The sequence below is a fragment of the Nuphar pumila genome, chromosome 3, assembly GCF_984573655.1.
Source record: "Nuphar pumila chromosome 3, dmNupPumi1.hap1.1, whole genome shotgun sequence".
Classification (NCBI taxonomy): domain Eukaryota; kingdom Viridiplantae; phylum Streptophyta; class Magnoliopsida; order Nymphaeales; family Nymphaeaceae; genus Nuphar; species Nuphar pumila.
Window position 1 is genome coordinate 130710688 of NC_143251.1, and position 121896 is coordinate 130832583.

At 38.4% G+C, this 121896-nt stretch overlaps 5 protein-coding genes across 12 annotated transcripts; 2 read left to right on the plus strand and 3 right to left on the minus strand.

Annotated features, from left to right (window-relative positions):
- The first annotated feature begins 505 nt into the window (after positions 1-505).
- On the plus strand, positions 506-12320 carry LOC149843828 (protein MALE DISCOVERER 2-like). Of its 3 annotated transcripts, none has more exons than XR_016430917.1 (15): positions 506-793; positions 2580-2716; positions 2803-3066; positions 3256-3388; positions 3762-3833; positions 5509-5652; positions 5741-5884; positions 7824-7864; positions 7972-8439; positions 9531-9721; positions 9807-9939; positions 10231-10388; positions 10474-10659; positions 10988-11315; positions 12051-12320. XR_016430917.1 is itself a non-coding variant. In XM_090000079.1 (15 exons), exons 3-14 carry the CDS (start codon positions 2961-2963, stop codon positions 11246-11248), a joined length of 2037 nt encoding a protein of 678 aa, XP_089856205.1. In that variant the 5' UTR covers positions 506-793; positions 2580-2716; positions 2803-2960; the 3' UTR covers positions 11249-11285; positions 12051-12189. The 3 variants fall into 3 exon arrangements, 1 of the variants encoding a protein (XP_089856205.1); XR_016430918.1 differs by having other exon boundaries at positions 7975-8439; XM_090000079.1 differs by having other exon boundaries at positions 10988-11285; positions 12051-12189.
- An 8166-nt stretch (positions 12321-20486) lies between these two features.
- LOC149843829 (protein DOG1-like 3) lies at positions 20487-21062 on the minus strand. The gene has a single exon (XM_090000976.1). It carries the CDS (start codon positions 21060-21062, stop codon positions 20487-20489), a length of 576 nt encoding a protein of 191 aa, XP_089857102.1.
- Positions 21063-35258: 14196 nt separating this feature from the next.
- LOC149843830 (protein DOG1-like 3) lies at positions 35259-37221 on the minus strand. The gene is made up of 2 exons (XM_090000977.1): positions 36723-37221; positions 35259-35548 (listed from the first exon to the last, which is right to left on the minus strand). Exons 1-2 carry the CDS (start codon positions 37219-37221, stop codon positions 35259-35261), a joined length of 789 nt encoding a protein of 262 aa, XP_089857103.1.
- A 29073-nt stretch (positions 37222-66294) lies between these two features.
- On the plus strand, positions 66295-71922 carry LOC149843831 (calmodulin-binding receptor kinase CaMRLK-like). 5 transcript variants are annotated; one of them, XM_090001954.1, is made up of 6 exons: positions 66295-66449; positions 66669-66771; positions 67726-67746; positions 68855-69027; positions 69205-70509; positions 71075-71922. In XM_090001954.1, the coding sequence occupies exons 5-6, from the start codon at positions 69219-69221 to the stop codon at positions 71728-71730; spliced, it is 1947 nt and encodes a 648-aa protein (XP_089858080.1). In that variant the 5' UTR covers positions 66295-66449; positions 66669-66771; positions 67726-67746; positions 68855-69027; positions 69205-69218; the 3' UTR covers positions 71731-71922. The 5 variants fall into 5 exon arrangements, with proteins under 5 accessions (XP_089858080.1, XP_089858082.1, XP_089858078.1 ...); XM_090001956.1 differs by having other exon boundaries at positions 68855-70509; positions 71058-71922; XM_090001952.1 differs by having other exon boundaries at positions 68855-70509.
- Positions 71923-90048: 18126 nt separating this feature from the next.
- Positions 90049-117994, minus strand: LOC149843832 (uncharacterized). 2 transcript variants are annotated; one of them, XM_090000084.1, is made up of 10 exons: positions 117777-117994; positions 116840-116918; positions 115625-115723; positions 112884-112997; positions 110987-111147; positions 110769-110850; positions 92867-92952; positions 91786-91998; positions 91432-91656; positions 90049-90980 (listed from the first exon to the last, which is right to left on the minus strand). In XM_090000084.1, the coding sequence occupies exons 1-10, from the start codon at positions 117881-117883 to the stop codon at positions 90275-90277; spliced, it is 1872 nt and encodes a 623-aa protein (XP_089856210.1). In that variant the 5' UTR covers positions 117884-117994; the 3' UTR covers positions 90049-90274. The 2 variants fall into 2 exon arrangements, with proteins under 2 accessions (XP_089856210.1, XP_089856211.1); XM_090000085.1 differs by having other exon boundaries at positions 91786-91989; positions 117777-117993.
- Between the last annotated feature and the right edge of the window lie 3902 nt (positions 117995-121896).

Genomic DNA, 121896 nt, shown 5'->3' on the forward strand with positions numbered 1-121896 from the left:
GTTTTGGTATATTTTTCCAAGTTTTTCTTAAATAAGTTCTTTTCAATAAAAGTTGAGATATATGTGTTATTCAAAATTTCAATTACTTATTTTAATTGTAATAAACGTAATTATATATTTTATGTGTGGAGGAGAGAGAGGTTTTTGCTTCCTTTTCGTTTGGGAATAACGGAATCCCACAAACAATGGAAGTAGAAGGAAAGCAAGACCAGTTCGTTAGGTTGGTACAGTTTGGGGATTCAAACCTAAAAAAAGAAACAAATAAATAAATAAATAAAAATAAAAAATTCCCGGTTTACGCGTCCCAAGAGAGCGCAAACCGCAAACTCCGACTGCCACAAAACAACTCGCCGATTCGGCGTTACCGAACTCCAGCAAAGCACGACGTCGGCTGCCGATGAATTGAAAAAATCGGCGTCGTGTTTGAAAAATCGTTAAAAAAGAAAATAGGAAAAAAAAGGGTGGCGAAGAAAAAAGGACGGGTTTGGAGAGAGAGAGAGAGAGAGAGACGGGGGGGGAGGGGGGGGGAGAGAAAGAAGAGGGAGCGTGTGTCGACTGCGACAGTTTGGACGAAATGGCGGACAGACATTGAGGGAGAGAGAGAGAGGGAGTGAGAGCGGACGTCACAGGGGCAGAAGAGAGAGAGAAGAGAATTCCGATTCTCTTCGATTCCCCCAATCCCCGTTTCCCTTTCTCCTTGATCGCTTGCGAGCCCCCGTCCCCGCACGAAGCGTTCGTTTTTTGTTTTTCCTGTTTCTTTTTCTCTTATCTGGTTCGCTGTTTCTCTTATTCGGTAAGGTTTCAATCCCTGTTCCTTCTCTGAAACAATCATCATCATCATCATCATCATCATCATCATCATCGTCGTCGTCTTCGTCTATATGATGATAAATATCGCGCTATACGCTTTGAATTTCGGACAAATTTGCTTAATTTCCATTATTCGGTGTTAATTTGCCGTTAATCTTTACGATTATCATCGACGATCCGTATACGCTTTGAATTTCGGAAACACTTGCTTAATTTCCCATGATCCGGTGTTAATTTGTCATTAATCTTTAAGATTATCATCGACGATCCGTATACACTTTGAATTTCGGACAAATTTGCTTAATTTTCCATGATTCGGTGCTGATTTTCCATTAATCTTCGCGATTATGATCGATGATCCGTTATTGCTTTGATCTATAGAGCTGATCGGTTAATTCTGTAATACGTGTAATTCTTCTCTCTCTCTCTCTCTCTGTTTTTGTGTTTCTAATTTTAATCTCTCTCTCTGTTTTTGTGTTTCTAATTCTAATCTCTCTCTCTCCCTTGTTTTATAGTTTTAAATCAAATCTTATTAATCATCACCGTGATCATCAATTTTTTTATCTTCTGATCCGTTACTAATTTATTTATAAAGATTCGTTATAATAAATTAATGATTATGAAGAGTTTTTTTTATGACGAAGTTCCCTGCCAAAGCAGGTAATCTCCGGGTGGGGTCATCGACACCCAAGCCATGATTATGAAGAATTTAGTTAATTGATTAACTAATGAATTAGTTAATTAATTTGTTAATCTGTTAAAGTGATGTGATTATATTAAAGAGTGTATATTTCTTATCAGTTCTTAAATGATTTAAACGTTTTTCTTTTCTTCTGCGCTATTTCCTTTATTTCTGATACATGTTTCCTGGGATGTGTTCTTTTCCTTTTCCATTTCCTTGTAGGTTTCTCGTTATAAATTTTAAAATATATTTAAAAAATTGTTTAATTTGTCATTTGTTTTTCTCATGCTAATTGTCATCTTGTTGTAGAGAATTTTCGTTCTTAATGAATATTTGTGCTGATTTAGGATAGGATGATATAAAATTGTGTTAAAATTCTGATGTTGTCATATGATGTTAGGTTTTTTTTTTTAAATTGCAAGATACCATTGTAAAATTTGGTCTACACCTTTTGGTATTTGATGATTTATAATATTCTTAAATATTTATTTATTTGAACCACTTGTTTCACTTTCCAGGAAACCTATGAATTTGTGATACTTTCTCATTTGCTCGAAGTTATCCCATTTATTCTTCTTAAATCTAGCTTTTCCTTTTCTCTTTTCCACTCACTTTTTAAGAGGATTACTTGCGAAAGAAGTTTTTTTTCTTAAGATCAAGTAAGCTTGGCTTCATTCTCCTCTCTTTTAATTCTATGGTGAAGGTGTACAGATACTAACTTTTGAGTCTCATTTTACTTTTATATAACAAAATGAATCGAAGAAGTATGACTTCTCTGTTTCTATTCTTAAATTTCCCTGTTTTGTTGAATCAGAGTTCATCTTATCAAACTATTCCTTGCAACTAATTGTAATGCATGTATTGCATCATCCTGTTCAAGCTTGCTTTTGGTTGTTAGCAGTTTTCTAGATCATTAGTCCATCTGCTCGTGCAGCTAACCATTTGATGAATATGTTGTGTTTTAGCTCTTAGTTGATGGTGATGATTGATGAGTTCTTGATTACTGAATGCACTCAAACTCTTTTCTCTGTATTTTTCACCTTCCAGTTTCTCATTAATTTTTTCTTTTTCTTTTTTTCATTTCTAGAACATTAGATTTTGCCCTGGTTTAAAGGCAGCTAGAGTTGACAGAGGGCTCAAGTTCTGCAGCTAGAATTATACTGTTTAATTTATTGTTTTGGTGGACCTTGGGATTTGCTGGGGTTCCTTCTTTGTTGTAGAAAGGTAAAAGGAGGCTTGATTCTTATAGTGAGTGAATTCATCACCGGTTTTATATAAAATGTAAGGTAATTGGCATATATTGAATGCAGGAGAATACTTATTGGTTGCTTTTATCGCATTCAACACAAAGAGATGATATGTTGTTCTCAACTGGCTCGTTAAGAAATCAGAAGGGTTTCATGTATGAAAACCTGGCAAACTGGAATCTCCTTTTTGTTTAGCAGTTACTGCATTGCCCCGTTGAGAAATGGGCAGTCGATGGAACCTCTTTGGGTTTCCACTGTGCTGGATCTTTCTTGCGGTTTTGACTTTTCACCTCAAGATCGAAGTGTGCTGCTCGCTTAATATAGAAGGTAGATAAATTGCATTGTCTCTTGTCCCTGTTTTATTTTTCTAGTAAAATTCCAAGAGAAGTTTCCATCTATGTTTATCTTTTGTTTACTATGCCAGTTTAATGTGATGACAGTGTCCCCTGTTCATCTCAGTTGGTTCCTGTTTGATGTTATTTATTTGATGATTAGTGATAATAGTTCAAAATTCAGGCTTAGCTTTGTTGGAGTTCCGTGCAAGAGTGGATTCAGACCCTTGTGGTGCCCTTTCTAATTGGGACCCCAATGATGATAGCCCCTGTATGTGGTCTGGAGTGCTTTGCCATGATGATGAAGTGCATATTCTGTAAGTGGTTCAAGCCTGTACCTCCTTTATTTCCTTGCAGATTTTTTAGAATGAGTCATGGATCTTTCTTTCTTTCTTTCTTGAACCATCAAACATTTATGATATATGGGGAAATAACACTTCCATAAAATCACTAATAACGATCATGTCTTAAAGTGTAAGACCCAATTCCATTCATGGTCTAAAGCTAAAAAGGATAAGATTGATACTGTTCATCCAACCCAAGTGCTTATCTCACTTCTCATTTATTTGAGGAATATTGGTTGGTTGGGCTTTGCATAGATGCTACAAACTCTTAATTGTCAACAGTTGCCATGTTGATTCGTTTTGACCTCTTTGGTCTGCATTCTCAACTTTGACTCAATTGTTGCAGGGATCTCAGTGAGTTTGCTCTAGGAGGGACTCTGGCACCAGAGATTGGGGAACTTCGCAACATGAGAGCACTGTAAGCATATCTTTTGCATTTTCTTGTCTCATAGAAGGATTATATTTAATGTTGTTACTTCATGATGCCTTCTTCCCTTAGATGTCTTTTCTGCGGTCTTACTATGTTCCACAGTTATCAAAGTATGATATCTTTTTGACATGCGTTCACATCATCTTTTCAGTTGTGACTTGGTTATGTTTATGATACTCCTAATTTACCTTATTGTATTCATTCTCAACTATTCCTGGACAGGACTTTGTGCCCTTTACATTGTCACAAATATACGAGAATACAAATAAAGCACCGGCACTAGTGGAAGATTTGGATGTGCCTGGCCTTTTCATGATCCGTTATGCATTCGTGTGTTTCTCTATCTTAGACAGAGATCAGTATCCCCAAAAGTCCTTTTGTTTCATACTAAATTCAGTTTCCTGTTTTCATGATTGTTTACTTTTCTTTCATTTAGATGAGTTGAGAATTCGTCACAGATTTTTGCCAATGTTTGGAGAATATCATCACAATGTGATAAAAATGGTTAAATAGCTCAATACCATTTATTTTCCAAATATCAGGAGTATGAAAATATCAATGATATTATCATAAATTTTTATTTTCTCCTGTTTATTAATTTTCTATTTTTTGAACAATTCTCTATTTATTTAGCTTCATATTAAAGAAATTATGTATTTTCTTTACATTAATTTTTTTTGCTAGGGCTGATTTTTTTCCCTATCTTGTGCTATTATTTCACTTCTTATTTTCAAATTGTGAAGTACAACAATTTTTCTGAGATTAACAGAAAAACCTATAATGTCCAAAGATTTTGATGCCTGGGACAGGAATATGTGACTGTTAAAGATAATATCTAAGCATAAGTTGTATTCATGTAGAAACAATAAATCCATTTCAAATCAATGGCTGTATTCAGGAAATAACTAAATCTGGCGCTATATTTTATGTGACACTGATGTACCAACTAATATTATTTATATTGAAATTTGTTTTCATATGGAAAGATTTAAGTGCCCCTGAATGTCGCGGGTCTTCTTTTAATTGTCTGTTGAAGCACAGAGTCAGTGGGTAGATATAACTTCTAATCATCAGCACATGAGATAGGGGAAACATCTTCTTGATGAATCTGCCAAACATCTAGGTTGAAATACCAAAAAACAGTTTGACGCTACAATATGCCTATTGTTTATTGAAATTAAGTAGGACTATGATATTTATGAGAACAATTATGTTTAATTAACCCCACTCATTTCCCAGGGATGTGATCTTCACAATCCACGTCTGGGATAACAAACATAAGGATGATGTGATTTTTGAAGAATGTATACAATGACAGAATTCAGAAAATCAAGCTGTTTTTCAAAAAGCCATATTTCCATCAAACTGGTTCAAGGTAGGAAAGATATGTAGAGGGACCGTGAATATTGCATCTTGGGTCTTCAATCTGTGCTTCAACAATAATAAAATTATGGTTACACCTAATGTAGTCTTTAACTTAGTTATGTACTCCTGGTAATTTTTGTGGAACATTTGAGCTGAAAATGTTTTGTATGATTAATCTTTTAGGCCTCAAAAGCTTTCTGTATTAGTGAAGAGAATATGGGTTATATACCTATTCTCAGATGCCACATCTTCATTTTTTCTTGCTTGTGCTTTATTACATCTTCTCTTGTTTTGGCAGCATCCTCTATAAGAACAACTTCTCTGGTGTCATCCCTAAGGAAATTGGAGAACTAACAAAGCTGGAGGTTTTGGACCTTAGGCACAATAATCTAAGTGGTCAGATTCCTACTGAAATTGGAAATGTGTTGTCTCTAAAGCACCTGTAAGTCTGTGTTCTTAACATCTAATTTTCTTTTTCCATTTCCATAATCACATATCCTAAATTAGTTTCTATATTCCTTGAATTGTAGCCTTCTTTGCAACAATAGTTTTGAAGGGGGTTTACCTCCTGAGCTGGTAAATCTTTGCATGTCCTCGGAGTCACAAGTTGATCAAACTCTTCCATCTGATTTTAGACTTCAACTTGGCTGCATGAACAGCAAAGTTGGAATGAGGTAAAGTGGTGTTTACGTTACTAATCTGGCAGTTTCTTTGGAGCGCCTTGTTTACTTTTGTTTAAGTTCAAGTTGAAGGAAATTAATGTCTTTCATTGTTAATTCTTTTCATTTTTAGTCACTTTTTAAGTAGTCATCATTTCAACATTATTGAATATATCAGATGTGGCCACCTCAGAATATGCACAATAATGTTGGTTGAGATAATCTCTCTCTCTCTCTCTCTCTCTCTCTCTCTCTCTCTCTCTCTCTCTCTCTCTCTCTCTCTCTCTCTCTCTCTCTCGGCAGCAGACACATTCTACCGAGTTGTTATCATTAATTTGATCTAATTTTCCAAGTTTAGAAAAAGAGAAATTCAAATGTTAACGAGTTGTAATTAGAAAATTTCTATCCTTCTTTAACTTGTAAACTAAATGCCTTAAGGAACTTATATCTACAATGATAGAGATCAAATAGCTTCAAGATTGCCTTTTACTTTAGTGGATAACCAATAAATGGATAAAAATCATAAACAATTTCCTTTTATGTAAACTCCAATCTCCTGGACCCCTCACACATCATTTTTCAATATCTATCTCTATGGACTTACGAAATCAATATGAGGCTTTTTACATCTCCTATGGCCTTTTCATCTAGAACCTAATTCCTCATAAATCAAAGCCGTATTCATATGAATTCGTAACGTCTATACTTTCATGTGGAAGAAGGGGAAGACTGCAATACGAGACTACAAACTCTATTTTGAGGTCTGGTTTGTGTCATCTTAGTGAGACAGCAGGAAACTTACATTGAGATTGAATCCCTTTGCTTCCCTTTGAGGGGCTTACATATGAGCCATAACGTGGTATCCAGTTTCTATATATAATTAAAAATAGTATTCATGGACAAATTTTGGACCAATAAAGTATCTGATCTCATAGTTAGTATGTTGACCTTGACACAGTTGTTGTCTGATTGATTTGGTTTGCATTCAGGAGCCCATTAGAAAAAAGAAACATATGCCTATATCATTTTCTAATAATCTGAATCCTTGATTTATGAAATGGATGGTTTAAGTAATTCAACTTGTATATCCTTAACTGCCTATGCAGTGGCCTAAAACTTTTCATGCACAATCTGAAGATCAAGCCGTTACTCGAGTTGATATATCCATAACTGCTCATCCAGCAGCCTAAAACTTTTCATGCACAATCTGAAGATCAATCCGTTACTCGAGTTGGGTAGGGCCATAGAGGTGGGACAACCCAGCTGCCTGCAGTTGGTAACCCGAGATTGTTGCATCCTGGGTCCCTAGCATCCTTGAACCAGGCTCTTCACTATAAAAGAAAATAATCATAACATAGCGAGTAAAATTGCTGAAAGTACACATAATTTCCTCTTCTTTGATGACCATCCATGTTGCCATAATTCTCCTAGCAATAGGTTATTACACTTTGCTAATATTTTGTGAAGGCTTTATAAGCTATTTTTTTAGAATTGAAAACAAAAAGCTTTCTCATTTTTGCCAGAAAAAATGTGTTATAAATATATATTGAAAACCAGAAAATGGTGGAGTTTCTTGACTGAAATGAGAGGGAGAGGCACAATGTTTCAATAGGTCAGTTTTGAAAAACAGCATCCTGTTGTTTTCTCCAATATCTTTTTTGAGCACCAAAACAATAGTTTCAGAACAAATTTCTGTGGAATTATTGGCCTTATCTGCGACATTGAATGTTTTGCTGCATAATAGGGATAAGTTTGAGTTTTCAAATGATCTTGTTTGCACACATGGAAGACCGATCTGAGACTGAAAAATAATAATAACTGTAAGTTGTTAAAAGGAAAACTTCTAAACTTCAAAGGTTACCTCTCTAATTGAGAACAAATCTCGTATCTCTAGTATATGGTTGGACATGATGCAATTTTCAGTGAAACATCTCATTTTAGCAAGTTTTTCCAGGCTTGCAAATGGCAATGAGGAGAGTCCTCAAGGATTTCCAGGTAAGTGCATAACTGATGCTTATCATCTCCCCATTTTTTAGAATATAGTATTGTTTGTCTTGCATAAACCAGCTTCAAATTAACTGAAGTCTTGCTTTATTTTATAGCAGATAGTGAACCACGTAAAGATCAGTATGTGCAACATCTACCTACTGCCCGCCGCAAACTTCTAGATGCAGCTGTGAACCTGCCTGCTGCTCCTATTAGCGGAGGTCAATTCTCATCAGGTGTTCCTGATTTAAGCAGTGGTTATTTTTCAGCAACTCCTGCTAAAGGGGACAGTGCCTCATCTGCACCTTCATCATCACTGTCCCCTCCCCCCCCTTCCACTGCTCCTTCTACTGTTCCAGATCAAAAGCCTAGTTCTGGCCCTCCTTCTGGAACATCAGACAGTAAATCACATAACGATCATCAGACGGCAAGCAGGTGGGTTTATGTTATCGCACTTCCTGGTGTTGCTGTCATTCTAGTTGTCTGTCTTGCACTGCTTTTCATGTGCCGAAGTCGAGGTGTTGCTACAATTGGGCCTTGGAAGTCCGGACTAAGTGGTCAACTGCAGAAGGCATTTGTGACAGGTGAGTTTTTTGTTTTTTTTGTTCTTTTCATTTATTACATGGGAAAACTGCACCTGGGATCAGGGACCTGGCCATGTTGGTCTTGACCTGCTGTATCTATGGTCATTGTCCTGGTGGCATAAAACTCCAATGGCACCCCCTTCGACCCCCAGGGAGCCTCCTGCTCTGCCTTGCAGTTGGGGGCACCCACACAGGGACTCAAACTCGGGATAGGGGGAGACCTCCCTATCTACAAGTTCGAGACCATGTGGGCGACCCCTGGGGGTCTGACAGGTGAGTTACATAAGCACAACTTATCTACTTATTCATGTCCCCACTTGACCAAGTCACATATCAGAGTGTATCCTAATCCCTTGTTTCAAACTTTCTTCCACCATTGCAAAAGTCATGTTGTATCATATGATATGATGCACAATAATGAAATGTGGGAAGTCTGATATGATCTACCATCAGGCTTGCTCTTTAGTCTTTTTTTTTGTCTTTAATATTTTTTGAGGTTGGGGTGGGGTGGATTATAGCAGCAAATAGATATGTTTTTTTATTTTCTTATAATTGTTCCCGGTTTTGATGGAATATTTAAAGATAAATCAAGCCCTAATTGCATAGGTAGACATAAAATGCTTAACCTTTCCTTGTTAAGGTATTGTCAAAAAAGGAATTTAATTGCTTATAAAATTTTAATTTTGCATCTTTCTGATTCTGATTTCCTTGTCTTTTCTTCTTTTTGCATTATCAATTGCATTTTATATTTTTTATATGATTATATTTTTCTTATTTCATAGGTACTTTTATGTAAATCACTTCTATTGCTTCACTGTTAAACTTTAGAGTGTTCATTTCAGTATGTTGCTGTTTATGGTTAATGGTCTCAGTTGCTTTTTATTCAATTTGTGCTTTATTATTTTTTTCTGTGTTCAAGTATGCTAGTCTTATCAATTGAAAATGTTGAATTTGTGAACTACATGGACTGTGCTTTGTGTCTCAATTTTTAGTTCACTACTTAACAATTGTCTACAGATGCTCTTTTGTTAATGTTCACTTTTAAATTGAATGTTGCTATCGTCGTTTCTAATGTGAATATATGGTATCAGGAGCACCCAAGCTCAATCGTGCGGAGCTGGAGACTGCTTGTGAAGACTTCAGTAATATCATTGGTACTTTGCCCGATTGCATGATATTCAAAGGAACACTGTCAAGTGGAGTTGAAATAGCAGTAACATCCACCACAGTTACATCAACCAAAGATTGGTCTAAATGTTCTGAACTGTACTTCAGGAAAAAGGTTTGGATCGCTCAAACTAAGAATAAAGCAAAGCTAAAGTTCTTTAACGATTTGGTTACTTATTTTGGGTTTGCATCATATGTAGATAGATATGTTATCGCGCTTAAACCACAAGAACTTCATCAATCTTCTTGGCTACTGCATTGAGGATGAACCTTTTACTAGAATGATGGTTTTTGAGTATGCTCCAAATGGGACCCTCTTTGAACATTTGCATGGTGAGTATCACTTTAACTGGGAACCCATATATTTGTACATTCACTGCAAAGGTATCCAGATGTTAACCTTCAAATGAGTGTTTAAGGAGGCGGACTATGACTCGGGATAATTTACTCTTGGCTCAAGTGAGTTTAAAGTTGCATGATCTCGAGGGATCACCAAGTAGCATTGCACTGGGTCAATGAGTGTATTGATCATACCATATACGAATTGGGTTCATAACTTCATACTTTGTACTCTACATTAGAAGGGCGAGATTCAATTTATTTATTTGTTTATCTGACTTTCAGTCAAAGAAGTTGAACACTTGGATTGGAGTGCAAGAATGAGGATTATCATGGGTCTGGCTTATTGCCTACAGTACATGCACCATGAACTAAGCCCACCAGTAGCTCATCCTAATCTGCATTCAACTTCTATCTATTTGATGGATGATTTTGCTGCTAAGGTATCTTATATCTCTTTTTCTCTGTTGTTCATTTTCATTTTATTGGAAGTGAAATTTAATCATGTACTTTTGTGGTGTTCTTTAGTTGGCAGATTTTAGCTATGGGAAGGGGTCAGCAGAGAAAAAGCCCTCTGGTGATAATGATGTGGAACAAATGGATTGGCCTTATGCAGATCTGGAGGGAAATATCTATAACTTTGGAATTCTTCTATTGGAAATTATTTCTGGGAAACTTCCTTATTCTGAAGAACAAGGGTTTCTGGTTAACTGGGTAATGATTGAAAGCATATGTTTGTTTTACTGCATCCGAATTCTCTAGACTTGCATGACATTTGATGAGATGTGATCAAATATTCTTGAAAACGTTTACTGTCTGATCACTTTCAAAAGTTTGGATATCTCAGTGTTTTGCTATCCATATTATTGAAGCTCATGTCACACTGATCAATTCTAATGTGGTTCATAGGCATTTGATAAGAACTCTATTTTCTACCATGTTTTTCATTTTCTTGCTTCTGCTCTTTTGTCTTTGGCATCTTTTTTCTTTTTGGTTAAAAGTGTTTCCTCATTTCCCCCATTGTTGGATGCATGTGTTTCAGGCCGTTGATTATTTGAACTATAAACGTAGCATCAGCTACATGATTGACCCCACGTTGAAGTCTTTCAAGAACGATGAGCTAGATATCATTTGTGAGGTAATTCAGCAATGCATTCACCCAGACACAAAGCAGAGACCAACAATGAAGGAAATAACCGCAAAATTGAGAGAAGTAATAGGAATTTCACCAGAATCTGCAAATCCAAGGCTCTCTCCCCTTTGGTGGGCTGAACTCGAGATACTTTCCGTTGAAGCCAGTTAGCTAAACCTTGCTTGATCGTGCGTGCGGATCAGCTCTTGTAAGCCTTTACGTAGCCGTTGTATAATCTGTATGTTTTCTTACATCATCTCTCTACTGTGTTTTTTTTTTCATTACCCAAACGGTGGCGGTGATCTATCCCTCTTTATCTCAACTGCTTTGGTCTTGGGTCTTCCTATTTTCTTCCCGATTTTTTGATTTTTTTTAACCAAACAAATCTCAATAAAAGGTGGCCTAAAGTATCACAATGGGGTTGCATACCCAACTTATACTGAAGGTGTCTTTAAGAGATTGAGATACTAGAGGGAAAAGTGTGATCTCAATCAAGGTTGTTAAATGCGATGAGGAGAAGCGAGGCGTTGAGCCTGCGCTTCGCCACTGAGGCGTACGCCTCTGAGGCGTACACCTCTCACAACATGAGACTCTCAAGTATCCGTGGTATTATCTAAAATATCGTAAAAATATGTGACATCATACTCAACGCCTCGCACTAGTTATACATTTCATCATTATTACGGTGAACATGGCTGCTTCTAACCCAGAAATCCCAGATTTGGGTTAGAAACTTTTTATATTTACTTTAAGCGCATCACAGCAACGCCTCAGTACCTTGAGCGTGCGCCTCGCCTCTGAGGCGTACGCCTCTCACAACACTGATCTCAATCTCTGTAATATTTTTTTTTCCTTTTTTTTTTCATCTTCCTTTTAAACATCCTATTGTATATTCTTCTGTATACTACTGAAGTTTTGCATCTCTTTAAATATAAATACATATATTTATATCTCTGTTTTTGTGCTGTTCCAGTCATGGACCATGTTACTTGAGCCTGTCTTCATTTATGTGGAGCATAAAAGGAAAAGAGAAACCGGACGGATTTGTTGACGTGAAATACGTAGGGTCACCAGCCCATCTTTGTGTGGAGTTCTTTGTTCAATATGTTTACATGTCAAGTATCTTTGTATCAAATGTTTGTCTATATAAAGTTGAGATTTGTGCGTCCGAATTCGGTCGCCTTATGTGTCAAATTCCATACAATAATATGCCTGTGTAATGGATCAATCGTACATACCTCTCTCTCTCTCTCTCTCAACCCATTTGGACCCAATTCCCATTCCGTCTTAATTTCTTCAATATAGAATTTTGAACAAGGAAAACCTCTTGTTTTTTTCTTTATTGATATGAAAATCTAATTTGTTCCGAAGAATGGGTGAAAAATGTATTACTTGAAACGGCCACCGAGTAATAGATATCTTGGTATGTTGGGTTTGGATCGTAGTTGAATTAACTAAGTACGTAGACTTGGGTTTGGATTAGATGTAGAATTATCTTGGATATACATGGACCTGCAGCCATTACACATTGAGAGGTCTCGTGTTGTCCGTGGACTTGAGTTGGTGTCCGCAATGTAAAACTCTACAGCGCCCCTCTGTTCACTGGGGATCATTTCCCATTTGGCTTAAATCCTTCCCCAAAGAACGAATACTCCGAGTACGAAACTCTCGACCTAGGGCTGGTAAACGAGCTGAACAAGCTGAGCTTGAAGTTTTCAAGCTTGGCTAATTCTTGTGGTGAGCCAAGCGGTGTCCGAGCTTATAATGAGCCCGAGTTAATCGAGTCAACTTGAAGCTGGCTTGTTTATAGAAAAACTAAGCTGGAAGAAATAGGATTACAAAAAAATACATGTAAATATATATAAAATATAAATTTTTAATACCTAAAAGCTTATATGAGTCAAGCTGAGCTGAGTACCTATTGTTCATATTCAGCTTGCCGAGCTTATTTTATGAGATTGAATGAGTTTTTATGAACCGAGTCACAAGCGACTCAGCTTGTTTTGTATCCCTATCTTGACTTGCTTTCAGCTCAAAAGCCTTAAGCCAACCCACTCAGTCAGGTGCTTGGAGCCCTTATGGGCAAATGATCGAATAACTTAGAGTTATTGAAATCTTTTTAGATGGGTGGGAAGATCGCTTTCTAGAAACTCGCTTTGGAAGTGTGATACTTCTCACTTCTGAAACTTGATGAGAATCTCGATTATCTCACACTTCTTTTGTGATTTTCACATGTTTCAGCCATTCTTCTTACATTTTCTCCCACTCTATTTTTCTTATATTTTATGTGTTTCCTATCACCCTTTTCACTCACTTCTATGTGCTTTCACTAAATTATCGGTCATCATTTTTAGTTTTTGTTAAAAATTTAATTTTTACACTAAAAAATTAAAATTATGAAATTTAGGAATAGTCACTTTTAATTTAGTTTTTATTTGCATTGTATTTTAATTTTCATTTAATTTTTATATTGTTTTTTGTTCTTCGCTTTCTGCTTCATATATATTTTCAAAGCTTTCGCTTTTTGTATCTTTTTAGCTTTTGCTTTCTAGTCTGGCAACCTTCGTATAACTTGTCATAATTTTCATTGCAAAAATTTTTTTTTTAGCCTTTTGAGGCATATTCATCTAAAGAGAGACTACAAATAGAATAAAGCAAAAATTTTCAATTTGGCATAGAAAATTAGCAAACTCTATCCACTAATGGGAGAATTACCCACATTTTGGGACAAGCCAATCAGTTTAGTTTGTTCATTTATCTTTTTCAAAAAATAGCATCACGAGGGCTCTCTGCTGATCTGGTATGGGTGACCTGTGAATTTCACCAAGTTAACAGAATGTCATGAGTTCAAAACCCACAAGGGGGTGTCCTTTGTCAAAAGGTCGAAGCTGGGTGTACTCTCCGGTGGGTTGGGTGGACATCAAGGGTTTTACCAACAGGAGGCCAGCCAATGTGCGGATAGAGCAATGGGTTTGGATCAATTAAACCCACCCGCCTCAATGTAACCATGGGTTTGGATTGTGTCTGAAATCTGAACCTGTTTCAAGAGCGGGTGGGCTCTTCGATATAAAAAATATAGACATGAACCTGTTTGTAGCCGACTCATTTTTATGCTCGATCAAAACGTTCTATGCAACCTATATGTGAATCGACCTGAACCTGAACTTTCTTTATATCAACACATGTTTCATATCTGACCCGATTTCATATCCAATATCCAACCCAAACAGTTCTATAAAATACGTACTTGAACCAACCCAAACTTGAAACCATTAGCTTTTCATACCCGATTGAACCCGAACAGGAACCCGTTTTGGACCTGATCCATTACTGAATCGACCCTAATATCGAAACTACCGTATACTCATTATAACAAATTTAAGGATACGTAACATTGATAGAAAGATGATTAGCATTACTACAATCAGCATCTGCTAAGATAATTAACTTTCCTAACCCCCAAAATGTAAAATTTGGCCTCTCTCTCTCTTACCCAAACCGAAATCAGATTGGTTCAGGTTCGAGCCTAATTTTTAAAGCTGATTCAAAAAGGATATATTCAAGACCCGACCCATGTGCACTTAACCCATTAAATATCCCATACAGTTCTATAATTTTAGTAAGACCAAACCCCGACCTGAACCTGAATCAAATTGGGATATTTGAAAAATGATTCTGACAAGACCCAGCCCACTTATACGTACCCATTATGGTCAACCAAAGACGGACCGTCAAGCGTTCCGCATGGATCATATTGTTCAATCCCCATAACATATCTCGTTTGGAACCGTGTGGTATGTAAATGGGGCCCATGCACACCTCCATCAAGGGAGATATGCAGTGGTGATGGACAATAAAGACCACCAATAACAGTTGAGGAGAAACAGTACCGGCAGAGTTTGAGTGGACAGGAGAATCACTCCTAAACCACGCACAAATCGGCATTCTAATGCAACTACAAACTAGAAAACTAAAAAAACAATAATACTAAATTGAAGAAAAATCAACGATAATCAATCATAATTCATTCATCTCTCTCTTTCTCTTCTCCCCAATGAATATATATATATATATATAGCAAACAATAAAGAAACTCTAGAAACCCTGATTCTAATATGGATCCAAGATGGATTTAATCTTAAACTATCAAACGTGACTGAAGAACTAATATGGATCTGAGATAGATCCGATATGAAATAAAATCCTAAACAAAAATCCAATATAAATAATTACAAAAATATCAAATAAAAAAATGGATAGTAGTGTCTCGCTTTCGCTCCTGCATCATTCTCCTCAAGTTGGAGAAGACTTGTCTTCAAGGATTGATCCCGCTTGCATTTTCTAGTTCCACTCAACACTTAAGATTATAGATCCACAATATGCAAAATGACCTTTACAATACTCTATAAGTTGGACAGGTGTTATTGAATTCGATTCAAAATACATGAGAAAACCTTGAACATGCTTTCTGAACCATCTGTAGTCATTTTTCTCTGCCATCTCGTTGATATGGATACAATGGATCTAGAGTTGGTGGACCCAATAAAAATAAGCTCCAATCCACAAATGCTATTATAATGATAAATTGGATCTCTCACTCTAAAACATCCATTATCCTTTCTCTTCAACCAAATCCAAGGATTGAGGTAGGTATGGGGTTCAGATATAAGAGGCTTTTGGGTTTGGATGCTAGGAATGGCATGAGCTGGATCATTTTGAACTACATTCAATTGGGTTTGAGCATGAAGGAATTGGGCATGGGTATGAAAAAGTTATGTTAGGATTAAAGTTGGCAAACTTTGGTTCAGGTTCTAATTGGGTTTATTCATGAATGGGTCAATTGATTTTATAATAGGTTTTGGAAGGTCAAATACAACTGATTTGGATTCATTATGATATTCTAGATCAAAATATTCTTTAATTGGATCTGGGTCTTTAGAAAAGTCATGGATAAGTTCTAACGGAGGCTTATCTGAATTAGATTCTAAATTGGTTTTACCCACTTGGGTTTGGGTATAAGTTTTAAGAACAATTAGACTTTCTTAGATATACTGCTTTATGGCTTTTGGAACATGATTTGAAGGAACAAACCTAGTGTACATCAAACACTACATCTTCTCGCATGTTTAAACTTGTCGAATACCTTGTTTTCTCGATCTTTCTGCAATTCATCTCACCACACTTGGGCTAGTCCTTGAAGTCGCGTCGCTGCCAACAAAACCCAGTGATGTTTCGAAGCATAATGGTACTCGAAGAAGAACCACACTGCATATAATCAATCAAAGAATATTTTTGCATCCAATGAGCCATGAAACTCTGAACTCTCTGTGTTGATCTCCTTGTGTTAGATCTTAGTTGATTGAGATCCTGGGGTCTGTGAATTATTCTTGGCTTGACAAAGTTCAACAAGAGAGCTAAGGTTAGGCTGGATAGGCTTAGGTGGGTCATGTGAAGTACAAATGGGCTGGGTTTGGTAATTAATAGTAAGGTTGAATTTGAGTATGGTTCAAGTATGAATCATTGTTTGGGTTAGGTTTCAAGTGATTTAGATAATAGGTTTGGTCAGGATCTGATTGGATCATGACCGAATCAGGTAGATTATGAGTCATCAGATCTGGAATAAGATAGGACAAAGACTGGATCAGGTTTGACCTAATCCAAGTTCATAAGTGGTTGGGTCTGGTTTGACCTGGCTCAAAAACCAAGTTGGAGCTTCATTTAAGCTCGATTAGGCCAAGTTTGTGTCGTTTCAACAGTAATTGGACCAAAATATTGGGTTTGAGCTTAATTCGGATGAAAAACCAAACCAAATAAAACTCAAGAAGTTGAAAATAGACCTGAACTGGGCCCAGACCCGTTCGAACTGAGTTTGGGACCCTAGAACAGGCTCGGGGTGAACCGGTTTGTATCAAAACCGGTTTTCCCACCTGGTTCATAGTGTGAGAACCTCCCACCTAACTCGGGTGGGAGCACCCCATCTTGGGTATTGCAAATGAAGACCCAAACCCATTTGGATTCGACTCACATTTTATACTTGACCCAAATGGTTTTCCGTATTGTAAAATCAAACCGACCCGATTATGTATCTGAACCTGTTTTACTCTTGAACAGACCCGAACTTAAACCGATTATGTACTTAAACCAATTTTATATGTGAACCAACCCCAAAAAAACCTTAACTTATAATGTATCATTGATGTCTTTTTATTTTAATTTCAAATGATTAGTTGATATGAAAATATTCTTTCTATATTTAGATTTTAGCATCATTAATAGTTGATAAACTTCTCATTTGTTAGCCTATAATTTTTTTAATGAATAGTTGATTCAGATCTATAATACCTATCATATCAAGACCGGCTGAAACCCGAACCTGTTAAAACTATATGGATCTACTTTTTTTCAGTCATACCCAGACCTGAAACTGACTTCAATCAAAATGGGTCTATTAAAGACTTGACCCGATACATACCTGAACCCATTGACCCATATGGGTCCATAATTTCTAGCCTCACCTGAACCTGAACCGAGCCCGAACCTGAACTTGAAGTAGATTGGGTGTGGTTGGGTTGGGTTTGGGTCTTACCTGATTCAGAATTTGGTCTGATAAGACCCGAACTGAACCCTACCCAGTTACACCCCTAACAGCTACAGTGGGAGCTTCTGCATTTCATAAAAACTTGGTCAAACTACATTGTGCATTTTTGTAAAAACCTGGTCAAACTACATTGATGATGGATGTTTGGGAGAGTGACGTTGAGGAAGTAGTTTATATATTGGAGAAAGGAGGGTGAGACCATGTCCCACCCCCTTCCCCCTTTGCATTTGCACTAAAAACTGGATTTGGAAGTACCACTTCTTAGAAGTGGGAGCTGCTGTCAATTATCGGCTGCCCCATTTCCAAAGTCATAAATTCCCCTCCAACTATCAGCTCCTATTCTGGATATAGAAATGACCTTGGAGTATCGGTTGGCATCGGGCTGGATCAAGCCCATTTGGAGCTTGGCCCATTGGGTTTTGAGCAAGCCGGCCCGAAATGGCTCGGCCCATTAACTAACAGACCACTGGTTCTTAATAGACTCAAGTCTAAAAATCAACCCATGACCCTGTCCATTGGCCCAATTGGCCAATGTTTGCCAGGCCATCCCACTCGGCCTAGACTCAATTTATAAGTTATTTTCAAATTAAGTATTAAACTAACTTTCCTAAGATCAACAGCTATACACTAAATGAAACACCATAAAATTAATGCAACTAATTAAGTAAATGATAATAGTTACCAACTTACATGCACCCAACTAATTATCTTTTTATTTTTCATAAAATTAATATAATTAGTTAAGTAAAAGTAATAATTATCAACTTAATTATCATGTGACCAACTAATTGATTATCTTTAGTTTTTACATTATGAAACTAATTAAGTAGGTAGCTCATGGCCCATTGGGTCGGTGTGGTAGCTAGTAGGCCGAACTGAGAGCTAATGGGCCAAGGCTTAAAACCCTGGCCAAACCCAGCCCATGGTGGGCCGGGTCGGCTTTGTCCGCCGGGATGCCTGATCTGTTGCCCACCCCTATCTTGGAGGTGCCACTTTTACTCTCTCAACAATCACCACTCTTTTCCACTCTAAAACATCATCCACCTCGTGCTCTGAAAACTTTGCAAAAATTGAAGACTAAATTCTTCAAAAACTTGTGCAATGTTTTTTTTTTGCCTCAGTTATGCATTCAAATACATAATCTAATAGTCCCTCAGCAATGAGTACTCAAAAGTTGCATCATCTATGTTGAAAGTAAAAGAAAAACAGTAAGACAAAATTTAACGTGGTTGGGCTATGGAAGCCTATGTCCACGAGACAACCACACACCCTTATTTTCTCATATATTCATCTCAGATGGTTACACCATATATACATGTTGACATGCCAAAGAGATAACAACAAACTGCTATCGAAATCAAGAGGACTTGCCAGAATCAAGGAGATCAGATAGAACTGAAAAGTAAAGTTGGTAAGGATACCAAACAATATGGATCATCAAGATCTTTAACAGAAAAGGAGATAAACACCAAAATAGAAATATGCAGATGCCGATATCAACAGATACTATACTCAACACTCCCCCTCAAGTGGGGTGTGAATATTAAAGCAACCCCACTTGTGGAGAGTATTTCTCAATTGAGCACTAGTTATTCCTTTCGGAGCATCTGCCAACGGATCGGTGCTTCTTGTGAAAGGCAAAATAATATCTCCTTTTTTAACCTTTTTTCTGATGTAATGGCAATCAATCTCAATGTGTTTGGTCCTCTCGTGAAAACAAGATTTGAGGCAATGTGAATGATAGATTTATTATCACAATTCATCTTCATAGGTCATGCCTAATTCGTCAAGAATGGACTTTTTCCAGATCATTTTGCAGGCTGTAGTGGCCATGGCCCTATACTCTGCTTCAGTGTTGGACCTAGACACATTGTTTTGCTTTTTCATGAAACTAAATTACCTCCAACAAAAACACAATAACCAGTGGTCGATTTTCTGTCTTCGCTGCCAGCCCAATCTGCATCAAAATATCCCTCAACACTAATGTGTTCATTTTTCGTATAAATCAATCTTTGTTTTGAATTTTTCTTTATATATCATAGAATGCGTTCAGCAACCCTTACATGACACGGTTTTGGAGATTGCATATGCTGACTTATAGAACTGACTGCATAAGAGATATCTGCTCTGATACCATGTTGAAAGTAAAAGAAAAACAATAAGACAAAATTTAACGTGATTTGGCTATGAAAGCCTGTGTCCACGAGACAACCCACACACCCTTATTTTCTCATATATTCATCTCATATGGTTACACCATATATACATGTTGACATGCCAAAGAGATAACAACAAACTCTTATCGAAATCAAGAGGACTTGTCAGAAAAGTAAAATTGGTAAGGATACCAAACGATATGGATCATCAAGATCTTTAACAGAAAAGGAGATAAACACCGAAATAGAAATATATGGGTGCCGATATCAACAGATACTATACTCAACAATCTACAACATGCTTCTCGTAGAAAAAGGAAAGGGAAGCATCATCATGGACCACAAGAATCCTCATGTAATTAACATCTTCAATTTTTACACAAAAAGATCACAAAGATCTTTCTAACATTCATACTTCACTTACCAGAAACCTCTGAAGCACTTGGCACAAACTGCTACTTTTAGATTAATTACATTTAAAATCAACACGTGATAATACTAAAAAACCATGCACTTCCTATATATTCATATAACAATTTGTACACGATGATAACAGTCAAACCATGCAGAGAACACCCAACCACACATGAAACCAAGTAAAACTATTACATATTAGATAAAACAAAACCACAAAAGGAGGAAAAAAATGTTTTTGCTATTCTCTTGTTTGTGTATTTAGGCTTTGTCCATGCTGCTGATCTCTCCTCAACCCCCACTCGTGAACACAAAAGTGCAATTGCTTAGCAGAAATTAGGAAATCAACAGCTTGAGGGGGAGTGAGAATGTCCTCCACCAACTCCCTAAAAGTGTTGAACCTCAGTTTATCAGCCTTCTCCAATATCTCACCCAAAGCACTTGCATGCTTGTCAACCAAGGCATCAACATCTCTCATGGAGCTGTCCAACCTCTCAGTAGCCACTAGGGCCAAAGGCTGGTCAGCCACCTCCTCTTGCAAACCAGCCATCTTCTTAGTAAGCTTGTCTTCCTCTGCTATTGTCTTTTCTTGGAGCTCATTCACCTCGTTTAGCTGCTCACAAGTCAGCTCCCCTAGGCTCCCAGTTCTCAACCCTTGGATGCACTCATCAATCCGGGACTCAACTTCGTGGCCGCAAATCGCATAAACGAGCCGGAAAAACTTAGTCGGCCGGCAGCCGGCTATCCAAAGGTGAGCATTCTCAAATGAGCTGTTCCATTTTGGAGCAAAAAGAGATGGGGCATGCACCTTGGCCATCTGGGCCCTTAAGACTGTGTAGTCGTGGTAGTGGGTTAGGTTCTTGGTGATCAGATCTCTTAGGGTTTGGTCATCAGGTCTTAGGTTAGAGTTGTTAGGGTTTACTGTAGAGAGTTCTTGGAGGTCTCTTTGTTGTTGTGAGATCCAACTTCGGTAGCAAGCATGGAGGACTTGCTGGTCTGTTGACATGATGATTAATATAAAAGAAGCAGGGAAGAAGAAGAAAAAGATGATGATGATGAATGAAATAAAAGAGCAGGTGAACCATATTTATAGAGTGAAAGGTGGTTCACTGGCACTGTACAAGCAGAGGTGAGAGTGCGATTTTTTATTTTTTTTTGGAATTTTCTTTTAAATAACGCACACTTGTCAATATTCATGATGACTAGGTGTTAGGCTGACCACTGGGCTCTATGGCATGTAGTGCATATAAGTTTAAACAATAACGACTCCTCCCCAAGAAAAAGAAGAGAGAAAAGCATGGATTGTGATTCAAGCTGAGTTAGATACTTCAGGAATCTTTTTTTTTTATGGATAAGCATGAAGAATTGGATTTTCATATAGTCGGGTTTGGTTCGAACCCACGTGGTACCACGTGGTTTTTGGGTATGGTATTGGGTCCGGACCTGGATCTAATCGGGTTCAGTATAAGAAAAAACCATACCCAGACCTGATAAAAACAATATGAACCAGACCCGGACCATATCGGGCAAAACCATGTTTTTTATCATTTTTATATTGAAAATTGATGGGTCTTAATCGGAACTGATCAGGTCGAGTAAGGTTCTGGTATAAAAATTTTCCCGGACTTTTGAGTCCAGACCCGGGTCTTAATCGGGTCTTATTATTTATCACCATATCCAGACCCAATAAGGTTTGGTTCGGGTCCAATCCAGGTAAACCCGACCCGTTGACACCCTACTTGTTGGGTCAAGTTCTCAAGAAAATGAACTATATTTGTTTAATTCAGTTTAGCTCACAGTGATTCTGAAGTGATTATTTAGTTCATTTGCACAGTATAGAAGTGGTATGACTCCTAAGTGTATCAATCACTCTTGGATGGTTCCTGTAACTTCCAATATGGGTGAATGCACTCTAGCCCAAGTCCTTGATAGGCTTGTGGGTGTACTCCTACAGGAAATGGGCCATTATTTTTTTTCAAATATACTTGGTAACCCCAGTTTTGAATCAAAGCACTGTTAGATCCAGACCTAGGTTATAGTTAAGGTCAATTTTCACTTAGAGTCTTAATTCAAAACTAAATTAAAACCAGCCTATATGGAGTCCTTATCATGATTTTGGAGGTGCCATTAATGATCTGTCTGAGCATCAGACTAGGGTTTCCTTTTTCATTGAAAAAGTACACACCTGAAGCACTTGACATGCCACCAGCTCACCTTGTGCCTGCTTGACATTGTGTGGGTTTGAGCCCCTCGGTGCATGTGAAAGCAATACGTAAGCAAAAGTCTTGTCTTTTAGGTCACTTCATTTATTCATGGGACAACTTCTGTACTCTATTTTTACTAAAAAGCCCACAACCTTGGAAATACCATACAGTATACATGGGCACGGCCGGACCAAGGCTAAGCCCAGTTCCATACACAAATTGAACCGAGCTATGTCTGATGGGCACATTATGTTTTAATGCATTGGGCCAAGAGAAGCACAGTTCCTACCTCCTACTCTCTCTCTCTCTCTCTCTCTCTCTCTCTCTCTCTCTCATGACGAGGAATCTACCCGGATTGATCTAGTAGAAAACAAGTTGTTTAATTCAAAAAAATAAAGAATTTTCATATGTTTTATCGGCTAGATTCAGCTTAATGAGGGTTGAATTGGCCAATTTTACGGGGAACTATTAGGGATGCAAATGGGTTGGATCTGGATGGAGATTTGGCAAATTTTGGCTGTTCCATATCCAACTCCCCTATGTATTTAACTGTTCTGGATCTGAACTGTTTGCATCCTTAGGAGGCTAGGAGTAAGGGTGTCAATCGGCCGGGTTTACCCAGACCAAACCCTATAGGGCCCTGGTATGGTGATAAATAAGAAAACACGATTAAGACCCGAGTCCAGATCAGGAAGTCCGATTAATACATGGATTTGGGTATATAGTTTGTGAAATTTTATACCAGAGCCGGGCTCGGCCCGAGTCCAATTAAGACCTGTAATTTTTAAATGTAAATATGATAAAAAATATTATTTTATTGGGTATGGTTCAGGTCTGGTTTGTGCAATTTTTATCGGGTTCGGGTATGTTTTCTCTTATAGTGAACAAGTTTAGACTCAGGTCCAGACCGATACCATACCCGAAAATAGGATCCAAGTCTGGTTTCACCTTGATTAGAACCAAACCCGACCCGTTGACACCCCTAAATAGGAGATATATCTACCCCTACATCTAATAAAAAAGGTACGGATTCTATTCTATTTTGATAACATTGGTCAACCCCACAATCACTCTTTTTAAAGTCACATGCACACTTTGGTGGTTCGACCTCAAGACGTCCATTCGGACTTTCAACCAGCCTCTCTTGGTTAGCCAGGAGGGCCTGCACCACGAGGAATCAGTCTAGTTGGTGGGGAGTCCAGCTAAAACGATACCCAATTATATTTGGATGTAGATATGGTTTTGATCCTTAATATAGAATCGAACAAATATTAGGATTTGATAGATGTACAAATCCGACTGCACGTAAAAATCCGGATATGGTATTGGCTTTTCACCATCCGAATCTCATGAAACTGAATCCGAATCCCATTTAGCCAACATCTGATTTGTTGGATCTCGGTATTGGCTACATCCGATCCGAATCCTAACCGTTTACCCTGCTCATGACTCATGACATTGACATAGTGGTTGTGCTTGTGGTAGTAAACTAGCCTAGCTCACTCCAGACGGACCAGACCTTGAACAAGATATTGTTCATGTTTGTGGGTGCAGATGAAGGATGAGTTGGTATCTTGGCAAATCTAAAGGGGTGTAGTGGGATGGAGCCAAATCCCATGGGCATCATGATCCTTGTTGTAGGGATGGAACAGGTGAACCTTTGCAAAAGGACAAGAGGGATGACGGCTCGACCTTCAAAGGGTGGTGGGTGCACCCACGTGGGTCAAGTGTGTTGTGGGCTCAGGGGTGATGCAATGTCACGTGACCAAAGCCTATGGCCCAAGTGGAGCTCTGTTGCCTTAATTTGGACCTGTTCTGCAGCACTTACCTCGGCCAATAAGACATACATAGTTGCAGACATATCGCTCATCGTGTAAAATCTCCTCAAAATCCCTATATTTTTAAAAAATACCATCTTTTTTCAAGATTATCGCAATATTATCTTGATCTTAACACCTTATTTTTTAGCTTCAAAAGTTGTTTTGCTCCTCTAATTGGGACATGATGTGTATGGTCCAACCAGTTGCTAAGACCCAATCTAGTGATCATGGTGGAATCGGGTAACCCGGATTTGGATGCCTTGCTTGAGGAGTTGCTGTAATGTTCAGTGAGCCCGATCGAGTTACCACGCACCCATACGTACGTATACAAGACCACTTGAGCTTACCCCAGGATATGGTCCGCTGGGTGTGAGGTTGTATTGTTACATGCATGCACAAAAAGATCGATCGGATGGAGTGCTTAGTTAGGGAAATGCTACAAAGTGAAATCATAAGGCCTCAGACAAGCCTGTTTTATTTTCCCATGTAAGGAAAAAGGATGGAACATGAAGGTTTTGTATTTGATTATTGTGTCAAAGAACAAACATCCTATATCAGTTATAGATGAGCTCTTAGATCAGTTGTATAGATAAATCTACTTATCAAAGCTGGTTTAAGATATCACCAAAAATAGCTTTTAGAACCCATGATCAGGTGATATTGAAAATCACCACCAATGGTATTTTTTCAATATATATACACCCTCATTATGGTGGTATAGAGCGCCACCATGGGGAGTCCTTTTAAGCTCCTTTCAAGGGCATTTTTGTACCACCTTTTGGGTTGCCTCAATGGCATTTTGGTGGTACAGACATTCCTCCATACAAGATGTGGTGGATGGTGATTTTCAATATCAGCTGATCTCATCCCATTCATTGGGTTGCATAGCATTTACACCATCAAATTTGTCGTAGAAGCGTATCAAAAAATTGTAGGTAAACTTCATGGTATCCCTAAGTCAATAGTATGTGACATAGACCCTACTTTCACGAGTGGATTTTAAAAAGAGACCAAAGATGTAGGTAAAGTTTTTATTGTACATCGTTCAATGTAGTGGATCCATCTTAGATCCAAAATGGCTCTAGGGTTTATTGTTTTTCATATAGATACTTATATGGATTTATGAGTTAGAGTGGATGAATTGAATTATTGTTATTTTCTTGAATATTTTATACATTGTTTGTAGCCTAATTTGTATAGGAGTAGTTGATAACGTAGTATTTCTTAGTGATTCATGCTTCGGTTTGCATCAAAGTAGTATCATAATGGACCTTATGACGATGTCAGAAGGCAATTAAAGAGAAAATATTCAAAAATTTGTGGCTGAAGCTAAAGATTTGGTGATGGCTTTGTGGGCAAAGGTGATATCCCTAGACATCAACTGAAATATTGCATTGATCAGAAAAGCGATCCTTGAAATCAAAGATATGCAACATGCAACCGATCAACGGATTGGTATGTTAGAACGATTGTTCGCAAAGTTCATGCAGTACGCAGGCCATCAAAATAGCAAGAACAACCAAGAACCAATGATCCACCAATGAAGCACAAGTCAAAAAAGCTACAACGGATTCCTACTTGATGGTAACATGTTAATCGTTAGGGAGTGATTGTTGTCAGCGTATGGCTGGATGGTGAGGTTGTATCCATTTGATGTACACCTCAAATAGGTCCAAGCGGGAGGTGGCAGCCTCCTCACTCTCTTTCCTTTTGTGGACGCAATCGGCGGTGGAGGAATCAACCCACCCCACCCAGTCCGGTGAACAACAGTCGGACAAGGGGGTGAGAGGCAACTCCTACCACTGCCTACATCGTCGATGAGTTCACTGCCAACGTTACCTCCACCACCGACTGATATAGGGGGAAGAGGGAAGGCCCTTGATGTCCCTCCCCTTTCCTTGTCTCTTCTTTTCCCAGCAGGGCAGGGGACGACTATCGGCACCGGCCCATCTGACGACTGACTGCCAGGCGGTGCGGATCGGTGGGGGCCAAGCCCACCGGTGGCAAGCCCTCCTCTGGTTTCTCTCCCTTCCCCGATTTCCCCATCCTCCTTCCATTTTGCCAACAGGAGAGCATCATATCAATGGTCGGGATCCGGCGATAGAGTTGTCATTGACCACCCCTAACCGGTGACAGCTTCGACTGCTTGCTGTCAGTCCTTATAGTGACTTGGGCAAGGTGGTGGGAGAGGGTGGGTTGCAAAACCCTAGCCACCATCTTCCCAAGCATTCTCTTTTCATTGTGGGTGGAGAACCCATCACCCAAACTGGTTCTGTTTCAAACTGATTCGATTCCTACAAGCTCCAAAGAAAGTTGATTCAAGATAAAATAAAACCCAGTTCTCTTTGCAAAACCCGGTTTTTCTATCTTCCCCACTCAAACCACCTTATTTTGAACCCAAATCTAGCCCAAAATCTACCTAAACCTACCCATTTATGTTAACCCCACTTGGGTCAATCCAAATCATGTTAATCTTAAACCCAACCATGTTCCTAATATATCCTATCCATTTGTCTCGAGACCTATCGAAGCCTACTTAGATTCATTTAAGGCATACTTGGGTCTAATTGATTCTAAACGAATCCAAGTTCCTCTTAAGTTTGATCATCATACTTTGCTTCATGTCCCATATGAAGATATGTTTGTTTCTCTCCTGCACCAACCAATCCTTGATCGAATAATCATTTATAACTTGCTTGGGTATCATCAGTGTTCGTAGATCTGCATCCCTCAAAAGTTGCAATAGTATGTTGTTTCCTACATGTTGAGCGAAATTGGAGAAAGTAAAGGGATATTCAAAATTTAGGGCAAGTCTTCTCCAACCCAGGGAGAATGATGAAGGAGGGAAGCTGTGTGTAGTCTGAAACCAAGAGATCAATTTGAGTCTAGTTTTAGTTTAGGGTTTTTTATTTCAGTTTTATTTAAAATTTGAATCTTTCAATGTAATGGATCTATCTCATATCAAAATAGACATAGGCTTTATTGGGTTTTCCTATAAAATACTTGTCAGGGGGGTTTCTGAGTTAGAGTGGATGGATTGAATTATCATTATTTTTCTTGAATTTATGCATTGTTTTTTCATTGATTCTGCTTTCATAGTTTAATTTGTGTAAGAGTAGTTGATATCGTAGTATTTCTTCGTGAATCAGGATTCAGTGTGCATCAGTTTGGTATGAAATTCCATAGGCCATAACGTTGATAAGACTTTAGGGTCTAACCAAGATAGCTAGTTATAACCCTTTCTTTGTTACCAAGCCCTGACTCTACTAGGTCTACTATGAGTCAAGATTAGGTCACACCCAACTCATTGTTGTAACAAGTGACCATGTTACTTGAGTAGTGATGGTTGAACACATTAAGCAGCTTGCATGAACCAATTTCTGTAGGGGAAAGTGTGCATTTAAGTACGGCGATAATTAAGCACATCCATTAAAGTAAAACCGCGACCGTTCTAGCAAGTTTGTTGAGGTTACACTTAGGGTCTGTTATGACTAGGGTTGGGATATGAGATGAGTCACTCCTGGCTCGGCTAATGTTCAGCTTGTAAAGAGATCGAAACAATACAGTAAGCTCTACAAGTTGAACATGAGCAATAGGCGTTTGTCTTGGTGCACGGTTCAGTTTGGTTTGGTGCAATTCGTTAAGTAGTAGTAATGGATATGTTCTGAAGAAATTAACATCTCTTTTAAGGGCATGTTCACGTGGAGAAAAATAGCAGTCAGACTTGCATTTTGTGGAAGTGTGCCTTGCAAGGTAGGGACGCAGAGCTTCAGACTCCGATGGTGAAAAGCTGATACAAGATCTGCTTTTTTTCATGTAAATGGATTCGAATATCTATCAAACTTGAACATTTATCAGATTTGGTAGCAAAAAATCAAACCATATCCACATCCAATTATAATTAGATATAGTTTTGGTGTACCAAATTCAACTAAATAGGAACAAATTCAGTCAGATATGAGATAAAATCCTATTCATCGATATCCCTAGAGGCACATAGACATGTCTGAATAACTCAAGTTAAAAGTTACTTGCGTAGAGCCCCAAACGGGTTTGGCATAGTGGGTCGGGGCCTAGATTGCTAGGCAGGCAGTCTAAGTTCAAATCCCATAGGTGTCATACCTTGCTCAAGCCCGAAGCGTAATGACTCCCTGAGATCAAGGGATAAGCCCACAGAGTTTTACGCTGCCAAGGCAGTGATCGTAAGTACAGTAGGCAAAGTCAGTGTGGCTAGGTCTCCTAAAGGCCGTTTCTCCATGTAAATATAAAAAAAAAAGTTATAAAAATGACTTAATTATCCTATTACTGAATAAGTTAAACATATAAAAAAAAGGTTAACAAAGACATCTTAACTAGGGGTGGCAATTTCTGACCCGACCCGCCAACCCGCCTCTTAGGCGGGTTCGGGTTCGGGTTGGGCTTAAGCCAACCCGTTTAATAAACGGGTCGACCCGTGTAACCCGTTTATTAAACAGGTCGGGTTCGGGTTGGGGGTATGCCAACCCGCCAACCCGGCTGACCCGTTTAATAAACGGGTTAGGCGGGTGGGTCAACCCGCCAACCCGTCTGCCCGACCCGTCAACCCGTCAACCCGACCCGTCAACCCGTCAACCCGATCCGCCAACCTGCCTACCTGCCAACCCGATCCGTCAACCCGCCAACCCGACCCGCGAACCTGAAAACCCGTTTACCCGACCCAACCCATTTATTAAATGGGTTGGCGGGTCGTGTCGGGTTACCCGTTTATTAAACGGGTTGGGTTCGTGTTTGCCACAGCCGACCCGTTTAATAAACGGGTCGGGTTCGGGTTGAGGTATGCTGACACGCCAACCCGCCAACCCGACCCGATTGCCACCCCTAATCTTAACCATGAAATTACCTCTAGGCCACCATTTGACAATTTCTCAAGATCTTTCTTTTAAAAAGAAAAAGGCAATTTCTCTAAGATCTCAATCTGTCTGAGCAATTTCTTGAAGAGAAAGAGTACAATCAAGGTGCTTAAGTAACGTTAAAAAGTAAAACTAACTTAGTAGTTATCTCAGCAGTTTCTTGAAAAGGTATCAGACTCCTATGTGTATATTACCCTGTAAGAGTTTTACTAATCTTAATCTGTCTTCCATCCGTAATCAAATAATCGAAGTATGATTGGCATTTTTTCTCTCATTTTCCAAGGAGCAAGAACTTGAATCCCTTCAGTCCATAGTCCATACCACTTGAAAAGAGGGAGAGATGAAGAGAGAGTGATGCATCCCTACTCGAGTAGCAGGGATTTTTTAAGATTAGTTCTTAGGATTTTTTAAATTTTTTATTTTAGTTCTAATAGTTTTTAAGTGTTTATTGCTTTAGGTGTTAGGTTAGTTTTAATTGAATGTTTATTTTAACTAAATGTAAAGAGAGGGGACATCACACCTTATTATACACCACTTTTTTGGTACTACACTGAAACCTGATGAGCTGAATAGACGAACCTACTTTTCTATTTTTGTCTGAGATAATAGGATATCATCCTTTGGTACTAGACTCTAAGACCTTAACCTGTGAGCCTGCCTAGCCTACTTCTTACCCATAATATATTGCGATATCATTTGCTACAGTGGTGGATAACGAACCCTGGAACTCATAGAGGTAGGTTTTTTTGACCAAACCAAATCTAAGGAATGTGTTCAACATGATCAAAATAGTAGGAATCAACTTTTATATTGTAATTTTTGATGAAAAAATACAACTTTGTCGGGTCATTATAATCCGTTGATTTTTTAACATCTTAAATGCATTGAAATAATGTGATCGAAACACCGATTTCTATTATCCAACTCAAGCATGCAGATCACAACTAAAAGGTCAGGTGCTCAAAAGAATAGCAAATATTAACCTACTAATTAATATCCTATCACTAAATAAACCCAAAAAAACCCCACAAAACCAACTACTTTTAGAATGATCTATCCACGTCTAAGATCAACCTGTCACTGCATGGCAACTCAAAGACCATTAAAGCCATGATGAGAGTTTCCATTTTGAGAAATCAGAGACACAAAGGGAAGAGAAGCTTGTCAAAAAAAAACCCTGCTTTCATTGAGCCACGAATATATATAATACAGTATAAAAAAAAGGCAATTAATGTAACAACTATACATATTTATCACATATCACAATAGGCTAATGTAACAACTGATACATATTTATCACATATCACAAGTCCTCCAACCACTATCATTATCTTAACAAACTTGCCATATCGTCAATGATAACCACTACAATCCACGCAATGCCACACAAATATAATATGTTCCTTAACACTCCCCCTCAAACATGTGTGTGGAGATTGCACACATCTAGTTTGCCTAGAAGGTGATGAAAAACTTCCTTCCCCAATGCCTTGGTAAACAAGTCTACTACTTGATCTTGACTACGAAGATAACAAGTTCGAATAATTCCTTGCATCAACTTTTTATGTACAACTTAACAATCAATGTCGATATGTTTGGTACGCTCATGAAACACCGGATTTGCAGCAATATGCAAGGCCGCTTGGTTATCACAAAATAAGGTGATCGGATGTGTGTGAGAGACACGTAAATCGATCAACAATGTTTTAAGTCATACGACTCCAACTCGGTTGATGAACGAGAAGCAATTGCTTGTTTCTTTGTTTTCCAAGATATAGGAGTGAGACCCAAAAAATATGTAATAGCTAGTTACGGAGCATCACGTTTGAGATAATGCTGCCCAATCTGAATCACATAAAATGGTAAGCTAGAGTAAATTATTACTTTGCAACAATATACCTTGGCCAGGATGTAACTTCAAATATCAAACCACTCTAAGGGCAGCTTGAAAATGTGGGCACCTTGGTTGTTGCATAAACTGCAAATTGAATGTTTGGTCGTGTGATGCTTAAGTAAATCAATCATCGAACTAGACAACAATAGCTGATTGGGTCATGTATGAGATCACCTTGTCCCAGATCCAATCCATGTTTCTGCTCCATGGAAAGAAGAACAGGTTTTGCCCCAAGAAGACCCATCTCATTTATGATATCCAAAGTATACTTTTATTGAGAAAGATATATTCTTTTGTCTGAGTGAGCAACCTCAATACCCAAAAAATACTTAAGGACACCTAAATATTTCATGTGAAAATGTTGTGAAAGATATAGCTTCAACTTATCAATTTCTCTCAAATTATTGTCAGCAATAACTAGACCATCCACATAAACTAAAACGCTCATAAAGATATGATCATGAACAAAAGTAAAGAGGGAATGGTTTGCATGAGATTGTTTAAAACCAAATTTTTCAAGGGCACTAGAGAGTTTGTGGAACCAATTTTGTGGTGACTGCTTCAAGCCATAAAGGGATTTTTCTCTTGTTTGACATATCCTGGAGGAATCTCCATGTAAACATCCTCATCTAAATCTCCATGCAGAAACGTGTTTTGAACATTCATTTGGCAAAGCACCCAATTTCAAGCAGTTGTCACTGTAAGCAAGGTGCGTACTGTGACCATTTTAGCAACTGAGGCAAAGGTCTCATTATAGTCAAGATCTTCTTGTTGTGAGTATCTTTTGGCTACCAACCACACCTTATCCTTTCAACCCATCACATTTATATTTCACTTTATATACCCATTTAGAACCGATAGATTTCACGTTGTCTGATAAGGTGGTGATGGACCAAGTATTATTCTCTCACAAGGCATGTATTTCTAAGTTCATAGCATTCCATCAAACTTTATATTGAACCACTTCTTCAAAGATGTTAGGTTCATGAGTAGAAGCAACAGAGGCTAAAAAGAAAGAATGTTTACTCGAAAAGTTTTTGAAGGAAACAAACATTAATAATGGAAAACGAGTTCTTATCTTGGATCCTTGTTTTGAACTTGGTGAAGAAATTAACGAGAAGTAAAAATCCTTTAACCATGTGTTGGGCTTTCTGGGTCGAGATGATCTTCTAAGACCACTTTCGAAGGACGATATGGGAAATATGGATGCAGGTTCAACATGCTTATGACTTTCATTTATGGATTTCGGTTAAATCTCAATGGAAGAATCAGGAGCTTCATGAGTAGACATTTCAGGTAATGTACCTTGCAAAAGATGTGACACAGTAACGGTTCCTTAGTCGTCGACATGAACTATAGGTATAGTCAAAACAGTTCCATCGTCATTTTCTTTAATGAAATTATAAGGAAACACATTTTCATGAAAAATCGCATCTCTACTGGTGAAGATTTGATGACTCTCTAAATCATACACTTTATATGCTTTTTGTACTTTCGAATATCCAAGGAAAATACAATGTTGGGCTCTAGAATCAAATTTACTTTTATTTTGACTTGTATTAGTTGCATAACATAGTGAACCAAAAGCACAAAGATGCTTATAAACATGCCTTTTATGAAAAAGCTTTTCGAAAGGCATTTTTTACTCAAGTTTAAGTATTGGTGTTCCATTAATTAAATAAGAAACAGTTAGAATACATTCACCCCAAAAATGTATAGGTAAATTTGATTGGAACCAGAAAGCCTGAGCCACACTTGAAGAAGATGTCGATGTTTGCGTTCAACTACCTCATTCTGTTGGGGAGTATGAACACAACTATGTTGATGCACCACACCATTATCTTTAAGAAAACATTGTATTTCATGCAAAAAAAATTCAGACCCATTATTAGAACGCAAAATCTTTATTTGTTTGAGAAATTGGGTCTTAACAAGATTTAAAAAATCTTTTATAAGAGAAAGGGTCTCATATTTGTGTCTCATAAGAAAAACCCAGGTTTCTCTTGTAAAATCATCCACTATGCTTAAAAAATAGTGTGCATCTGTCAAAGTGGACTGCATGTAGAGTCCCCATATATCAGAGTGAATCATATCAAAAGCACTTTCTGTATTAATCTCACTCAAAGGAAATTTTAATCTATTTTGCTTGGCTTTATAACAAGTGTCACAATAATGAGATTCATCAAAATCAAAAACTAAATCCAAATGCAATTTTAATAATTTCATTCTTGAAGATAAGGGATGTATGAATCTTCTATGCCATAGCTCGTGATTGGTTGTGGTGGTAAAACAGGCTTGGATATTGTTGTTTGGTTATAGAAAATACAATCCGTTTCTTTATTCACCTTGTCCAATCATAATCTTCGACTCCAGGTCCTGAATGACACATGAATTAAGATAGAATATTATTTAACAATTCAAAGATTTTGCCAATTGGCTAACTGAAAGTAAATTCATCTTGAATGAAGGAATACAAAGAACATGATCCATGCTAAACTGAGGAAGAGAGACTGGCCCTTGATGTGACACAAGAACATTTTTATCATTAGGTAATGAGACAAGTATATTGCATGAAACAAGACTATAAAAATTGAGAGATTTAGTTTCCATATGTTGGCTAGCACCAGAATTAATTACCTAAAGATGATTAGAAGAATCCTTGAGTGAAGAAGTCATACTTGCAAAATTGACTGACACAAGCTGGTTTTTTACAAGTGACAAAATTTTATGGTACTCGTCTATAGTGAATGTGGGAGCCATATTACTTGACTCATCACTCTTACTAGTTACGCTATGTATATCTGTTAACGCGATCTGATGTTGGTTATAAGAGGATGTTGCAACAGAGATGGGTTTAAAATTTGAATCATATAGTCGATGGCATGGAGGATCGCCTATTAACTTGAAGCATTTCTCTTTGATGTGTTCGACTCCATTGCAATGACTATAGACAGGTCAACTTTGTCGACTATTTCTGAATTTCTGAGATCGTGTTGCTTGTTCACGTCCGTTACACCCAACAACATTTGAGAAATCTTGGTCGGTTGTATTTCCATATGGTATGGCTAAGGCTGCACTAGACTTATCAGTCATCAGCGCCATGAATCTAGCTTCACGTTGTTTCTCTTCTTGAAGAACCAACATGTGCACTTTAGTCACATTAGGCAGAGGTTCGAGCAAAAGTATTTGTCCTCTTATTGCATTATAAGAGTCATTTAAACCCATCAAAAATTGAATAACTCTTTCTTTTTGTATTTGATCAGAAAATGCCTTCATTAAACCATATTTGTACGTCAATATCTGAGAATATGAACTAAGTTCATCCCACAATGACTTTATTTTGGTAAAATAGGTTGCAATTGACATTGTTTCTTGTTGAAGACGGAAAATAGAACTTTAGATCTGATAAATTCTCGGTGCTAGACTTTGAGTGTACCGATCTTGTAAATCTCTCCATACCTCGTAGGCAGTGGTAGAGTAAATTACACTATCAATAATATCTTTGCTTACCAAATTCAGAATCCAAGACAGTATCATATTATTGCAACAAACCCAAAGAGGATGATCAAATGTTCCTTCTTCAGGTTCGACAAAAGAGCCATCAATAAAACCAATTTTATTTTTTGCACTAAGAACCATCATCATGGCTCTACTCCAAGTACCATAGTTATCGTCGGTCAACTGCTCAGGACATTACCTGGACTGTCAAAGTGATGAATAAAGAAGGGGCTCGAGGTATCCTGACCTGATTTAGCCTTGGAAGAATTATCCTTTGAGACTCCTCCTCTTTATTGAGCCATTGGCATGATGAGATGAGATCAACGTATTCTCAGCCTTTATGATGTTCAGCTCTGATACCATAAGAAATCAGAGACACAAAGGGAAGAGAAGCTTGCCAAAAAAAACCTTTATTTTCATTGAGCCATATATATATATATATATATATACATTACAATATGAAAAAAATAAAAAAGGAAAATGTAACAATTGTACATATTTATCACATATCACAACAGGCAAATGTAACAACTGTACATATTTATCACATATCACAACAAGTCATCCAACTACTATCATTATCTTAACGAACTTGCCATATCGTCAATGATAACCACTATAATTCACGCAATCCCATCAAATATAATATTTTAACACATTTTACCCCATCTGATGTTGCAATTGCGGCTTCTGTTCACGGTTTTATTATTATTCTTCCTCTTCTTGTGGTGGATTGTTACTATTAGTGTCATTCCCCTCCTCTTGGTTGTAGTTGGTGCTGCTCTGGCGCATAAGATCTCTCTCTACTCCCCACTCGTGCACTCGCAGATGCAGTGCTGCTGCTGCTGTCAAGAAGCACACATCTTGAATGGGATTCAGAATCTCTACAATCCCCTTCAGTGTTCTCAGACGAAGCTCATCCGCCATCTCCAGCACCCACTCAAGACCCTCCTCGTGCGTATCAATTGCAGCACTCACGCTCTCACCTGCACTCTCGCCTAATGGAGAATATTATAAGTTTGTATTGATCTTTACTTCTTTACTAACATTATAATGGTTAATAAGAATAATGAATTTATTTCTTTTTTTATAAGATATATGAATACATTGACTACAACTACAAAACAATAATCACTCAAGTTGTTTATGCTTTATATAAATAAGTACATACTAGACATAACTGTTAAGAAAAAATAAATGTTATCTCAACTTTTTAGCGGAAAAAAATTCTTATTTAAAGGAAAAGTGCAAGAAACAAGGATAAACGTATTTCTCAAATTAGAAAAACGAGCGTCCTACATAGACAAAGTAGGTTTCCCATGTGGTGTAAAAACAGTTTCTAACTAGATGAGAAACAAGTTTTGCATGTATTTTTATAGGTTTTGGAAACATTAAAGATCTGTTGGTTTATTTTCATGAAAGACAGGCCTTTCATGAGAAAAAGGAATGGATTTCTAAAAAATCCTGCCAGTTCAGCCCTTACTTTCACGGGGAGTGGTATGATAACAGATTCACACGTGAAAATCTAAAGGTGGTGGTAAAAACTGGAACCCACTTGTATCAGTGGCAGCATGGCACATTTTCAACATGATGATTTGATGGTTGTTTCATTGGTGATGAAAAAGAAAAAAAAAATTACCAGTTCAAAAGTTTCTCACAAAACAAACGAACCCTAAGGTCACGTTTGAAAGAGAAAAACTCTCGTAAAAAAAAGAAAGTTTTGCCTATAAAAGTTTTTGATTGAGAAGTTTTTCAAAAGAAAGTTTAAGTTTTTAGTTAGTTGTTTGTGTAGCATGATAAAACAGAGTAGAAAAATGTGAAAAAAAATGAGAGAGAAGAGGGGGAGCATAGCGGTGATGGTGGTGGGTGGGTAATGGTAAGATGGGTAGTGGAGAGTAAAAAAAAAATTCTTTTAGCAAACATTATTTCATTACTACCAAACATTCTTTCATAGTGAAAAAGTCTCTTTAGTTTGGATGAGTCAGAAAATTCATAAGAATTTTTTCATTTTGCATTACTTTTCCTATATCTTTCTCTTCCAAACGTACCTTAAGTTTTCGGTTTCTATATCTTTCTCTTCCAAAACGTACCTTAAGTTTTCGGTTTCAGAAATGAGATAGGCGTTTCAAGCAACTATGGTGTACCTTTTTCCTTTTTTGACAGAAACGTTACCTGCACCTGTTGCCTCAGCCAACTCAACGAACGGATTGTCCCCAATCTTCTCTTGCAACTTGGCCAACTTCTCCGTGATCCTCACCTCCTCTCTGATCGTCTCCATCTGCAGCTCGTCCACCCGAACCAACTGTGCAGGTGACAGGAAGGTCAGGCTGCTCCAGGTCGCACCCTCCAGGAAGTCGTTCAGCTCGTGCTCGAGATGCAACCCGGCCTTAGTGTACACCAAGTGGAACGCCGTGGACGGCCTCCACCCGGCGATCCACATGAGGGAGTTCTCAAGAGTGCTGGTCCAGGGTGGGGAGAACACCCTCAGCACGTCCCCCATCGATGCCTCTGCTTTGGTTTTGTAGTAGGTTTCATAGCGTTGGACAATTCGTTGGATCAATGGCCTAAGCTGGGCTTGGTTTTCGGAGTCTATTGGGGCAGCCTTGAGCTCCTGGAGTTGGTGATCTTGCTGTTGGATCCACTGGTCAAAAAAGGCCTTGCAGCCAGACATGGTCTTGATTGTAGATGGTTGAGCTGGGCTGCAAGTGTATCTTGGGTTCAAGTGTTTGGGTTAGTAAGACGGGGAATTGATGGCAAAGGAACACTTAGAAAATTTGATGGTAGTGTGAGGGGATACAGGGATTATATAGGCATAAGAAAGTAGAAAGAAGCTTGGTGTGGTGGTGGAGGGCACTAAGATGTGGGCTTATACGTTTTGTGCATGTTTGACAGCAATAAGCCTGGTGGATCTTTTTTTGTGATGTTAATGGGACAGCCGTCTCACAGGGATACTTCATTTATGCTCGTGTCGTGTGTTGTGTCGTGTCGCTTAATACAACTATTTCTAACGAAAGACTGCACAAAGTTGACGCGTGTCCTTGTGTGTGTGAGTCCAAGTGACAGGTGGGGTGGCCTAAATCAGGTACGGCAAGCAACAGAAAATTAATAGAGGGCTGAATTTCACATTTTTTGCTAGGATCCACCTGAAACACGGGGAACCCATCTGCAAGGGTTGGTGTTGCACGGGGTCACGTAAAGCACAACAGCCTCTCAACAACGTGGATGACTGATGGCAAACAGGGGTGTAGGAAAACAAAAACTGATTTGATAGTCGGGGGTTGGGGGCAGCGCCCTCGGAAAAAAACTTTTTTTGAGATAAAATAAAAAATGGCTACAATTATTAATAAAAATCTATTTCATATGGACAAATCAAACTATTTGATGCAGTCAGGGGCTAAAAAAATGATTAAAAATCTATTTCATATGGAATCAGGGCTGGGCTAGGACTGGGCTTTTACAAAAAAAAAAATTAACTGTTTCTGGAGGCAGGACTGGGCTACAGCAGAGTTCCTGCCCCCCCCCCCCCCGCTCCGCCTATGCCACCGGGTATAAAACTAGGGGTTGAGCTCAGGTGATATTGAAAATCACCACCATGATATTTCTAATTTCCCTCATTATGGTGGTACAGAGCACCACCATGGAGAGTCCCTTTTATAAGCTCCTAAAGGCATTTTTATACCACCTTAGGGGCTCCCTCAAGGGCATTTTGGTACCACCAGATAATTTTGGTGGTATGGACATGCCTATGAATCAGATATGTGATGGATATTTTCAATAGCACCTATCCCAAACGTGAAAGTAGGGAGGAGTGGATCTCATCCCGAGAAGAATTGTTAGGAAAATCACAAGCAAGAAACAACCGAAAGAAACAAACAATAAATAAAAACGATCAAACTACCTCTCCTCAAATCCGAAAGAGAGTAAAAAACCACAGCCGCCCAGAGAAAACTTTATTGCTCGTCTTCGACTGTTACAAGAGAGAAAAAAAATAAAGTATTTATACAAGGCAAGGGTGACAATCCTAAACCTAAAAAAATCGAGACCCGAACCGGGGGGAGCCCCCGGACCCCCTTTCTGCAAGAGCAAAAACTCTGAATCAAGCTCCACAAATCATCAGAATTAGTGCAGGAACTTACGGTGACTACTTCAAACTTCAGAGATCTCTAAGTCCCGAATTAAGACATGCAGTGCATGCACTAATAAGTTAAATCACTCCCTCCTTCCCCTTTTGTACATCCTGGGAAAGTGGAGTCATGGTTAAACGATCACCCCGAGTACTTTACAAAATTTTTGGGCCACAAAAACACTGAAAAGCACTAATGTGTGTAATCATTTTCTATGTTTTGTGTGGCCCGAGTTTCTGTAAAGTACTAGGGCCCAACAGCAAATGAAGGGTGATCACATGCATCCGACACATTTCATTTCCCTATCCTTCTCTCACTCTCTTTCCCTATTCATGCCTCCCTCTATCCTTTTCCTAACATGATCTCTCTCTCTCTCTCTCTCTCTCTCTCTCTCTCTCTCTTCATCTCTCTCCCTCATCCCTCCTTAGCTTCTCTCGATTTTCACCATCTCCACCCTCTCTCAAGTCTCCCTCACTGCTACCACTCTCTGGCATGGTTCTTCCATGAGAAACGAACAACTTACCCCGTGCGTCCTGCAGGATGTTGTACCCATCAAACACTAGATGTAGTGAATGCGTGTCCACCACCATCTATGGAACGATGAAACACGGTTTCAACCCCCTTTGTTATGATGAGAACTAGATGTGGAAAACACCACTTAAAAAATTGGGTTGAGGGGTTCTAACCCCAACCCTCTCTCTCCTTTTCTTCTTTTTTCTCATTCTTAGTTTCATTTCTCTCCCTCTCTATCGCTCTCTTTCTCTTTTTCTTTGTGTTTTATTTTTTTATTTTTTTATTAAGGTTTTGAATAAGAAATTTATTTTGATTAAGGCTTTGAATTAAATCTTTTTAGTTAAGGTTTTCTATATTTAGTTTAATTAAGGTTTTTTGTTTATTTAATTAGAGTTTTTTTCTTTTGATTTTCATTGATTAGGGCTTTAAATCAAATATCTTTAATTAGAGTTTTTCCATATTCATTTTGTTATGGTCTTTATTTTGATTTGATTAGGGATTTTTCTGTGATTTATTTTATTAGGACTTTGAATCAAATATATGTAATTAGAGATTTTGATATTTAATTTGATTAGGACTTTTCTTTGATTTGATTAAGGTTTTTATTAATTAGAACTTTGATTCAAATATCTTTAATTGAGACTTTTAATATTTATTTGATTATTTGATTTGTTTAGTTTTTTTCTTTGATAAGGGCTTTGAATCAAATTTCTTTAATTAGGGTTTCTTATACTTAATTTGCTTATGGCTTTTCTTGTATTTAATTAAAGTTTTTTTCTTTGATTTTCTTTGATTAGGATTTGAATAAAGATTTTTGTGTTTAATTTTATGGTTTTTTATTATCTATTTTTCTTGTATTTTAGGGTTTTCGATTTATTTATAGTCAATTTATTATTTATTTTCTTATATTTTAGGATTTTATTATTTATTTATGGTTTTTGCATTTTTTTAGAAGAAACACAATTTTTTCATTTGTAATCAAGCATAACACGTAAACATAGCATTCACTACCTACGTTGATGTAATGACAAATGTCATCTGAAGCCTGCACCGATAAAAACAACCTAGTTCTACTACGACTGCATAGCATCATGATGATTAAGGAATAGACATATCCACCTTGTTATCTCATTGGTGCAACGGCCAGTCTAAGTGGCCGTGAATGTGAGATGCCAGTAGAATTGGTGTAACCCTCCTCCGATGGGAGTTGATGCTGGCGGGAGAACTCTGAGAGCCCTGACTGCAGGAGGCAATGACTGGTGTGGTGTTCATGTTACTCCCAAACCCGAACAGACGACCCTTTTTTGGGTTCACCGGTTGCAGTCACCCATGCTGCAGGATCAAAAGGTGAATGCTAAGTGGAGTCATCACCATATCGTTCTACCATCTGTTGCTTGTATGACTCCTACAAAGTAATGATTATAGTATAAATTAATAATTAAGAATTACAATATTTATGATAATGTAATTCATGGTAACTTGTATACTACAATGTTTATTAATACAATAAATACATATCATTGTTGTTCTTGCCTTCTCTGATATGAACTCTCTCGTGGTCTTACGTTTATGTGTTTCAACAAATACATCCTTATAAGGCACAATACCTCCTTTTTCGGCTTCCTGCAAGGTTAAATGATAAAAAAATTAATTAAAAAGTATGCAGAAATACTTATAAATTTGACTATATATATATATATATATATATATATATATATATATATATATATATATATATATATATATATATATATTGATGAGTTACCATTTTCTTTTGGTGGCTCTCAAAAGTTCTAGAACCACTTGTGTGTAGATGGGCATCGGGTATCTTCGCTCGACTTTGTGCAACATTTGCTAAGCGGTTTCGAAATTCATGGCTCGCCCACTTGTCGCACATTGCATCTCAATAATCTGTCTTGATAGTAGAAGGGTCATGACCCTTCCACTACAGTGGATCATCTACCCCATCAGCTGTTTTTATTGCTGCAGTCTTCATATTGTACAACATATCGATAAATCAATTGGCAGTCACCTTCTGTCACACTATCCTCGCGTCCTGCTCAACCTTCGCAGTCGCGAAGTGATTCAAAGCCTACAAATAATTTCAGAAAGTTAGTGCATATGACTATAACAAAAAAATAAATATAAAACACATTAGCTATGATAAACGATTATATACCATGAATGAGGATCATAATCTTTTCAACACCTCCTTCGGGTACTCTTTTTATTGAGCGACCGGTCCTAGTAGATACTGAAGTAGTGACTTCCTAATTTCTCGTATTACTTCTTATGGCTCGAACCTCACACTGCACATGAATTGGTATACATTAACAATCGACTATCAATATATACTATTTATAAGATAAGTATTGAACAAGTAACAGTGTAATACTTACGATCGACTATCGATATACACTATTTGAATGAGTCATCGTGTGTCAGACTGAGAAGACTCTGTATCCGGTATTGTCTCGTGATGTGTATGAGTAGCGGGTGTAAGTGGGTCATGTGTAGGCAAAACATCCTCTACAGAACAATGAGTTAGAAATGCACATAATACATATATAAACTAATCAACTGTATATTTATTTAAATGATATACATATTGAAGCATTATGTGAAGATGAAGGCTGAGATGGGCTATCACTGAGCTGTGATCCTATAAAGACGATTAACAAGTAACAATTTTTATATCAACATATAAGCAAAAATATAATGAATTCATATATTTAAATATAACACAAAGATATTTACCTAATGATGTCCCACGGCCTCCACTTGGTCCTCGACCACTATGACATCCACAAACCATATTCTAACAAATAAAAATGTTATTTGGATAAGTTATATAACTCTTGATCTTAGCATGGACATGACATATGCATGAAATGTAAAGATTTAAAGGTCCTACATGAATCAGCTTTATAACTATGCATGAACTGTGCATGTATGTGCTAAGTATGCATGAAATGTAACATGATATGCAATTCCATGAACATGGATACATAATCAAATCGAAAATAACTTCATGCAAGCATTAATACAATCGCGTCAAATATTACAATACATTCAAATCATTCATATCACAACACTATCAAACATGTGCTTGCAACAAACACACTCCAATATCTCGCTAACTACAACCATGACTAGCATGGTCTCCAAAATACAAACATAAGAGCATATAAAAAAGTGATGTGGTATGTATTACAAGATGTATTTCACTAGCTCGAGTATGCTTCTTCATCACTTGTTTGACTTTCACATTCTTCTTCTTCCTCCTTCTCCTTCTCTTCGTCTTATTCTTCATTGGGCGCCCATCTACTTGGTATATCATTTGGATCACATTCTTCCATACGTGTGTCATCGAACAATGGAGATGTGACATGCAAACCATGTGTGACATCGTGACCGTAAGAGAAGTCATACATATCATCTAATTGATAGTAATTACCCTCTTCAGCAATCTTATCTTCCTGTAACTGATCATACTTGGGGTATAGTTTAGACTTCACCTTGCAAACCACCTACCATTCATTTTTATCTGAGTTCCTTGTATTTGGATATAAAGTATAGTAAACTTGTTGAGCTTGCGAGGCTAATATGAATAGTTCATATGTTCCAAACCTTGATTATGATTCACCTCCACAATGCCTGAGGTTTTGTCGACTCTTGTTGCCGTGGGATCAAACCAATGACACTTGAATAAAGTTACTGTGTTATTTATGCCTAAGTAAGTCAACTCCATTATTTTTTCAATAACACCGTAGTAGTCAAGTTTATTTTTACTGTAATTGCTACCCTTGACACATGTCACTATTTATCGTTGACTTATTTAAATCGTAGTCTTTTGTATAGAATTGATAATCATTTACGATGTACCTGTTGTAACATTACATAACTTTGGTCAAACCATTTTGTAAATCACATATTCCTTGATCATTAACATCACCATGGCAAACCCACAAGCATAAACAATGACTGTAATCATGACCAATTAAGTAACATATTGTTGTTTTCATGGAAAAAATGCATGTCATGGTCCTTACCAACTCTTTGAACCATGCCCCAAACTTATTTTCACGTTCTTTCTGTACTTCTGAATCAGTGAGATATGGAAGTTCTCTTCGCAATTCCAGATCAAATCATCTGCACTTAACAAATATTTATATTATCGAACCATGTACGCACGTAGAGAACTTAGTGTTACATATTAAGTATACTTACTCGATGTAGGGGTCGATCGTTGAGCAATTAAAAAAGATATAAATTTGTGATGCGTCTTGCTCTTGATCTTCCAAGAGTCTTGACAGGCAACTGCCAAAGGCATGCCCAAGTGGTTTAAATATCCATATCTTGTCAGCCACAATAACTTGTTCTCCATCATCATTACGAGGTAGGCAAGTGTAACGTGTTGGAATGAGAGGTTCAAAGTACATAGATAAAAATTTTGAAATCTCTTCTAAAGTGTGCACCTCACAAATTGAACACTCCACTCTTGCTTTATTCTGAACCTTTTTTTTGAGGTCAAACATGCATCTGTCAACAATATGCATCTCGTAATACAATAAATTCCTAATAACATTAGAGAGAAAAGTATAAATAAAAATATATCTTTCAAATGGGTGCATCCACCGATATTACACAGAACCACTAACCCTAAGTTCATATGGAAAATGTATGATAACATGTTCTATAACATCGAAAAATGTTGGCAAAAATATCTTCTCTAGCTGACAAATAGTAGTGACGACAGAATCCTCGAGATTCTTTATCTTATTTACTACAACTTCTGATGCACACAATGTTCTAAAAAATCTACTCAACTCGGATAATACCCCCCATATAGGTTTGTCTAATATATCATGGAATGCTAAAAGAATCAACCATTGCATAATGACATGACAATCTTGGCTCTTCAACTCATATAATTGTCCATCGTCTATCTTCACAGCCCGAGCAATGTTAGAAACATATCCATCTAAAAATCTCAACTGTCTCAACCATTGACATACCAGTTTTACTTGATCATCTCCAAGCATGTATCTTACCTTTGGTTTCAGTACTTTGCCATTGTACTCTTGAAGTTTCAATTCTGGTCTTTTACATATTAGTTTTAAATCTATACGGGCCTTCGAATTATCCTTCATTTTTTTTGACACTCATTACTGTATTGAACACATTATCAAACATATTTTTCTCTACATGCATCACATCCAAATTATGTCATATCAATAAGGTCGGCCAATATGGTAGTTTCAAAAATATAGATTTCTTTGTCCAATTGTGATCCTTCTCAAATCCAAGGAAGAGCGACGAATTACGAGTATTTGTTAGTCCATATGGAAAGTATCGCAATCGTCTTAAAATTTCTATGTCAGACAACCGTGTAGGTGGAACTTCTATTTCAGTTATGCCTGCTCGAAACACATTCCCTTGTCGTCAGAACAGATGGTCGTTGGGTAGAAATTGACGGTGATAATCAAACCAGCATGTCTTCCTTCCATGTGTCAATCTAAAAGATTTTGTATCCTCCATGAAGTACGAATATGTCAACCTCCCATGTGTGTTTCAACCAGATAACATACTATATGAATGAAAGTCACTAATTATTCATAGAACAACAACCTTCATATTGAAGTTTTATTTTTTGTGGGCATCGTACGTGAGAACACCATCATCACACAATATTTTCAGTTCATCAATCAATGGCTTTAAATATACATCAAGATTTTGTCCCGGAGAGGTCGGACCAGGGATCAATAGAGACAAGAAAAGATTTTGACGCTTCATACACAAGCTTGGAGGAAGGTTGTGTGGGATAACAAATACTGATCAATATGAGTATGGGATTGATATACCCCCAAATAGATTAAATCCATCTGTACATAAACCGAGCCTAACATTTCTCACTTCCATTACGAAGGTCAGATGAGTACGATCAAAGTGCTTCCAAGCTTCCGCGTCAACAGGATGTGTGATTATGTCTTCATCATATCGAACTTTATTTGCATGCCATCTCATGTGTTTACACTACAACAAAGCAGTAGATTAGCGACGACCACATTCCGTCGCTAATCCGTCGCTAATATGGTTAGCGACGGATTAGCGACAACGAGGCGACAGTATGCTTACGTCGTGAATATTTCGAAGCTAACTGGCGACAGAATTATTCTGTCGCCAGGTCCGTCGCTAATTGCGACGGAATAACGAGCGCTATATTCCGTCGCCAATCCGCCGGTACTAAACGGCGACCACGGCTTGGCGACGGATTTACTTCCGTCGCTATGCCATCACTAGATTAATATGAATAGCGACGGATGGTTCCATCACTAATCCGTCGCAAACACAAAAAAAAAATTTAAAAAAAAAATTATTTGAAAATTAATTACCGAGAACTGTACAATTTCTATTTCCTGTACAATTTATATTTCCTGTAAATAAAAAACAAACCACATAAAAAAATTCATATAACAAGAATCTACAACAATTAATCGTTCCACCTTAAAATTAAGAAGTTTAATTATTTACAATTCAACAATTACAATTAGGAAAAATAAAAAAAATAGAACTTTTTCAACACAGTCCTCTAATCATCGCCAAGATTTTGTGCGTCTTCTTGTTCATTTTCTTTATCTGTCCCTTCAGCTCCACTACCCTGATTATCGCTAGCAGCCTACACAAGAAAAGAACAGTCAGTATTGATAAACAAAATATAATGAAATAAATTACACACTATATGTGATTCTATCATGTGCTCATGTGTGATCTAAGGCAATAAAAAAACTCTATATGTGATTATATCATGCTCATATGTGTGCTAAGGCAGTCAAAAAATTGAATATGTGATTATAGCATGTTCATATGTGTTCTAAGGCATCTAAAAAAACTCTATATGTGATTCTACCATGCTCAGATGTGCTTTAAGGCAGGCAAAAAACTATATATGTGATTCGATCATGCTCGTATGTGTGCTAAGGCAGTAAAAAAATTGAATATGTGAATATAGCATGCTCATATGTGCTCTAAGGCAGGCAAAGCCAAAAATTTTATATGTGATTCTATCATAAATGATATATAACATGTTCATATGTGTTCTAAGGCAGTAAAAAAACTCTATATGTTATTATAGCATGCTCATATGTGTGTTAAGGCAGTCAAAAAACTGAATATGTGATTATAATATGCTCATATGTGTTCTTAGGCAGTCAAAAAACTGAATATGTGATTATAGCATTCTCATATGTGTTCTAATGCAGTCAAAAAAACTTTATATGTGATTCTATCATGCTCATATGTGCTCTAAGGCAGACAAAAAGTTATATATATATATATATATATATATATATATATATATATATATATATATATATATATATATATATATATATGATTCTATCATGCTCATATGTGTGCTAAGGCAGTCAAAAAATTGAATATGTGATTATAGCATGTTCATATATGTTCTAAGGCATCTAAAAAAACTCTATATGTGATTCTACCATGCTCAGATGTGCTTTAAGGCAGGCAAAAAACTATATATGTGATTCGATCATGCTCGTATGTGTGCTAAGGCAGTCAAAAAATTGAATATGTGAATATAGCATGCTCATATGTGCTCTAAGGCAGGCAAAACAACTTTATATGTGATTATAGCATGCTCATATATGCTCTAAGGCAGACAAAAAAACTTTATATGTGATTATAGCATGCTCATATGTGCTCTAATGCAATAAAAAAACTCTATATGTTATTATAGCATGCTCATATGTGCTCTAAGGCAGTCAAAAAACTGAATATGTGATTATACCTGAGAGGGACCTGGAATCGAAGATCCCCTATCCTGAACAGCGGCCTTGATCTCATTTCGGAGAAAGGGGGCGACGGTGTATTGAAAGTAGTTATTCAGTGATTCATTAATGATCTGGCGTACATCATCACCAGAAAGAATAGTCGGCTGCTTTGAGCTTATGTCGGCGCAAGAAGTCGGTGAGCCGTAACTGGAAGAACCAATAACTGGTGAAGTGTTCATATTACTCCCAAACCCGAACACGCGACCTTTTTTGGGTTTACCTGCTGCAATCACCCATGCTGTAGGATCAAATGATGGATGCTGAGTAGCGTCATCGTCATATCGCTCTACCATCTGTTGCTCATATGCCTCCTACAAAATAATGTTTAAAGTATTCATTAATAATTAATGATAACATTATGATAACTTGCATATATATTGCAATGATTATTAATAGAATTAATACATACCGTTGTCGTTCTCGCCTTCTCTGATATGAAGACTCCCGTGGTCTTCCGTTTATGTGTTTCTACAAACACGTCCTTATATGGTACACTGCCTCCTTTTTCTGCTTCCTGCGAAGTTAAATGACAAAAGATTTAGTACACAAGTTTGCAACAATACTTATAAAATTAATATTATATATTGATGAGTTACCATTTTCTTTAAGTGGCTCCCAAATGTCTTAGATCCACCTGTGTGTAGATGGGCTTCGGGCATCTTCGATCGATTTTGTGAAGTCTTCGCAGAGCGATTTCTAAATGCATCTCCCGCCCACTTATCGCACATTTCATCCCAGTAATCTCTCCTGATAGTAATAGGACCATGGCCCTTCCACAGTAATGGATCATCTACTACGCCAGATGTTTTTTTTGCTGCAGTATTCATAGTGTGCAGCATGTCTGCAAATCGATTGGCAGCCACCTTCTGTCACACCTTCCTTGCATCATTTTCTTCCATCGTAGTTGCGAAGCGATTCGAAGCCTACAAATATTTTCAGAAAGTTAGTAGACATTGCTTAAATAAATTAAATATGAAACACATTAACTATGAGGAACAACTGTATACCATGAATGAGGACCACAATCTGTCTAACACCTCCTTTGGGTACTCTTTCCATTGAGCAACTGGTCCTGGTAGATGTTGAAGAAGTGAATTCCTAATCTCCCGTACTACTTCTTGTGGCTCAAACCTCGTGTTGCACATGAATTGTTACACAGTAAACATCAATATAAAATATTTAAAAGATATGCAATAATTGAAAACAAAATACTTACAGTCGATTATCGATATACACTATTCGAATGAGTCTTCTTGTGCCAGTCTGAGAAGACATTGTTTCCTGTGTTGGCTGTTGACTTGTGTGATCAACTGGTGTAGGTGGGTCGTGTACAGGCGCAACATCATCTGTAAAAAAATACATTAGAAATTCTCAAAATGTGCATTTGAACAAATCAAGCATCTAATTAGTTATATGATATACCTATCACAGGAGCCCGTGAAGATGAAGGCTGAGCCTGGCTACTACTGGATGAGCGACCACTATAACCTCCACGAACCATATTCTAACAAATAACATATGTCATACAATACATTCAAATAATTCACATCAAGTATTACAATGCATTCAAGTCATTCACATCAAGCATTGCAATGCATTCAAATAATTCAAATCATTGACATCAAGTATTGCACTAATTCAAATCATTCGTTAATTACATAAATTATAATACATTCAGATAATTGAAATCATTCACATCAAGTATTACAATGCATTCGAATCATTCGTATCAAGTATTACAATACATTCAAATAAAATTTTTAATCATTCACACCAAGTATTGCAATACAACTCACATCAAGTATTACAATGCATTTAAATAGAGGTTTGTAGTATAAGATTTTGCTCACTAGCTTGAGAATTCTTCCTCATCACTAGTTTGACTTTCTTCTTCTTCTTCTTCTTCTTCATTGTTTGCCCATCCACTTGGTACATCATTTGGATCACATTCCTCTATGAATGTTTCATCGGCCAATGGAGATATGACATGCATATCATGCGCAACATCGTGACCATAAGCGAAGTCATAGACATCATCTGATTGATAGTAATCACTGTCTTCAGCTAACTCATCTTCCTGTAACTGATCATACTCGGGGTATAGTTTGGATTTCACCTTGCAAACTGCCCACCATTCATTTCTATCTGACTTTTTTATACTCGGATATGAAGTACAATAAACTTGTTGAGCTTGCGAGGCTAATATGAATGGTTCATATGTTCCAAACCTGGATTTATGATTCACCTCCACAATGCCTGAAGCTTTGTCGAGTCTTGTTGCAGTTGGATCAAACCAATGACACTTGAATATCATAACCCTGTTATTCATGCCTAAGTAAGTCAACTCCATTATTTTCTCTATAACATCGTAGTAATCATGTTCATTTTCACCGTAGCTGCTACCCTTGACACACACGCCACTATTTATCGTTGATTTGTTTATACCGTAGTCTTTTGTATGGAATCGATAACCATTTACGATATACCCGTTGTAGCATTGCACAACTTTGGTCGGACCATTTTCTAAATCACATATTCCTTGATCTTTAACATCATCATTGCGAACCTACGCACAAACATAAACAATGATTATGATCACGATCAATTAAGTAACTTAGTGTTGTTTATAAGTACAAAATTTATGTTAGCTTCTTTACCAACTGTTTCAACCACTTCACAAACTTAGTTTCACGTTCTTTTTGTACTTCTGCATTAGTGAGATGTGAAACTTCGTTTTGCAACTCCAGATCAAATCATCTGCAAACCACAAATACTTATATTACCGAGCCATGTATCCACATATAGAACATAAAAGGATTTATAATTGAGTTGCATATACATATACTTACTCGATGTATGGGTCGATCGCTGAGCAATTAAAAAGAATATAGATGTGTGCTGCATCTTGCTCTCGATCTGTCAATAGCCTTAATCGGCAACTACCAAATGCATGCCCAAGTGGTTGAAATATCGACAGCTTGTCAGCTACAGTTACTTGTTCTCCATCATCGTTACGGGGCGGGCATGTGTAACGTGTTGGAATATGAGGTTCGAAGTACATATATGAGAAATTTGAAATCTCTTCTAAAGTGTACGCCTCACAAATAGAGCCTTCTACTCTTGCTTTATTACGAACCTTTTTTTTAGGTTGAACATGCATCTAACAAGAATATACATTTCAAATTTTAAATATCTGTCATTAAAGAGACAAATATAAAAAAACATATACCTTTCAAATGGGTACATCCATCGATATTGCACAGGGCCACCAACCCTTAGTTCATATGGCAGATGTATGATCAAATGTTCTATAACATCGAAAAATGCTGGCGGAAATATCTTTTCTAACAGACAAACTGTGGTGATGACAGAGTCCTCGAGATTCTTTACATCTGATACAACGACCTCCGATGCGCACAATGTTCTGAAAAATCCGCTCAACTCAGACAATACCCCCCATATAGGTTTGTCTAACATATCATGGAATGCTAGGGGTATCAATCGTTGCATAAAGATATGACAATCATGGCTCTTCAACCTATATAACTGTCCATCGTCAATCTTCACAGCTCGAGCAATGTTAGAGACATATCCATCTGGAAATCTCAGTTGTCTCAACCATTGACATACATGTTTTATTTGGTCAGGTCCGAGCACGTACTTCGCCTTTGGTTTCAGTACTTTGCCATTATACTCTTTGAGTTCCAATTTTGGTCTTTTACATATTAATTTTAAATTCATACGGGCCTTCGGATTATCCTTCGTTTTTCCTTTAATATTCATTACTGTATTGAACACATTATCAAACACATTTTTCTCTACATGCATCACATCCAAATTATGTCGTATCAATAGGGTCGGCCAATACGGTAGTTCTCAAAAAATAGATTTTTTCGTCCAATTGTGATCCTTCCCAAATCCACGGAAGGGTGTAGTACTACGGGCATCTGTTAATACATCTGGAAAGTATCGCAATCTTCTTAGAATCTCTATGCCGGACAATCTTGAGGATGGACCTTCTGTTTCAGTTGTGCCTGCTTTAAATGCATTCTTTTGACGTCGGAACAGATGATCGCTGGGTAGAAATCGACGATGGCAATCAAACCAGCAAGGCTTCCTTCCATGCCTCAATCTAAAAGCTTTGGAATCCTCCATGCAGTACGGACAAGCCAACCTCCCATGTGTGCTCCAACCAGATAACATACCATATGCAGGGAAGTCACTGATTGTCCATAGAACAGCGACCTTCATGTTGAAATTTTGTTTTTTGTGGGCATCATACGTGGTAACACCGTCATCCCACAGTACTTTTAATTCATCAATCAATGGCCTTAGATATACATCAAGATTTTGGCCAGGTGAGGTCGGACTAGGGATCAACAGAGACAAGAAAAGATTTAGACGTTTCATACACAAGCTTGGTGGAAGGTTGTATGGAGTTACAAATACTGACCAGCATGAGTATGGAGTTGATCTACCCCCAAATGGATTAAATCCATCTGTACATAGACCGAGTCTAACATTTTGCACTTCCATTGCGAAGTTCTGATGAGTACGATCAAAATGCTTCCAAGCTTCAGCGTCAACAGGATGCGTGATCTTGTTTTCATGGTGTCGAACTTTATTTGCATGCCATCTCATGTGTTTAGCTGTACTTGAAGACATATACAATCGTGCAATCTAGGAGTGATAGGAAAGTAGCGGAGCGACTTGTATGAAACTTCCTTTGATCTCGTGATACCATTGCCTCTTGTCTTTGGCTTGAACCGAGGATGCCCACATGACGGGCATGATATGTCGTTTTCCTGCTCTTTGAAATACAACATGCAGTGATTTGGACAAACATCAATCTTTTTGTAACCCATACCTAGAGCGTTGACCATAACTTTCGTACGATAGAAATTTTGTGGCAATTTCTCATCTTTAGACAACATACTCTTCACAATCATGCACAAACGGTCAAAACATGATTGACTCAAATTATACTCGGACTTCAAATTCATTAGTTGAAGAACTGCAGACAAGATAGTGTGACTCTCACAACCATTCCAAAGTGGCTCATCAGCATCTCTAAGTAAATCATAAAATCTACTAGCTGCATCGTTTGGTGATTCTTCATCTACGGCAGTTCTTACATCACTAGAACTCATAGCAGAACCCAGTTCTGTTCCTACGGCATCAAATATCAAATTCGTATATGGATTATCGTGCACCACATTCACCCGTGCATCAAAATCGTTTCTAAATTCTTCTCCATGAAACGTCCAGTTCTGATAATCACTCACAAAACCCTTCCTGTATAGGTGATGTCTAACGCCATGAGGTTCTACAAATCGATTATTCTTACAAATCTTGCGGGGACACCTAATCCGACCTGTGGGATCTACCGTACTGACACTTGTCGTTGCAAATTCAATAAAACTATCGACACCATCCATATATTCATGCGATAACTCATTGTCCACTATCCTACGGTCGTATGATGTTACGAATAGTATCCTAACCAGTTAAAAGAGAACCATCAGAATGCTATGATGAAGAAAATATCAAATTTATCATGCAATATATGATGTCATACAATCACAAGAATTATGATGTATGCATTGATAACTTAATATTTTCATGTGCAAACTATTCATGACACGATACATTCATTTGAAGCATGCTTTCAGTATACAATTTCACATGGAAGACATAATCAAATTGAAAGTAACTACATGTAAGCATGGATACAATCACATCAAACATTGCAATACATCGAAATAATTCATATCAAACAAATGTCAAACATGTACCTGCAGCAAACACACTTCAATATCCCACTAACTACTACCATGCATAGCATGGACTCCGTACTCCAAAAATAAGAACACTTCCATATTCATACATTAAAATCATGCTCAGCATAATCTCCGAACTCCAACAAAGCAGTCCTAGATATCAACAACTAAGTGAGTGTGTGAACAATAAAGTGTTACATTCAATAAATTAAATAACATGTGATGCGCTTGCATCACTTACTCACCACGGATATTTACCCGATTTGCATTGTTTTTGTCACTTACATACCACGGGTGACGAGGCACAAGCGAGTTCCGTTGAGAAATCTGCAAAAAACACTGTGTTAAAATGAATATTGAAGCTAATTAGGAAAACACAAACACTTATGCAATGCAAAAAACAACTAAACTGTTGATGATATATCTAATGATGAAATGCGATGAAATAAAGTGAAAAAGAAGCATTGAACATCATGGAGAAAATGAATTAAGAAGAAGCAATTCACATGTGGAGGGATTGTGATTTCTACCCTGACATAGCAATTGATACCTTATCGCATAGGATTGGTTAACTACATAAATAAACCCAAATATGATCAGATCCAAACCCACAATCAATTATATCTCAGTTCGATATTGATGGCTTTACTAAAACCATGATTATTCTATTTGTCATTTGCCTAAACATAGATAAATACTAGGATTAAAAGATTCTTTATAAATTAGTAATTCTAAAAAATATTCACAAAATAATCAAACAAATGTTTTGTTTTTCTAATCTAGTTTACGCATGCAACAAGAGTTTCTAAACTTGCTATTATTTTTGAAAAATAAAACTCATGCAATTCGTAGCAAAATGGCACTCCAGGGGGTAATAGGCAAATCAGAGACCCTTCTGCAATTTCTAGAAAGCAAAAAATGATTCTATGAAATAAATATCAAAATACAAGTTAGGAACTCTGTTTATACAATTTTTTAAGTTAATTAAAAAAGACTTAACCACCTTTTTTTGAAATTTCAGAAAGGTGCAGAACCTGTAGGTCTCTGACAGAAAATAACAAGAATTAAGAGGACATGCTGGTATTAACAATAACTCAACCCTTCTCCCACAAACCCTAAACCCTCTTCCCTACTGCCCCTCTCTTTCCTCCTGTCAATCGCCCCACTCCGACGATCGATCTACACTGTCGGTGATCTGGCCTATGATCCATCTATGGGGATGTTGTTCACCCGTGTTGCTTAAGGAGGACGATGGTGCCCTCTTTCTGGGTGTCCACTTTTTTGATTCAAATAGAGTCAATATGGATTGTTTAGGGGGCTCGATTCTGGTAGTACCGGGGACTGTGCACACCCTCGACTCATCGACAGTCACAGTGCATCTGCTGACAGTCTCTCCTCTCTCTTTTCTCTTTTGGGTTTATGGGGTTTTACTAGGTGCTTTTGGATTTTTGGTAAAGTCACAATCAAGGGGTTTGACCGCCTTTGACCGGTCGGAGGCGGCGATGGCTTGACGCCGGTCCCTCCACCTTTGATTATCCTATCTCTGATAACCCCTTTGAGACAATAGATTTGCTGCACCAAAAAATTGGTGATTTTTGCATAAATTTCACTCAAAATTCAAAGACATAAATATGAAAAAAAGAGTATATGCATAAATTTCATTCGAAACCTACATCAACCAAACCCCGAATTTCTCCCAATTTTCGTAATCATATGAACTTCAAAAATAATGACCTGGAGGTTGCAGATGAGGAATCGGAGGAAGAAGAAGAAGAAGATGCAAGTGATTAACTGCGCGTCGCCGGGCGGTGGCGGGAGGCTGACGGGGAGCGGCAGCTGGCGAGCGGTGGACGGCTGGCGAGCGGCGGCTGACGAGCGGTGGACGGGGAGCGGCGGCTGGCGAGCGGCGGCGGCCGGGCAGTGGCGAGAGCCGACGGGCGGCGGGAGGGAGAGGGCGGTGGGCGGGAGCAAGACAGCGAAACAGGAAAAAGAGAAAGAGGGATGGGATTAGGGATTTACGCGACATTTAGCGACGGCTTAGCGACGGAAAAATTCCATCGCTAAGCCGTCGTAAATCAAAATACCAAAATACCAAAAAAGCGACGGAATATATTATGTCGCTACGCCGTCGCTAATTAGTGACGGATTAGCGACGGATTAGCGACGACAGAGTTCCCTCTCTAAATCCGTCGCTAAAATGGTGTTCTTGTAATAAAAATTAGCGACAAAAAATTGCAGTCGCTAATCCGTCGCTAAGTAGCGACAGATTAGCGATAAAAATAATGACCTGGAGGTTGCAGATTCTATCTCTAGCTAATCTGTCGCTAATTAGCGACGGAAAAAATCCGTCGCAAATTTCCGTCGCTAATTAACAATTTTCTTGTAGTGTTAGCTGTCCTCGATGATATATACAATTGTTGCAATCTAGGGATGAGAGGGAAGTAGTGGAGTGACTTGTATGACACTTTTTTTGACCTCGTGCTAGCATTGCCTCTTGTCTTTGGCTTGAACCGAGGATGCCCACATGATGAACATGATCTGCTATTTTCTTGATCTTTGAAATACATGCAGTGATTTAGAAAAGGATCTATCTTTTGATACCCCATACCTAGAGTGTTGATCATAACCTTTGCACTGTAAAAATTTTATGGCAATTTCTCATCTTTGGGCAACATAGTCTTCACAAAAGAGCACAGACGGTCAAAACATGATTGACTCAAATTATACTCTAACTTCAAATTCAGTAGTTGAAGAACTGCAGACAAGATAGTGTGACTCTCCCAACCATTCCACATTGGCTTATCAGCATCTCTATGTAAGTCATAAAATCTACTAGCTACATCGTTTGTTGCTTCTTCCTCTACCCCAATTATTACATTACTAGGACCCATATCATAACCCAGTTTTGGTCCTACGACATCAAATATCAAATCCACATATGGATTATTGTGCACCACATCCACCCATACGTCAAAATTGTTCCAAAATTCTTCACCATGAAGCATCCAATTCTGATAACCACTCACAAAATCTTTCTTGTATAGGTGATGTCTAACGCCATGAGGTTCTACAAATTGATTGTTCTTACACATCGAGCATAATACATAAACGGAGCATTCACTACCTACATCGATGTAGGCACAAAAGTCGAATGACAGATGTCATCTGAAGCTTGCACTGATAAAAAAAACCTAGTTCTACGACGACTGCATAGCGGCGAAGCAGGTTATATGTCCCCCCCCCCCCCCCCCCCCCCAAACAGGGTAGTTAGCTACATCTCATGTTCGGGGGTCCCAAAGAGCACCACGTATGTAAGCATGTGTGTCTCGTATCCCCATGCTTGTCAGCATTAATTAGCGTTGGAGTTTGATGCCATTGCAAAGACTTAAGTACCCTTTCCTCCATTGGTGCAAAAAAAAATGACGATTCTTGAAAAGGAGTGGTTGTAAAGACTTAAGTGCCCCAAAAATGATTATTTAAGACCCAGTCTCTGCACTGCAGGATTATCCGAGAAAGAAATCTCCCCTGGAGGAGGCCATGAACATCAACCCTCTCACTCTCACTCTCACTCTCCCTTCTATTTCTGCTTCTGTGCACATCCAGCGGAAGATCCTACATTGTTCCATCAAGCACCGACTGACCTGCACATTGACTGTTGTGGAGCCTGATTCAGAGTTTTTACCCTTACAGGAGGAGGGCTTGGGGGCTCATCCCAGCGTGGGTAGTATCATTCAACTAAATGAGTTGTTGATCCTGATTCAGAGTTTTTACCCTTACAAGAGAGGGGTCTGGTGGCTCCTCCCAACGTGGGTAGCATCATTCAACTTGAAGAGTTATGGAGTCTGATTTAGAGTTTTTACCCTTACAAAAAGGGGGGTCTGAGGGCTCCTCCCAGCGTGGGTAGCATCATTCAACTTGAAGAGTTATGGAGTCTGATTCAGAGTTTTTACCCTTACAGAAGGGGGTCTGAGGGCTCCTCCCAGTGTGGGTAGCAACATTCAACTTGATGAGTTGTGGAGCTTGATTTAGAGTTTTTGCCCTTATAGGAGGAGGGTTTGGGGGCTCCTCCCAACGTGGATAGCATCGTTCAACTTGATTCGTTGTGGAGCCTGATTTAGAGTTTTTGCCCTTACAGGAGGGGGGTCCGGGGGCTCCCCCCCCCCCCCCCCGGCACGGGTCCCGGGTGTCGTGGTCAAAAAATGCATAGGGTGTCGTGGTGAGAAAGACATATGTTTGTTCTAAGCAAGGTTGGAAGAAATCAATGGAAAATCCAACAGGGAGTATGCCAGAATCAAGATGTGGATGTCAAGCGAGAATGGTGTTGTGCAACTCAAATAACACAAAATAATAAGGGTCTGGTTTTTAGTTAAAATGGAGAATGAAATGACAATAGAAATTTCTTAAAATTTACAGGAATAAACTAAACTCAATAACGAAGACACCATTTTTTACAAATTTAGAATATGACCTCCGGTTAGGGAGATATGGCCCTCACAAGTTGGTCCTAATTTGGGTAGCGATTTGCTTACTGAATAACAATATAAATCGCTATAGCGATTTGAGAAAGACACTACAAATCGCTATAGTGAGATTCAAAAATACTATAAATCGCTATAGCGATTTACGGAAGACACTACAAATCGATATAGTGAGATTCAAAAACACTATAAATCGCTATAGCGATTTGCGGAAAACACTACAAATCGCTATAATGAGATCCAAAAACACTATAAATCGCTATAGCGATTTGCGTAAGACACTACAAATCGATATAGTGAGATTCAAAAACACTATAAATCGCTATAGCGATTTGCAAAAAACAATACAAATCGCTGTAGTGAGATTCAAAAACACTATAAATCGCTATAGCGATTTGCGGAAGACACTACAAATCATTATAGTGAGATTCAAAAACACTATAAATCGCTATAGCGATTTGCGGAAAACACTAAAAATCGTTATAGTGAGATCCAAAAACATTATAAATCGCTATAGCGATTTGCGGAAGACACTGTAAATCGCTATAGTGAGATTCAAAAACACTATAAATCGCTATAGCGATTTGCGGAAGACACTACAAATCGCTATAGTGAGATCAAAAAACACTATAAATCGCTATAGCGATTTGCGAAAGATAGTACAAATCGTTGTTGAAAAATCGGATAACACTATAAATCGTTGTGGGGTTCGTTGGAGACCCAAAAATACTACAAATTATTGTAGGAAAGCCCGATAACACTACAAATCGTTGTTGGAAGGCCCCAAAAAAATCCTCCCTGGGATCCGCGCTGGGGGGGAGCCCCCGGACCCCCTCCTGTAAGGGCAAAAACTCTAAATCAGGCTCCACAACGAATCAAGTTGAATGATGCTACTCACGCTGGGAGGAGCCCTCAGACCCTCCTTCTGTAAGGGTAAAAACTCTGAATCAGACTCCACAACTCTTCAAGTTGAACGATGCTACAGTCAGTGTGCAGGTCAGTCGGTGTTTGATGGAGCAATGTAGGATCGTCTGTTGGATGTGCACAGAAGTAGAGAGAGAAGGGAGAGTGAGTGAGAGGGTTAATGTTCATGGCCTTCTCCAGGGAGAACTCTTTGCCTCCCTTGATTTCTTCTCTAGAGAGAGAGAGAGGGGGTTTTACAGTGTTTTACGGAGAAAGAAGAAGAAGACTTTGAAGAGTCAACATCATCCTCGACTTTCTGGATGGAGGACATGTTTGTCCTTTTTTTGAACGGAGAAAGAAGAAGAAGACTTTGAAGAGTCAACATCATCCTCGACTTTCTGGATGGAGGACATGTTTGTCCATTTTTTGAACTGTTTGTTTTTTCTTTTTTGAATGAAGGGCATTTTTGTCATTTTCTCAAACCATCACTTTATGAAAAAAATAGCAAGAAAGGGTACTTAAGTCTTTGCAACAACACCATGTGCTTGTATACGTGGTGCTCATTCAAAGCCTCGAACACAGACGTGGGATTCAGTGAATCATCGGGGGGGAACATACACCACCCTCTCGATCCCCGGGCCCCTTGCACATGCTTCAAGTTGACTTCAGCTGCAGCCTCTATGAGTTCCATGCATGTTGATTATGTATTGTACCAAAAATCAGTTTGGGGTTGCTTCTTCGAATTATGATCTCATTCCCATGCATCCAAAGTTGGTGCCATGCGACCAAGACCTAGCACCTCCACCGATAATCCACCTTACTGCCTCTGCAGTGCTATTTCTTCCAAAGAGAAATAGATATCATGGGTTGCAAATGTGGCCCAAGAAAAAAAAAGGTGGTCAATTCATTCTGTAAGCACAAGCCCAAACTTTGAAGTCTTACCTTAATTTGTTCTTTCACACCAAACGCTTGAGAACAGTGATGTTCTTCTTGGCGATAGAACTGCCCCCTAAAGGCTACGGTTATGGAGCTGTTTGTGCAACATGCACTCGGTAGTAAAATGCCATTGTTAAGTCCCTATCTTTCTCATGAATCCACCATGAACGATCTTCTTTATTGGAGATTTGCACTACATTGAACTTGAACATTCTCGTCAATTCCAGTAGTTGTTGAGAGATGGTGATGTGAGAACAACCCAAGTTGACCCGCCACCGCTGTGTGCCCGACCAACTATTCCTCCCCACTAATCCGAAACAGCTCCGGCTACTTTATCACCACCACCCTCAAACTTAACTTTTGACTTATCGACAACTTTCTCTTTACCCACAGGAAAAAACTGCCATGAGTTGATGAATATGATACAGGGACTGGGAAAAAAGATCAAGTGCAATGTGACTGCACACTTTTAGCGTGTGGCTGAACCTGATCGCCCTCCATCTTGGGGATAGGGCCTGTCAGTAAGAACGAGTACAAATTGATTAGGAGTGCGGTGAAGCTGGTAGTGGTGAAAATGGGTTGAATTTGGGGCAGATCTTGCTAGATCCGGATCCAAATTTGAAATATAAATATCAGATCCAATGAGGTAATGTTTAATCTGAATCCGAAATGCATGTGGTAATAATGGATCTGAAAAAAATAGTACATGAAAAAAAAATGAAATCGAGGAAGATTTTGATCCAGAAATCAATTCCAGATTGGACTTAAAATGCTGATATGAATCCGAAAGTAAATTCGATTAAGCAGAGCCAAATGGACATTGGAATTTCACTTAAAGGATCCAAATCCGAAAATAACATTTCGGACTCGAATCGGATATCTTACTATATCTGATCCGTTTGCAGCCCTAAAAGCTGGTGATCTTCTGGGCATGAGATCCTCGCATAAGGAATTATTCATGTATGTCAAATTTCTCTGTATTTTCACACACACACACACACAGGTCTCCTCTAAATTACCATCACAATAGAAATGGCACACTTAAAGGTCTCACCTGTTGAGAATAAGTGTCTTTTTGAAAACTCTTATATAGAACAAGGTGAAATCAAACAGTTTTGAATTGCTCAACTGAACTTAGTTTGAAAAGAAAGGAGGCTTCCTCCCACTAGCCACGCCCATGAATTCTCTGAGCCCACATGACCTTTTTCATTATTACTTTTTATAATGAGAAGAAACCACCGTTATGGTTCAGGATCCGGAGTACCGACCCGTTACAGCCCAAGAGGTGCTGCATTGACCTGTTTAATTGTACATACAGTCTAAAACTCAACAAGTACTCTCCCTTGCCACCAGAGAAAGATTTCAGTTGGTTTCAATCTTGTGGCTAGTAGGGCTGGCAAACGAGCTGAACAAACCGAACACAGGTTGTTCGAACCCGAGCCAGGCAAGCTGGGTCGGGTAAAAAGAAATCACATGTTTAAAGGCGCTGGCAACTTTGAGTTTCAAACTTCAAACCAACTCTAAGACAACCATACATGCTGACCACCCAAAGGCCCTTTTCAAAAGATGAATATATTCTCTTTATACGAGACAACCATACATGCTTCTCATGAACAACGAACGCTCCAGATCCAATCCAATTTTGGTCTAGAAGTCAATGTGAGTAACATCAAAATCTTCAATTTCATGTTCCTCGTGGAATTTTCTATCTGGATTCTTGTCCAAATCTGTCCTACAAGTCATGTCAAGTAACGTCAAGAACTTTGATTTAAAGTTCCTCATGGAAAAATGTGGCATGGTTTCCAACCCCTTCTTAGAAGTCACAGTCTTGGAGCACTTAAACAATGAATTAAATTAAATATGTATGTGGACAGCAGGCCTAGGGAGAAGGTGCTGTGCTGACCCCTTTGTCCCAGTTTTGAGTATGCAGGTGACTGTAACTGGTGGTGTCCGTAAGGGCTTGGGTGTTGGTGATCCCACCCGGGGTCTACCTCGCAGGGGGCGGCACCATTAAGTGACCATGTTCTCAATGAAGATTCCTTGTCATAAAAAAAAGTGTGTGGACATCACTTGGAGACGTGACCAAGTTTGTGAAATCTGAAAATCATTTCTTCTGCTAATGCTAATGTAAACAGCTAGCGCACTTCCTGATCTTGGTTGGTCCTGTTTCATGTGATGCCAAACTCTGAAAATTAATTATTCTGCTAATGCTAACGCTTCCTGATCTTAGTTGGTCCTGTTTCATTCATGTGATGCCAAACAGACGTTCATCAAGTTTGTTCAACTGAGTGCAGACACAAAATATGAACTCGGCCTCACTTGATGCACTGATGAACAAACGCACACCAGGTTGGTAGGCAAGCTGAACATAAATAATGGGTGTTTGGCTTGGCTTGGCTCATATATATAAGCTCGTTAACTAGTAATAAGTATATTTTAGATATATTTTATATCATATATAATATAGCATGGTACAAATTATTGAAGTACTTGGTTTGCAAAGCAATAGGTTTAGAGATAGAATCTTGCCACTTTCAGCTATAAAACAATGCACTTTTAGTAATCTTATTACTTCCAGCTCTGAAATGCCCTTTTTGCTGTAAACAGCTCAGCTTGAGCTAGGCTCATTTAGCTCAGACTCTTTATGAACTTGAACTCAACTCAGTTCACCACATGAATGAGCCAAACTTTAACACTTCAAGCTTGGCTCATTCAGCCGAATTACCAGCCCTACAAATTGAGGCCAGACGGCATTTTTAGACTCAAAAGAATAGACAAGTGATTTTCCTGCAAAAAGTTCAGGCAGTGAATATTTATTGCAGTGGTGAAAACTCATCAATAACTTCATACTATTGTTTTGGAGTCGAAGGTTGTCTTTGGTTGAGCAATTCATCTTGGTCATTAATATCTACATTCTATTTGTGGAGGTTATCCTCTTGGAAGTTTGCAGAACCTATTTTAACCATGAACAACTACTACAGGCTATTTTTCGAGCTTACCGTTATATTTTGAACAAGGATTCATCTTGATTGTATGCCCTCAAAATGCTGCTGTTTTCCTGTACCTAAAGAGATTCACCTGACCGAATTTTTTCTTTGATCAAATAACAAAAGTCCATTTAACTTGCCAATAAAAAGCTTCGGTTTTGGGGGTGGTTGTGTTGTTAACCATAAGGATGGCACCGGGAAAAAACAGGATTCGTCCGAACCTGCCTCGTTATTAATATACCCTTGTATATTCTAAAATCTTTATATATATATATATAACCCTAAACCCTTTCTCTCTTTATTTTTATTCTTAATCCTCTTAAAATAGGAATAAAGTTAATTAGTTTGAGACGGAACAGCGATGGGGACGGAGACGGAGATGGGAATGGGGACAGCTATTTTGAGATGGGGATGGACTGAAGATGAAGAACAAAATTTTGAGACGGGGCAGGAGTGGAGACCTTGTCGCCCGACCCCCACCCCGGTCTACTGCCATCCCTACTTAACTCGGAGTTTTGCCCGTTAAGTGACCTGGTTCTCGGTGAGGGTTTCTTCTGTTATAAAAAAAAATCTTTTATTTTTTATGCCAAAATTCATCGTTCAAGTGCACAAAAGTGATCACATTTGCCATCAGCATCACCTCTCTAGCTAGCCGCACATGAGCCAAGCCTGGGCTGTTCAAGCTTGGCTCATTCACTAAAATACTTGTTCGAGCTCAGCTTCAATCAAACTGAGCTGATGTAAAAAAAATGAATCGAGTTGTGGAGAAGGTGGGATTTGAGCCTGACATCACAAAATATATACATATATGTGCTCACCTTAAACACTTATACATTCAAGCTTAATTAGGTTAATCAATCTTAAATGAGCTCAAATGCCTGATCAAGCCAAGCATTATTTACATTTAATGAGCTTGAGCTCTTGCTCGAGCCCAGCTCGTTTACTTCAGACAAGTCCGATCCAGAGCCAACTCAGCTCATTGTGCAGCCCTACTTTCAGTGGTAACTCTCTCTCTCTCTCTCTCTCTCTCTCTCTCTCTCTCTCTCTCTCTCTATATATATATATATATATATATACATAATGCGTACAAGCAAGAGTTCCCTCAGCTAGCATTGGAATTAGATCTGAAGTGGCCAAAATAACCATATGAAAGTTGATTGAATCTTTATCTGGAAATACAGCTGTGTAAATTAAGGTAATTCTATTCTGTGAAACATTAGGGTGTTTCAATGGGTCGGGTTTACCCGGACCTGACCCGAACCAAACCCTATAGGGTCTGGGTATGGTGAGAAGACTTCCGGTCCTGACCCGGCGATCTGATTAATACATGGACATGGCTATTGTTTGTGAAATTTTATACCAGACCCGAGTTTGATTAAGACCCACAATTTTTCAATGTAAAAATAATAAAAAAATACGGTTTTACCGGGTATGGCTTGCGTCTGGTTCATGTAGTTTTTATCGGGTCCGGGTATAGTTTCTCTTATGATGGGTCTGATTAGGCCCGGGTCCGGATCCAATACCACACCCGAAAATCAAGTTCCGATCTGGTTCCACCTAAATCCGAACCAAACCCGACCCGTTGACAACCTTACTTAGGATACTTTAAAAAAAAAAACTCTTTAAAACAAAAAAACAAGACAAAACAAAAAAGGTAAAGGCCCCACTATCCACGTCAAACCTTGCTCCTTTATCCATAAAGTGGATACCTTTGAGAAAAGCAGAAACGAGGGGAACTGTTGATGTCCACTTTTGCTTTTAGGTGAAGTTCCCATGCATTCTTTATCCATTTATATGAACATATTGACATTCATCCTTCAACCCTAGCCCAGTTATTGAGCAAAAACTATCCTGGAGTTGCGACTCTTTTAACATTATGGGAAACATAATTAATTAATATAATTAATTATATGCTTACATAGAACACCATATTGTGGTGTTTACCCATGTGGTCGGCGGGGTCCTGTATCAAGCTGAAGACCCAAGATCGAATCCCGCTAGCACATGGGGGATGCCGTTGCTTTATCACAGTTCGGGCTAGGTGGCCGTGTCCTCAACCTGGAGTTTTACTCCCCAGGATGTAGACCCATTACGTGACCTAGTTCTCAGTGAGGGTTTGCCTTCATCATATATAAAATAAAATAGAACATTATAATGCACATTAATTGAAAAGATCTTTCTATAGTTAACATAAGATGATCTTGGTTACCATTAGCAAATCTTTCAAGTGTTCTATGCTTAATACTTCAAAACAATTTGTGCATGTGACAAGTGAAGCATATTATCAAAGTGGCCAAAATGATCTTCACCAAGTAACTATATGTCTTGTTTAGTTTGGCATATAAGGCCATTTATAAAGTAACTAATTAGCCGAACCATGACTACATCAAGGAATCAAAGTGATCCCCCTTAATCTCAATTAACTGAATTTGTATAGCATTAGAAATGGATTAATTTGGTGATTAAATTAATCCCAACTTTCATTCAAAAGGAATGTTGGTTTTGTTTACATGGGGTAGGTTGGTTTTGTTTACATGGGGGTAGGTAGGTTTGAATTTTGAACCTCAAAGCACAAACAACATTGACCAGTTAGGGCCAGTTCCGAATCTCGACGTTGGGATGGGCCTTTATGCATTTGGTGTTCTTGAGGCAAAATCTTGGTCAAACGCATATGATGATCCCGTTTAGAGTTTCGGCGCTAGGATGGGCATTTATGCATTTGAGATGAAAAGTGAGGCCCTTTCTCCTTTGTATTTACACTAAAGAATGGATTTGGAAAAGCAGCAACTTCCTCAAATGCATAAACTCAATAAACGCCCATCCCAGCTAGTGATCCCAAACGTACAACTAATGCATCCCACAACCCAATCTAAAACGAAACTATTCATATTTATGGACCTGAGCATGAACATACAAACCCACATCCCTGCCATTTTTGGAAACATATTTTTATGGTTCATGTGACACTTTGAAAATTGGATTCACATTTTGCAACTATGTATGATTAATTCAGGTTTGGATACATCTTACTCTGACCCAAATCCAAAACTCTTTTAAGCCCTATATGCAATTGCGTTATATCTTAACTACATGCCTCATATCTAGGGATGTCAATGAATCGGATTTTATCTGATACCCAACCAAATTTGATTATGTAATTGGATTTGGTAAGCCAAAACCATATCCGATTATAATAGGATGCAGATATGGTTTTGATTTTCCGCAGCCAAAATCTGACAAAAAACTGAATTTGATGGATATCCAAATCTATTTACATGTTAAAAAAAAAAGCAGACGAGCTTTTCACCCGTCTAAATTTGAATCTGTTAAGTCATCATTAGATCAATTTTTTTTTTATATTTACATGGAGAAACTGCTCCCAAGATCAGAGACCTAGCTGTTTTTTGATGGATATCTGAATCCAAATACATTCATAAAAAAAAAAAAACAATACAGTGTTTTTCACCATCTGAAATTAAATCCATTTAACCTCGCATCTGATTAGTCGAATATAGTATTGGTTACATCCCACCAGAATCCAAACCTATTTACACTCCTACTGGTCAACCAGAAAGTACACTCGGCTTTGACTTGAAAAGATCAGGTGCAATATGATTGCATAAATATTTGTGCATTAATCACTTCATCACCCTCCATCTCGGGAACAGGCCTGTCAATTGTGGGGCCCAATGCCTGATGCTTAATGCACAAATTTTGTGTCATGTAATTGCACCCTATTCAGACTCCTGCTTTGATCAATAAGGGACTTCTCCAGGAACATCCTAGAGTGAAGATCAAGTGCAACAGCTGACAGTCTGTATCCCAAGGATGAAAGGTGATCAAGTGCAGCAGCACACCGAAAGTGTGCATCATCACATTTCACCTGATCCTCCCTAACAAAGGCAGGCGGAGTCCTCGTTGGCCGCATCAAGGGATATATGTACATTCAATAATTGGAAAGAATTTTCAATAAAGCAGTAGGCATTGTGGTAAAATGGATGTTATTAAACAGAGTAGTCAGAGAGCCGTTGACTAAGCCAGTGCTTGAAAATTGGCATCTTGGATATGAATTAAATTAGGGTATTGGCTGACCTACTACCGTTAAATCTAACGCCGTTAGGTCCAGCATGAGTTGCATATAAAAGGAAGACGAGGCTACTGTCTGATGGATTCTGACCCATTTGCCTGGGCAGCCTTCTTTGATGGGTCTCTTCTCTTGGTGAAGGAAATACAGGTTGAGACAATGAAGCATATGGGAGGAGGTCCCTTATGCTGCAAATACATGGCTACACAAGTCCAATCTCTTCTTGTTATAGCCAAAGGTAAGCTCTCTCTCTCTCTCTCTCTCTCTCTCTCTCTCTCTCTCTCTCTCTCTCTCTCTCTCTCTCTCTCTCTCTCTGAAATATGGAAATTTCTTTTCTTACATTTGATTCTCTTCTGGCCAATTCCATGGCTTTTGTTTCTCTTGCTTCTTTTTATTGATTGATGCAAAATGAGTCTGCTTATTCCTGGACTTGTTTGGATGTTACCTTTGGTTTCAGAGCCAATTGATAAATAACCAGGTCACAGGGTAGCGCTAAAACGTGGTGTTTGCAGATGTGATAGTGCAACCAAGGATATTCGGCTAGTATAAAAAAAAACAAGGTAAAGAACTGAAAAGCTTTCCTGCACACCATTTAGCAAAACAATGCTTGTGTTGTGAAGTTGGTTAAAGAGTGTTGTGAGTGACGAAGACTTACTTTAGCTTTTAATGCCCCCATGCTTTGAGGACTTTTCTTAAGAAAGATGAAAGCTTGAAAGGAATTGTTATTACCACTGTTTCACATATAGGGATTAATGAAAGCTGTGTCTGTGGAGAGAGAGAGAGAGAGAGAGAGAGAGAGATAAGAAACTTAAAAGACTAGTAAGTTCTTAAAAAATGAAAAGAAGGGGAAGAAGAAGACAAGATAGGGACGCTAATATATCAAATAAAAACTAAAAAAGTATGACCACAGCCACCATAATCGATTTTAATATCATGGACAAAAATCTGAGTGCATCGGTGTCCTCTCTCACACAGCCCTTTGTTCATTAATTACAAATAGGTATTTGGTTGAGTCTTCCCAAAAATTTAAGACAACAAAAACATTAATTATGTGGTTGCTAATAAAATATATGCTATTTACTATTATCTTTTTTAATAATATGCACAACAGCTTCAATTAGGTTGGAAGTTAACTATCAACTTATCTAATTAGTTATGAGAAAAATCTATGTATCTTGGGAAGGGGAGGTCAGCCTTCCATTCAAATTGCCTTAATTATCTCATTATTTTATGCTTTTATTCAAAAAAATTTATTTTTGCTCATTAAGTAGGCAACAGTCTGACCAATTATCTTGGTGTTCAAAGCTTTCGCTTAGCTCAGCTTGAGCTTGTCTTTGGTTTTAAGGCATGTTCACAGCTCGCTTAGGTGAGGCATAGCTTGGACTTCAACTTGGCTTAGCTTACCTTAATTTTTCAATTTCTTTCTATCTTTTCTTTGTATGGTACTGGGTGGAATTGAGCATAATCTTATCATCCTCTTTTCTTTTCTTTTTTTGCGCCTTGGTGATTTGCAGATGTGGAAAAGGACCGATGAGGTATTATCCTCTCCTTATCTGACCCTGCTAATAGGGGTGATCAGATTGTCTCATCTTGTCCTCCTCATGTTACCATAGCTGCCCATGTGTCTCTCTTCCTTTTTACCGTACGTAGCTGATCTGGAGCACTCCCATATAACCCACACACACACAATATATATGTCACTAGAATATGAGAAGTGGAAATATGATAACTAACGTGTGAACCTCGATTTTCATGAATTTTTTGTTCTTCTGTTAAATCTAACCATACGGATAGATGTGATTTCCATGTTTGGTTTTATAAGAAGCCGCTATTGATTCATCCAATTTTGATGCATAAACAAGATTTTTTTAAGGCTCAATTTAAAATCAATGGATCATAATCTTCATAAATATTCAAGCATTCAAAAATTACATTTTTCATAAAAAATACACAATTAATCCAATGGTTGATTCCTTGCAAATTCACCATGCCAAGCACATCCACATGGTTGGATTTGCAAAAAAAGTGTTGGAAATGCTCGTATTTCTAGTTCTCATATTCTAGTGACTATATATATATATATATCAAAAAACCTATTATGAAACAGGATACCTTGTCTGAATGGATTTAACCACCAAATATTGGATCTAACCATGCAAATATGTTTTGCACGACATATTTACCTTGTTACTAGCTTTAATCATATTCAATGCATCTTAAGATTCAATTTTCAAGATAGTGAAAAATCAACCACATTTCATAAAGATGGGTTTGGCCTAAAAATGGCTCAAAACATTATGTTGGATTCAACTCATGAAAATAGATCATGCTAAAGAAATTCCAAAGGTTAGTTTTGCTCCAGAGATTAGATCTATGTAAATCAAGAGCTACTCTCTCAGTTTTATTCACCATGGACCCCTCTCTCTAATCAATTCTATCGCAGTAAACCTTGGAAATCAAAGTGCCATAATTAGTAACGGTGGAAATCACATTTCATGACGTACACCAAACCCAAAGACAAATATTGGACGTCAGATCTTCAAGATCCACGGCCCACGTTGACATTTTGTACACACATCACGGGCTCCTCATCATCAACGCTTCAACTTATTCCTGATGCATATCGTTTTCTTTCCTTTTCAGGGTTAAGGAGAAGACACTTCCAGTGAGGAGAGAGAAAGGCTTCAGCCTTCAGCGTATCCTAGGGGACGGGACACTGAGGTCAATGCCATCTTTCCTCCTGTCTCTTTCTTAACTATTGATCACGATCACGAGGCTGCAAACGACATCTGAGCGGTCAATCTTGTTCTTTGGAAGTTATACTCACTCTCTCACCAAACTTTTTTTTTTTGAAAGACTCTCTCTCTAACTAAATTCAGTCTATAATCAACCAACAAGAGAAGATACAAAGATGGTAACCCAAAACTTTCCGAGTCTTCACTTTCTCTTTTCATTTCTACTGATTCCATGTGTGTTTTCCTGCAACTCTTCAGACTACCTTATTGCAATGATGGCATTCCGAACCCTCAGGGGGTTCGAACCCGAGACCTCCCTCAATTGCACAAGCCCCATGAGAGAGATAGTCCTTCCATCCAAGGGTCTCAGTGGCACCATCTCCTGGACGTACATCGACAACCTCACTCGACTCCAGTCGTTGGATCTCTCTAACAACTCCATCCAAGGGTCCATCCCAGGTAGGTTCTGGTACACCACCAAGTTGATGCATCTCAACCTCGCCAACAACCAACTCGGTGGGGGTATCGGTTTCCGTGCGTCCGATCCGAGTCGATTCGTCTCGGTTCTTCAGACCCTCAACCTCTCCAACAACCGGTTCACCAGCTTCGTCTCGCTCTCTGCCTTCCGAAACCTCCGGGTTTTAGATGTCTCGCGCAATCGAATCTCGAACAACTCTGTACTTGTCAACGCTTTCGATCTCGGCTGGCTCTCCTTCCTCTCGGTGTCGGGGAACAAAATCGGGTCTCTTCCGAATCGGTTGAGTTACTCGAGTCGTATCGCTCACCTGGATCTCTCTGGGTGTACTCTCTCTGGTAGCCTAAAACCCATCTATTTTCTCACTTCTCTGTCGTACTTAGATGTCTCGGATAACCGTCTCAGTGGTTCATTCCCCGGAGACTTCCCTCCGATACGTAAACTGAGCTTCCTAAACGTCTCGTTCAACCAATTCACTGGCATATTGGACGCCGAGACGGCCAGAAGATTCCGAAGCTCTGCTTTCATCAACTCGGGTCTGACGGTTTCTCGTCCCCCGGTTCCACATCCGGTTCTCTTAAGAGCCGGTTCGAGTAGGAAAAGGCATGCCAGTGCCATAATAGGTGCTGCATCTTCTGCTGGGTTCATTTTGTTGGTGGGAATTCTTTTGGGGTGTTTGTGTAGGAGGAAGAAGAGGTCCACAAGGAAATGGATCGTCTCGAAACCGCCATTTCCAGTCAAGCTCGACGAAACCGGTCCGTTCTCCTTCCAGACCGATTCAGGGACCTGGGTCGCGGACATCAAGGAACCGACATCAGCTGCCGTCGTGATGTTCGAGAAGCCGTTGATGAGCCTCACGTTCGCCGATCTCATCTTGGCGACGTCTCGGTTTAGCAAGGGGTCTCAGTTGGGCGAGTCGCAGAGAGAACCGGTTTACAGGGCGGTTCTCACAGGGGACATTCATGTGGCAATTAAGGTGCTGGAGCGGGCTAGAGATGTTGGGGCGGAGGAAGCCGTGGCCAAGCTGGAGACCTTGGGGAGGATCAAGCATCCCAATCTCTTGCCGCTCCTTGGGTACTGCATAGCAGGTAAGGACATGCAGGGGCATATTGGTCATTGTGTTGTGCGCGGGTTTACTTTAGTACCTGGATTTGGGATCCAAGATTTTTTTTTTTTATTTCTTTTTAAAAAAGGCAAGCTGGGGTTAGGCCGATCCCACCAGTTACACAACATACCATTGGGTTTTGAACTTGCAACGCCCCAAACACATGGTGACGGACACTAACAACTCCTACCAAATAAGCCGAGCCCGGTTGGTATTTAAGATTCAAGAATTAGAGATACACTAGTCTCTAGTCGGTTATAAATGTATTAATAAAATTATATATTAAATATATTATAAAAATATCATTGCTTCTTAAAATGTGTAAGCTTTTGATTCACCTCTAGGGGTGCGTTTGGATTCCCACAGATGGCAAAATTAGAATTTGATTCTATCAAAATTCTTCAGTCGAAAACAAGGGAAAAGTAAATCTTGATAGAATTGGATTCCAAATCCACCCAATTCTGGGAATCCAAACACATCAGTAGGGCTACTATGCATATATTAGGCAATCGTATTAATATGACACAGTAGAGTGGTATTGTTTGCAGGCAAGGAGAAGCTCTTGTTGTATGAATTCATGCCAAATGGGAACCTGTACCAGTGGCTTCATGAGCTCCCAACTGGTGAGACCAATGTGGAAGACTGGAGCATGGACACATGGGAGCAGCAGACTGGTCGGGACCACTCCACGGAGAAAATGGGTTGGATCACTCGGCACCGGATTGCCGTGGGCATTGCGAGGGGTCTTGCTTACCTACACCATGCAGGGGCCAAGCCCATTGTGCATGGCCGACTCCATCCATCCAACATCCTCCTAGACCATGACTTTCAGCCCCGGATCTCCGATTTTGGATTCAAGGAGATTGTCGATGGACACCAGCCTATCTACTCTGAACCCAGATCCGATCCAGAGAACACGGAATCTGATGTGTACAGCTTTGGAGTGGTCCTGCTAGAGCTGTTAACTGGAAAAGTTGGGTCAGATGAGATGGTGGCATGGGTCCGGAACTTGGTCCGGGAGAAGCATGGGGTCAAGGCGATCGACCCGAGGTTGAAAGGGTGTGGGTCCATAAGCGGCATGGTCGAAAGCTTGCGGGTCGGGTACCTATGTACAGCAGAGTCCGGTAAGAAGCGGCCCACCATGCAGCAGGTTGTTGGGCTGCTTAAGGACATAAGCACATGCCAGTCTGTGCATGATCCATGAAGTCTTTCATCATCATCATCATCATCATCGGCTCTTAGGCTGTATAGTGATGTTCAAAGTTGTTATTTAGGTCCATGAAATTTGAGGCTTTGTCTGACATTGGTTGTATGATTATTCTTTACAATGGTGTACCAAGCTAGGCAGCATTATCTCAATGATAAGAGATTGGTTTTTGAGTTTGATGTGCTTGAAGATACATGATCCAAATCAAGCCAATATGTGTTTGATCTTGTGTACATATGATGAACAATCCATGGCACTAAGACTTGATCTCTAACGGCAATTCCTACCTAAGCGTCAGATTTTTTTCAATGCCTTTAAGTATCAGCGATATTTTGACAAGGGTGGTGCATATTGCTACAGTAGTTTGTAGGTAGTCGTCAGTATCGGCCTGAATGGGTACGTATCGTATATCGCCAGAAAATCGATATGATACTGATTTTGAATCAGCTATTTTTTAATAAATATAAAAAATAGCTGAAATTATTTTGTAATATTATTTTAATGGATTTAACACTTGCCACCATATGATTGACACATAATATTTTTTGGCTGATTCAGAACGATTCACTTGAGAATCGGTATCGGCTTTAGTGGAAACAGGCTCTTAGATAGATGATCCAATTGGAACACAGATGCAAGTTTTTATAAGGCTTCAAAAATCAACTGCTTAGAATATGCGATACTTTTTCAGGTCATAAAATCAGGTTTTTTACTAAAAAGATACAAATCAGGTTTTAACCCATGAGAGCTTCGCTCATATGGTAAGGACAACTCGTGGACGTCACCAAGTTTTGTCTTGAAGAAAAAAGCGTTTTTTTTTTTTTAGGAAAAATAAATGTGACCAAGTCAGACTGTTTTGCTCCACTTGAAAAAAAAATTAAAACGGAGATAAAGGTTCAAACACACAAGATTCCAATGAGATAGCTGAATGGTTATGTCCAATCGAGGGGTCTTGAGTTTGAATCCCACAACTCGCCTATAAAAAACAAAAGGAAAAAGGTTTAGGACATTCTTCTTGACAACGATGGTAGGACAGGCTGCAAATACTGTTGGATCTTGGTAATTGGATCCAATGTAACCATGCAGGCTCACAATGAAATATCCAAAGAGCCATACAATGGTGGGGGCTGCTCTTAACTCACAAAACGGCCACCAAGAAGAGGACTATAAATCTCCAGCCCCGGCGCACTGCAGGTTATAATGACAACAGGAACTCCCCTAAGGCAGTCTGTTTCCCCCACAGTTTTCTCATCTCTCTTCTTTTCTTTATTCTCTCCTCCCTCACTCTGCTCACACCTCGATCAAAATTCCAACAAATACCTTCACTCAATATAGATTAGTCACTTGCTCCATGGGGATGGGATTTGGTATAGTGGGGTGGCCGGGGCATAGGTCATTAAGCCTTAAGAGTAAGGATCCTACGTACCCTTTGAAGTTTTGTGCATCTGGGACGACGGCCATAGATATAGCAGGCCGAGCCAGTACGACCAGGTCTACACTTTGACGTGGTTTCTTCCAGTCATTTAAAAAAATAGAGGATAGGTTAGTCACTTAGGCTTTCACCTTATCTTCAACTTCATCTTTTGGTTGTCCCTTATCTTTCAAACTCAATAACTTAATTGTTATTTTGATGAGCTCATCAATGATGTCAAAAGTCAATTATGGAGTTTACCACTTCCATTATACAACCAAGATCTGCTCATTTTGATCCATCGTAGCTTTTGGATAGAATCATTAGAAGGGCTGACTTGAAAGACTGGACATGGAAGGGTTGTTGACTGTGCAATTCTGAATAGCCCACGTGAATATGTGGGCTAATAAAACAACAATGAGGTGGGGAAAGCAGAAAAGAAAAGCAGGGCTGTGACAAAATAGAAAAGGGGGGCAGTTGTGGAGTGGATAAATAATGATAAGGTGATCAATTTGTGAAAGCATTCAGTTGGACAGCAGCAAACCCTAGTCTTTTTGTCTTCCTGATCTTTGAAATGATTCTTTTTTTCTTTTACTTTTGGCTGACCACGTGAGCCGCCCTGATAAGAAGGTGCAACATCTATAACCGTTGATGATCGAACATCGTTTTTACTCTAATGATCGAGTTCTATACATTACATTTTTATCATTTATTTAGTAAGCAACACATTTTAGATATGTATGTGCTACATGAAATATGCTAAACAAGTTTTTTAGTTTTTTTTTTTTAATTTCTGACCATATTTATGTGATTTACATACTTGATTTTATAAGTGTTAGCTCTTGAATCATTCAATTCCGGTACATGGGTGAGTTTCATATGATTCAAAAAATCAATGATCTAAATTTTTGAGGCTTCAAATATTATTTTCTCATTGAAAACACATGATTGAAGTGGCAATTTTTAGTAAATCTCCATGCTAAACACATATATAGGGTCAAAATCACGAAAAAGCCAAAAAAAACCTTGCAACATGTTTGCGTACGCACTCTCTCTCAAACATTAATAAGTTCATCATAAATTTGTATTGGGTTAATGTTTGCTGCAATTGATTGTATTTACAATGGACTTAGCAAAGCCCAGTTTTTTTTTTTTATTACATCTGACATTATAGATCTGATCTACATGTTTTTAGTAGAAAAGTGGTTGTTGGATCACTAGAATATGACCTCTATACAAGTTTTTCTGGCTATGAAAAAAACAATAGCTATAAAATGTACTGATTTATCTGATAAAAAAACATTTTTTTGTCAAAAAATATGATTAAAGAGTTTTTTTCACTAGGGATGGAAGTGGACCGTGGTGGATGCAGGGGACAGGGTCTCTCACCATCTCAAAATTCTGCCTTCCATCCCCACCTTCATCCTCGCCTCCATCCCTGTTTCATGTCCTACATCTCCGATCCAAATGGGGTCAGGCAGGGCGGGGCCCTATTTTTTCCAGTCCATTGCCATCCCTACTTGGGGCGAGGTGAGGCAGGGGAGGGGCCCCATTTTTTCCCAATCCAAACAGGGCGAAGCGAGGAGGGGCAGAGCCCCGTTTCTCCCTTATTCATTGTCATCCCTAAAGAAAGAGGTTGAACAGATGAAGAAGAGCTTACTAGAGAAGCAGCAACCCAAGAAGGAGAGGGTCGTTTTAGCTTTAGGATTATAAATTAGAAATATATATAAGGGAGTTACATTAAATTTCATTAAACCATTAAAGGTATTTTAGTTATTTTACTAACAAAGATCGAGGACAAGACGGGGCGGGGGAAAGCATAAGTCCATCCCCACCTTCATCCCCGTTTCATGTCCTCCATCCCCGGTCTAAATGGGGTGAGGCAGGACGGCGCCCCATTTTTTCCCGATCCATTGCCATCCCTACTTTTCACTAAATCGAGCATGTCAAACACATATAGGAGGTTAGATTGAGTAAAAAAAACGTGCATATGAGATTGCAACTGGATTATACCAAATATAAATAAAATATATATCACTGTTATATTTAAAAATAGTAGTTATGCATTAATTTATAAATAAAATAAAATGGATGTCACTTATTAGCTGCATTAGGATGTGTATTTAATATACACAACCCAATAGACATTTCAAACTTAAAATGATTCAAACCATAAATTTAAATTGAATTGAATTGAATATAATAGTTCTCATTTAGGGTTCAATAAGTTCTCAAAACAATGACTCCCAAAAACTATCACAATCTAATCCACCAAAAACATAACATTTGATCCCTCCAGCAAGTCGGTCCCTCAATTATTGTGCCTCGTACCTGAAAAAGGTTTTTAAAAATGTTGTAAGAACCAAAGTTCTCGTAAGAGTCCCTGTAAGAAAACTGGTATAAATCAAATCAAACATAAGTTAAGAGAACTCTACAAACATTACATATTGAAAACAAGTTTGCAATATAAGGAGTTCAAATAAAACAACCAACAATCTTATACTAAATTAAACATTTAAGGATATGTGAACCAATACAATATACATAAATGGTTTTTAAGTTCAATTGTCAGTATTGTTTTTACATGCATATCTTTACTTAATGCACACAATTAAGTTTTCACTTGTATAAAACCTGCGGATACCCAAAATGAGTCAAATTTCTGAAGTTCAAGGCAGTTCTCAGTAATAGCTTAACACACAATTTATATTTTATTATTTGGGTCTTACACATGTCCCTCGATCGACGTCAGGAATCAACACCATCAATCACAATATTAGGAATTAACACCTAATATCGAGATGACAAACAAATCAATATTTGTTGATGCTACTTTCTCGATATATCAATAACTGCACCTGAGTCTAACAACACCATCCCTAGGTAAAGTGGCGGGAGTTCCCTAAAATATGAATCGAACATCAAGTTTCTGAAAAAAATAATGCACACAGTATTCAGTATCCTCACGGTTCCCTATGACCACCATAAGAGGTTCATACCCTTTTAGAAGGCTACCAAGAAAAAAAAATTATTACATCGTTTTGGTCTTTTTTTTATCATTTTTAATCAATTAAGGGTTCTTTAATGAATTTGGGCTTTTGTCTTGTCAATTTCAATAATATAATTAATTCAAAAGCAATATAAAATAGTTTTGCAATGCATTTAAAACTTGTTATTTCATGAACAAGATATGCACCTGGCCTCCAAAGGCCCATCAGTGGTTCATACATAACCACTACACAATTTAATAAAATTTAAATATTATTGCAAATTTTGATAAACAACAATCACACATAGATATTCAAATTTGTGTTCACGGTACAACATCAATGCATATATGTAACAAATAAATGAATAAACATTCAAACAAGCAAATGAGTTTTACCCTATCAACCAAAAATCCAAAACTTTTATAACCAATACAAATCAACATCTATTAGGTTCTGGTTTGACCAAATATCCAAGACATATCGTATGTACTGATTTCTAAAGAGAATTTTGATTTAATAAAAAATCATATTGCAGGATCTTTAAAAAAAATTAGATTTTCAAATTGATTTCCAAATCAAATTTTCAATATAGTATGACAGTTAACTAAAATTGGTCAGGTTTAAGAGTGGATGTCCAACTTGATCCCTGCCAACCGAAACAGGGTTCACGATTTCTAATGGAAATCAGAATAGAAAACAATCAGATTTCTGTATAGGTTAAAGTTCAGCCTAGGATTGATGAAGCTTTCAGATTTAGCTAATTGTCCACAACAAAACAGTTTTATCCGTTGCTAACGAAATATCAGATTTTTCTTTCTAAACCATAAAAATTAAACTTTTAAACAAAAATTGAAACCTAATTTTAGAAAAAGCCCATTATCTTTGACCATACTTAACCATAGTTCAAATCATATTTATCAAAATATGAGAAGCTAAATTTATTTAAAACGTCTGTTAAACCAAAACATCGATAGCATGTTCGATTTCTAACATGACATCCAGCCTAACATTAATATATATATGAACAATCCAGATGTGTCGATAGGCCCGTTTCAGCAAGCAGACACTGTAAGATCATGTGTTTTTACACTTAGTTAAATTTTTACACTTAAAAAAAAAAAACAGATTGGTTTTAAAAAAAATTATTGTGCTAACAGGGTGTTGCCGAACCAGGTTCAGTTGGGCGGCAGCATGGCCTGTCAGGCCGCCCAGCTGAACCAGGTTCGGCTGGGGTAGTGATGGGTCTGTCAAGCTCAACCGACTAGGTCGGATAGGTCCGATTGGCCAAGTACAAAATAATAATAATAATAATAATATATGTATATTCATGTTCATTTTATGTTTCATCTAAATAGGTTATGTGTTTATGTAAATTCTGTTAAAAGAAAGCAACAATGCATGCCATCTTTTGACCAAATAATATGTGGATTGCTACGTGATCAAATTTGTTAGTTCATGCTTATTTTTTATATCATGAAGCTTGATTTGAATTCAGTTATCCATGTTAATTTTCATAATTTGCTTTTTGTAATAGACTTAACCTTATGCATGCAAAAGAATACAAATTTTCACATGCTTAGACTTGATATATTATGTTGGATCAAGGTAATATTGTAAGGTTGCTTTCATGTGCATGTGCATACATGAAACTATTGTGTTTTGACACATGCATCATTGTATAAGTGATTCCATGTTTAGTTGAGATGATTCATTAATGAAAACATGTAAATGGCATGATTATGTGAGCACATGCGTAATAGTTTTGTTGTTCATGCATATTTTTGTTTAGCATATGTGAATGCGCATTGTAAAACATGTGAAAAGAATGCATAAATAGCATGTTCTTTATGATTTTTGCATATGAATGCATCGATGATAAAAAATGAATCATTGTAAGTAGGGGTGGCAATCGGGTCGGGTTGGCGGGTCTGGTCGGGTTGGCGGGTCATCATACCTCAACACGAACCGTTTACCCGAACCCGACCCGTTTATTAAACGGGTTGGTTGTGGCAAACATAAATCCGACCCATTTATTAAACGGGTAACCCAACACGACACGGTTAACCCATTTAATAAACAGGTTGGCAGGTTGGCGGGTCGGGTAAACGGGTTGGCGTAAGGGTTGGCGGGTCGGGTTCGAGTAAACGGGTTGGCGGGCGGTTGGCGGTAAACGGGTTCGGGTAAACGGGTTGACCCGCTCTCCTAACCCATTTATTAAATGGGTCATCCGGGTTGGCGGGTTGGCATACCCCTAACACGAACCTGACTCGTTTAATAAATGGGTTAGGCGGGTCGACCCGTTTACGACACTAACCCGTTTAAGCCAAATCTGAACCCGACTAAGAAGCGGGTTGGCGGGTCATGTCAGATTCTAATTGTAATTTGTGTGAGCCTTGAGCATGTGTTTATCCTTGTTTAAATGTTTTTATGCATGGCAAAAATTAAACTTGATATTATTGTTATAATTACACTATTTCATGTTTCTACGAGTTGTGGTTCTGTGATGAGCTTTGCATGTTGATTTGTGAACTTGTGTTATTAATTTTGCATGTTGATTTGCAAAATAAAAAAGAATTAATAATAAGATAAAATAAGAGAACATTGAAATATATGCTTCCTTGATATCTCTTCTTTAGTGTGGGAATCTTGGACTTATAATTTTGGAGAACTGTGAATATACTAAAACTCTGTGTGCATGTTGTGCCCCTGAACTTGATATTGAGGTTCACCTTTCGGCCACGATTTTAGAGAGATTCCACCACTTTGCCTGAGAGTGGTATGTAGACACAACTATTATTTTGGTATACCAAGAAAGTGTCATTATGGTTATTGATTTTCATAATGTCCTGATATTAGATGTTGATTTCTAATGTTTCGATGGATGGTGTCGATTTCTGATATCGATTGAGGGCTAATTGTGGAACTTAGTAATAAAATATAAATTGTGTGTTAAACTACAACTGGAAACCTAACTTGACCTCAAAAATTGTTTACATGTTTTAAGTATCTGCGGGCAACGGTGATTAAAAAGAAGAAGTAAAAGTTTATGTGCATTTAATAGAGACATGAATATAAAAGAAAACTCTGATAAAAGATAATAGTTTATTCGTGCATATTCATGTTATACATTAGATCATGCATATTTACTTATTTTCTTACTTGTGCTAAATTAATGTTTGTATGATATATGTTCTCTACTGCATGATAAATATATCTCATTGTTTAATTGATTTTTCATATTAATAATAATTCTTTCATCTTGTTTAGCAATTGTTTCTTATTGTTTAAATGATTATTTGGATTATGAATTTGTCATAATTGCATTCCTCTAAAATTTTGCATGAATTCTATTTATGTTTTTTTTACTTATTTGATTCATTAGAAGAATCTGTATGCAGAATCTTTGATTCTAACACCCCTACTTTTGTATTTTTACAGTCTTTGAAGCTCAGTGAGAGAAATTGCTATTGTGAGAAGCTACGCAGGCTATGCGACTACTTGATAGATTCTTTTGGGATAGTGTGGCTCCATATTTTGCCTTATTTATTTTCATTTGCATATGTCTTCAGACTATATGATTTTAATTAATAAAGTTTGTTTGGTTTGGATGATGGCAGTATAAGATACATTTTAATTGTAGATATGTTATAACTGTAAAGGCCTCGGGTCTCTGAGAATGTTTTCGCAAATGTTTAAAAAAAATACTATTTTTTAACAGGTACGAGTCGGGGTCGTTATACACACGAGTTCTAAATAAAAAGAGTCGTTTCTACTGGTCACTGGGAACAACCTAGAAAAAATAGTACTTAATGGATTTTTTATTTATTTATTTATTTATTTAGTAAAACTTTTAGTTCAGAACTATTCATATTCTCCTTTTTCTTGAATATGAAAACCGATCTTCAAAATAGTCACTCAAGTTCAATTTTAGACCGTTTATAAGTTCAGTTTGTATGAATTCAAAACTTTTAATGCAAGCATCGATGGGCTACCAAGTCAAGAATAAAAAATGTATGGACAAATACCCAAAACATATGACAATCTTATATGAGTTAAATCTGATCATGCAGAGCAACAATAACATAAACTTAATCACTAGAAACAACTATTAATTCAAAATTTCTAAATCATGAACCCAATTCAAAAGAGCAAACACAAATCAGAATCTATAAGCTCTAAGTGACATCAATCTTAGAAGCACGCATATCCACTATTAAGCCAATAAATCTAATTAAAATAAAGTTTAAAAATTGTAGCAAGAATCTCTAACAGGATTTAGATCTGTTTTTAATTTCACAACAATCCAAATTAGAAACTAATACCTGAATCAGTGAAAACAGGCAACGTTTAGAGAAAACGTGAAATTGTACATGGCTTCACATATTAAGCCATTTTCTTAAACCTACCTTGTCTATTGGAAGAATAGATGGTCTTATTGTTGGACATAACGGATCTGGGTCCAACCCATTTGGGTGACCTGGTTTGACACCATTAGTGGGCCACATTAGTGGACCACATAATGGGGAGATAGTGGGTGGGAGTTACGTACGTAACTGCCTCTTTCCCCATTATATAAGGGGGTCGGCTGCTATGAAGATGATGAGAGATTCATGGCAATATCCTACCTAAATTCCACATTCAGGCTTACGTGGTAAAGGGTCTTGCTCACTGTTGACCTAAGGCCTAGGCTCATCGTGGGAGTCAACCGGATGAGGAGAACACCGAGCACCTGCATGCACACTCTGTAGTGTCAGCAGATACACTTGCAGGTATGCTTTCTGTGTATGTTGATGCAGGAAACGCCAACATTTGGGTTATGGGCCCACCACACTTCCGATGTGCGTGGTTGCTTGTGGGCCTACTGGCATTTTGTTGCGACTGTCGTCGTGGGGTGAGATAAGTCACAGGTTGACAGTGCTTGTTGTTGAGGGGTGATTGTAACAGATTGAGCCTATCATCGTGGGGCAACGTGACTCATCTGTATTCAGCATATAATCGCCTGAACTCCGGTAACTGTCGCTATGGGGCAACAGCATTTCCCGACTGACCCGATCCAATTTTGTTGATTGTTTATCGCTCGGATGGCATATGGAAGCCAAGTCGTCGTCGATTTCGCTGATACCACTAGATGCAGTTAGCCGACAGGAGATCGTTGGTTGAAGGTGGCAGCCCATCGTCGTGGGGTGATGTGGTTAGTCGGTTACCGGTTGTCCATCACCGGCATCAGATGATTTTTAAAAAAAAAAATAGTTGGCTTAAGGGTTACCTGTGGTCGTCGGGCTGCAGGGGGATTTGTCGACACCAGTGTCATCGCGGAACGTCGCCAGGGGGGGTCACTAGATTGCTGGCGACGTGCGGCAACCATGGTTGAAAACCCCCTCTTTCTGCCCTGATCCCTTCGATCGTGGGGTTATGTCGGAGCGGCTAGTCTCGTCGAAGATCCATGAGGCCGGATGCTGGTCTCTGTCGCTGGCAATTTGTCGCGAACTGTCGGGGGGAGGTTTTTGCCGGGTTGCTGGCATTTGTCTGACGTCGTGTGAATCCGGGTTGAAAACCCCTTCTCTGCCTTCAGTCGTTGGGCTACCATTGGGTTGCCATCATTGGTAGCCAATAGGTCTGAGCATCGGTGCCTGCATCGGCACATCATCGCGGGGCGACGTGCACCTCCCTCGGGCGACGTGGATCGTCGTTTGGATGGGCGACGTGCTAATCAGTTTTTGAGAAACCGAAAGTATTTGGTTTCTCAGAAACGTGTTTGCTTCATTTAAGGGGGTGACCCGGGTCAGACCGGGTATTCCGACCTGGTGGAGACCCGATCTGACCCATTTTTGGTAGATCGGGTCTGCCAACATCCACCTGGATCTGGTTCGCAGTTTTGTCCCAGGATTGGACCTGGACCCATAAGGCATCGGGTCTATGTCGGATCCGGTAGACTCGGACCCATTCTGTACCGGGTTCGGGTATGGGTCAGAACCAGCATTTTGGATCGAGCTAAGGATTTGATCCTTTAGATGGACCCGGATCCACTTGGGTTTGGGTTGGTGATTAGATCCAACCCTGTTGGATCGGAGCCGGACCCATTTGGTTTCAGGTCTGGTCTGATCCGGTTAAATTGGGTCATGATCCAAAACTTTTTGGATCAGGTTGTGATCCAGACCCATCGAGTATTCGGGTCTGGGTCTAATTCGGAAGACCTGGATTCAGTTTTGAATCGGAATCAAACCCGTTTGGTTCTGGGTCTGATCTGATTGAACCGGATTAAGATCCAGATCTATTCGGATATGGATTTAATCAGGAGGACCAGGTTTATTTTATACCGGGCTAGACCCAGATCCAGTTTATACCAGGTCAGGCCCGGATCCGGTTTACAACGGGTCAAAACTGGATCCAGTTTATACCGGGTCAGATCCGGATCCAGTTTATATCCGGTCAGACCTGGATCCAACTTATACCAGGTCAGACCCGGATCTAATATGAACCGGATCAGGATCCTGGCACGATTTGAAACTGAATCGGATTTGTGACTGATTCGGCCCTTTTTTGAATCAGTTTGAAGCTAATTTTGACTGGTTTTTTCCAGTTTTTCACCGATTTCGAGAAGCTAAGACCCTATTTTCATAAATACAAAAAGATACAGGGATTTTGGCATACAATTATAGGGTTTTATGAACTTTTGTTCATACTTAGCACTGGTTCATAAGGTTTAAAACTGGTTCAGACCCTTGGATGACCGGTTCAGGGTATTTTCAGACTGGTTCTGTAAAGTCAAAAAAAATGTGACATCCATGTGTCAGACACGTGTCATTGTCGGTCTGATTAAGTTGGATCCGGATCCGAGCCTAAGCCAAACCTGGATCCGAGCCTGATTCAGACCCGGCTTCTCGAAAGATTGAGAAGCCTGCGTCTTTAAAAGACGCAGGCCTTCGGGCAAAGGGAAAAGGGCAAAAGCTCTGGCCTCTATCTATCTATCTATCTATCTATCTATCTCTCTCTCTTTCTCTCTCTCTCTCTCGGACTCTCTCTCTCTCTCGGAGCCTCCCATTCTGCGAGCGGCCACCGGCGACTAGAGTCGTTGGCCGCCCCTCTGCACACCACTACCTTCTCCCACTTCTCTATTGCGATCGACGACCTCCGGCGATCGTGCCGACGACCTCTCATCTCCTTCCTCTTTTGTGTTGTTGTCGCCCCCCTTTGATCGCCGCCCTTTTTCCTCTGCATGTGTCGATGACGTCGGAGTTGTCATTGTTGTCCTCCTCCTCAAGTAACCCCTCCTCTCTCTCTCTTTTATTTTGGCGGCAGGGGGCTCCGCCCCTGTCGCTTATTTTTGTTGACAGGGGGCTCTATCTCGTGTCGCTCATTTTGGTTGGCGGGGGGCTTCGCCCCTTGTCGCTCATTTTGTCAGCAAGGGGCTCCACCCCCTGTCACTCTTTCTTTTTGACAAAGGGCTCTGCCCCCCTGCTGTTGGCTCTCGTTGGTGGGGGACTTCGCCCCCCTACCACAGGCTCTCTCTCCGGCAGGGGGCTTCGCCCCCTTCTTGGCGACTCCTTCCGGCAGGAGGCTCTGCCTCTTGTCTTGATTTTCGTCTAGCTGGCAGAGGGACTTCACCCCCTGCCGTTGTTTCTTTTTTGGTAGGGGGTTGGACCCCTGCCCTTGTTTCCTTCGGCCGACAGGGGGCTCCGCCCCCTTGCCACTTTCTCTTCTCGTCAGGCAGGGAGGGCGAGACCTCTGCCTATGTTTTTCTCCAGCCAACAAGGGGCTTCGCTCCCTGTCGTGGTTTCTTCCGTCAGGCAAGGCGGGGCAGAGCCCCCTGCCTGTGTCCTTTTTTCCTTGGCCGCCAGAGGGCTTCTTCTCCTGCCACTGTTTCTTTTTTACCAGCAAAGAGCGGGTTCCACTCACCCCCCATGCTTGTCTCTATCTTTGGTGGGCGTTGTGGCAAGGTTGGGACCCTCCCTGTCACCCTACCCTTGCAAGGGAAGGGCTAAGCCTTCCTTGTTTTCCCTTGTTGTAGGGAAGGGAGGGTCGAGCCCCTCCCTATTTTCTGCCCAAGGTGGAAGAGAGATTGGGCCCACCTTCCCTTTCTTTCTTTATTGCGTTTGGTTTTGCCGGACAGACAAGGGTCGGCCCCTGTCTCTGCTTTCCTTGCAGGTCGAGACGGAGCCTCCGCCTCTGTGCCCTTCTGCAGGGTTGGGCGGGCGACTGAGCCTTAGCCCTTTTTTGTCATTTGGGCAGGCAGAGAGCAGGGCTCTCTGCCTTCGCTTCTTTTCGCGGCCTACTGCCAGCAAGGCATTGACAAAGGGAGCCTTTGTTGTTCTAGTAGGCAGAGAAAGCCGAGCTCCCTGCCTTGCTGCCTCTGCTGATTTTTTTCTGCAGGGAGCTGGGTTCCCTGCCTACCCTTGCTTTGGGGTCTGGTACCACTATGGGTCTTATCGGACTAGTCCTCTGTTTTGATCTGGCAGACTAATATCTTTGCTTTTTTAGGTTGCACGACGAAGCCCTTTCATGCCCCATGGCCCAAGCACGTTCGTACCTACGCTCGCAAGCGTACGAGAATCTGCAACCCCTCAAGGTAGGGGAAAGTTGCGTGAAAAGGACCATGAATGAACAGAACTAAAATAAAGAAAGATAACTAAAGTAAAGGACAATTATATATGTATACGTATATGTAGATATATATGTATGTCTTTTAACTCAAGAACGTTGTTTCACGATCCTTGTCCTCCTTTACTTTTCTGCATTTACCTTTCTATTGTCGTCGTGCTTTATGTGCCCAGGCTTTTAATTTCTGTCTTTTCATTTGATGTCTTTTAACTCAAGGACGCGATTTCGCGATCCTTGTCCTCTTTACTTTTCCGCACTTTACTGTTCTATTTACCCTGCGCTTTATGCGCCATGGCTATTTGTTTTTTGCACTTTACTGTTCTGCTTGCCCCGCGCTTTATGCGCCATGGTTATTTGCTTTCCTGTACTTTACTATTTTGTGTGTCTCGCGCTTTATGCACCATGGCTTTATTTCTGTCTTAGTTTCTTATATTTACGCACATGCTCTTAATTATTGTTGTACATGTTTCGTTCGTTGGATATTGCTATTTCAATCATTATGTTGGCTACTTTTGGACTTTGGCCACTCAAGATGTGAAGATTTTGCTTCTTATGATTTCTTACAAGATCAAACCTCGCAAGAAGCAGGTGCATGCGTACCAAGGTTGGCACCTTTTCAGGCAGCGTGAGATTGGGTGCTAACTCATTGGTCTCGAGAAAATGAACCTTATTGGGACTCTGTTTTCTCTCGAGAATGCTTACTTGATTCAACTTATTTCAGGTTCTTTTGAGTAACCTTTGCTTATCATCGTAATCACGTCTTTTGGTAGTGGCGTTATATTACGATGTGTAGCATGAGAGGTTGTTAAACCTCATGGTGTGCAATATGGCAAAATTGTTGAAATTCTCAAAAATGGTAACTAAACGCATTCACATGTAAGATGCTCGAGTGGGTCTAATGAAACGGAGCATGTAGAACGGGGAGGCAGTTAAAAAAACCTTTGTCGTATTCGTTCGAGATGGCTCATCAAGAGAGAGAATGGATGGTACAAAAACTCTGATGGACAGGCCATTCATGGCCATTATGGGCAAATGACTTGGTTTCCCTAGTCATCAAAGTTAGGGGGATAGGGGCTACCATAATCATCCTAGGTGGTAGTCGCCTGGCACTTCTAGAGAAGTTGGATGCATCCATAGGCCTCGTATGCCTTTTTAGACTTACTCTCTTGGTCATTGGTTGTCCCCTTAGGAGCGGACTCAACCAGTCATTTGAAGTAGCATAAAATACATGGCATAATAGACCCCTGAATTGATCTCGATTGTTTCTATGTTTCGTGCCTTGTGCGTACCCATAATGGCCAGTTAATAATCAGAACAGAAATACGATTGGCTCACATCACTGTTAGACTTGCACTTTGGTAAAGTTACGATAGTTATTTGCTTTTGAGCTCGGTTACCTGCTTTGCTTTACCACTTGTGATAGTTAATGATATGTAGGGTTGGCTCTATGGGAACTGTATGATTAGTTCAGTTATAACTGCTTATAATTAATTTTGTTATAATTGCTTGTGGCTAGTATTTGATCTTCGCCTGTGAAATCAATTTCATTATTGATTCATGTGATTCACAATTATGAGCATGTTTTGTATTAGTTGTTGTTCCTTCTGTTCTTTTGCGCACCTACCAGTTTTTTGCGAGACTGGCCCATTTTATGGGTGCAAGTGACAAGTAGGCTCTCTTCACAGTCGGTGGTGCAGTGCAACATGATCAAAGTCTCACTCTTCTTGTTGTCGTTCTGGCTGCTCATTTTGGGTTTTGTACTTTTTGCTTTCAGGGAAGGAAGACCCCAAATCTTGTACAAAGCTAAATTGTTTATCAGAAAAATCTACCCTTTTTGTTCACTACTTATTTTGGCTAGAAATGGTTCTGTTGGGATTTTGTGCTAATGTGCTCAAAAGAATTGACTTGTTCCTTTTTAAAAAAAACTTTACTATTGCTAAAAGTTTTTGCTTGCAACTCTGAATTTTCAAAGGATTTTACTAAATATTCTCTTATTTCAAGTTGAAGTTTTTGGGCGTTACAGGTTTGGGGTCGTATAAGACCGGTTCCTGCTTGAGGACTCTGGGTTTTTCTTATATGAGCTTGTTTTTGTTATTTTTTATGCTTTATAAAGTGTTTATTGTATACAAAGCTTGACTTATGCATATTGATTTATGTGTTCCATGTTGGTTAAGTCATGCATGATGGTTTTAAGCATTAAGTATGAATTATGACTAAATTCATGATATTTTATTATCAAAATTAGTTTATGCATATAAGTTGAAGCATAAATTGGCATTTTTACGATATGAAGTATATTTTGTCATGAATATACAAGCATTAATATGTGTCCATGGGCATGCTCTATAATACGAATATATTTTCGATAAAAGATCTTGATTGACCAATTTATATTGTCATCAAAGTGGTCTGAGTCGTATTGATTAAAGATTATTTAGACTGTATTAAGATTCGTTATTATGATTATGTGTGAGTTTATGAAACATCGATTCTACCCAAAAGTCGGGCGTTGTGTTTCAAATTCATACAGGGTGTTATAGTAGATGTGTATTCCAGCCCATGAAGCATGTTCGTACCCAAAGGTACAGTGTTGAATTGCCTTTGGTTACATGATCTGCTAGTTTCATCAACTGAAGTCAATTTCTTGAGAATTGAAGAGACGGGGCAACTATCAGTATTATCGTTTCCACCAAAGTGAAACGATAATGGCTCAACTATGTTTGTCTCAGAAAAGGTGAATAATAAGGGGTCTCATATTTACCTTTTTAGTATAAATCTCATATAGAGCACTTAAAAGGATTCTCATGAGAAGTAGGAGTATGCGAATAAACTTAGCATGTTGCTTTTGCAATCGCGAGTGGCTCAGAATATTTGAGGTGTTATCTCTCACTGCAGGACAGTAAAAGAATTTCTGAAATTCATTGGGATAGAAATTTTATACGAGATTTTATCTCAGGCCATTTGGATAAGAAGTTTCATTATGGATCTTGGGTTCTATTGAGAAACCACTAAAGACTTTTTGTGATAATGAAGCAAACGTGTCTTTTTCAAATAACAATAAGAGCTCAATCTTATGTCGACACATAGAGTTAAAATACTTTATTGTTAAAGAAATGACTGAGAATCATTTGTTATGTATTGATACAATTGGGACGAAGGAAATGACTCTGGATCTCCTTATTAAAATGCTAGTGTCGGGATTGTATTCCCAACATGTAAAGGGGATGGATCTTTTTTATTCTTTCTTGTGTATAACAATACATTATATGATCACATTTGTGTATATGAATTTGATTCTCTATGACTTTGTGTATTGTTGACTTTGCATAAAGGATCTCTCATGAGTTAGAGAGAATAGCAGAATAACAATATTAAAGGACCAATAGAATAGGTAAGAGATCAACTTATTCATAAAAGTAATTTCAACATGCTTAAGCACTGAAGGTGAATTATAGTGTAGTACATGAGAATATAACATTTCATAAAAATGTGTTCATTTCTATGACTCATATGATTCATCCTTGTGAAAAAGGGTAGCATGTGAACCCACATGAAGAATTAAATCAAGATAATGGTATAAACCTCGATTTAGTGCACTTTTGGTGCCAATGGGTCAAGTGGGAGAATGTTGGGCATAACGGATATAGGTTCAACCCATTTGGGTGACTCGGTTTGACATCATTAGTGGGCCACATTAGTGGACCACATAATGGAGAGATAGTGGGTGGGAGTTACGTACGTTGATGCAAGTAAAGGGGTTGGCTGCTACGAAGATGATGAAAGATTCATGGCAATAGCCTACCCAAATTCTACATTCAGGCTTACGTGGTAAAGGGTCCTACTCACCGTCGACCTAAGGCTTGGGCTCATCGTGGGCATTGACCGGATGAAAAGAGCGTTGAGCACTCGCATGCACACTCTGTAGCGTCAGCAGATACACTTGCAGGTATGCTTTCTGTGTATGTTGATGCAAGTAACGCCAACACTTATACCTTGTGTGTGATTCGAAAAGGAATAAGACGCTGAAGGAGGAGGCATTGGAGAAGAAGCTCTTTGCAGCCTCTCTCTCTCTCTCTCTCTCTCTCTCTCTCTCTCTCTCTCTCTCTCTCTCTCTCTCTCTCTCAAAACCGATATTGAGAGAGATGACTCACCCTTAATTTATAAAATGAAAAGGACTCTTCTTAGAGGGAGACGTCCTTATCAAAATAGAAAGTCTTTTATTTCTGTAAGGAAATAAAACTCTTAAATATATATCTAATATATATTCTTATTAATATTATTACAAATTTTTAAAAGCTTATTTATCCAATTACAACTGAATCTTGGATCTCGGCCCAAAGGGTCCAAGATCCATATTGAGATCCAATTAATGTCAACCACTAATATATATATATATATATATATATATATATATATATAGAGAGAGAGAGAGAGAGAGAGAGAGAGAGATAAAGTCGGTTAACCACGTTTTTTTACCATGCATCGGCCCAATCTCATTTTTCACAATTCATGTACAGGGAGACCACCAAAGCAATGGACCCCTATCTACCCAAAAGATCGATAGTCCTGACCAGCAAGCTGTAAAGGAAGCCCTCCATGACCAGTAACTGCAAACCTTACCACTTACACCACAACTAACACCTCCACTTGCCATCAAACATCAGCACCAGCAATACCAACAACTTATTGATTCTCTCTCTCTCTCTCTCTCTCTCTCTCTCTCCATATTTTACTTATGTGTATTTGGGGCGTGGTGGGTAATCCAACTTTAAGCCCTTTTATATTAGGAGGGTTAATCAATCTTTAAACCCTTTATCTATTAAATTTAACAGCATTTAACTGATCAAAATAGCCAATACACCCTCAAGAGTGAACATTTTTAAAAATATATATCTGCTTTTAGTGGTAAATCATATCTTTTATTTTGAAGAAAAAGAAAAAACCAAACATATTTTTTAAATGTATAAAATGATGTTTTCATAATTTTAATTTGAAAATTGATAGTGATTTATTTTACTCCGAAAAGCAACTGCATGTTTTCCATATTGTCACTGCCTTTTAAGGATTTTTTAATCATTTCAATCAGTTGAACGTTACTAACATTGATTTAAAAAAAAAGGTTTAAAGTTGGATTAAAAGGACTATAAATATTATCAGAATGCTCACTTGGGCTTTAAAATTTACCACAGCCGCACAGGCTTGTTCAAGACTAGGCAAATTCTGACCAGCGTAAAATGGCGAATGATTTTCTAGGTCTTCACTCAACAAGTATCGAATGCATTCTCACCACTCACGAGAGAGAGAGAGAGAGACTCATGATAAAATGAAACTCTTTAAATAAATACACTATCCAAATTACAAATATTTATAAATCATTATCATCACCATGACTAAAAACTTCACATCGTCTGATAAAAAGAAATTCAAATATACTTCTGTGTGTAAATATCCAGGTACATCCAATGGCGTTACCCGGCTAATGGGGTCACATAAAGAACAAATTTACAAAGCAACACGCCTGAACATAAATGTTTCCATGAACTCAATAAAAGGAACTCTGATTAACATAGGCTCCCTTATAGAGCGATGCTTGGTTAGTTGCATGTGCTGATCCTTTTTTATGTGGGAATGCAGGAGACACGTTCACCTGTTGGTGAGCTGGTTCTACAGCCAGCACTCTACCTTCGAAGTCCACATAATCGTGTGATTCCAATAGCCTCATGTCTGGATAATGTGGAGAGGCTTTGTTTCTGTAGAGTGGCTGAGAAGGAACAAGCCGAGGGATGGTACTTGGCTTTTTTAATGCCCACGGTGGTGGTGGGTAAGCAGATGGATAGACTGCAGCCTGTGAAGATGAACATTGTGGCAATTGGTTGTCAAGTGTGCCCGTCAAGGAAACCCGGCGTTCCGGGTCTTCTAGTGCCCAAGGTGCTACATAATTGTTGCTTGGCATCTGCCAAGGGTGCAATTGATGCGGATGTGGCAGAAAAGGCTGCAGCACTTCAGCTGTTGGATATTCTGCTTTCTGCTGAAGAACTGGGGTAGTTTGGGCATATGACCAAGTTCGCCTGCAGCCAGAGAAGTCAACCAGGTCATCTTGGCAATTCCTGCTTGGTGTTGGGTATTCTACAACCACCAACTGGCCTCTTCCAGGCTCACTTGATACTGGCAAATCTACATGGACTGCTAAAGCTTGACTGTTTGCGGCCTTGCCACTTTCATCAAGAATACTTCTAGTCTTTGAAGGCCTGCAAATTTCACATTGTTTCAGAAAACATATCATGATCAATTCTGCCGGAATGTTTAGGTTGGTTTAACAAAGCAAGCAAGAAGAGAAAAACTAACCATCCATCCACCACAAAGCAATTCAAAGATATCACTGCTCTTTTTCTTTTTTCGGTGTTTTTTCCTGATTTTTTTAGGCAAACTAATCTTAGAACAGAACACTGAGGACTCTGCTGACCCTGAGAGTAATCACACTATCGCTCAACGAAACAACAGGTTTTCAGTGTATTGGTAATCTCTCAGCATAGGTTGCAACTTGCAATAGAATCCACACTTCCCATGGCCAAGACAAAAAACTTGGAAAACCAACATAAGACAGTGTTACTGCAACTAAACCCCAGGTCTCAAACAAAGTGAGACCTGTAATTGTTATTCTCAAACTATGAAGCAGTTTGTGTTAATATAAGATTTAACCTGCGAGCAAGCTGAGAAAATCCATCATCATCATTATCATCTTCAGATTCATCTATTTTCTTTTCATTGTGAGGCACCACAGGTGTGACTGTAGATTCCGATTGTGCAATGGAATGAACTGGTTCAGATGGTAGAGGAGAATCTGAGGATATTTTGTCACGCTCATTGACTAAAGCTTGTGGATTACTGCTCAAAGTCGGAGATTCCACCAAAATTACCTCATCCCTGCAATTATCATCCCATAAGGTGATTAAAGCAAGAATTTAAATTACAGGCAGTAGCTTTGTAAGCAGACATGTTTTCCCCCTGATTCTATGCAATATCAAAAAGTTATGGCTGATAGTAAGATCTAACCTGGGAACAAGCTGAGCAACACCACCATCTACAACTTTGTCTCCTTTTTCCTCTTTGTGAGGCAGCGAAGCACGTTCTGATTCTAGAATGGACTGTACTTGTTCAGATGGTAAAGGACAACCCAATACTAGTGTATCATATTTGGCAAGCACGGCTTGTAGATTATCACTCAAAGTCAGAGCTTCCCTCAAGGCTGCCTCATCCCTGCAATTGCTATCCCACGCAATGCTTAGTGCAAGGACCCACATACACTGAATATATATATATATATATATAGAGAGAGAGAGAGAGAGACTCAAAATTATATGCTAAGAGTTGAGTTGGTGCTCTAGAGTCTCAAGGTTCTCTCTACAATTTATTGCATTTTTAGCATAAACAAAGATTACTAGTCCTTTATTGCATTTGTTTAAATTGTATCTGTTTCTATTGCATTTGATAATGTTTCCTGAAAATTCCAATCAATAATTTACAATTTCATTAACTACCAGTTATAAAACATCAACAATAATTTCATAAATTTGAACAATCCTAAAACATGAGTTTGACTACTGATAGCATGTTCATTTTTAGTAATAGTGAATTACACAACAAAGCTGCATAACATCAAGATTAATCGGAATTTAGAAATATCATTTGAAACTCAGGGCTCCATTCAACAGGAAAAGGAAATCCATCAGCTTGCCAGCAAACCTGAACTTCCATAAAAGTTAACAAAGAAAAAAAAGAAAAAGAAAAGCTATACAAATACTGGATCATTTTTACTGGATCTCGATGGTGCTAACAAGAAATCTCTAAAATTTACAAGAAAAATCTCTGTAAACAATATAAGACTGTTCCTAAACAAATAATGCCCCAGCCAAGCATTTTATGTTTTCCAATCATAATGTACACTCTTATAACCTCAAGCACTACAAACCTTACATTTAAATAAAACACGTCCAATATGTCAAAAATTACAAAAATCCATTTAAATGAAACATATTCTATCATTAAATCGTAAGTAGTGTACATCAACTTCGAGAGCATAGAAGGAAGAAAAGAATCACTATTCCACTTCAAATGACCACAATAATACTCTTACATTGTCGTATCAATAAGCCGTATAATTCTTCTGTAGTTGACATGACATTGATTGACAAGATCCACAATCACCTCATCCTTCAGAGCCTATTGAGGAAAAAAGAATGAGCACTTAACAAGATGGTAGTTTGGACAGAATTGAAAATTAAGCCTAAAGAGACCATCTATGTGAATATCTTCATAGCTTTCACAGTGGTCCCCTTGAGTATATTTAGAACAAGCCGTAACTTAGAAGAAAGAAGAATAAGTCACATTGCTATAATAGATAAACAACATAAGAGTAGATTGCCCAAGAAAACCGAGTATTAAATTTACAACAAAATGAGAACAATTTTTTAAGCTTATTATGATTTTGTTACTTGTGATATATACTTTTTATAAATGTCAATTCTACAGTTTGCAATGGAAAATTATACATATACAGAAGCATATAACTCAAAAACAAAGATAATATTTTAAAAAAAATGCCAAACAGGTTATGTACAGAAGAGTATAACTAAAAAAAATTATGTGTATAAATTATCATGACTCAGCTGATCTCTCAAGTCATCCCCTGCTGAGCTCAAGCACTAGGTCTAAAACATTGAACAAATGTATCACTCAAAACTGCTACAACTAAAATTCCTTATCCAAATCTGACCAGGATTTTGATCAGGTCCTTCCTTTCAAACTCACACCCAGACTATTGCATCCCTGCCTCTTTGAAGTCTAACTTGCTGGTTGTTACAAAGTGGCATGGAATTTGAGACAAACAAAGAAAAAATAATAACAATAATTCTATTAAAACAAATGAAATCCATTTGACTAAACCCAACAAACAATACATAGCAAAGGAAAAGAACAAGAGATAAAATATAAATATTTTTATTAATAAAAAATATTGACATCATTTACAATGAAATACATAAATACAACTAACGACACCCATCAATTTCTCAAGTATACAACAAAAAAATTGAGCAATATATAGAGGAAAACACCTAACAGCTAATTTGACTTATTCAATTCAGTCGTTAAAGCAAATCCCCACAGCTAGTTTGAGCAAATCCCAATGGCTAGTTGGCCATTAAAAAATGACCAAAATAGAAAATAAAAAATACAAAAACAAGATATTGATCCATTTCAATGATGACAAAAAAAATCCAATCTAATCTAAAGTACAGATTAAGTATCAACCTAAATCCTAAAAGGTACACATAGAATATACCTGAACTAAAGATTAAATACACAAAAAACATACCTTGAATACCAGGAGAAATAAAATAAAAAGAAATACCTATAAGTATACCTTAGTATACTTAGGTATGTACAACCTATACAATGATATATCTTGGGAAAATTCCATTTAGGGGCCATCCTTTTGCCCTTAATACCAAATATGGGCTTCATGTTTCCGACATTCCAAATATGGGTCAAACTTTTCATGAAAACAGTCAAGTAGGGATCTCCAGTCAATATCTATCATCTTGGAAACCACGATTCCTTTTTGGTTTCTTGTGTTGACCCTTGAAAATTGAAAAGTACTCATTCATGCCCATAAAAAAGAAAAGTTGAACAGCTTGAACCCTTAAGATGGTCACAGTTGTAATTTTGCTTGTAATTTAACCTGAGTTAAAGGACAATAATAAATGCACGCCCTTAGACAATGGGAATTGCAAAACAGGTCATATCTTGGTGTCTCGGTGAAATGTAAAAGGGGTAAAATTTGAGGGGCTTGTGTTGTGGTGGTGACTTTAATTTGTCACTAAGAATTTTGAAGTGTTGGGACCTTTTGCTTTTTTATATTTGGGGAGAAGGAATCCATCTCAATGGGTAGGCGTTGTGGCCAACGGTCTTCCCATGCTTGTTGCCACTTCCATAGGCCAGCTCCCCGGCCCTATAAGGTCCTTTCTGGAGGTCCTCATGGTCATCTGCCTTCTTCCCCTCGTCGACCCATTCAGGTGCCGCCTTCTTTTCCCTACAACTCCCATACCAAGGGTCGACCTACTCGGTATCCCTCCTCCTCCTTCCCTCTGACCCCCTTCTACAAAGATCATTTGAGCCCTCAAAAATCGAAGCACATGAAGACGTCTAGGGTATCTCTCCCCTCCACTCTACATCATACAACCTTCAGAACCTCGAGCGACTACTCAATCTCCTCAATGACTGGTCCCTCACACACTTGACTCACCGACACATGCACCTCTCCAAACACCCTATGCAAACTTCAAAGGAGTTCTTTACTCAACATGCGTCCATTTTTCTCAAATGCATCAATCTTAAATCCTTAATAATCCCTATGATAGCCTCTTTCGTTAAGCTGCTTCGTTGGCACGTCCTCTGTGTCTTCGAAATTTCTACTTCCCCAAGATCAACTTTTTCATTGACTTCGAAGTGGACCCAAAGAAAGGTTGGCCATAAGTCATCTCCAAAAGAACCTCAAGGCTTATCAAGAGGCTTTCTAAGGTATGCCAGAAGTGTATGGCTTTGAACTTTCGAAAATGAACACTATGTTTTCGCAATCATTTTCCTTTCTGCCTCAATGACCCAAACTTGGTTTGCAAATGAAAAAAATTCAGGCGAGCTGCCCCCCCCCCGGGCTCCATCTCCTTCTATCACTGCACCAAAATGTTTGACGATTTTGGCCGTGCTACTTCCGAGTTCAAAGTCGGCGGCATATTGATCTCACCGGACAATCTCCCATCATGGCCTTTGTCACGCTCATTTGGTTTACGTCTGATGCAAAGTTCAAATCCCCTCTCTGTCGGTGAAATCGTCATTGATTAAAATTCTCAACGAACCCAATACGGCCCCACCTCATGCGTTGTTCCCACAAGAATTGGGGATTCAACAAAAAGCAATCATTGTGGAACTTTATGAGGCACGTGGCACTTACAACCTCCACCCTCTCATGTTTCACCTTTCCCACTTTTTTTGTGGATCCCTAATTTATCGTGTGCCGCCTCAACCCCGTTTACATGCCTTGTTCATTGGGACACATGGCATTTATTGTCTCCATGAATTTCCATAATGATCCCCCTCGTACTATCGTTCTATTTCGTTCATAATGTCTCTTCCTCCACCCTGACAGTTTCAATCCTTTTGATAGTCCCCCTTCGACCTTTGGGCACTTCCTTGTTCCCCCTACCCTTTGCAGCAACATTTGCTCCACGTTGTTGTTTCCTTCCTATGGAAACCCTAACTTTTGTTTCCCCCCTCCTTTCCTCTCTCACCTACCCACCACCCCATGCGTACCCCCCCTTGTCAACTGACCAACTTTTTTTTGCCCCCCCCCCCCCCGCCCCCGACACCTCCCCTCTTCTTCTTTTTCCCCATGTTCTGGGTCGGTCAACTCCACCCCCTCCCCTGTGAACCCTCTGAAAAACAGAATTGGGTTATTGGACTGGACTTTATTGGAGCCAGATCCAGACCCGTGTGTGTTATGCGTCAGCCACTTAATAATGGCTTTGTTGTAATTATTATTTGTAGCTGCAAGGTAGTTTAGTACCCTAAATTATTGTAAACCTAAATATATGTTAATGATATCTCCTCTGCAGCTAACGATTGCTGTTGTGGGTATACAGTTGATACCAGCCCTTCCCATCGTGTCTCCCTCTATTCACTGCAACAGATCCTGATGATTCAAGAATTAACATGGTATCAGAGCAAGGCCATCGTTGGATTTGAAGAAGTCTCCAAAAGGTATGACGAGAGAGACGTCTAATCTCCAAGTCAATATTTTTGTTCTCCTCCCTGTCTTCTCTTTTACCGAATCTGTCTCTAAACAAAATTTGTTCTACTCTTCCAATCTGAATCTCCTTCTGGTATCTGCTGAGATTTATTTCTGCGTGAAATCAAATTTTTTTTTGGATAACACGTCTGTGATCTAGTAAAATCAGATCATCGACTTCTAGTTAATGTTCTTTGCCTCTCTCTGCTGAACATTAAATCTGAATATTGTCTTTGTTTCCTGTCATCTTCTCTCTTTTTTTTTTAGAGTTAACGTTGTCCTCATTTTTCTCAAATCTATCGTTCCTTTTGAGGTTCAGATCTGTAAAAGTATTAGCCGTTTTCAGTCTGGTATTTCCCATACACATGCTTTGAAAATTTTTTTCTGCTGTGTATTGCATTTCTATATCTGTTTTGCATGCTATTCAAGGTTGAAGTACATATCTACGTTAGGAGGAAATCTGCTCTCTCTCTCTCTCTCTCTCTCTCTCTCTCTCTCTCTCTCTCTCTCTCTCTATATATATATATATATATATATATATATATATATATATATATATATATATATATATATATATATATATATATATTGGTTGATTGTAGGGTCTAAACGTGACTGTTGACAGCTGGTTTCAGATCTGACCTCGTTGACAGCTATCGACCCTAGATAAAAAAAAAGAAGTATTTAAGTAAGGCACGGCTTACACCTCGTGATTGATCTTATTCATGCCTCAGCCTTTAATTGTGTGCGTCTTGTAGTTTCCTTATTCTTGTGTTATAGATTCTTCTTCGTTCTTCCCATCTCATTTGGGTCGTTCCTCAAGCTTCCTTAATCAACTTGTTTCTGAAAAATTAAACACCTCAAATTTCTTGACTTGGAAGAGACAGATTATTCCTTTTATAAGGAGTCAAGGTCTCCTTGGTCATCTGGATGGAACTACTCCAGTCTCGCCAGAATTTATTGCACGTGAAAGAAAGGATGACAATGGGGCGACCACAACTGTGTATGTCAAAAATCCAGAGTTTGAGACTTGGGACAAGAAAGATCAGTCAGTTGTGGCCTACATCACTTCTACTCTATCGCAGGAAGTGCTCGTAGCCATACCTGATGATTGTTCAGCCAGCCAATTTGGAATAGATCAGTTCAGACATATTCTCAGGTCTCATAGGCGAGAATGGTTTTTCTAAAGCGAGAGTTTCAGTTGCTCAAAAAGGATAATATGACCATCATGGAATATTTGAATAAGATGAAGACTATCACAGACCAGCTTGCCATTGTGGGGACACATATATGGTTCAGCAGACTCTGAGTGGGCTAGGCCCTGATTACAACATGATCGTTACTTCTCTATGTGCTTGCCTGTACTTCCTACTTTTGAAGAGTTGTGTGCCAAATTGATTCAGTATGAAATGACTCTAAAGGGTTTTTCTGAGGAACCACAGCCTCACACAAACACTCAGGAGGTCCTTGCTACAGAAATGTCATATGGGTGAGGACGAGGAGGTTTTGGGTTTCATGGAACAGGAAGACAAGGTGGACGTGGACTGCTGCCTACGCCAAATGCGCAAGGACAAAAGACATTACCCATTTGTTATCTTTGTAATAAAAGAGGACATATTAAGGCAAATTGTTGGTTTAATCCTCAGAATAAAGGAAAGTCACCACAGGCAGATGTCAAGAGAGAGTTTGGTAGTGCCCAAGCTAATGATGAAATCAGAGAGTTATTGTTATCTGCATTGACAGGATTGAATCTTAAGCAGAGTGATCAGGGGATTTGGTACGTTGACTCAGGTGCGACAACCCATGTGACTGGTGATGCTGGTAAGATTCTTAATCGTATCCCTTATTTTGGTAAAAGTAGCATCGTCACTGGAGACGGAACTCATCACCTTGTCTCTCATATTGGAAACTCCATTGTTCCTATGTCAACCTCTACTCTTAAGTTGTCTAATGTTCTTCGTGCTCCCAACATTAAGAAAAACATTGTTTTTGTTTCTAAGCTTGTAGATGATAATAATGCCTCAGTTCAATTTACTTCATTTTCTGTGCAGGTCAAGGACCTTCGCACGAGGGGAACATTCGTTGAGGGAAAAAGACAAGGGAACATGTACATCTTCCAAGAACGTATCTTGGATTCTGCTCGTCCTGCTTGTTCCATCTCGAAAACTTCACATGTGTCATCTTCAGCATCGAATAAGTGTGTTATGAATGTCTTTGAATGTAATAAGTCACATCTTTGGCATAGTCGGTTGGGTCATTTTAGGAGTCATTTTGTTATTCACGGATGAGTGATCAAATGTGTTTCATTTGTCGTCTATGCAAGAGTCATGTACTGCCTTTTAATTTTGTTAATAAAAGAGCTTGAGCCTTTTGAGATTATTTGTTTGGGGGTATGCCCCTGTTACTTCTGATTCTGGAAGCAGATACTACTTAATCTTTATCGATAACTACTCCCGTTAGACTTGGATATACTTTATGAAAAGTAAATCTGAAGTTTTTTCTTTATTCCAAAACTTTCATTCTCTAGTCAAAAATCAGTTTTCTGAATCTATTCAACATTTTCAATCAGATGGAGGCGGTGAATTTTTCTTCAGTGACTTCATACATTTTCTCCAAATTAATGGAATAGGAAAGAGTGTCTTGCCCACATACACAACAACAAAACGGGATAACTGAACGAAAGCATAGACACATTGTTGAGAGTGCAATGTGTATGATGCATGACAGCAATCTTCCTAATTCCTTGTGGAAAGAAGCTTTTCATTCTGCTGTGCATGTGATAAATAGATTACCTATGACTATTTTGGAGAATAAGTCGCCTTATTTCTCCCTTTTTGGTGTCCATCCCAACTACCATGACTTACATGTTTTTTTTTTGCGTTTGCTATGTTCATATTGATGGATCCTTGAGGCACAAATTTCAGGACAAGGCATTAAAGTGCAAGTTTGTAGGGTGTACAGACGACTACAAAGTATACAGATGTCATGATCCCATAAGCAAACGCATCAAGATATCGAGGAATGTGATCTTTGATGAGCTGAATTTTGATCTTCAAACCAACATGACTTCTACAGATTCCCCACCAGGTGAAACCTATCACCCTTGGCTCAGCTAAGAACTTTTTACCAGAGTTGATGATAATTGTACTTCGAGCTGTATGCAGCCGCAAGAATGTACTGGCGCAGAAGATGAGACACCGTCTCCAAGAGAACTGACATTACCGCTTGGACCAGACAAGTATAAGGGCATCGTTTACACCCGACAAAATGGGGAAGATCCACCTATTTTGAGACAAGGGACTGAACAATCATCCACTTCCTCGCGTACCCTTGATAACAGGAGGTCCATTCGTGTTCGTCACCCAATTGAAAGATGGGTTAGTTATGACAATTTCTCTATGGACTTTCAGTTGTTCCTGACGGCTCTACACAAAGAGGATGAACCAGTCATATTCTATCAAGCAAATAATTCTAAAAAATGGATGGAAGCCATGAATGGTGAGATAGAAGCTTTGCATGAGTGTGGAACATGGGAGATTGACCCCAGACCGTCCAACAGAAATGTGGTAGGATGCAAGTGGGAGTATAAAATAAAGTACAAGCCAGACGAAAGCATTGAAAGGTATAAGGCCAGACTTGTAGCTAAAGGATTTACACAGGCGCCAGGTCAGGATTGTGACAAAACCTTCAGCCCAGTTGTAAGAATGGGGACCATTAGAATTATTATTTTTCTAGCAGTTGAACATGGATGGAAGCTCAGTCAGCTCGACGTAAAAAATGCCTTCTTGCATGGTGACTTAAAGGAGGAGGTCTACATGGAACAACCTCTGGATATGCATAAGGGGATCCTAGGAACTACGTCTGCCGATTAAGGAGAGCCCTCTATGGGCTGAAGCAGGCATCTCGCTCTTGCTTTGACAGTTTTTCGTCTGAAATACAGAAACATGGTTTTCGTCGATCTCTTCTAGACCATTTTCTATTTATATTCAAAAGTGAAGATGTAGTAACTTTATTGATTATATAGTGGATGATATTGTTATTACAGGTAACTCAGAGGATCACATTGCAAAGGTGAAACAACTGTTAAGTTAGATATTTAAAATGAAGGACCTTGGAGACTTGCGATATTTTCTTGGGGTGGAAGTTGATAGAAGAGTAGATGGTTTGGCACTCACCCAGCACAAATACACAGTGGATGTCCTGAGCAAAGCAGGTATGAAGGATTGTAAGCCTTTAGCCACTCTGAGCATTCTTCATCAAAAATTGAGTGTCCAAGATGGGGATTTATACGAGGACCCTACCAGATATAGGAGCCTAGTTGGGATGTTACAGTACCTTACGTTCACCCGACCTGACATTGTCTACTCAGTCAACTAGGTGTCTCAATTCATGCATGAACCGCACACTGGACACATGGAGGCGGTCAAAAGAATCCTTAGATATTTAAAGGGGACAGTTGGTGATGGACTTCTCTACAGGCAAAGATCGACAAGACAAAGTGCGCATAAAATTGTTGTCTACAGTGATGCAGATTGGGCCGGGAATCCAGATGAGCGAAGATCTATCTCGGGGTATTGTGTTTTCATTGGACAAAATTTGGTCTCCTGGAGTAGTAAGAAACAGAAAGTTGTAGCTAGGTCAAGCACTGAGGCGAAGTACCTATCTATGGTTGCTGCCACTGCAGAAGTTACATGGGTCAGGCACATATTGACAGAAGTAGGGGAAGAAATTTCACGATCATCTTTACTATGTGATAATCAAAGTGCTATCAACATTGTCTTTTAATCCAATCCACCACGGTCGAGCCAAGCATATTGAGATAGATCAACATTTTGTGCAGCAGAAGGTTGAAGAGAAGGAGATTGAACCTGAATTTGTGAGAACCGGAGATCAAATAGCAGATATGTTCATAAAAGGATTAACTAAAGACAGATTTTGGATGCTCAAAAACAAGTTGTTCATGGTACAAGACCATGCACAACTTGAAGGGGGGTGAAAAACAGAATCAGGTTATTGGACTGGACTTTATTGGAGCCAGATCCAGACCCGTGTGTGTTATGCGTCAGCCACTTAATAATGGCTTTGTTGTAATTATTATTTGTAGCTGCAGGGTAGTTTAGTACCCTAAATTATTGTAAACCTAAATATATGTTAATGATATCTCCTCTGCAGCTAATGATTGTTGTTGTGGGTATACAGTAGATATCAGCCCTTCCCATCGTGTCTCCCTCTATTCACTGCAACAGATCCTGATGATCCAAGAATTAACACCCTCTTCCCTCTCTCTCCGCTTTTATAGACCTTTCGACTCTCTTTCGTGTTCTTTTGCCTTTCCTCTCCCTGAGGCCTCTCTCCCAGAAAGCTTTGCCTTCTCCACACCAGAGTTATCGGAAACGCCTAGGTAAGTGGGGAAGCGCACTTCCGAAACACGCAGGGAAGCACCATTTTTTGGGGGAAATGTGCTTCTCTTTTATGGGAAGCATGCTTCCCATCGTGCTTCCCCCTCGCTTCCACCATTTTTTCAATTTTTTGTATTTTTTTTAATTTTCTTTTTTTTCACTTTCCCCTCGCTTCCTAGGTCGCTTTCGGTTCACTTCTGAGACGATTCTTGATTCACTCCTAAGTCGTCCCACGCTTCCCGCTTCCTAAAATTTTGAAAGTGCCTCGCTTCCCGCTTTTGCTTCCTGTATCGCTTCCCACTCCCACTTCCTCAACTGGCAACCATGCTCCACACCTATGTCACAGGGATTCGGCTAGCAGGGTGTCGCACATGCGTCGACGCGACTCGATCTGGGTGCGGGTGAGGGTGCGGCACCGGGTGCGGTCAACCCGACCCTGGGTGCGGTCAACGCACCCAGGGTCATTTTGGTCCAATTCTTGGACTTAAAAAAAGAAAATTTGCCAAGAAAAAAAAATTTGCCCTATATGTCACAGGGATTCTCCAACTAGGTGTCGCACTCGCACCCGCACCCGATGTGGTCAACCTGACCCTGGGTGCAGTCAATGCACCCAGGGTCATTTATGTCCAACTTTTGGATTTTATATATATATATATATATATATATATATATATTTTTTATTTATTTATATTTTTGCCGCACCCCCGCACCCAGGTTTTTTTAAAGTGCCGCACCCCCGCCCCCGCACCCAGGTTTTTTGAGACATAGCTCCACACCAATCCCCCCCCCCTCACTTTCTCCTTTCCCTCTCGGTCAACCCCAATCATTCATCCTTGGAAGCCATGCTTGGTGCCCCCCTTCATGCTTCCCTTGTGGCCCTAGGTTTTCAAATCCCAAAATCGCATGAAGCTTCCCTAGTTGCTCACCTTGGTCAGCGTCTTCACAAGGCAACTCAACCAATCTCCAACCTTCGGAAAGCTAAACAGCCGACCAGATCCCCTGCTTTTGCAGTCAAGCTTAGTGGGTCTGCTTTTGGTTTTCATAGATGAGAACATATCTCTCAGCGTCCTCATAGACTTCAATTATAAAGGTCGCTTTCTGGAACATCGGGGGCCTCAATTACCCAAACAAACAGCTTTTCGTCACCAATTGGATACACCAACTTGGTCTTGACGTGGTGGATCTTGCCGAAACTAAGATGGTGGAGGGGGTCAAATTTCTTCTTCCTACCTCGCAAGGCCGCTTTGGGTGTATTCTGATGCTTTTGAAGCCTTCTTTGCAAGTGGCACTAGTGGGTACGGGTCACTTCTCCCTCTCATTGCGTATTCACGGTTTGCAAACCTCTGCCTACCTACTTGCTACGGTTCATGGGCCCACTACGTCTGACATAAAAGTTGCCTTTTTGAGTGAGCTACTTCACATCTTCGGTGCCTCCAATATCCTTGTTATGATTGGCGGTGATTTCAATTTCGTTCTCTATAAATAAGACTGCAACAAACCTATGTCATAGGTCTGATCAGCGAAAGGATTTAGGAACTTTCTGCAACAGGAGTTGATCATCTTTCTCTCAGGAGTGAATATTTTTCTTGGTCAAATAAGCGCTCTGATCCATGCCTGAAACAGTTTGGATGGGTACTGGTATCATCCACTTTCCTAGATTTATCACCTAACACCCATGATAACATCTCACCGAGAACGGCTTTCGATCACATGCCCCTCATCGTTTCCTGGGGTGAAGGGTTCAAACGTCACTCACCATTCAGATTTGAACGATGGTGGTTGCGCAAACCGCAGCTTCTTGCTCTTGTGAAGCAAGTTTGGGAGGAAGGTATGTCCGTGCAAGGATGGGTGGATTATCGGATTGCGAAGACTTTATCTCTACTCAAAATCTCACATTTGGAAGTGGGCATCGAAAAAGAAGATTTCTAAATTCAATAGCATTTCTTCTTGGGAATAGGAACTATCCAGCCTATCTGCCGATTATGCTAGCTCTCCTAACCCCCTTACTCTAGAAAGAATGGATTCTATCTCTAACCTGATCAAAGAATGGAGAATCCGACAGGAGATATGCTGGAAGCAGCATGCACGAGTCTCATGGCCTGGCTGGGGTGACTCCAACTCGTGCTTTTTCCATTCCTATGCATCTCAATGTCACAATGTTAATCATATTTCTCATCATTGGCACTGAGTTAGTTTGTGGAGATGATGTCTTGCATGGCATTACTGAACACTTTAGGGGGTGGTCCGGACAGCCTAATGGCCTGCCCAACTCCCTCGATCCCAACCTCTATTCCATCTTATCGGATGTGGACGTGCATCTGCTGCAGGAACCCTTCTCTGCTCATGAGATTAAGGCCTCAATTTCATCCCTCTCCAAGTTCAATGCGCCTGGCCCCAATGGCTTTCCCATAGACTTCTTTCTATGGTTTGGGGAAGTGGTTTAGTCAGAACTGATCGGCTATTTCATGATTTTTTTCTGGATAGGAAATTATCCAAACCGACCAACAAGTGTATGTTGGTCCTCATCCCTAAGAAGCATGGATCGTTCAACCTACACGATTTCCAGCCATATCCCTACTTGGATGCATATATAAACTTAGCACCAAGGTTCTTGCATCCCATCTCAAGGTCATTGCTCATAAACTGATCAGTTCATCTCAGCAGGCCTTTATTCTAGGCAGAAAAATTCAAGAGTGCTCAGTGCTTACCAGTGACTTAATTCACAGTGTCTCCTCCTCGCGACCGTATTTCATGTTAAAAGTCAACTTCTCCGAAGCTTTTGACTCTATCTCATCACATCAGTTCCTATTTGACACTTTAAAAAGTATGTGGTTTGGGCAGCGGTGGTGGAGATGGATGGAAGAATTGATCTCTAATGCCTCAGTGGCATTGCAAGTCAATGGTTCAGTTGGAGATTATTTTGTACTCTGTTGTGGCCTTCGTCAGGGATGTCCAATCTCCCCCCTCCTCTTCGACATCGCACTTGAAAGCTTGGTCACACTTTTCAAACGAGCGAATTCCATTGACTTCATGACTCCTGTCAGTATGCATGGCATCCCCATCTCCTTATTGCAATACGCTGGTGACCTGATTATTTTTTAGAGGCATTTATTCCTCATATGGCGCGGGTTGCATTCATTCTCAAGTGCTTCGCTCTAGCCTCGGGTCTACATATAAATGAAAACAAATGCAACGTCATGGTTTTCAACGTTGACAGTGTTCTCACAGAGGTTACCCATACTATCTTTGGTTGTCCGATTGGCTCCCTTCCATCATCGTATATGGGTTTGTTAAAATATATGGATGTTTATATATATATATATATATATATATATATATATATATATATATATATATATATATATTGTAATGCCTATTAGGGGTAATTTGGTCTTTTTATCTATTTATAAATAGACATGTCCATTAGGGACATTTTTGTATTTTTATATTTTATATTTTTCTCTTTTTCTTTTTGTTAATTAAAGGGGTAAAAGGGGATTCCCTTAAGAGTCATTGAGACTCCCCCTAATGGTCACAAATGTGACCATTGGGGAGCTCCCAACGACTCTTTTGGGAGCTCCCCTTGGCCCCTCTTATTGTGTATATAAAGGGGACTTCTCCCCCATTCTCCTTAATGCTTTTTCAAGCATTTCAATAATAGATTTATTAATATTTCAAGTTTTCTCTTCTTTCTTGTGTGTGTTTGGTGTTTGCCTTTTGTGATATATTGTATCTTGTCCATTAAAGATATTGTGCTTATGTGATTGTGCCTTCTTATAGTCACTTTGTGACATTTTTTGTACTTGTATTTTATTTCATGGTATCAAAGCCCCTAGGTGTTAAAGCACTCTTGGGACTTCTTTCTTTTATGTTTGAGTGTTATTAAGCTTCACACTCTTATTCTTCTTCAACTCTGTCGTAATGGCCAACAAAGATGCAAAGATTTACCTTTCATTCAAATTGAATTGGACCAACTATAGAATGTAGGCAGCCGCTATGAAAAACACCTTCAAAGGAAAAAAACTTTGAGGATATGTATGTGGAATCATTCTGGAGCCACAATTGAAGCTCACCAAGAAGGAAGAGAATAAAGAAAAAGGGCATTGAGTTTATTAAAAATGTTCTTAAAAGCAATTTTAATATGTCTGACCTTGGATTTTTAAGGTATTTTTTAGAGATTGAAGTTGCATATTCTCCTCAGTGATATCTTCTGTCTCAAATGAAACTTGCATAAGATATTATTGCTAAGTCTAACTTAACTAACGAAAAGAAAGTGGAGACTCCAGAAGTTATCAACGCCAAGATTAGAGTATATGATGGAACTCCTTTACAAGATCTCACTCCTTATCGTCAATTGATTGGGTCACTAACATATTTGTCTATTACCAAGCCAGATATTACTCATGCCATTCAAAGTGCAAGTCAATTCGAAAATGCCCCTACTACTATGCATATGGTTGTCGTCACGTGAATCATCAGATATTTGAAGGAATCCATAACAAAAGGACTATTCTTATCCTCTTCTTCATCTCCTAATTTAATTGTTTATACTGACTTTGATTGAGGTGGTAACCCTAATGATCGTATTTCTACCATTGGTTATTGCATTTTTTTGGAAATGTAAAAAACAACAAAAGGTGTCTTTATCTTCCACGGAAGTTGAGTATAGGGAAATGGTCACAACTACAAATGAACATGTTTGGTTAAAAAGTCAACTAAAAGATATGGAAGTCATTATCTCTATTCTTTTAAAGTTGTATTGTGACAATAAGAGTACCATCTAATTGCTAGCAATCACACTTTACATAAACGAACAAAGCACATCAAGATGAACTGCCATCATATTTGAGATGAATTTTTACGAGGCGTCATTCAACTACCATATGTCACTTCAAAGTATCAGCTCACAAATTTTTTTACCAAAGCCTTGCCATCACCCCATTTTCACTTTCTCCTACGCAAACTCTCGATAATCTCACCGTCAATTTGAGGGAGGGTGTTAAAATATATGGATGTTATATATATATATATAATTTTATTTTATTTTCGTAATGCCCACTAGGGAAAATTTGGTCATTTCATCTATTTATAAATAGACATGTCCATTAGGGACATTTTCGTATTTTTGTATTTTTATATTTTTATTTTTCTCTTTTTTTGTTAATTAAAGGGGTAAAAGGGGATTCCCTTAAGAGTCGTTGGAACTCTCTCCAATGGTCATAAATGTGACCATTGGGGAGCTCCCAACGACTCTTTTGGGAGCTCCCCTTGGCCCCTCTTGTTGTGTATATAAAGGAGACTTCTCCCCTATCCTCCTTAATGCTTTTTCAAGCATTTCAATAATAGATTCATCATTATTTCAAGTTCTCTCTTCTCTCTTGTGTGTGTTTGTTTGCCCTTTGTGGCATATTGTATTTTGTCTATTAGAGACATTGTGCTTATGTGATTGTGCCTTCTTGGAGTCACTTTGTGACATTGTTTTTTGACACTTGTATTTTATTTCAGGGTCTGCCCCTAGATTGCAGAAGGATATATGTCTCTCAATGGAGACCCATGGTTGAGCATGTTTCCCCAGTACTACAACCTTGGAAACCCAAATACCCCTCTTTTGCGAAAAAAAATATTCTGGTTAAACATGTCTTATGTGCACTTCCAGCTTATTTTATGGTATTGTGAATATCAAAAGAAAATAGAAGAGATATGTCAATTGATGAGGAATTGTATGTGGTATAGGACAAATGACAAGAGAAAAAAGGCACTTGTCTCTTGGGAGGCTATTACAAGACCCTTGGACCATGGAGGTTTGGGTATTCGAAGGTTGGATGCTTTCAATGCATTATTGTTGTGTAAGTACCAATTAGAACTTGGCTTATGAAAACGCATTCGAAGATTGGGTTAAGTTCATTAAAAACAAGTATCCTTTGGACCCAAACCCTCTCCTATGGTTGGCTCACTCGACGCCTTCCCTAGCCTCTGCCTTTTAGTCAGCTTGGGCATCGATTTTGCCTCTCTTCTTAGAACAACTACAACCGGACCTGACGGTATCACATGGAGTTCGTTGGGCCTGCTCTCCTGACAATTATAGATATTTCATGTTCAGTGTCATTCTTCTACACTTCCTTGGGTGAACCCGATGTTGCACCCTTCCCTAAAGATTGCATTTGGGGACAGGATCCCTTACACCGTTCCAAAGCTTTTGTTTGGTTATTGTCCCTCAACAAGGCGCAGACGCAGTGCAACCTACGTCGGTGGGGACTACAACTCATTTTTTGTTGCGTTCTTTATGGTGCGACGGAAGAAACTTCATATCATCTTTTCTACTCTTGTCTATTTTTCAGGACCATTTTCAATGCCTCTTGGAAGGTTTCTGACCTCTCTGTTAGGGTCCCTTCTAAAAAATGGAAGCTAGCTTCGCGGTGTTGGCTTTTTTCTATATGGTAGATCATGTGCAAAGATCGAAGCAGCAAAACTTTCACCGAAGATGGTTATGCCCAGTGTTGTAAGTATTGTATTGTATTGTATGATACGGTATGATACGTATCATTACTTTTGGGTTTTGTGATACGATACACACCTATATTGCAATATGAGTGTGTATCGTACATGCCGTATCATACGATACACCCATGTATCATGTCATACGATACACCTTCGGAATACTTTAAAAAGGCTGAAAGTTACTTTTTCATTTTGGGTTTTAAATACCTTTTGAGGACCGACTTCTCCATTTGTCTAGAGGATATTAGAAATGCATTTCCACCATTTTTTTGCTTAAAAATTGGGTTAAGGTAAAAAAAAATATTATGAGTAAAATTACAAAGTTACTCTCAACTTACCGTGAAGTTAGATTCACGAAAACTAAAGATTTATATCAAGGTAGAAATCACGCTCCATACTCTTCCAACAAAGATGGCATAGAATGATCCGGCATAGCAATGGGGCAATTAAGTAATTAGTGAAAACCGATTGAAAGTATTAGTCTTGTGGCATATTCTTAATTGCAAGATATTTAATATTTTGCATTATTCTTGTGAGATAGTTGATGTTTGATGATGTCTTAAGAAGCTCAGAGACATAAAAACATCATATGTGATTTGATGGTTGTATTTTGTGCAATTCATCATTGTTTCATGTGATATTATTTTTTTTAGAATTTTTGTTAGTTTTTTTCTGATTTTTTTGAAATTTTTGGAATTTTTTACTAAAAATTTATGATACGATACGGTGTTACCTTGGGCCCAACCAATACGGGTAACGATATGATAGTCCACTCTTCGTTTCTTGCCCCTTGATGTTTTATTTGCTGACGGTCACCTTCTCTTTGACCTAATTGAGATGTAGATCTCGTTACTTTTTTGGGTTGATTAATGAAATGTTCCCTATTCTTTCAAAAAAATGAAAGGCCCTTATTTGACAGTTTTCAAGAATAGTTTGGCCAATATTTGAAATTTCAGAAATGTTAGGCCCATATTTGGAATTAAGGGCAAAAGGTTGCCCCTAAATGGAATATTCCCTATATCTTAACACTGGTAACCCTAGTTCATATGCCACTGTTCTTAAAGATTATCGTGCACTAGATTAGCACATATGCATGCATATCAGCTACTTGATCATTTTGGATTATGAGGTTGTGAGATACCACATTTGCAGCTTGTAGTTTGTGTTATTTCATTCAGGTATTTCTGTCATATGTCCATATATAGCTTCAAAATTTTACTGTGTGGAGCTTTTAAAGTGAATAAAAATAGACTAGCACTAACATATGCTGAAAGAGTTGACACCAAACTGATAAAGAGAAGGAATCAAAATATTAGAGAGAGTCAAGTGCAGAACAGACTACATAAAATAGAAAGAAAAGAAGGAAGAAGAGATTCTGTCTTTCACAAAAATCTTTTTCCTACTTCGATCAAAATACCAGGAGTCAGGAGACGTGGTTTGCAGAAATAACCAAATTAACCACAAGGAACCTGGAGCGACCTATAGTTTATAAAACATAATTTCATCATGTGGTACCTCTTAAATGTATGCATGGGAAGCGTGGAGTTCTCTGTACAGAAGAAACCACAAAAGAGAGTTTTGACACACAATTTGCTACACATATAATACAACAACATAGGTTTTGGAGGACAAGAAATTCAAGGACTACCCTCCAGAAAAATAAAATATATAACCATTACTCATAATCTAATGGATGGATTCATTAAATCTAGTTAATGAATGATCTCCATAGATTACCCCTTGGAGACACCACCAAATTTTAAGAAATCATTCTTTGATGAGATTCGGAACGAGGAGATACGTAAGAAGGTAGGCGTTGCACCCATTGAAAATAAGATGAGAGAGAATCGTTTACGGTGGTTTGGACATATTCGACGAAGGCCTAATGATGCTCCAGTTAGAAGGATGGAGAAATGGGAAAATATATTAGTTAAAAGAGGTCGGGGTAGGCCTAGGAAGACATGGATGGAGGTGATAGGAAAGGATATGAATGCTTTGAACCTCACCGAGGACATGGCATTGGATAGAAATGAATGGAGGAGAAAGATTCATGTGGAAGACCCAGAATGATTTCCTTTGTTGGTTCATATCGCCGACCCCAATTGTTTTGGGATGAAGGCGTAGTTGTTGTTGTTGTTTGTTGTATTCTTTGATGATTACAAGGTCCATAATAAACTCCTAAGCATAAGACTTTCAATGAATCTGTTAAGCAGCATACCTATCCAAAGCACATACATGATACAACCAAGTAGATATCCCTGAAACATTAAGAAAACAAAATAAACATGGGCCCCTACCTGACAATCATGAGGATCAACAGCATCCAGTATCTCATCCAAAACAGTTGTTAAATGACATGCTGATCTCATATCTACCGATCTGCAAGAATTTTTTAGATGTTCAAACAAGAGATTGTATAATGTACAATTATCACTGTTGATATCAGAAAAAGAACTTTCCGGGGAATCAATAAAGAGTATCATTTTACTTCAGATAATCAATTCCACTGAATTACCTCTGGATGTTTGCACCAAATATTCTAGTTTCGTCAAGTTGCCTAGCAACCTGAACAGGTATACCATAAACAAACTGAGGATTTGATGCAGGTAAATGTCTCGGAGGAGTAAATATTGGGACTGAATCCTTTGATGGTTGAGGAAACTCAAGTCCAGATCTCTGCCATGAAGAAGAAAAAAAGAGGTTCTCTAAGAACAGAAAATAATGAAAAGATTCAACTACATTTGCAACTAAACCCTAACATCTCCAGATCACAAAGGCCATCCTCAATATAATGAATGGTGAACTAGGTAGTGAAAGCAATTGACGCTTCTCATGAAGATAACTCAATCATCTCTATGAATTCACTTAAGCTAAGATTCACGTTTCCTACTTCCATGCATATGGCTGAATTATAGTCACCAAATATTGCAATATCTTTTCATTTATATACATTTTTAAAGGATCCAACCAAAAAAAGAGAAATAAATGAAATAAATTGAAAATATTGCTAAAACATATTTATAGTAATAATATCACAATAATATAAAGAAAATAATTTATAAAAAAAATACTTAATTCTTTCCAATTTTTTATGCCAAGATGTTTCCAAGAAAATGACTTGTTTTTAAATCCTCAAGAAAACCTTGCCAATGTTATTTTGGCAATGACATTGATCACTGTGTGTTGAATATGTACAAGCAAAATAAAAAAAAAAATCAGCATATTGATCGTAAGTTCGTAACTTCCTCAGAGATGTTAGCTTGAGCAATACACTGATGTTGAACTTGCACAGATGGATGAATTAAGGCACTAGATAGACTGACTGCACAACAGAACAGGACAAGGGCAGTTTATCTACTTGCCCAACCCATGTCCCAAAAAATGTCATGAATTTATTCCATGATTTCACCCCAAATGTATGTATAATATGTGTTTGGGTCATTACTATCTCCAAAAGACAAATGAGAAATACAAGATAAAATATCTTGGTCAGCCCAAGAAAACTTGTTCCATTAGTTAAACTATAAACTTTTAAGTAAATAAGACAAAAATGGATGGTTTTGAGAGAAATTGCTTTGCCGATAATGATCTCAAGTGTGAATCCTGCTTTTATAGTAGATGGACCTAGACAAAATGATACATGCTGAAACAGGCCAGCCCCCATATCTAATATTGAACCAAGCCTTTGGTAACAACAGTAGAATGCATTTTAAATTTTAATGAACTGGACTAGTGCTTGTATGGGTTAAAACTACATTTTAATTTACCTGACTTTCCATCAGTTGAGTATTGAACTATGAGATGGACATTTAGTTCCTACTCTAGGTTAATGAGCAATTTGCAACACGCTTCTAGTAACAAAAACTAAACAAATCCTAAGTCTTCCCTAGGTGTAAATAGTAAAGCACATGGTGACCCAAAGGAGTGACGAGAGAAAACAAAAGAGCCAAAGAAATGGAAGTAGCCATAGGTATGGGTGAGGCAACATATTGCCAGCTGAGCGCAGTATATAGCCGTTCAGACTCGGCTCTTTACGCTTAATAAAGAGACATGTTTTCATAGTCTGTGATATTTGTTTCCTGGATTTTTGTGAAGATTCAATTTTACACTTAAAAATAAATGGTGCAGTTCATTTTTTTACTTCTTACAAGTTATCCTTAACTTGATAAAGCAATGCATCATGCTAGCAATAAATTCCCATGAAACCAGACGAGTTGCCAAATCAGTTTCAGCACCTCTTCTTTTCACAAAGTGGATCAGATTGACTTTATTATAAAATGCACATGGACCAAAAAGAAAAGGTATTGGAATATTCTTTAAATGAAATTTAATATTATTTGATAGTCTACTCGAAAACACATTAAAATTTGCAAAAAAATTCAAGGCAAGTATTATGAGATTCAAATGCTAACCTTTAGTTCATTATAGGCCCAAAAGAACTGGGGAAATTTCCCTCCTGGACCACCAAAGGCTTCCTTCCAAGCATGTATCAGCAGCAGAATTTTGTCCTGAACACTTATATCTGCCTAAAAAATAAAAAAGGAAAGAAATGTACACCTCAATGTCCCAAGCGAGACTAAGGAAAGAAATGTACGCCTCAATGTCCCAAGTGAGACTATGTATTACGACTTGTGACAATGATAAGATTATTTACTCATGTGGCAATGTATTTGATATCCTGGTCAACAAAAACTATATGTAGCCATGTAATTTTTATGTTTGACTATAGAAGATCATGAAAGTAACGTCCCTATAATTTACTACATGAAAACCAATCTTTTGAACATTACACCCATTAAAATATCAGATATTTATTCAAAATCATGAGCAAGATGGAGAATCTCTAACAAACCCAGGTTGGATTCTACAATTGCCCGACTTGGTATCCAAATGAAACTTATGAAAGATGTAACAGAATTTTATGATTCCAACTTCGAAGAGGTCAAAAGAACTCCACAGTTGAAATTTCTTCCATTGATATTCAATATTCATACATATATGCACGTATGAGAGAGAGAGAGAGAGTGGGGAATATTTAACAGAGGAAAAAACAAAGAAGATACAGATAAAGAAGAAAAGCCGATCAGGTCACAATGTCTCACCAAACACTTTCTTTCGCTATCTCTTCTCTAACTTATACTGAATTTCCACAAATGTTTACACCTCTTCATGCATAACATGAAAAGATCATGCCAGATCTACTTAAAGAATCTGCACCTATTATTTCTTCATAACTGCAATTTCTTGGGTATTTATGGCCTCCTCCAAGAGAATCACCAATTTCCTCTCTTCTTTTTTATCCCTTGGTTTGTAAGAGGCATCAAATTATTTAGTTATCCTATAGTGAATAGTACCCTTGGCCTTAAATCTTTGAGAAACAAAAACAGCCACCTAAGAGCCCCAGCAGCCTAAAGGGTACATCAATTCCTACAGCAACCACATTTTGCATAGGTTTTTCAAATTAAGATTTCCAATACTAACTATTGTGCTGAAGAGGAAGACCAAATTGAAGACTACTGTTTACAATATCATCCATATGAAAAGAAAAGGACAACACAATGGTGTGACTCTTCTTTATATGGAAGAGAAGGAGGCTGTCATCACAACAAACAAGCTTGTGGAGCCAGGATCACATGCTTCACCCACCCTTTCCCCCTTAACCATGTCAACATAAAGAAGGAAAAAATTAAAAAAGAATATTTGAGTTTGTCAAGCTGATCTTAAGCCTGCTCAAGCTTGAACATGTTGAACCTCAGATTGAGCTCAAGCCAGGTCTAGAATAACTCCAAGCTAAGCTTGAACTTTACAGGCCTGGCTTGGTGGTCATGTATAACCCTACATATTAACCTTACAATCCATGTCTTCAATTAGGTTTAGACCATTGAGCATAGTCCATAGGCCACAATAACTAAAAGAGATAAACAATATAGTAGCTGCATGAAAAACATATCCAAGAAATTTAATTTTCACAATGACAATTGTTTCTTGCTCCTAGTTTGCTATCTACAACAAAGATACAATTCCTTAGAGTCAATTTCAACCAAAGAAAAGAAAATAAAAATCTACATAAAGGCTTAAACTCATCTCAAAAAGTAAAAAACAAGAACTCTTTATCAGGTTGTATGTAGGCCTTTCAGCTTAGACATCCTGCCTAGTATCCTCAACTAGCAGTACATGGATCAACTACATTAGCATCTATACACCAATTTTAATCTCTTCAACAGTGAAGAAATTGTTAAATTGTATCTCTCTTATGTAAATATTTACATATATATATAAAGAGAGATATATATACATATATACATGATGTATATATGTATATGTATCTATCTTTTTATATATATATATATATATATATATATATATATATATATATATATATATATATATGTAAATATATATGTTTCTCTCTCTTCTTGTAAAACCCGCAAGGGTATTATAGTCATTTCCCTTCTTTTGCGCATATTCATAATTATGAATATGTTGTAATATTTTTGTACTTTTACTTTTTCTTCTTTTCTTTTTTCTTTTCATTTTATTTTTCTTTTTTGTTTGACTCAAGTCAACTTGGAGGGGGCTCAACACTAGCTGTTGAGCCTCTCCAACGGTTAGAATTCTAACCGTTGGAGGGGCTCCAACAGCTAGTGGAGCCCCTCCAAGGCTCCTTGCTTGCTTATAAATAGGGGAGTTCCCCCTCTGTAAAAACCACTTCTTGGAGCTTTTGTTCTCCATTCTTCTCAATAAAATTCTTTATATTTTGTATGCCTTTGTGCATTTGAGTTTCTTTATTGTACCTTCGTGTACATTTGTTCTAAGTGTTCTTGTGCATTTGTGCACATTGGTGGTGTTGTGCTTATCGGACACTTTATCTCCTTTTTGAGATATTTTCACAGAAATTACATCAGAATTAGTGGAACGGTTGAATAAAATTATGTGCATCAATTATTATAGAACACATATGAGAAAACCCATCACAATAGGCCTGGATATATATAGTAAAAGAAAAAAGGATATTACATACATGATCTTCAAAGAGAACTGCTATATACTTCTCGTGATCAATATGATACTTTGAAGCAATCTCAGACGGAAATATGTTTGAAATAACAAAAGCATATATATATTGGGAATAGATGGTGAGTTGTAGACATACTGTTCTTTGAACAATTTTGATCATCTCTTGCAAAATATTGCTCTTAACAACTTGGCACTGCACATACTCTCCACAATTTTTTACTAGCATCTCCAGTAACTGCAAGCAAATGCAGCCAACAAGCCATGTTATTCACCTTGGGGAAACTAGTCAATCAACATGTGTCATTTTAAATAGCTCGGTTGGCCCAAACATCAGTCATTTTTATAATGTTTCTACCAACAATAAAAACCTTGACCTCCACCGTACCAAGAAGTGATGGAATTTTATGGTATACATTTCATCGGAACAGGATGCATGACCTTTTCATAGAATATCCATGGATTAAAAATAAATTATCCCAGTGCAATAACAACTATAAGAGTCAAGAGAAAGCTATTTGCAATAAGAACTGTTCATGAGCAATGTAAATAAAGGTGTGAGTCACACAACTGAGTAGCCACAAAGTAGAAGTGTACACCCAATCACAGTCAAAAGAAGAAAATATCTACTTATATATGGGGAATAGTCCCTGTGGGATTTAAACCTGAGGCCCCTCTCAATTATGATAGTGTGAACTAACCATCCAGCTATCTCATCCAACCCTCGATATCTATATATTGATTGACCATAATGTGAAACTAATGAAACGAGAGTCCAGGATTTTTTTACAAAACCTGATTCTGTGGAAGGTTAATTTCATAAAGACAAGAAAACAAAGGTCTAATGCACACATAAATTCAGAAATGAAGCTCACAAGTCAATGATGAAGACAACATGTTCCTTTGGAAACTGATCAAAATTTCAAGGACAGGAAGTCAGGAACCAATAACAAACTCTCAAGTTGATTGCACATGGAAAATGACTGTCATTTTTCTATATGAATTTATGATTTCCCATATAAAACATGCCTGGAGTCTGGACTCCATGATTAGTCATCCATGAATACATAGATGCATCATAGGTCCTTTCTTGTCCAGGAAAAGGATACTTTGTGGTCAAAATAAGAAAAAGTGCTCATAAAAAAAAAGTAAAAAAATACATGAAATCCCCATGCACAGAGTAATGATCAGCATTCAACCATACAAGATAAAATTATGAATATTTTACACTATTTTTCTCTAAGAATGTGACATCAACGAAGTGTTGTTAGTCAACAGAAATGCACCATTAGCAACACCCAGAAAGCAGAGCGAATTGAAGCAACAACTATAAAGAATATGAAGTCAAGAATACCATCAAAGTAAGCAATTGAACTTTTGGGTTTTTATTCCCAATTCGCCTTTTTACGACTTTCATCACGTCTTTGGCATGCCTGCCACAATCAAAGACAAATTTTGGTTACTTAATCTATAGAACATTTTAATTCATGTCACATTCAAAAAGTAAAATAAACAAGAACCGTTAAATTATATCATGAAGCATGCCTTATAAACTTGAGTAAAAACCCTAAATCCACCACACCAATCAAGTGAGCCCAATTGGAATTTGGAATATGCCAATATCTATTTTAGACTTCCAAAAAAAATGAAGTTGAAAAATCTTGTACATAATAACGACAATAGATGATAATCCAAACAAGCTAGAACTGGCTTGCAACAGATTTCACGATTTAATCCTGCAAGAATATTCGCCATAATCAAATATCTTCAATAGAGAGATCTCCAATTACCAATCTTATACCATATAAATCCTACAGTTATATCTCTTGGTTGAAGAACGGCTCCAACTTTGATGACTCTTCAGCAATTCAACTATACCAAACATAATTTCGATAAACAACAGTAAAAAATATTAGCATGTCATATAGAAGAATATATGAGGGGCAAAAATTCGACATCACCACATGAGAGTTCTGCAATTTAAACTTCATAAATATTCGCAAATTCATTGTTTTTTCTGTAAAAGAAAAACAAAAACAAAAAAACTCAACTAATGAAAAGGAAATACCTGAATTCATAGAGTAAGTGCTTAAATGGCAAATCAATTAACAGAAACCGCCCGATCAAACTACCAAAGATTCATAACTATATCTGATTCATACATTTAAAAGCAATCTAATACTAACAATAATTAAAACATGCTAACCAGTAACGAAAATATAAAATGAAAACAAACAAATATACAATCAGAAAAAAGATAAGATAGAAAAAAAAACTAAAGGAAAACTCACAACGGGATCGAATTAAGCGAATCGCAAATTTCCAAATTCACCGCCCAATCGGGCTCGATAAGGAGATCGCTGGTGGCCTTCTCGACGAGAGACGCGAACTTGGCCATCTTCAAACACAGCAAAAAAATCCAACAGGACCACAATCCCTCAAACCCCACGACTCAAACAGAAGCCACATAAAAAGAACACCCAGAAAAACACCTAATCCCACGAGAAAAACAAAGCAAAAAGCGGCACTCCCCACTAAAGTATTTCACCGGCCACACGTCATGCATAAGCAATAAAGATAGAAAAACAATGCCCCAAGCATGAGAGACTTCACCCCACAGCCAAGCATTTTTTTTACGTGATCACTATGAACTTTACTTGCCCACAACAATAAGCATAGAATCAATAATTAACCGATGATGATGATTGTTCGATAAAGATTTGCATATATAACATAAGAAATAATGATGATGGTGATCAACTTTTAGAGAGAGAGAGAGAGAGAGAGAGAGAACCTGATTTTGGGGGAAGGCTGAAGCGCGTCGTTATTAAAGTGGGGACAGTCGGCAAAAGGAAAGGAAACCGCTTTCTTCAAAGACGGCCCCCACCTCCTCTTTTTTTCTTTCTTTTTTCTGATTTTGTTTTCTCCGAGAACACCAAAACAAGAAAAATCGATTCCTTGGGGGGACCAACTTCAGTAGAGCTCTGACCTTATCCCGATATCCCCTATCCATCCTTCCTTGTTTTGTCTATTTCTATGTATAGGATGATATAGCGACATGCGGTACAAGAATAAGTCGTATGCTTGTTGTTTTGCCGACTGTAAAGTTGCAATTCTTTTTTTTTCACAATGTTTTTGCTGCTGTATTAGATCAGCCTAGGGATGTAAACGGTTACTAATCGATATCTATTCAAATTAGAATTTAGAGTTCAAATTAGGATTTCGATTCGGATATCAATCAAATCTGAATATCGGTAGGATTAAATAGCAAATCCAGATAGTGAAAAGCTCACACCAATTCCTGGTTTTTACATGCAAACAAAAACTGATATCCATCAAATTCAGATACTCGTCGGATTTGGTACCAAAATTTTAAAACTATATCAGCATCCGATTATAATCCGATATTATTTTTACTTACCAAATTCGACTAAATAGAATTGAATTTGGTCGAATCTCAGATAAAGCCTGATCCGATGAAGTTTTGGTCGTCCTTCATAAGATGGGCGGATGAGGCAAGGTCTCTTGTCTTTGGTCCCACCACTTTTTTTTTTTTGACAGAGAAAGCTGGGGTTAGGTAGACCCCCAACAATTATACAACTATATCATTGAGATTCGAACTTGCAATGCGACGACACAAGGTGATGTGCACTAACTGCTCCTGCCAAACAAGTGGAGCCCCCCGTTGGTCCACTATTTTTTTTAAAAGGCAATATGGGGAATGACTCGGTGAGTTTTGAGCTTGAGACTCCTGGTTTATGATCGTGGCACCCAATCATCCAGCCATCTCATTTTGGTCAATTTGCATCACCAAAGTTGATCAACTATGATAGTAACTTTTGGTAGTCTTGATGAGCCTGCTACATTTCCCAGTAGTCTCTATGGTCTGGCTTTAGATTGAATTAAAAAAGAAAATAAAGAAGTATAATATAAAGAGTAGTTGCCCAAGATTGACTCATGGGATGATACTGGTTGCTTGCTCAATAAATATACCCTCACTAAGCTTTACTATCTATGAGAGGGATGCCATTAAAAGATCCATGTTCCTAGGCAGGTTTCTTGTCATTAAAAAAGAAATACCAACTCTGCTTGTCTGGCTTGTGTTGAGATGTTGCAAGTTTGAATCTCAATGATATGGTTGTATAACTGATAGGGTCTGCCTAACCTCAGCTTTTTCTGTCAAACAAAAAAAAAAAACTTGAGGCAGGTTTCTCGTCATTTAAAAAAAAAATAGTGATCTACAATACCCCAAAATTCAAGTTCATTTGATAATTCTGCCAGTTTTTCAACAGGTTAATCTTGAATTGTAGAAATTAAAAAGCTTAGAAAGATTATTTTAAAAAAAAAAAAAACTTGCATAAACTTGAGTGGCAGCAAGCAATAGACTTGCCTTTTTAAGTTCATAACTGAGCCCCAAGGGGTTTTGTGTAGTGGGATGAGGCTTAGGCTGTTAGGCGGCCTACACTCAAATCTCATGAACCCTCCTGCACAAGCCAAAACATGATGGCTCACTGAGAGCGAGGTGTAAGTCATTGGAGTTTTACTCTACCAAGACAGCGACTGTAAGTAAGGCACGACTAGGTCCATGATCCTGGGGTGGTTTATCCAAGTAGAGATAAAAAATAAAAATCAAATATCGATTTCTAGTTCTAGACGACACCATTAGTACGGCAGCACTGTTTACAACCCGTATGAAGAGGCGCTTCATATGGAAAACAAAATGCGAAGAGGGACCAACCTGGCAGCCGAGTAAAATATGCTTGCTGTAATTTTACTTTTTTTTTTGCAAGAATCATCCATCAAAAATCTATAATAAAACCTTCAAATGCACTAAACCAATCATGCTAACTATATATGTGTGGTTAAATTTAAATTTTGATAGATAAATCCATGCAAACAAGAGTTGTAGTATAGTGGTTTAGAACAACATATTTTTTATAATGCTATATATATATATACATAGAGAGAGAGAGAGTATTAATGCCAAACTGTCCCCATCATTGGACAAGAGATCGGACCAATGTCCACCGCTGATCCCGTGGCAGCAGAAAAAAATGTCTTTAGCAGCGATCACGACCGCTGCAAAAGGCCTTATAGGCATTTTGTGTTTTGCCTGTAATGCCAGCGGTCGCAACCACCACTAAAGGCCTTTTTTCAGCACAAAACAAAAAAAAGGTGCTGCTGACTGTGCACACAATCAGCGGTGTAATAAAGTTCAACATCTGTCAAACTTTCTGGGTGTTCGATGATACACCATTCTTTCTCATTCATATATGAAATATATATATGAATGAGAGAGAGAGCTATGAGTTGTCATAGACCATGCATCTTAGTAGCATGTTAATTCCAAATCTGTAAAAGTGTTCATCATTATTTTGTCCTTATTTACATTTATTTACATGAACCACCACCCACATGATCAGGGACCTAGCCGCGCTGGCCTGCTATACTTAAAGGTCGTTATCCTGGCAGGATAAAACTCCTAGAGCTTATCCTTTGTCCTCAGGGGGTAAGAAGTGACACCCATAGGATTTGAATAGACTGTTTGTCTATCGGCTTAGGCCCCATCCCAACCCCTTTGGAGCGTGTTCATCATTGTTTACTCATTAAAAATCATCCTTTAGATCAAATACATTTAACAAAAAAATGTCATTCTTATTTTGTTAAGCTTTGTGTGATAGCACACAATAATTTTTTATTACTCTAAAAAACACATTTAAACATGTAAAAATGCTTGATTTAATATATGCCTTCTACTAAGTAAACTACAAAGGACACCTCTAAAGGTTTGGATTATGAAAATAAAAGAGATGCAACTTATGTTTTTAAGGTGCTTGGCTCTGTCTAGGACATAAACTTTTTGAGAGCCTATATATATATATATATATATATATATATATATGGAGAGAGAGAGAAATGCTATGGTGTTTTGGGAGTACCTACTCTCACATACTAACATACTAGAAATCATGGTTGCAGGTTGTACAATTAAACCTTATGGATGTATTCAACATAGTTTGTTTGATAGGAATCATGCTTTAATTCATGTTTTTTGGACATAAAAATAGGAATTTTAAATTATGCAATTTTGATATAGTATGAGCCGTTGATTTTTAAAGGTCTTCAAAAACATACATGTATGCTATAATCACATGATCCAAAACTTGTTTTCTACTAAATAATGCTCTTAGATTATATCTATAAGGTCTGATCAACAAAAAAAAAAAGTAAGTAAATTGAACATTTAAAGCTTTGCACATACACTTTGAAAGAGAAGGGCCAAAGGATTAGATGCACATAAAAAAAGTGTAGGCTAGATAATTTGCGCCCGTCTTCTCATTTGACTCCCCGTTGTTTACAACTTTATGTACTTGATCTTACAGTATGGCATATTGAATTTACACGATAGGC

Excerpts from the sequence above, each read along its gene's own strand:
- LOC149843828 (XM_090000079.1), top strand. The coding sequence starts at position 2,961 with ATGGGCAGTCGATGGAACCTCTTTGGGTTTCCACTGTGCTGGATCTTT. Across the intron at positions 3,834-5,508 it reads CTTCGCAACATGAGAGCACT|CATCCTCTATAAGAACAACT; the intron begins GTAAGCATATCT and ends TTGTTTTGGCAG. Across the intron at positions 8,440-9,530 it reads GCAGAAGGCATTTGTGACAG|GAGCACCCAAGCTCAATCGT; the intron begins GTGAGTTTTTTG and ends ATATGGTATCAG.
- LOC149843829 (XM_090000976.1), bottom strand. The coding sequence starts at position 21,062 with ATGGCCAAGGTGCATGCCCCATCTCTTTTTGCTCCAAAATGGAACAGC.
- LOC149843830 (XM_090000977.1), bottom strand. The coding sequence starts at position 37,221 with ATGTCTGGCTGCAAGGCCTTTTTTGACCAGTGGATCCAACAGCAAGAT. Across the intron at positions 35,549-36,722 it reads GGCTGAGGCAACAGGTGCAG|GCGAGAGTGCAGGTGAGAGC; the intron begins GTAACGTTTCTG and ends ATTCTCCATTAG.
- LOC149843831 (XM_090001952.1), top strand. The coding sequence starts at position 69,123 with ATGGTAACCCAAAACTTTCCGAGTCTTCACTTTCTCTTTTCATTTCTA. Across the intron at positions 70,510-71,074 it reads CCTTGGGTACTGCATAGCAG|GCAAGGAGAAGCTCTTGTTG; the intron begins GTAAGGACATGC and ends TATTGTTTGCAG.
- LOC149843832 (XM_090000084.1), bottom strand. The coding sequence starts at position 117,883 with ATGGCCAAGTTCGCGTCTCTCGTCGAGAAGGCCACCAGCGATCTCCTT. Across the intron at positions 111,148-112,883 it reads GGGCCTATAATGAACTAAAG|AGATCTGGACTTGAGTTTCC; the intron begins GTTAGCATTTGA and ends TCTTCATGGCAG. Across the intron at positions 91,999-92,866 it reads CGGCTTATTGATACGACAAT|CAATTGCAGGGATGAGGCAG; the intron begins GTAAGAGTATTA and ends TGCGTGGGATAG.